General features: G+C 42.9%; 1 protein-coding gene across 5 annotated transcripts; it reads right to left on the reverse strand.

Annotated features, from left to right (window-relative positions):
• Positions 1–8,908: 8,908 nt before the first annotated feature.
• PRIMA1 (proline rich membrane anchor 1) lies at positions 8,909–70,271 on the reverse strand. 5 transcript variants are annotated; one of them, XM_073638303.1, is made up of 6 exons: positions 69,810–70,271; positions 59,343–59,458; positions 58,049–58,217; positions 33,817–33,928; positions 26,267–26,326; positions 8,909–9,768 (listed from the first exon to the last, which is right to left on the reverse strand). In XM_073638303.1, the coding sequence occupies exons 1-5, from the start codon at positions 69,862–69,864 to the stop codon at positions 26,311–26,313; spliced, it is 468 nt and encodes a 155-aa protein (XP_073494404.1). In that variant the 5' UTR covers positions 69,865–70,271; the 3' UTR covers positions 8,909–9,768; positions 26,267–26,310. The 5 variants fall into 5 exon arrangements, with proteins under 5 accessions (XP_073494404.1, XP_073494405.1, XP_073494402.1 ...); XM_073638304.1 differs by having other exon boundaries at positions 58,070–58,217; positions 69,810–70,270; XM_073638301.1 differs by lacking the exon at positions 26,267–26,326 and having other exon boundaries at positions 69,810–70,263.
• Positions 70,272–144,179: the final 73,908 nt, after the last annotated feature.

Below are 144,179 nucleotides of genomic sequence, written 5' to 3' on the forward strand. Positions count from 1 at the left end.
ATTTATTCAAAATTGAAGGCATACTGAACCAGCATGGCTACCACAGCATCTTGCAGCGGCATGCTATTCCATCCGGTTTGCGTTTAGTTGGACCATCATTTATTTTTCGACAGGACAATGACCTCAAACACACCTCCAGGCTGTGTAAGGGCTATTTGACCAAGAAGGAGAGTGATGGGGTGCTACGCCAGATGACCTGGCCTCCACAGTCACCAGACCTGAACCCAATCGAGATGGTTTGGGATGAGCTGGACCGCAGAGTGAAGGCAAAAGGGCCAACAAGTGCTAAGCATCTCTGGGAACTCCTTCAAGATTGTTGGAAAACCATTTCCGGTGACTACCTCTTGAAGCTCATCAAGAGAATGCCAGGAGTGTGCAAAGCAGTCATCAAAGCAAAAGGTGGCTACTTTGAAGAACCTAGAATATAAGACATATTTTCAGTTATTTCACACTTTTTTGTTAAGTATATAATTCCACATGTGTTAATTCATAGTTTTGATGCCTTCAGTGTGAATGTACAATTTTCATAGTCATGAAAATACAGAAAAATCTTTAAATGAGTAGGTGTGTCCAGACTTTTGGTCTGTACTGTATATTAGTCAGGAAAGCAACTGACTATTAATTTTTTGGAGAGTCATATAAGAATGACCCCTTGGCGATTATTGTTAAGACTTTCGTTTCTTTTGTATATCACATGAAAATTAAATACTTGACATGTAATTTAAAAGGGACAAAGGTCAGGGTTATTATTTGATTTATAATTTATACTAGACTTCATCTAAATTTTGGATCACAGGTGTGTTTGTATTACACATCAGTTTAAACAACTGTGATCTTATATACGTCCGCAAAGTACGTATGTGATTATGATATGTTTTTTTATAGTGGATTTTAGTAATTTTTATAATAAAGGTTATTTTATACACACTCTTTTCCCCTTCTTACCACCTTCCCTTACATTCTAACTGTTAATGGTGGTGTACACTAGTGTGTCTAAACGTCTGATGAGATGTGACATTATTGTTACAGAATGGGAGGAATGGGGCTAAGCGTGAAAAAGACTTGAGTATAATAATATATCACAGACTGCACGAGTCAGCAGTGTGATGCAGCAGCAAAAAAGGCAAACACAGTGCTGGGATGTATTAAGAGAAGCATAGAGTCTAGATCACGTGAAGTCATTATCCTCCTCTACTCCTCTATGGTCAGACCTCATCTGGATACTGCATCCAGTTCTGGGCGCCACATCTTAAAAAGACATTGAAAAACTAGAGCAAGTTCAGAGAAGAGCGACCAAAATGATGACCAGTCTGCAATGTCCTATGAGGAACGGTTAGAGGATTTGGGAATGTTTAGCTGCAAAAAAGAAGACTGAGAGGAGACTTAATAGTTGTCTACAAATATCTGAAGGGCCGTCACACTGTGGAGGGATCAGCTTTATTCTTATTTGCACAAAGAAAGACTAGAAGCAATGGGATGAAACTGAATGGGAGAAGATACAGATTAGATATTAAAAAAAGCATTTTGACAGTGAGGAGATCAATGAGTGGAACAGGCGGCCACGAGAGGTGGTGAGTTCTCCTTCAATGGACGTCTTCACACAGAGGCTGGACAGACATCTGTCTGAGATGGTTTAATGAATCCTGCATTGAGCAGGGGGTTGGACACGAGGACCCCGGAGGTCCCCACCAACTCTAACATTCTTGGATTCTATGTTTTAGGATGAGTTGGATGCAGAATGAAGGCAAAGCAGCCAATAACTGCTCAGCACCCAGAGGAACTCCTTCAAGACATTTGTAAGCCATTCCAGGTGTGACCTGATGGCACACGAGGAATCTAAGGAGTAATATATTCTGGTTTGCCTAACATGTGTTTCTTTACTCCTTGTTTCCATATGTGTTCCTTCAAGATTTTGCTGTCTTCAGTCTGAATCTACAATGTGCTCATTCCAATAATAACAAAGAAAACCATTGCATGATCAGGGGTATCCAAACTTTTGACTAGCACTGTATATAAGGGAACTGCTTCCAATTACCAGATGTCTAATACATATGGCCACTGTAAAGGGATTCTCTGTTTTGGACAAAGTCATCTGCAGCAGGAGCCTCCCCCTAAAAGGCTATTCGTTCCAGGAAATCCTGTAGACTGACAAACATTGAGGCAAATGTATCCACGAATTCTTTGTATCATTCTAGGTTCATTCTTAAAGTGCACCTGTCAGCAGGATTATGCTCAGTAATCTACATACACTGTCAGCTGGGCGACATTACACTGATTAATATGATACCTTGGTTGATGAAATCCGTCCTGTGGTTCTTGTGTAATCTTTACTTTCAGTTTGGAGATAATGATATGCTCATACTTCGGGGCGGCCTGTGGAGGGCGCTCTATCTGGTGCTCTGCTTACATATTCATCTATATGTTCTTATGACAGCTCACTGATTGCTCACTGACCTGCCTCCTATTTTACATAATGCATCTAGTAGTGTGGGGTTAGGTAACAAAGGAGGCAGGTCAGTGAAGGATCAGTGAGCTGTCATAAGAGGATATAGATGAATATGTAAGCAGAGCGCCCTCCACAGGCCGCCCTGAGCTATGAGCATATCATTATCTCCAAACTGAAAGTAAAGATTACACAAGAACCACAGGACGGATTTCATCAACCAAGGTATCATTTTACTTAGTGTAACGGCTCCCACCTGACAGTGTATATGGTTTACTGAGCACAATGCTGCTGATAGGTGCACTTTAACTTAATCATAGACTTGTCCACCAGATGGCGCCAATTTCAGACCAGTATAAGAATGGGCCATCAATAGAACCAGTGATCCCATCAACGAAGGAGCCCCATAACTGGGTTAAGGGGAGGGGGGGTATAATTGGCCGTGATTAGATAAAGCAAGGAGTCGCGGTGAATGAAATTTGACTTTGACGATGAAGCAAACAGTAAACATTTGCGTATTTATTTACCCGAGGGGCATTGATGGACGAGGCGCTTTTTTCACATTACAACTCTCACTGGGCCTGTTGAAGCTGTCAGCTCTCGTTTGGCATGGAGCTGATCAAACCGAGACATCGGACAATCCATGAATCTTTAAATTGCTGGAAATGTCTAATTGAATTATCCTCAGATTACAGATAAAGAAGGGTCCAGGGAAGATAAGCGGCTCAGATCCCCACTGCAGCGCTGCTGTGCGGCTCAGCCCAGACTATGAGTACACAAATCTGGGGACTTTCTGGGGGGGTCACTCAGAAGATGGGCTTCACTTTTTAGGCACAAATCTTAGATGTTCAATCAATTATTTATTTTGTATTAAAAATGTAAAAAGTTTCCTATTGGGGCTCATGTGACTTCACAACATTTACTGGATGGTTTCCTTATCTGATGTCACAGTATGGATTCCACATTGTAGCATGCTGGGGCTGTTATCTCCCCCGCTACTATTACCCTTATGTTACACAGGTGCCTTGAAATTTGAGAAAGCTTGGTGGAACATCATGGGACCTCACCAAAATAAAAAATGGCATGATTATGCATCCTTGATACAATTTCAAGCAGGATTAGTATCATCTCTAGGAGAAAGAAAGAAGGACAGTCTGGTACTACGTGAAGACCCTATTAATACCATTCATATGAATGCACCTTAAAAGGGGTTGTCCACCTTTGGGGTCAATTTGTTTTTAACTTAAATGCATGTATTTGAAGCTAAAAAAAAAAACTATACTTATTTTCCACCAAAATGTAAAAAAATTTATTTCCAAATCAGACAATGTGATTTCCAGGATTTGTTTTCTCGTTTTGTCTCTCATAGTTGAGGTCGACCTATGATGTCAATTACAGGCCTCGCTCATCTTTATAAGTGGGAGAACTTGCACAATTGGTGGCCGACTAAATACTTTTTTTCCCCACTGTACATACAGTTTGCCTTTTTTTTCTCTTTTTTGTGTTGTTTAAATAGACACAAAGGAAATAAGCACGTGTATAACAAAACGCATAACTGCAATAATTTTCTGGGATAAATACTTCATTTTCTGGAACAATATCAAGGGTGTCAACAATTTCGTCCATCACTGTAAGTGCTGCAATCCTACAAAAGCACTGGCTGCAGTGTTACAGATAAGCCCCCCATTGCAAAAAAAAAAAGTCCCCACCTGCCCTGCCCCTGTGAAATAAATGAGCACAAGATGTCGGTCGATATATGGTGTTTATTATGACGGAGTATAGAGAGTTACCCTACCAGGATCCACGCATAGCAAAACAATCTGTTCATTGTGCTGCGCTAAGCTGTGAAGATTGCAGAATACATGAAAAGAAATCGTCATCCATGACACAGAATGAGGGGTCACATTTATTGGGGAAGGGTCACGTCAGGCTGCGAGGGAGAAGCCGGCAGTAGCGAGGCGGAACGGGAAAAACGATGCGCGCTCGAGCAGTAGGTGATATCCGTATATATGGGGGGGGGGTATTCTGCGAGATCTTCATTGGATTCAACACGAGTAACAGTCACAATTCATATAATGTTATAATATCTGCTCTGAATCAAAAGTTTTTGGGAGTTTTTTTTATATATTATGTTACATTGAGGCAAGATGGAAAATCTATAGTCATGTAATAGTGGTTCTATAGGATGAGCCAAAGCTAAGGGATAATGTTTTATAATGGCCATGATAGAGTTAATCAACCATAGATCCATTCACTGGTGTATACGGAATAGAAAGGGCCCCATAGAAATCATCTAACGGGGCCGCTATTACGATGCTGGCTGTCACATTTGGTATTTACTTGCCCCTTTCCGTGACCTCTAAGCCAATTCGGACCCATTACTGTCCTGCCAATGTTATAAATACAGAGTGAGGACGTTTTTTGGGTACATTTTTAGCCCTTCCCATACTCCCTTTTTATAGAGATCATAAAGGAGACCAACCAGACTCTTCCGGGAGTCCGGCAGATGGTCGACCACAGACCCCTAGCATTCACATGTGCATGGATCTGTCTACGGGACACAACGGCCCAATGACTTACAGGACTGGAATCTGATGGTAAAGTCCAATCCTGCCCTAAATAAATCTTCACCTCAACTAGATTTTCCCCTATTTCTGTACAGCTCAGAGTCAAATCAGTCACTACTGCTGATTTCCCATCAGTTTACGAGGGAGTACTAATTTTTTATGTAACCCATAGAATCACCCAATCAGAATCACAGCAGATCTGATTGGCTGCTATGGACCCTAGAAGAACGTTCACACCATCGGCTTCATCCTTACTTGTCCAGATGGGATCAAAGCTTCATCCTCTCTGACTGTGGATTCAAATTCATAAAAGAAGATTACAAGTTCTTCTCACTAAATTAGAATATCATCAAAAAGTTAATTTATTTCACTTCTTCAATACAAAAACTGAACCTCCTATATTATATAGAGTCATTACACACAGAGGGATCAATTATATAGAGTCATTACACGCAGAGGGATCTATTATATAGAGTCATTACACACAGCGGGATCTATTATATAGAGTCATTACACACAGAGGGATCTATTATATAGAGTCATTACACACAGAGGGATCTATTATATAGAGTCATTACACACAGAGGGATCTATTATATAGTCATTACACACAGAGGGATCTATTATATAGAGTCATTACAGACAGAGTGATCTATTATATAGAGTCATTACACGCAGAGGGATCTATTATATAGAGTCATTACACACAGAGGGATCTATTATATAGAGTCATTACAGACAGAGGGATCTATTATATAGAGTCATTACACTCAGATGGATCTATTATATAGAGTCATTACACGCAGAGGGATCTATTAAATAGTCATTACACACAGAGGGATCTATTATATAGTCATTACACACAGAGGGATCTATTATATAGAGTCATTACACACAGAGGGATCTATTATATAGAGTCATTACACGCAGAGTGATCTATTATATAGAGTCATTGCACGCAGAGGGATCTATTATATAGAGTCATTGCACGCAGAGGGATCTATTATATAGTCATTACACGCAGAGGGATCTATTATATAGAGTCATTACACACAGAGGGATCTATTATATAGAGTCATTACACACAGAGGGATCTATTATATAGAGTCATTACACACAGAGGGATCTATTATATAGAGTCATTACACACAGAGGGATCTATTATATAGAGACATTACACACAGAGGGATCTATTATATAGAGTCATTACACACAGAGTGATCTATTATATAGAGTCATTACACACAGAGGGATCTATTATATAGAGTCATTACACACAGAGGGATCTATTATATAGAGACATTACACACAGAGGGATCTATTATATAGAGTCATTACACACAGAGGGATCTATTATATAGTCATTACACACAGAGGGATCTATTATATAGAGTCATTACACACAGAGGGATCTATTATATAGAGTCATTACACACAGAGGGATCTATTTCAAGTGTTTATTTCTGTTAATGTTGATGATTACGGCTTACAGCCAATGAAAACACAAAAGTCATTATCTCAGTAAATTAGAATAATTAACAAAAAACACCTGCAAAGGCTTCCTAAGCGTTTAAAAAGGTCCCTTAGTCTGTTTCAGTAGGCTCCACAATCATGGGGAAGACTGATGACTTGACAGATGTCCAGAAGGCAGTCACTGACACTCCACAAGGTCCCAGAGTCTGGAGGAAGAGTGGAGAGGCCACAATCCAAGCTGCTGGAGGTCTAGTGTGAAGTCTCCACAATCAGTGATAGTTTGGGGGGCCATGTCATCTGCTGGTGTAGGTCCACTGTGTTTTATCAAGACCAAAGTCAGCGTCGCCGTCTACCAGGACATTTTACAGCCCTTCATGCTTCCCTCTGCCGACAAGCTTTATGGAGATGGAAATGTCATTCTCCAGCAGGACTTGGCCCCTGTCCACACGGCCAAAAGTACCAATACCTGGTTTACACACAGCAGTATCACTGTGCTTGATTGGCAGCAAACTCGCCTGACCTTAACCCCATAGAGAATCTATTATAGAGAATCTATGGGGTATTGTCAAGAGGAAGATGAGACCCCAGACCCAACAATGCAGACGAGCTGAAGGCTGCTATCAAAGCCACCTGGGCTTCCATAACCCCTCAGCAGCCACAGGCTGATCGCCTCCATGCCACAGGCTGATCCCTCCATGCCACAGGCTGATCCCTCCATGCCACATTGCCGCATTGATGCAGTAATTGATGCACAAGGAGCCCGACCAAATATTGAGGCATTTACTGACCAGACATTTCAGATTCAGTTATAAAGTATTCTAATTTACTGAGATAATGACTTTTGTGTCTTCATTGGCTGTAAGCCATAATCATCAACATTAACAGAAATAAACACTTGAAATAGATCCCTCTGCGTGTAATGACTCTATATAATAGATCCCTCTGCGTGTAATGACTCTATATAATAGATCCCTCTGCGTGTAATGACTCTATATAATAGATCCCTCTGCGTGTAATGACTCTATATAATAGATCCCTCTGCGTGTAATGACTCTATATAATAGATCCCTCTGCGTGTAATGACTCTATATAATAGATCCCTCTGCGTGTAATGACTCTATATAATAGATCCCTCTGCGTGTAATGACTCTATATAATAGATCCCTCTGCGTGTAATGACTCTATATAATAGATCCCTCGGTGTGTAATGACTCTATATAATAGATCCCTCGGTGTGTAATGACTCTATATAATAGATCCCTCGGTGTGTAATGACTCTATATAACAGATCGCTCTGTCTGTAATGACTCTATATAACAGATCCCTCTGTGTGTAATGACTCTGTATAACAGATCCCTCTGTGTGTAATGACTCTGTATAACAGATCCCTCTGTGTGTAATGACTCTGTATAACAGATCCCTCTGTGTGTAATGGCTCTATATAATAGATCCCTCTGTGTGTAATGACTATATATAATAGATCCCTCTGTGTGTAATGACTCTATATAATAGATCCCTCTGTGTGTAATGACTCTATATAATAGATCCCTCTGTGTGTAATGACTCTATATAATAGATCCCTCTGTGTGTAATAACTCTATATAATAGATCGCTCTGTCTGTAATGACTCTATATAACAGATCCCTCTGTGTGTAATGACTCTGTATAACAGATCCCTCTGTGTGTAACGACTCTGTATAACAGATCCCTCTGTGTGTAACGACTCTATATAACAGATCCCTCTGTGTGTAACGACTCTATATAACAGATCCCTCTGTGTGTAATGACTCTATATAATAGATCCCTCTGTGTGTAATGACTCTATATAATAGATCCCTCTGTGTGTAATGACTCTATATAATAGATCCCTCTGTGTGTAATGACTCTATAGAATAGATCCCTCTGTGTGTAATGACTCTATAGAATAGATCCCTGTGTGTAATGACTCTATAGAATAGATCCCTCTGTCTGTAATGACTCTATAGAATAGATCCCTCTGTGTGTAATGACTCTATAGAATAGATCCCTCTGTGTGTAATGACTCTATAGAATAGATCCCTCTGTGTGTAATGACTCTATAGAATAGATCCCTCTGTGTGTAATGACTCTATAGAATAGATCCCTCTGTGTGTAATGACTCTATATAATAGATCCCTCTGTGTGTAATGACTCTATATAATAGATCCCTCTGTGTGTAATGACTCTATATAATAGATCCCTCTGTGTGTAATGACTCTATATAATAGATCCCTCTGTGTGTAATGACTCTATATAATAGATCCCTCTGTGTGTAATTACACTATATAATAGATCCCTCTGTGTGTAATGACTCTATATAATAGATCCCTCTGTGTGTAATGACTCTATAGAATATAGGAGTTTCACTTTTTGTATTGAAGAACTGGAAGAACTGAAACAAATTCACTTTTTGATGATATTCTAATTTAGAGAGAAGCACTTGTAATATAAATTGTGTGTTTTCCAGAAACGTCAACAGGATCCATCGAGCACCAGTACTGTCCATCGATATATATGTAGGGTTTCCTTGTATGGTCATTACTGGTTGAATGTGATGGGTGGTGACAGACAAAAACCTTAGAATGTTCCAAATTGCAACAATGTATCCAATTTCCATGCATTGTATGTGACGGCCGCCAATCTCTTACAGGATAGGGAAGCGCTGGTCTTGCACTTCCAGCAGAGCATTGGGCTGCCGATATTTTGAGAATCTCTTGTCCCTGTATTGGGTACTCGTCCTCGAGACACCAGCCTTGGGTTATTGCATAGTAGTGACACTGCTGCCGTGTACCCTTAATATTAGGTGCATGCAAATCTGTGGATAATTTTTTTTTTTACATTTAGGACTTGTCCCATAATAAAATAAAATAGGGTTTGTATTCCAGGGTATGAAAATCCTGTGCATGCAGGTGATGCTGTCCTCCTCCGCCTCTCAGCCAGTTCCTCAGCCCTATAGGGGCAGTTATAGTTATGCAGTGAGGGCCATTGTGAGCATCTCCTTCTGGTTGACAGTTTTTACGCTCCATGTTCGCGCTCGGCTCCACACAACCAGCGCTGATCATCTCTTTGCCCGATTCTCTTCGGACAGAACTTTGACTTTTAATCCTCCCCTCTCCAAATCAGCAGTTCAACGCCTCCAAGAGGGTGCACAGGTAGAGGGGGCTTCTGCGACCATGATGCTTGGTACTCTGCGTCTAGGCTGTTTCGAGGGTCATTGCATATTCAGCAGCCCTGGTCGTACCATTTTCATCTTTATGGAGTGGTTTCCTTAAGCAAGAATAGTAGACAAAAAAAAATAGAAAACCATTAACATAATCGAACAGGAAAAAAATCACTTATATACAGTACTGACCAAAAGTTTGGACACACCTTCTCATTTAAAGATTTTTCTGTATTTTCATGACTATGAATATTGTACATTCACACTGAAGGCATCAAAACTATGAATTACCACATGTGGTATTATATACTGAACAAAAAAGTGTGAAACAACTGAAAATATGTCTTATATTCTAGGTTCTTCAAAGTAGCCACCTTTTGCTTTGATGACTGCTTTGCACACTCTTGGCATTCTCTTGATGAGCTTCAAGAGGTAGTCACCGGAAATGGTTTTCACTTCACAGGTGTGCCCTGTCAGGTTTAATAAGAGGGATTTCTTGCCTTATAAATGGGGTTGGGACCATCAGTTGTGCTGTGCAGAAGTCTGGTGGATACACAGCTGATAGTCCTACTGAATAGACTGTTAGAATTTGTATTATGGCAAGAAAAAAGCAGCTAAGTAAAGAAAAACGAGTGGCCATCATTACTTTAAGAAATGAAGGTCAGTCAGTGTGAAAAATTGGGCAAACTTTGAAAGTGTCCCCAAGAGCAGTTGCAAAAACCATCAAGCGCTACAAAGAAACTGGCTCACATGAGGACCAGCCCAGGAAAGGAAGACCAAGAGTCGCCTCTGCTTCTGAAGATAAGTTTATCCGAGTCACCAGCCTCAGAAATCGCAGGTTAACAGCAGCTCAGATTAGAGACCAGGTCAATCCCGCACAGAGTTCTAGCAGCAGACACATCTCTACAACAACTGCTAAGAGGAGACTTTGTGCAGCAGGCCTTCATGGTAAAATAGCTGCTAGGAAACCACTGCTAAGGACAGGCAACAAGAAGAAGAGACTTGTTTGGGCTAAAGAACACAAGGAATGGACATTAGACCAGTGGAAATCTGTGCTTTGGTCTGATGAGTCCAAATTTGAGATCTTTGGTTCCAACCACCGTGTCTTTGTGCGACGCAGAAAAGGTGAATGGATGGACTCTACATGCCTGGTTCCCACCGTGAAGCATGGAGGAGGAGGTGTGATGGTGTGGGGGGGCTTTGCTGGTGACACTGTTGGGGATTTATTCAAAATTGAAGGCATACTGAACCAGCATGGCTACCACAGCATCTTGCAGCGGCATGCTATTCCATCCGGTTTGCGTTTAGTTGGACCATCATTTATTTTTCGACAGGACAATGACCTCAAACACATCTCCAGGCTGTGTAAGGGCTATTTGACCAAGATGGAGAGTGATGGGGGGCTACGCCAGATGACCTGGCCTCCACAGTCACCAGACCTGAACCCAATCGAGATGGTTTGGGGTGAGCTGGACCGCAGAGTGAAGGCAAAAGGGCCAACAAGTGCGAAGCATCTCTGGGAACTCCTTCAAGATTGTTGGAAGACCATTTCCGGTGACTACCTCTTGAAGCTGATCAAGAGAATGCCAAGAGTGTGCCAAGCAGTCATCAAAGCAAAAGGTGGCTACTTTGAAGAACCTAGAATATAAGACATATTTTCAGTTGTTTCACACTTTTTTGTGAAGTATATAATTCCACATGTGGTTATTCATAGTTTTGATGCCTTCAGTGTGAATGTACAATTTTCATAGTCATGAAAATACAGAAAAAGCTTTAAATGAGAAGGTGTGTCCAAACTTTTGGTCTGTACTGTATGTGGCCTATCTAGGTTATCAATAAGTTTTTATCCCAGTACTGATCCTGAGTTACCCCCTGTATTATACTCCAGAGCTGCACTCACTATTCTGCTGGTGCAGTCACTGTGTAAATACATTACATTACTGATCCTGAGTTACATCCTGTATTATACTCCAGAGCTGCACTCACTATTCTACTGGTGCAGTCACTGTGTACATACATTACATTACTGATCCTTAGTTACCTCCTGTATTATACTCCAGAGCTGCACTCACCATTCTGCTGGTGCAGTCACTGTGTAAATACATTACATTACTGATCCTCAGTTACATCCTGTATTATACTTCAGAGCTGCACTCACTATTCTACTGGTGCAGTCACTGTGTACATACATTACATTACTGATCCTGTACTGATCCTGAGTTACCTCCTGTATTATACTCCAGAGCTGCACTCACTATTCTACTGGTGCACTCACTGTGTACATACATTACATTACTGATCCTTAGTTACCTCCTGTATTATACTCCAGAGCTGCACTCACTATTCTGCTGGTGCAGTCACTGTGTACATACATTACATTACTGATCCTGAGTTACCTCCTGTATTATACTCCAGAGCAGCACTCACTATTCTGCTGGTGCAGTTACTGTGTACATACATTACATTACTGATCCTGAGTTACATCCTGTATTATACTCCAGAGCTGCACTCACTATTCTGCTGGTGCAGTCACTGTGTACATACATTACATTACTGATCCTGAGTTACATCCTGTATTATACTCCAGAGCTGCACTCACTATTCTGCTGGTGCAGTCACTGTGTACATACATTACATTACTGATCCTCAGTTACATCCTGTATTATACTCCAGAGCTGCACTCACTATTCTGCTGGTGCAGTCACTGTGTACATACATTAAATTACTGATCCTGAGTTATATCCTGTATTATACTCCAGAGCTGCACTCACTATTCTGCTGGTGCAGTCATTGTGTACATACATTACATTACTGATCCTGAGTTACATCCTGTATTATACTCCAGAGCTCTACTCACTATTCTGCTGGTGCAGTCACTGTGTACATACATTACATTACTGATCCGGAGTTACATCCTGTATTATACTCCAGAGCTGCACTCACTATTCTGCTGGTGTAGTCACTGTGTACATACATTACATTACTGATCCTGAGTTACCTCCTGTATTATACTCCAGAGCTGCACTCACTATTCTGCTGGTGCAGTCACTGTGTACATACATTACATTACTGATCCGGAGTTACATCCTGTATTATACTCTAGAGCTGCACTCACTATTCTGCTGGTGCAGTCACTGTGTACATACATTACATTACTGATAATGAGTTACATCCTGTATTATACTCCAGAGCTGCACTCACTATTCTGCTGGTGCAGTCACTGTGTACATACATTACATTACTGATCCTGAGTTACATCCTGTATTATACTCCAGAGCTGCACTCACTATTCTGCTGGTGCAGTCACTGTGTACATACATTACATTACTGATCCTGAGTTACATCCTGTATTATACTCTGGAGCTGCACTCACTATTCTGCTGGTGCAGTCACTGTGTACATACATTACATTACTGATCCTGAGTTACATCCTGTATTATACTGCAGAGCTGCACTCACTATTCTGCTGGTGCAGTCACAGTGTACATACATTACATTACTGATCCTGAGTTACCTCCTGTATTATACTCCAGAGCTGCACTCACTATTCTGCTGGTGCAGTCACTGTGTACATACATTACATTACTAATCCTGAGTTACATCCTGTATTATACGCTAGAGCTGCACTCACTATTCTGCTGGTGCAGTCACTGTGTACATACATTACATTACTGATCCTGAGTTACATCCTGTATTATACGCTAGAGCTGCACTCACTATTCTGCTGGTGCAGTCACTGTGTACATACATTACATTACTGATCCTGAGTTACCTCCTGTATTATACTCCAGAGCTGCACTCACTATTCTGCTGGTGCAGTCACTGTGTACATACATTACATTACTGACCCTGAGTTACATCCTGTATCATACTCCAGAGCTGCACTCACTATTCTGCTGGTGCAGTCACTGTGTATATACATTACATTACTGATCCTGAGTTACATCCTGTATTATACTCCAGAGCTGCACTCACTATTCTACTGGTGCAGTCACTGTGTACATACATTACATTACTGATCCTGAGTTACATCCTGTATTATACTCCAGAGCTGCACTCACTATTCTGCTGGTGCAGTCACTGTGTACATACATTACATTACTGATCCTGAGTTACATCCTGTATTATACTCCAGAGCTGCACTCACTATTCTGCTGGTGCAGTCACTGTGTACATACATTACATTACTGATCCTGAGTTACATCCTGTATTATACTCCAGAGCTGCGCTCACTATTCTGCTGGTGCAGTCACTGTGTACATACATTACATTACTGATCCTGAGTTACCTCCTGTATTATACTCCAGAGCTGCACTCACTATTCTGCTGGTGCAGTCACTGTGTACATACATTACATTACTGATCCGGAGTTACCTCCTGTATTATACTCCAGAGCTGCACTCACTATTCTGCTGGTGCAGTCACTGTGTACATACATTACATTACTGATAATGAGTTACCTCCTGTATTATACTCCAGAGCTGCACTCACTATTCTGCTGGTGCAGTCACTGTGTACATACATTACATTACTGATCCTGAGTTACATCCTGTATTATACTCCAGAGCTGCACTCACTATTCCGCTGGTGCAGTCACTGTGTACATACATTACATTACTGATAATGAGTTACCTCCTGTATTATACTCCAGAGCTGCACTCACTATTCTGCTGGTGCAGTCACTGTGTACATACATTACATTACTGATAATGAGTTACCTCCTGTATTATACTCCAGAGCTGCACTCACTATTCTGCTGGTGCAGTCACTGTGTACATACATTACATTACTGATCCTGAGTTACATCCTGTATTATACTCTAGAGCTGCACTCACTATTCTGCTGGTGCAGTCACTGTGTACATACATTACATTACTGATCCTGAGTTACCTCCTGTATTATACTCCAGAGCTGCACTCACTATTCTGCTGGTGCAGTCACTGTGTACATACATTACATTACTGATCCTGAGTTACATCCTGTATTATACTCCAGAGCTGCGCTCACTATTCTGCTTGTGCAGTCACTGTGTACATACATTACATTACTGATCCTGAGTTACATCCTGTATTATACTCCAGAGCTGCACTCACTATTCTGCTGGTGCAGTCACTGTGTACATACATTACATTACTGATCCTGAGTTACATCCTGTATTATACTCCAGAGCTGCACTCACTATTCTGCTGGTGCAGTCACTGTGTACGTACATTACATTACTGATCCTGAGTTACATCCTGTATTATACTCCAGAGCGGCACTCACTATTCTGCTGGTGCAGTCACTGTGTACATACATTACATTACTGATCCTGAGTTACATCCTGTATTATACTCCAGAGCTGCACTCACTATTCTGCTGGTACAGTCACTGTGTACATACATTACATTACTGATCCTAAGTTACATCCTGTATTATACTCCAGAGCTGCACTCATTATTCTGCTGGTGGAGTCACTGTGTACATACATTACATTACTGATCCTGAGTTACATCCTGTATTATACTCCAGAGCTGCACTCACTATTCTGCTGGTGCAGTCACTGTGTACATACATTACATTACTGATCCTGAGTTACATCCAGTATTATACTCTAGAGCTGCACTCAATATTCTGCTGGTGCAGTCACTGTGTACATACATTACATTACTGATCCTGAGTTACATCCTGTATTATACTCCAGAGCTGCACTCACTATTCTACTGGTGCAGTCACTGTGTACATACATTACATTACTGATCCTGTACTGATCCTGAGTTATATCCTGTATTATACTCCAGAGCTGCACTCACTATTCTGCTGGTGGAGTCACTGTGTACATACATTACATTACTGATCCTGAGTTACATCCTGTATTATACTCCAGAGCTGCACTCACTATTCTGCTGGTGCAGTCACTGTGTACATACATTACATTACTGATCCTGAGTTACATCCTGTATTATACTCCAGAGCTGCGCTCACTATTCTGCTGGTGCAGTCACTGTGTACATACATTACATTACTGATCCTGAGTTACATCCTGTATTATACTCCAGAGCTGCGCTCACTATTCTGCTGGTGCAGTCACTGTGTACATACATTACATTACTGATCCTGAGTTACCTCCTGTATTATACTCCAGAGCTGCACTCACTATTCTGCTGGTGCAGTCACTGTGTACATACATTACATTACTGATCCGGAGTTACATCCTGTATTATACTCTAGAGCTGCACTCACTATTCTGCTGGTGCAGTCACTGTGTACATACATTACATTACTGATCCTGAGTTACCTCCTGTATTATACTCCAGAGCTGCACTCACTATTCTGCTGGTGCAGTCACTGTGTACATACATTACATTACTGATAATGAGTTACCTCCTGTATTATACTCCAGAGCTGCACTCACTATTCTGCTGGTGCAGTCACTGTGTACATACATTACATTACTGATCCTGAGTTACATCCTGTATTATACTCTAGAGCTGCACTCACTATTCTGCTGGTGCAGTCACTGTGTACATACATTACATTACTGATCCTGAGTTACATCCTGTATTATACTCTAGAGCTGCACTCACTATTCTGCTGGTGCAGTCACTGTGTACATACATTACATTACTGATCCTGAGTTACATCCTGTATTATACTCTAGAGCTGCACTCACTATTCTGCTGGTGCAGTCACTGTGTACATACATTACATTACTGATCCTGAGTTACCTCCTGTATTATACTCCAGAGCTGCACTCACTATTCTGCAGGTGGAGTCACTGTGTACATACATTACACTACTGATCCTGAGTTACATCCTGTATTATACTCCAGAGCTGCACTCACTATTCTGCTGGTGCAGTCACTGTGTACATACATTACATTACTGATCCTGAGTTACCTCCTGTATTATACTCCAGAGCTGCACTCACTATTCTGCTGGTGCAGTCACTGTGTACATACATTATATTACTGATCCTGAGTTACATCCTGTATTATACTCCAGAGCTGCGCTCACTATTCTGCTTGTGCAGTCACTGTGTACATACATTACATTACTGATCCTGAGTTACATCCTGTATTATACTCCAGAGCTGCACTCACTATTCTGCTGGTGCAGTCACTGTGTACATACATTACATTACTGATCCTGAGTTACATCCTGTATTATACTCCAGAGCTGCGCTCACTATTCTGCTGGTGCAGTCACTGTGTACATACATTACATTACTGATCCTGAGTTACATCCTGTATTATACCCCAGAGCTGCGCTCACTATTCTGCTGGTGCAGTCACTGTGTACATACATTACATTACTGATTCTGAGTTACATCCTGTATTATACTCCAGAGCTGCACTCACTATTCTGCTTGTGCAGTCACTGTGTACATACATTACATTACTGATCCTGAGTTACATCCTGTATTATACTCCAGAGCGGCACTCACTATTCTGCTGGTGCAGTCACTGTGTACATACATTACATTACTGATCCTGAGTTACATCCTGTATTATACTCTAGAGCTGCACTCACTATTCTGCTGGTGCAGTCACTGTGTGCATATATTACATTACTGATCCTAAGTTTCCTCCTGTATTATACTCCAGAGCTGCACTCACTATTCTACTGGTGCAGTCACTGTGTACATACATTACATTACTGATCCTGAGTTACATCCTGTATTATACTCCAGAGCTGCACTCACTATTCTGCTGGTGCAGTCACTGTGTACATACATTACATTACTGATCCTGAGTTACATCCAGTATTATACTCTAGAGCTGCACTCAATATTCTGCTGGTGCAGTCACTGTGTACATACATTACATTACTGATCCTGAGTTACATCCTGTATTATACTCCAGAGCTGCACTCACTATTCTACTGGTGCAGTCACTGTGTACATACATTACATTACTGATCCTGTACTGATCCTGAGTTATATCCTGTATTATACTCCAGAGCTGCACTCACTATTCTGCTGGTGGAGTCACTGTGTACATACATTACATTACTGATCCTGAGTTACATCCTGTATTATACTCCAGAGCTGCACTCACTATTCTGCTGGTGCAGTCACTGTGTACATACATTACATTACTGATCCTGAGTTACATCCTGTATTATACTCCAGAGCTGCGCTCACTATTCTGCTGGTGCAGTCACTGTGTACATACATTACATTACTGATCCTGAGTTACATCCTGTATTATACTCCAGAGCTGCGCTCACTATTCTGCTGGTGCAGTCACTGTGTACATACATTACATTACTGATCCTGAGTTACCTCCTGTATTATACTCCAGAGCTGCACTCACTATTCTGCTGGTGCAGTCACTGTGTACATACATTACATTACTGATCCGGAGTTACATCCTGTATTATACTCTAGAGCTGCACTCACTATTCTGCTGGTGCAGTCACTGTGTACATACATTACATTACTGATCCTGAGTTACCTCCTGTATTATACTCCAGAGCTGCACTCACTATTCTGCTGGTGCAGTCACTGTGTACATACATTACATTACTGATAATGAGTTACCTCCTGTATTATACTCCAGAGCTGCACTCACTATTCTGCTGGTGCAGTCACTGTGTACATACATTACATTACTGATCCTGAGTTACATCCTGTATTATACTCTAGAGCTGCACTCACTATTCTGCTGGTGCAGTCACTGTGTACATACATTACATTACTGATCCTGAGTTACATCCTGTATTATACTCTAGAGCTGCACTCACTATTCTGCTGGTGCAGTCACTGTGTACATACATTACATTACTGATCCTGAGTTACATCCTGTATTATACTCTAGAGCTGCACTCACTATTCTGCTGGTGCAGTCACTGTGTACATACATTACATTACTGATCCTGAGTTACCTCCTGTATTATACTCCAGAGCTGCACTCACTATTCTGCTGGTGGAGTCACTGTGTACATACATTACACTACTGATCCTGAGTTACATCCTGTATTATACTCCAGAGCTGCACTCACTATTCTGCTGGTGCAGTCACTGTGTACATACATTACATTACTGATCCTGAGTTACCTCCTGTATTATACTCCAGAGCTGCACTCACTATTCTGCTGGTGCAGTCACTGTGTACATACATTACATTACTGATCCTGAGTTACATCCTGTATTATACTCCAGAGCTGCACTCACTATTCTGCTGGTGCAGTCACTGTGTACGTACATTACATTACTGATCCTGAGTTACATCCTGTATTATACTCCAGAGCGGCACTCACTATTCTGCTGGTGCAGTCACTGTGTACATACATTACATTACTGATCCTGAGTTACATCCTGTATTATACTCCAGAGCTGCACTCACTATTCTGCTGGTGCAGTCACTGTGTACGTACATTACATTACTGATCCTAAGTTACATCCTGTATTATACTCCAGAGCTGCACTCACTATTCTGCTGGTGGAGTCACTGTGTACATACATTACATTACTGATCCTGAGTTACATCCTGTTTTATACTCCAGAGCTGCACTCACTATTCTGCTGGTGTAGTCACTGTGTACATACATTACATTACTGATCCTGAGTTACATCCTGTATTATACTCCAGAGCTGCGCTCACTATTCTGCTGGTGCAGTCACTGTGTACATACATTACATTACTGATCCTGAGTTACATCCTGTATTATACCCCAGAGCTGCGCTCACTATTCTGCTGGTGCAGTCACTGTGTACATACATTACATTACTGATTCTGAGTTACATCCTGTATTATACTCCAGAGCTGCACTCACTATTCTGCTTGTGCAGTCACTGTGTACATACATTACATTACTGATCCTGAGTTACATCCTGTATTATACTCCAGAGCGGCACTCACTATTCTGCTGGTGCAGTCACTGTGTACATACATTACATTACTGATCCTGAGTTACATCCTGTATTATACTCTAGAGCTGCACTCACTATTCTGCTGGTGCAGTCACTGTGTGCATATATTACATTACTGATCCTAAGTTACCTCCTGTATTATACTCCAGAGCTGCACTCACTATTCTACTGGTGCAGTCACTGTGTACATACATTACATTACTGACCCTGTACTGATCCTGAGTTACCTCCTGTATTATACTCCAGAGCTGCACTCACTATTCTACTGGTGCACTCACTGTGTACATACATTACATTACTGATCCTAAGTTACATCCTGTATTATACTCCAGAGCTGCACTCATTATTCTGCTGGTGGAGTCACTGTGTACATACATTACATTACTGATCCTGAGTTACATCCTGTATTATACTCCAGAGCTGCACTCACTATTCTGCTGGTGCAGTCACTGTGTACATACATTACATTACTGATCCTGAGTTACATCCAGTATTATACTCTAGAGCTGCACTCAATATTCTGCTGGTGCAGTCACTGTGTACATACATTACATTACTGATCCTGAGTTACATCCTGTATTATACTCCAGAGCTGCACTCACTATTCTACTGGTGCAGTCACTGTGTACATACATTACATTACTGATCCTGTACTGATCCTGAGTTATATCCTGTATTATACTCCAGAGCTGCACTCACTATTCTGCTGGTGGAGTCACTGTGTACATACATTACATTACTGATCCTGAGTTACATCCTGTATTATACTCCAGAGCTGCACTCACTATTCTGCTGGTGCAGTCACTGTGTACATACATTACATTACTGATCCTGAGTTACATCCTGTATTATACTCCAGAGCTGCGCTCACTATTCTGCTGGTGCAGTCACTGTGTACATACATTACATTACTGATCCTGAGTTACATCCTGTATTATACTCCAGAGCTGCGCTCACTATTCTGCTGGTGCAGTCACTGTGTACATACATTACATTACTGATCCTGAGTTACCTCCTGTATTATACTCCAGAGCTGCACTCACTATTCTGCTGGTGCAGTCACTGTGTACATACATTACATTACTGATCCGGAGTTACATCCTGTATTATACTCTAGAGCTGCACTCACTATTCTGCTGGTGCAGTCACTGTGTACATACATTACATTACTGATCCTGAGTTACCTCCTGTATTATACTCCAGAGCTGCACTCACTATTCTGCTGGTGCAGTCACTGTGTACATACATTACATTACTGATAATGAGTTACCTCCTGTATTATACTCCAGAGCTGCACTCACTATTCTGCTGGTGCAGTCACTGTGTACATACATTACATTACTGATCCTGAGTTACATCCTGTATTATACTCTAGAGCTGCACTCACTATTCTGCTGGTGCAGTCACTGTGTACATACATTACATTACTGATCCTGAGTTACATCCTGTATTATACTCTAGAGCTGCACTCACTATTCTGCTGGTGCAGTCACTGTGTACATACATTACATTACTGATCCTGAGTTACATCCTGTATTATACTCTAGAGCTGCACTCACTATTCTGCTGGTGCAGTCACTGTGTACATACATTACATTACTGATCCTGAGTTACCTCCTGTATTATACTCCAGAGCTGCACTCACTATTCTGCAGGTGGAGTCACTGTGTACATACATTACACTACTGATCCTGAGTTACATCCTGTATTATACTCCAGAGCTGCACTCACTATTCTGCTGGTGCAGTCACTGTGTACATACATTACATTACTGATCCTGAGTTACCTCCTGTATTATACTCCAGAGCTGCACTCACTATTCTGCTGGTGCAGTCACTGTGTACATACATTATATTACTGATCCTGAGTTACATCCTGTATTATACTCCAGAGCTGCGCTCACTATTCTGCTTGTGCAGTCACTGTGTACATACATTACATTACTGATCCTGAGTTACATCCTGTATTATACTCCAGAGCTGCACTCACTATTCTGCTGGTGCAGTCACTGTGTACATACATTACATTACTGATCCTGAGTTACATCCTGTATTATACTCCAGAGCTGCGCTCACTATTCTGCTGGTGCAGTCACTGTGTACATACATTACATTACTGATCCTGAGTTACATCCTGTATTATACCCCAGAGCTGCGCTCACTATTCTGCTGGTGCAGTCACTGTGTACATACATTACATTACTGATTCTGAGTTACATCCTGTATTATACTCCAGAGCTGCACTCACTATTCTGCTTGTGCAGTCACTGTGTACATACATTACATTACTGATCCTGAGTTACATCCTGTATTATACTCCAGAGCGGCACTCACTATTCTGCTGGTGCAGTCACTGTGTACATACATTACATTACTGATCCTGAGTTACATCCTGTATTATACTCTAGAGCTGCACTCACTATTCTGCTGGTGCAGTCACTGTGTGCATATATTACATTACTGATCCTAAGTTTCCTCCTGTATTATACTCCAGAGCTGCACTCACTATTCTACTGGTGCAGTCACTGTGTACATACATTACATTACTGATCCTGAGTTACATCCTGTATTATACTCCAGAGCTGCACTCACTATTCTGCTGGTGCAGTCACTGTGTACATACATTACATTACTGATCCTGAGTTACATCCAGTATTATACTCTAGAGCTGCACTCAATATTCTGCTGGTGCAGTCACTGTGTACATACATTACATTACTGATCCTGAGTTACATCCTGTATTATACTCCAGAGCTGCACTCACTATTCTACTGGTGCAGTCACTGTGTACATACATTACATTACTGATCCTGTACTGATCCTGAGTTATATCCTGTATTATACTCCAGAGCTGCACTCACTATTCTGCTGGTGGAGTCACTGTGTACATACATTACATTACTGATCCTGAGTTACATCCTGTATTATACTCCAGAGCTGCACTCACTATTCTGCTGGTGCAGTCACTGTGTACATACATTACATTACTGATCCTGAGTTACATCCTGTATTATACTCCAGAGCTGCGCTCACTATTCTGCTGGTGCAGTCACTGTGTACATACATTACATTACTGATCCTGAGTTACATCCTGTATTATACTCCAGAGCTGCGCTCACTATTCTGCTGGTGCAGTCACTGTGTACATACATTACATTACTGATCCTGAGTTACCTCCTGTATTATACTCCAGAGCTGCACTCACTATTCTGCTGGTGCAGTCACTGTGTACATACATTACATTACTGATCCGGAGTTACATCCTGTATTATACTCTAGAGCTGCACTCACTATTCTGCTGGTGCAGTCACTGTGTACATACATTACATTACTGATCCTGAGTTACCTCCTGTATTATACTCCAGAGCTGCACTCACTATTCTGCTGGTGCAGTCACTGTGTACATACATTACATTACTGATAATGAGTTACCTCCTGTATTATACTCCAGAGCTGCACTCACTATTCTGCTGGTGCAGTCACTGTGTACATACATTACATTACTGATCCTGAGTTACATCCTGTATTATACTCTAGAGCTGCACTCACTATTCTGCTGGTGCAGTCACTGTGTACATACATTACATTACTGATCCTGAGTTACATCCTGTATTATACTCTAGAGCTGCACTCACTATTCTGCTGGTGCAGTCACTGTGTACATACATTACATTACTGATCCTGAGTTACATCCTGTATTATACTCTAGAGCTGCACTCACTATTCTGCTGGTGCAGTCACTGTGTACATACATTACATTACTGATCCTGAGTTACCTCCTGTATTATACTCCAGAGCTGCACTCACTATTCTGCTGGTGGAGTCACTGTGTACATACATTACACTACTGATCCTGAGTTACATCCTGTATTATACTCCAGAGCTGCACTCACTATTCTGCTGGTGCAGTCACTGTGTACATACATTACATTACTGATCCTGAGTTACCTCCTGTATTATACTCCAGAGCTGCACTCACTATTCTGCTGGTGCAGTCACTGTGTACATACATTACATTACTGATCCTGAGTTACATCCTGTATTATACTCCAGAGCTGCACTCACTATTCTGCTGGTGCAGTCACTGTGTACGTACATTACATTACTGATCCTGAGTTACATCCTGTATTATACTCCAGAGCGGCACTCACTATTCTGCTGGTGCAGTCACTGTGTACATACATTACATTACTGATCCTGAGTTACATCCTGTATTATACTCCAGAGCTGCACTCACTATTCTGCTGGTGCAGTCACTGTGTACGTACATTACATTACTGATCCTAAGTTACATCCTGTATTATACTCCAGAGCTGCACTCACTATTCTGCTGGTGGAGTCACTGTGTACATACATTACATTACTGATCCTGAGTTACATCCTGTTTTATACTCCAGAGCTGCACTCACTATTCTGCTGGTGTAGTCACTGTGTACATACATTACATTACTGATCCTGAGTTACATCCTGTATTATACTCCAGAGCTGCGCTCACTATTCTGCTGGTGCAGTCACTGTGTACATACATTACATTACTGATCCTGAGTTACATCCTGTATTATACCCCAGAGCTGCGCTCACTATTCTGCTGGTGCAGTCACTGTGTACATACATTACATTACTGATTCTGAGTTACATCCTGTATTATACTCCAGAGCTGCACTCACTATTCTGCTTGTGCAGTCACTGTGTACATACATTACATTACTGATCCTGAGTTACATCCTGTATTATACTCCAGAGCGGCACTCACTATTCTGCTGGTGCAGTCACTGTGTACATACATTACATTACTGATCCTGAGTTACATCCTGTATTATACTCTAGAGCTGCACTCACTATTCTGCTGGTGCAGTCACTGTGTGCATATATTACATTACTGATCCTAAGTTACCTCCTGTATTATACTCCAGAGCTGCACTCACTATTCTACTGGTGCAGTCACTGTGTACATACATTACATTACTGACCCTGTACTGATCCTGAGTTACCTCCTGTATTATACTCCAGAGCTGCACTCACTATTCTACTGGTGCACTCACTGTGTACATACATTACATTACTGATCCTGAGTTACCTCCTGTATTATACTCCAGAGCTGCACTCACTATTCTGCTGGTGCAGTCACTGTGTACATACATTACATTACTGATCCTGAGTTACCTCCTGTATTATACTCCAGAGCAGCACTCACTATTCTGCTGGTGCAGTTACTGTGTACATACATTACATTACTGATCCTGAGTTACATCCTGTATTATACTCCAGAGCTGCACTCACTATTCTGCTGGTGCAGTCACTGTGTACATACATTACATTACTGATCCTGAGTTACATCCTGTATTATACTCCAGAGCTGCACTCACTATTCTGCTGGTGCAGTCACTGTGTACATACATTACATTACTGATCCTCAGTTACATCCTGTATTATACTCCAGAGCTGCACTCACTATTCTGCTGGTGCAGTCACTGTGTACATACATTAAATTACTGATCCTGAGTTATATCCTGTATTATACTCCAGAGCTGCACTCACTATTCTGCTGGTGCAGTCACTGTGTACATACATTACATTACTGATCCTGAGTTACATCCTGTATTATACTCCAGAGCTCTACTCACTATTCTGCTGGTGCAGTCACTGTGTACATACATTACATTACTGATCCGGAGTTACATCCTGTATTATACTCTAGAGCTGCACTCACTATTCTGCTGGTGCAGTCACTGTGTACATACATTACATTACTGATCCTGAGTTACATCCTGTATTATACTCCAGAGCTGCACTCACTATTCTGCTGGTGCAGTCACTGTGTACATACATTACATTACTGATCCTGAGTTACCTCCTGTATTATACTCCAGAGCTGCACTCACTATTCTGCTGGTGCAGTCACTGTGTACATACATTACATTACTGATCCTGAGTTACATCCTGTATTATACGCTAGAGCTGCACTCACTATTCTGCTGGTGCAGTCACTGTGTACATACATTACATTACTGATCCTGAGTTATATCCTGTATTATACTCCAGAGCTGCACTCACTATTCTGCTGGTGCAGTCACTGTGTATATACATTACATTACTGATCCTGAGTTACATCCTGTATTATACTCCAGAGCTGCACTCACTATTCTACTGGTGCAGTCACTGTGTACATACATTACATTACTGATCCTGTACTGATCCTGAGTTACATCCTGTATTATACTCCAGAGCTGCGCTCACTATTCTGCTTGTGCAGTCACTGTGTACATACATTACATTACTGATCCTGAGTTACCTCCTGTATTATACTCCAGAGCTGCACTCACTATTCTGCTGGTGCAGTCACTGTGTACATACATTACATTACTGATCCTGAGTTACCTCCTGTATTATACTCCAGAGCTGCACTCACTATTCTGCACACTTCTGTTTAATGTGACCGATCATTTCATATGATTTGATGTAACCAACACAATGAATATTCCTCCGCTGCTCATTGATAACTGAAAACCAGTAAAATTCTTGGTGCACCTTTGGATGTGACTGGAGGAGGAGGTTGTGTTATGTAAGATAAGTAAAGACTAGGATTTAGAAGGTTACTCTTATTATTATATTATGCAGGTGAACACAAAGGATTTGTCATGAAGGTTTTCTGTTATGTTTGGTTTAGGGTTAAAGTTAATAGAAGGGGAGGTGATGTAAGGGTTAATCGCTGTGATGTCATCACTCTAGTTTAGAGTTGTCACTTGTCACCTGGAAATTGGATCCTCTCTGCAATAAAGGGGGATCTCGTCTTCCTAGGACACCAATGGGCTGAGAAAGAATCAGATCCAGACTGCATTACAATAAGGCACCGCTGTTGGAGCACGCTGGGAGTTGTAGTTTTCCCGTTGCTTAGAGATCATCGCTCTAACGTTCCCTTATTGGTTTGGATACAATGAATCTCAGTGAATGGTAACTTTGCCATTGACTTCCAGAGGCTGCTAACTTGACCTGACTGCTCTCACAGCTGAGGACTTGCTACAATGTTTCAGTATAGGTAATTCTTCATGAGACAAACCCAGAAGTGACACAGATCTACTGATCCCTTGTAACATACAGAGAGTGAACCTTACTGCAGCTGTGTTCACCTCAGAAAGGATCTCTAGACTGGATACATTGTAACAAGTCACCAGCTGTGAAAGTAAAGGGCAGAAACTGGCAGCAGAGATGGTGGTGGAGTTATGGTGCTTGTTCCCAAGAATTTGCTGGTAGGTGTTTGCTCCAATGTGTCCGGATGTTTGTGCAAGTTTTGCTGCATCTATTCATTTTGACTGTGATAATGAATGGTTATTCCAGAATGTAATCGCCTGCCGCCTGTCCGCACCAGGCAAACGCCGCCGCCGCAATTTATACCGCATCAATCATGGCGGAGATGAGTCTGACATATTTTTAAATGGAGACTGCAGACCTTTTCAAATCCTGACTGTAATGGAAGGAAATAACACGATTGTCTGCAGACTGGATAATAAGAAGTTGGGATACGGTACAATGGTTGTCAGCGGCAGACGTACAAACGTTTGCATTTTCACCTGTGACATGACAGATCCAGCACCGGCTTAGTAATGGGAGGATTTGATAATCAGACAGCTCTTAAAATCTCCCCACGGAGAGAAGCGGCAATTAGCAGAGTGTAATGGAAGCAAAAAAAAAAAAAAAATCAATTCTATGCTGATGCTGTTCCCTGCAATTACATCAGGGCTGGAGGAAACTGCGGCCGATCGTATGGGTAACCGAATCCCGCGCCCGGCCCGCGGCTCAGCACACCATCCATTAGACTTGACAACACTTGATGCTCGTGGGCCCCAATTCAAAATCATAAAGGGACCCCAGTTCTCATGGGTACTTAATAGAATTTGTCTTCTCATAGGGGCCAAAGGGACCTTTTAGCCCACCCAGGTACGACTGCAACCCACTATAATGATGCCTCTGAGTGATGTCCAGTATCAATCAGCCATCTTTAAATACATGCACCCTCATTTTTGTCAGTAATGTTTTCAAATATTTTTGCTTGCCCATACTTTAACCTGCAGCATTACTCCAAAAAGGTACAGCTGTAATCAATGATTCCATCTTAACAGCATTATCTTTAAAGGTGACACAGTTGAAAATGTTCCTTTGTTTCATCACAATGTTAAGATGGTGCGCTTTCAACCCACCATGCGCTATACTGAAGCACCATCCTAGAAAAGCAGAAATTGCAGTTTAGCTGCATTGTCTTTTAGACCCAGAAATATTCCAAAATCTACTTCCTGTCTAAGAAGCTCAAGCTGCTGCTCTATCGTCCTCCATACTTTACACTGCAGCTCTGCCTGTTCCGATTGGCTCCTGTGTAAAAGCACAAGCTCACCAGGAAGTCAGTACATGCGAGGACAGAACAATTCTGTGAGTTTTATTGCAGAGTTCGGTGTGTGGACCGTGCAGGGCCAATGTCACTAAAAGGCGGAATCTTAATTCATCTTTATTACCAACTGTCTCAATAAAACAGGAGCACAGAGAGCGGTCATAAAAGCGACCTTATTTACAGCACGTAATATTAGGGATGTGGGGTGGGGAGAAGAGGGTTATTGCATTTACAACCCCTCAGTCATATTTTATCCCCCCCCCCCCAAGCCTCTGTTATGGGGTCACTGCCAAGGACAATAGCGGGGGAGCTGCATTCCTTCTTGACATAATGTACAAGCAGAGCATTTTAGCGGCCAAGGGTGGAGGAGGACCTGGATGTGGAGATCTAGTAGGACCCTCCAACCCTGCAATACTGCCTAGCAAGCCCTACTAGTGGTCCATTGTGACACATCCATGACTTTAGAGACCCCACAAATAGATAGTGACCTCTTAGCATCACCCTAAAATATCAAACATGTTCAGTCATGGTGGCCACTGGAATCTGAACTATTTGCGGCCAACTTTTAAGGGTTTTCTGGTTTAGGATGAAAGTTTAATGTCTCTATAATTTGAATAAACTCTGCTTCACTTTATAAGATGGCTTGCGGTCAGTGAATGAGGTGGTCAGGTACCTCTGTACATAGCTGGTCCTGCTTTTAGCTGAGGCAATGCCTCCTGATCCAGGGTGATTCACTCACTACTTTACCTGGAAAAATGCTGTAACTTTTAAAAGAGACGGTCGACTGAGCTGATATTTGGACTGTACATACTTTGCATTTTCACTTCTCATGAATGAATCAACCTCGCCGACAGCGATGATAAACATCCTCGCTCCGAGTGGTCTCGCCGATTTGTCGCCCGCCAGTCGTCTCCACTACGAGATAGACTTGCTGCATGCCTTCCTGCGCGTTGGTAGTTTGTGCAGTAAATTGTCAAAACTTATTGGAAAACTGTGTCCTCCAAGAGGCGCCAAAGTGAGTTTCTAAAGAAGTTTGGAGGTCGAAATTCGCCATCTTAACCGTGTATTGAAGCCTTCTTTGATGATAGAGTAATCTCCAATGGACTGTAGCCACCAAGATCGCTGAACCTGTACATTGTTGCAAGCCATCATTTGTGCTGATGTGCTTTGCTCACATTGCAGAATGAACACGACTGTATCCACTTTGCAGATGAGACCGGACCAGGATCAGCTTTGTACAGGGTTTGCTGAATGTGGACATAAAGAGGAGTAACCCATTCACTGACCGCAAGCAGAGATATCGAACAAGGCTAATTGAAATATTGTGGATGAAAAGCTGCAACTTTTCTTTATATTCTACAAACCCTTCAAAAAGGGCACATGGGTTAGTTACATTGTATAGTGGGCACAGAATATGGGGACGGGCACACTGGTTTGAAGGTGATGACATCACGGGAAATCCTGTGACATCACAACTCAAGAGGCACCGCCATCACTGCACATCAGGACAGGACTGACATGCTGATGAGTTTGGCTTCTCTTGTGGTCCCCCACTGTAATAATGGTGGTGGCTGGTTGTGTGGACCCTTGAAGCACCGTGATGTAGTATGGGAATGTACAGTACCTTAAAGGGGTTGTCCAGAATCAGAAAAACATGGCTGCTGTCTTCCCATCATATGAATAGGGCTCAGCAGCACCATCTCACATGAACTGTTTTTTTTGGAAGAAGCAGCCAGGTTTCCCTAATCCTGGATAATCCCTTTAAGGCTGTAGGTGTGCACCTAGCATCCCAGTGTGTGAGCTCCTCTCTCCTGAGACTCTGGGTTCTCCCACCCTCATCATAATTTATTATTCATGATCTTCTGCCATCTGCCTCCTCATCAATCACAATGAAGCCGCTGTGCCGTCACTGCAATGTTCTCCCCATCTCCTCGCCAATTCCCAGCGCTGCAATAAACCTGCGGATTCTGTGCATCCAGCCATGAAGTGCGGGAAGCTGTCACACAATCCCCTATGACTATTCATAAACCCTTTCAGGATCGGCCTCTCGCCGCCTCCAAGGAGACAACAACTGGACTGCGACTGGGGCAAAAACGCAAGAAGTTGGGGAGTGCGGACCGCAGAGTGTCCGCCATGTGCAGCACGTTTTGGGTCAACTACTAAAACATTCTAATTACCATTAAAGTCCATTAATCTGCCATCCAATAATTCAGGAACTTCTGCCATCAATAATTGGTAACTCTAATCTGGCATCCAAAAACTATTATAATCTGGAATCCAATAATCCAGAATTTTTATACTCTAGCACCCAATAATTCAGAAACTATAATAATGTGGCATCCAATAATCCCGAATTCATAGTTTCTGAATTATTGGATGCCAAATTATAAGAATTCTGGATTATTAGATGCCACGTTATTATAGTTTCTGAATTTTTGGATGCCAGATTATATAATAACGTGGCATCCAATAATCCAGAATTCTTATAATCTGGCATCCAATAATTCAGAAACTATAATAACGTAGCATCCAATAATCCAGAATTCTTATAATCTATCATCCAATGATCTTGAAACTTTAGTAATATAGCATCGAGTAATCCAGAAATTAGAATAATCTGACATTTGATAATCTAGAATTTTTATAATCTGGCATCCAATAATCTAGAAACTAAAATAATTTGGCACCCAATAATCAAAAATTGTTATAATTTGGCATCCAGTTATTCAGAATTTGTACAATATCATCCAATAATCCAGAAACTCTAGTAATCTGGCATCCAATAATCCAAATACTTTTTTATTTTTACAAAGATACCCGTATGCTGGATTACCAGGATTTTCCCCAGTATTCTGGCTTTCTATGCTGGGGTTGGACCCCACATGGGTGTCCTCTATACCGTGTGGTATATTTCGGATTTGCGCTCGGCTTCTGTTCTGCTGCCTCATTACAGAGCGGAGCCGGCGCAGCGGGGAGACGGGTGACCCGGCTATTAATACGCCGGGCCGCTCCAGATGGGAACATTACAAGGTTTCTTTATTTAGTTCCTGCGATGGATCCAAAAAAGTGACAGCAGCTGAGAGAACACAGGCTGATAACAGCGAGCAGGTCACTGCAATAACACACAGCATCTAATGATGTGTCACACAGATGGCCAATGAGACCACAACTAGGAAACTGCTGTAATAGAATAGTACTATCGTCATGCTGGGGGTTGTAGTGTTTTTGTACAGGGTATAATAGAACTAGTTATACTGTGTTCAGTGGTCTGGACATGTTGGGAGTTGTAGTGTTCTGTGTATGGAGTACAGTAGAAGTCTATTATGGTCGTTTCCAGTATATAGAATATATTATTTATGTATTATGGTAATTTTCAGTGACTGGGTAATGTTGGTGGTTGTAGTACTCCAAGGATAGAGTAGAATAGTCATGTTTAGTGGTCGGCTCACATTGGGGGTTGCAGTGTCCTAAGCACAGAATATAACATAAAAGTATCACGGTAATGCCCATTGGTCAAGTAGTGTTGGGGGTTGTAGTATCCAATGTGTATAGCATAATAGTATTGTATTACAGCCATTTCTAGGGGTCTTATGTTGGGGGTTATAGTACCCTATGTGTAGAGTATATAATAGGATTGTATTATAGCCATTTCTAGGGGTCTTATGTTGGGGGTTATAGTACCCTATGTGTAGAGTATATATAATACAATCCTATTATAGCCATTTCTAGGGGTCTTATGTTGGGGGTTATAGTACCCTATGTGTAGAGTATATATAATAGGATTGTATTATAGCCATTTCTAGGGGTCTTATGTTGGGGGTTATAGTACCCTATGTGTAGAGTATATATAATACAATCCTATTATAGCCATTTCTAGGGGTCTTATGTTGGGGGTTATAGTACCCTATGTGTAGAGTATATATAATAGGATTGTATTATAGCCATTTAAAGTGATCTTGTCATTCTGGGTGTTGTAGTATCCAATGTGTAGAGTATCACAGAGTTATGCTCTTGTCATGTTGGGGGTTGTAGTATCCAATGTGTAGAGTATCACAGAGTTATGCTCTTGTCATGTTGGGGGTTGTAGTATCCAATGTGTAGAGTATCACAGAGTTATGCTCTTGTCATGTTGGGAGTTGTAGTACCCAATGTGTAGAGTATCACAGAGTTATGCTCTTGTCATGTTGGGGGTTGTAGTATCCAATGTGTAGAGTATCACAGAGTTATGCTCTTGTCATGTTGGGAGTTGTAGTACCCAATGTGTAGAGTATTACAGAGTTATGCTGTTGTCATGATGGGGGTTGTAGTACCCAATGTGTAGAGTATCACAGAGTTATGCTCTTGTCATGTTGGGAGTTGTAGTACCCAATGTGCAGAGTATCACAGAGTTATGCTCTTGTCATGTTGGGGGTTGTAGTACCCAATGTGTAGAGTATCACAGAGTTATGCTCTTGTCATGTTGGGAGTTGTAGTACCCAATGTGCAGAGTATCACAGAGTTATGCTCTTGTCATGTTGGGAGTTGTAGTACCCAATGTGTAGAGTATCACAGAGTTATGCTCTTGTCATGTTGGGGGTTGTAGTATCCAATGTGTAGAGTATCACAGAGTTATGCTCTTGTCATGTTGGGAGTTGTAGTACCCAATGTGTAGAGTATTACAGAGTTATGCTGTTGTCATGATGGGGGTTGTAGTACCCAATGTGTAGAGTATCACAGAGTTATGCTCTTGTCATGTTGGGAGTTGTAGTACCCAATGTGCAGAGTATCACAGAGTTATGCTCTTGTCATGTTGGGGGTTGTAGTATCCAATGTGTAGAGTATCACAGAGTTATGCTCTTGTCATGTTGGGAGTTGTAGTACCCAATGTGTAGAGTATTACAGAGTTATGCTGTTGTCATGATGGGGGTTGTAGTACCCAATGTGTAGAGTATCACAGAGTTATGCTCTTGTCATGTTGGGAGTTGTAGTACCCAATGTGTAGAGTATTACAGAGTTATGCTGTTGTCATGATGGGGGTTGTAGTACCCAATGTGTAGAGTATCACAGAGTTATGCTCTTGTCATGTTGGGGGTTGTAGTACCCAATGTGTAGAGTATCACAGAGTTATGCTCTTGTCATGTTGGGGGTTGTAGTACCCAATGTGTAGAGTATCACAGAGTTATGCTCTTGTCATGTTGGGGGTTGTAGTACCCAATGTGTAGAGTATCACAGAGTTATGCTCTTGTCATGTTGGGGGTTGTAGTACCCAATGTGTAGAGTATCACAGAGTTATGCTCTTGTCATGTTGGGGGTTGTAGTACCCAATGTGTAGAGTATTACAGAGTTATGCTGTTGTCATGATGGGGGTTGTAGTGTTCTGCGTTGTATTATTTTCATACTTCTCTTACACATGAGCATCTTTACCCTCCGCGCTCATCATCCAGTCTCTGCAGATTCAGTGCAGCAGTTCTCTGCCGGGGATCAGCGGCCGCCTCATTAGTTGCCCCTTACTGTATAATTATGGAAACAGCCGAGGAGCAGGGGGTAAAGCAAAGCAATTAATTCAGCCAGCAGTGCACCAATCAGAGCGGCCGCAGGACGCCCCATCACCGCCGAGACCACAAAAACATCACAATTTGTTAATTTGTAGCAATCCCTGTGCTAATAGCTGCGGATTCTTAAGGAGAATTTACCTTTAAACACATGTTGGGGGAAAATAAAGATCTTTTTCTACTACATTTCATACATTTTTTACAGCCTATACTAATGGGGATGTGTTTGATGGGGAACAGCGCCACTCTAACCCTCAGGTGGTGTCCGGTATTGCACCTGAATTCACTTGATGTGACATGACTCACCTAAATAGAGACCCCCCCCTTCTATATGGACCCCATAGCAGCTGTAGTGGCTTACCCTATGTGTTCAGACTTCCGCATCTCACCTTTTTATTGCCTTGTAGCACATAATAACCACTATGAAGAGGACGACGGCTGCCAGGATGATGAGCAGGAAATGCCACCAGGTCTCCTCCACGCAGCACTGCGGGATCTTAACTGAAAAGACAAAGTCACCCCGTCAGTGGGAACGATATAAGGTGATAACACGGGACCCCCAAACTGTGCCACTATAACGGCCGCAACTACAACTCCCAGCATGCAGGTAGAAAACTAATGATTGGAGAATAGTACAACTGAAATAAAACCTATAGTAACACGTGACTGCGAGAGCAGACACATCGGTCCGCATAGGTACTGTGTGCACAAAACGATATCGTGGCTTCAATATCTTATTTCAGATTTTTTTGAGCAAACAGAAGGCTGTGAGTATACAGTACTGTGCAAAAGTTTTAGGCAGGTGTATTAAAATACTGCAAAGTAAGAAGCTTTAATAATAATAATTTTTATTTCTATAGCGCCAACATATTCGGCAGCACTTTACATTTTAGAAGGGAATTGTACAGACAATAAAAAGACAGAATAACAATCACATAAATCAGATACCAAGAGGAGCGAGGACCCTGCTCGCAAGCTAGAATCTATGAGGACATAGGGGAAATTGCTTGTGTTGTACGGTCAGCCATCAATGTAATAAAAAGGGTAATCACATAATGCTAAATGAACCGGTCATCAACCAGTATGTGAACAAGTACAGACACAGAAGTCTATTAAGTACATGGGGTGTGTGAACAGAAGATACGAGGGACCTGATTTGGAAGGAAGTTTTGTATGGGGGGAAATAAGGGGTAGTTAGATAGGTGAGGTGAGGCGATACGCCAGTCTAAAGAAATGCGTTTTTAGGGCACACAAAACTGTGGGTATTGGGGATTAACCGAAGAGTCCTGGGTAGTGCATTCCAAAGAATTGGCGCAGCACGTGAGAAGTTTTGGAGACGGGAATGGGAGGTCCGGATAATTGAGGACGCTAATCTTAGGTCATTAACAGAACGGAGGGCACGGGTAGGGTGGTAGACTGAGACGAGAGAGGAGATGTAGGGCGGTGCTGAAGCATGGAGCGCTTTGTGGGTGAGAGTGATGAGTTTATATCGAACTCTGTAGCGGATGGGTAACCAATGCAATGACTGGCACAGGGAAGAGGCATCGGTGTAGCGGTTGGCGAGGAATATGATCCTGGCTGCTGCGTTAAGGACGGATAGGAGAGGGGAGAGTTTAGTAAGAGGGAGACCGATTAGTAGAGAGTTGCAGTAGTCCTGATGAGAATGAATCAGTGTGACAGTAAGAGTTTTTGCAGAGTCAAAGGTAAGAAAAGGTCGGATTCCAGAAATGTTTTTGAGGTGTAGATGACATGAGCGAGCGAGTGATTGGATATGGGGAGAGAAGGAAAGATCTGAATCAAGTATGACCCCAAGACAGCGGGCTTGTTGCCTGGGAGTAATGGTGGAGTCACACATGGAGATCGCAATTTTGGGCACAGGTGGATTAATGGAAAGAGGAAACACAAGAAGTTCAGTTTCAGATAGAGGGAGGACATAATGTTAGAGACGACAGGAAAACAATTGCTGGTCTTTTGTAATAATTCAGGGGTGATGTCCGGAGCAGAGGTGTATAATTGGGTGTCATCAGCATAGAGATGGTACTGAAAACCGAATCTGCTGATTGTTTGTCCAATGGGAGCCGAGTATAAGGAGAAAAGAAGGGGGCCTAGGACTGATCCTTGAGGAACCCCGACAGTAAGAGGAAGGAGAGAGGAAGAGGAGCCGGTGAAAGACACAGAGAAGGAGCGGTCAGAGAGATAAGAGGAGAACCAGGAGAGAGCGGTGTCCTTGAGGCCAATAGTGCGGAGCATAGTGGGGAGGAGCTGGTGATCCACAGTGTCGAATGCTGCAGAGAGATCCAGGAGATCAGCAGGGAGCAGTGACCTTTGGATTTAGCTGTTAGTAGATCATTAGAGACTTTAGTGTTTCATTATCATGTTTCAGCGCAGAGTCAGGACAGGAGAGGGAGGAGATCGGGGCCAATAATAACTGCAATTTCTTGACAAGTTTCTGAGTGTTAATGGCGCGTATATTTCTATAGGTGGGGGTGTCCTGAGTGGAGCGACAGTTACTGATGGAGAATGACAGAAGCCTGTGGTCAGAGAGCGGGAGAGGAGAGTTAGGAAAATCATGCGCTGAGCAGAGCCGGGAGAAGATCAGGTCCAGCGTGTTTCCATCTTTGTGAGTAGGAGAGTTAGTAAGCTGTGAAAGGACGAAGGAGGAGGATAGAGATAAAAGGTGGGAGGCAGATGGAGAGTCACAGAGAGCTTTCACACAGAGGAGTTACTAGTGTATGATATATCAATTATCAAAATGCAAAGTAAATGAACAAAAGAGAAATCTAGATCCTATAAGTACCTGGTGACTGTCCATCGCCCCTATCATCAGTATCTGGTGACTGCCGTCACCTCCATCATCGGTATCTGGTGACCGCTGGTCTCCTCCATCATCAGTATCTGGTGACCGCTGGTCTCCTCCATCATCAGTATCTGGTGACCGTCCATCACCTCCATCATCAGTATCTGGTGACCGCCCGTCACCTCCATCATCATTATCTGGTGACTGCCCGTCACCTCCATCATCAGTATCTGGTGACCGCCCGTCGCCTCCATCACTTCTCGTCCCTTGCACACAGGTTATGGAGGATCTCGGCAGGAGATTGTTCCAACCATCTTGGAGACCTGAGCCCAGATCTTCTGCGTATGAGGCTTGTGCGGATCCTTCATGTGATCCCAGACAGACTGGATGATGGGAGATCAGGGCTCTGTGCGGCCGGATCATCACCTCCAGGACTCCAAGTATCGATGGGATGTACATTTCTCTTTTGTTCATTGATACAAATAAACTAATAACTCTTCTATTTGTGAAAGTTTCTTACTGTGCAGTCATTTTTTTCCACACCTGTCTAAAACTTTTGCACTGTACCGTATGATCTATCGTGTAAAGCAGCTCTCGGATGGTGGGGGGCTCGGGTCTCATGGCTCGGCCGTCGTATTTTATGCTGTCTGACCTTTCTTGTCAGATGAACATATTTATGTCATATAGGAGCCGCAGAGTAATAGCAAATATTGATCCTGTGCTCGGGGGAAAGACTAAATATCTGAAGGGAACTAATTAAAATGAATGACAGAACTACAGACCAGGAGAGTCCGAGCTCTGCATAAAGGCTGCGTACACCTTCACAAAGGTTAGAGAGGAGACTGCAAGCTATTACTCCCTGTTATCAGCCATTAGGGGGGGCGGCGACTGTACGACAGGAGACTTCAAGCTATTACTCCCTGTTATCAGCCACTTCAGGCCATGGGGATGATGAACTAGGCTCACTGCCTGCAGTCGGCACGTGACACAACAGTCTGATGTCACTGTCACGGAAGAGCGGCGCTGACATTGGTAGAACGACGCCGCTGCAGGAGGGGAGCACACACTGTATTTAGTTTATTTCGGGTCCTGCATTGATTACATTGTGGCTGTCTGGTCGTGGACAATCCCTGTAATTATTGGGGGGAGTTTCTCAGTTTTATATGAATCTATTACTACAAAAAAAAGTTTATAAAGAAACTTTTCTGCGTTGAAGGTGATTCTGTTGTTTCTATTCCCTCCATGTACACAGCAGATAAAAGAAGCAATCATCCTCCGAAATGAAGCGGAGCCATCGCCTGTAGGTAGGAGATGCTATCCTCATTGATTACACGGCTATCAGAGAGGGAATCTACCACCGCAGCTTATTCCTTATCTCTATCGGTGCTGCAGAGCCGCAGTCTAGCAGAATTCTTAAAAGTTTTCATTGTTCCGGAATATTCTGAGTAATCCAGTAACTGTCTGCAGACGATTTTACTGCTGGACGTACGTCGCTCCACATTGTCCTGAATGTCAACGCATGCAGCTATATATAGTGGCAAAAATGTCACCCGCTGCACAGTACACTGCCTTTACATGATGCACAGACTTGTCTAAACTCCTCCCACTCTTCCTTAATCATACAGCTCCACATTATATTGCAGCCTATGATCCTACTGTTTGTGGCAGGAGTGAACATGTGAAACTTTGTAAGCTAAAGTGGTGACAGGTAGTTCATCTGCTGCATAGTGCACTGTCTTTCCATCCTGCACAGACTTGTTTAAGCTCCTCCCACTCATCCTCAATAATGCAGCTTCATGCTAAAAAAAAACTAATACAAAGTATCTAAGAACCTCATAGAACAGAACAGATATTTCCCTGCACCATAAACCTCTAAATATAACTCAGCCAGCAGCAAAACGAAAACTAATTTCTAAAAGCAGCGGTTGTTAATTAGGCCAGATTCATGTCAACCGCGGCAGATAATCCGTGTTTTCTTCTTCTACACAATTAACAATTATTCTAAAGATTAAATGTAGCACAATTTAATCAGGACGGAGCCGCGCTAATGAGCTGCAGGACTGCGCAAGCCACAAGATGGCGCAATGACAGGGGCGGGATAATCACGTTATCGCAGCTCCGCCGCAGTGTTTATAGGGTCGCTGGGTGGATTCTACTAAGGAAATGGGCCAAATTCTCCATTGTTTCCTGCAGCTATTTATAGCACGGCTTAAGATTGTTTCCACTTTATTAAATACACAGGACGACCGTCCCTCAGACGACGAAGCAACAAGGAGCGTATAACGACGAGTCTGAGAAACAAGATCACCCGTCAGGTTATATTTTTCCCTGTCTAAGAATACTAATGCACTAAACACAAAATCCCCGCTGCCCACCACTACTAACCAACCCCCTCCAATGTGCACCACACAAGCCGAAGGTCTAAGTGCAAAAAGTATATACCAGGAACACACACATAATGACCTCTGTGACTGTGTATTATACTCCAGAGCTGCACTCACTATTCTGCTGGTGCAGTCACTGTGTACATACATTACATTACTGATCCTGAGTTACATCCTGTATTATACTCCAGAGCTGCACTCACTATTCTGCTGGTGGAGTCACTGTGTACATACATTACATTACTGATCCTGAGTTACATCCTGTATTATACTCCAGAGCTGCACTCACTATTCTGCTGGTGCAGTCACTGTGTACATACATTACATTACTGATCCTGAGTTACATCCTGTATTATACCCCAGAGCTGCACTCACTATTCTGCTGGTGGAGTCACTGTGTACATACATTACATTACCGATCCTGAGTTACATCCTGTATTATACTCCAGAGCTGCACTCACTATTCTGCTGGTGCACTCACTGTGTACATACAGTACATTACTGATCCTGAGTTACATCCTGTATTATACTCCAGAGCTGTACTCACTATTCTGCTGGTGCAGTCACTGTGTACATACATTACATTACTGATCCTGAGTTACCTCCTGTATTATACTCCAGAGCTGCACTCACTATTCTGCTGGTGCACTCACTGTGTACATACAGTACATTACTGATCCTGAGTTACATCCTGTATTATACTCCAGAGCTGCACTCACTATTCTGCTGGTGCAGTCACTGTGCACATACATTACATTACTGATCCTGAGTTACATCCTGTATTATACTCCAGAGCTGCACTCACTATTCTGCTGGTGCAGTCACTGTGTACATATATTACATTACTGATCCAGAGTTGCATCCTGTATTATCCTCCAGAGCTGCACTCACTATTCTGCTGGTGCAGTCACTGTGTACATACCTTACATTACTGATCCCGAGTTACATCCTGTATTATCCTCCAGAGCTGCACTCACTATTCTGCTGGTGCAGTCACTGTGTACATACATTACATTACTGATCCTGAGTTACATCCTGTATTATACTCCAGAGCTGCACTCACTATTCTGCTGGTGGAGTCACTGTGTACATACATTACATTACTGATCCTGTACTGATCCTGAGTTACATCCTGTATTATACTCCAGAGCTGCACTCACTATTCTGCTGGTGCAGTCACTGTGTACATACATTACATTACTGATCCTGAGTTACATCCTGTATTATACTCCAGAGCTGCACTCACTATTCTGCTGGCGCAGTCACTGTGTACATACATTACATTACTGATCCTGAGTTACATCCTGTATTATACTCCAGAGCTGCACTCACTATTCTGCTGGTGCAGTCACTGTGTACATACATTACATTACTGATCCTGAGTTACATCCTGTATTACACTTCAGAGCTGCACTCACTATTCTGCTGGTGCAGTCACTGTGTACATACATTACATTACTGATCCTGAGTTACATCCTGTATTATACTCAAGAGCTGCACTCACTATTCTGCTGGTGCAGTCACTGTGTACATACATTACATTACTGATCCTGAGTTACATCCTCTATTATACTCCAGAGCTGCACTCACTATTCTGCTGGTGCAGTCACTGTGTACATACATTACATTACTGATCCTGAGTTACATCCTGTATTATACTCCAGAGCTGCACTCACTATTCTGCTGGTGCAGTCACTGTGTACATACATTACACTACTGATCCTGAGTTACCTCATGTATTATACTCCAGAGCTGCACTCACTATTCTGCTGGTGTAGTCACTGTGTACATACATTACATTACTGATCCTGAGTTACATCCTGTATTATACTCCAGAGCTGCACTCCCTATTCTGCTGGTGCAGTCACTGTGTACATACATTACATTACTGATCCTGAGTTACATCCTGTATTATACTCCAGAGCTGCACTCCCTATTCTGCTGGTGCAGTCACTGTGTACATACATTACATTACTGATCCTGAGTTACCTCCTGTAGTATACTCCAGAGCTGCACTCACTATTCTGCTGGTGCAGTCACTGTGTACATACATTACATTACTGATCCTGAGTTACATCCTGTATTATACTCCAGAGCTGCACTCACTATTCTGCTGGTGCAGTCACTGTGTACATACATTACATTACTGATCCTGAGTTACCTCCTGTATTATACTCCAGAGCTGCACTCACTATTCTGCTGGTGCAGTCACTGTGTACATACATTACATTACTGATCCTGAGTTACATCCTGTATTATACTCCAGAGCTGCACTCACTATTCTGCAGGTGCAGTCACTGTGTACATACATTACATTACTGATCCTGAGTTACATCCTGTATTATACTCCAGAGCTGCACTCACTATTCTGCAGGTGCAGTCACTGTGAACATACATTACATTACTGATCCTGAGTTACCTCCTGTATTATACTCCAGAGCTGCACTCACTATTCTGCAGGTGCAGTCACTGTGTACATACATTACATTACTGATCCTGAGTTACATCCTGTATTATACTCCAGAGCTGCACTCACTATTCTGCTGGTGCAGTCACTGTGTACATACATTACATTACTGATCCTGAGTTACATCCTGTATTATACTCCAGAGCTGCACTCACTATTCTGCTGGTGCAGTCACTATGTACATACATTACATTACTGATCCTGAGTTACATCCTGTATTATACTCCAGAGCTGCACTCACTATTCTGCTGGTGCAGTCACTGCGTACATACATTACATTACTGATCCTGAGTTACATCCTGTATTATACTCCAGAGCTGCACTCACTATTCTGCTGGTGTAGTCAATGTGTACATACATTACATTACTGATCCTCAGTTACATCCTGTATTATACTCCAGAGCTGCACTCACTATTCTGCTGGTGCAGTCACTATGTACATACATTACATTACTGATCCTGAGTTACATCCTGTATTATACTCCAGAGCTGCACTCACTATTCTCCTGGTGCAGTCACCGTGTACATACATTACATTACTGATCCTGAGTTACATCCTGTATTATACTCCAGAGCTGCACTCACTATTCTGCTGGTGCAGTCACTGTGTACATACATTACATTACTGATCCTGAATTACATCCTGCATTATACTCCAGAGCTGCACTCACTATTCTCCTGGTGCAGTCACTGTGTACATACATTACATTACTGATCCTGAGTTACATCCTGCATTATACTCCAGAGCTGCACTCACTATTCTGCTGGTGCAGTAACTGTGTACATACATTACATTACTGATCCTCAGTTACATCCTGTATTATACTCCAGAGCTGCACTCACTATTCTGCTGGTGCAGTCACTATGTACATACATTACATTACTGATCCTGAGTTACATCCTGTATTATACTCCAGAGCTGCACTCACTCTTCTCCTGGTGCAGTCACCGTGTACATACATTACATTACTGATCCTGAGTTACATCCTGTATTATACTCCAGAGCTGCACTCACTATTCTGCTGGTGCAGTCACTGTGTACATACATTACATTACTGATCCTGAGTTACATCCTGTATTATACTCCAGAGCTGCACTCACTATTCTGCTGGTGCAGTCACTGTGTACATACATTACATTACTGATCCTGAGTTACATCCTGCATTATACTCCAGAGCTGCACTCACTATTCTGCTGGTGCAGTCACTGTGTACATACATTACATTACTGATCCTGAGTTACATCCTGCATTATACTGCAGAGCTGCACTCACTATTCTGCTGGTGCAGTCACTGTGTACATACATTACATTACTGATCCTGAGTTACATCCTGCATTATACTGCAGAGCTGCACTCACTATTCTGCTGGTGCAGTCACTGTGTACATACATTACATTACTGATCCTGAGTTACATCCTGTATTATACTCCAGAGCTGCACTCACTATTCTGCTGGTGCAGTCATTGTGTACATACATTACATTACTGATCCTGAGTTACATCCTGCATTATACTCCAGAGCTGCACTCACTATTCTCCTGGTGCAGTCACTGTGTACATACATTACTGATCCTGAGTTACCTCCTGTATTATACTCCAGAGCTGCACTCACTATTCTGCTGGTGCAGTCACTGTGTACATACATTACATTACTGATCCTGAGTTACATCCTGCATTATACTCCAGAGCTGCACTCACTATTCTCCTGGTGCAGTCACTGTGTACATACATTACTGATCCTGAGTTACCTCCTGTATTATACTCCAGAGCTGCACTCACTATTCTGCTGGTGCAGTCACTGTGTACATACATTACATTACTGATCCTGAGTTACCTCCTGTATTATACTCCAGAGCTGCACTCACTATTCTGCTGGTGCAGTCACTGTGTACATACATTACATTACTGATCCTGAGTTACATCCTGTATTATACTCCAGAGCTGCACTCACTATTCTGCTGGTGCAGTCACTGTGTACATACATTACATTACTGATCCTGAGTTACATCCTGTATTATACTCCAGAGCTGCACTCACTATTCTGCTGGTGCAGTCACTGTGTACATACATTACAATACTGATCCTGAATTACCTCCTGTATTATACTCCAGAGCGGCACTCACTATTCTGCTGGTGCAGTCACTGTGTATAAACATTACATTACTGATCCTGAGTTACATCCTGCATTATACTCCAGAGCTGCACTCACTATTCTGCTGGTGCAGTCACTGTGTACATACATTACATTACTGATCCTGAGTTACATCCTGTATTATACTCCAGAGCTGCACTCACTATTCTGCTGGTGCAGTCACTGTGTACATACATTACATTACTGATCCTGAGTTATATCCTATACTATACTCCAGAGCTGCACTCACTATTCTGCTGGTGCAGTCACTGTGTACATACATTACATTACTGATCCTGAGTTACATCCTTTATTATACTCCAGAGCTGCACTCACTATTCTACTGGTGAAGTCACTATGTACCTACATTACATTACTGATCCTGAGTTACCTCCGGCATTATACTCCAGAGCTGCACTCACTATTCTGCTGGTGCAGTCACTGTGTACATACATTACATTACTGATCCTGAGTTATTTCCTGTATTATACTCCAGAGCTGCACTCACTATTCTGCTGGTGCAGTCACTGTGTACATACATTACATTACTGATCCTGAGTTATATCCTATACTATACTCCAGAGCTGCACTCACTATTCTGCTGGTGCAGTCACAGTGTACATACATTACATTACTGATCCTGAGTTACATCCTGCATTATACTCTAGAGCTGCACTCACTATTCTCCTGGTGCAGTCACTGTGTACATACATTACATTACTGATCCTGAGTTACATCCTGTATTATACTCCAGAGCTGCACTCACTATTCTCCTGGTGCAGTCACTGTGTACATACATTACATTACTGATCCTGAGTTACATCCTGTATTATACTCCAGAGCTGCACTCACTATTCTGCTGGTGCAGTCACTGTGTACATACATTACATCACTGATCCTGAGTTACATCCTGCATTATACTCCAGAGCTGCACTCACTATTCTCCTGGTGCAGTCACTGTGTACATACATTACATTACTGATCCTGAGTTACCTCCTGTATTATACTCCAGAGCTGCACTCACTATTCTGCTGGTGCAGTCACTGTGTACACACATTACATTACTGATCCTGAGTTACATCCTGTATTATACTCCAGAGCTGCACTCACTATTCTGCTGGTGCAGTCACTGTGTACATACATTACATTACTGATCCTGAGTTACCTCCTGTATTATACTCCAGAGCTGCACTCACTATTCTGCTGGTGCACTCACTGTGTACATACATTACATTACTGATCCTGAGTTACATCCTGTATTATACTCCAGAGCTGCACTCACTATTCTGCTGGTGCAGTCACTGTGTACATACATTACATTACTGATCCTGAGTTACCTCCTGTATTATACTCCAGAGCTGCACTCACTATTCTGCTGGTGCACTCACTGTGTACATACATTACATTACTGATCCTGAGTTACATCCTGTATTATACTCCAGAGCTGCACTCACTATTCTGCTGGTGCAGTCACTGTGTACATACATTACATTACTGATCCTGAGTTACATCCTGTATTATACTCCAGAGCTGCACTCACTATTCTGCTGGTGCACTCACTGTGTACATACATTACATTACTGATCCTGAGTTACATCCTGTATTATACTCCAGAGCTGCACTCACTATTCTGCTGGTGCAGTCACTGTGTACATATATTACATTACTGATCCTGAGTTACCTCCTGTATTATACTCCAGAGCTGCACTCACTATTCTGCTGGTGCACTCACTGTGTACATACATTACATTACTGATCCTGAGTTACATCCTGTATTATACTCCAGAGCTGCACTCACTATTCTGCTGGTGCAGTCACTGTGTACATACATTACATTACTGATCCTGAGTTACCTCCTGTATTATACTCCAGAGCTGCACTCACTATTCTGCTGGTGCACTCACTGTGTACATACATTACATTACTGATCCTGAGTTACATCCTGTATTATACTCCAGAGCTGCACTCACTATTCTGCTGGTGCACTCACTGTGTACATACATTACATTACTGATCCTGAGTTACATCCTGTATTATACTCCAGAGCTGCACTCACTATTCTGTTGGTGCAGTCACTGTGTACATACATTACATTACTGATCCTGAGTTACATCCTGTACTATACTCCAGAGCTGCACTCACTATTCTGCTGGTGCAGTCACTGTGTACATACATTACATTACTGATCCTGAGTTACATCCTGTATTATACTCCAGAGCTGCACTCACTATTCTGCTGGTGCAGTCACTGTGTACATACATTACATTACTGATCCTGAGTTACATCCTGTATTATACTCCAGAGCTGCACTCACTATTCTGCTGGTGCAGTCACTGTGTACATACATTACATTACTGATCCTGAGTTACATCCTGTATTATACTCCAGAGCTGCACTCACTATTCTCCTGGTGCAGTCAGAATTCAGGTTACAGAACACAATGACTTATCAAGGATGACATATGGAATCCCTGCTCAGACATATCGGCGTCTTTGGGGTACCGGACCGGTGAGATCTGCAGAATCTTCTTTCATCCAGGAACTTCTTGTGCTGAGCAGTTTCCTACAAACGTGTTAGGTGTGAACCATGACCAGCGGCAGCTTTTCAGAGATGGCCGCGTTTCGGGAGATTTCATAAATTGTTCTTTGCCTGTTGCAGGCAGAACATTAATTTGGAGGAATCTCGAGGCGTCTATTCCAGTAATCCACACTGCATCTCGCACAGATCTGAAGCCGCTTCCTGCAGCAGCGAGGCCTCGAGTGAAAGCCGATAACCCCACAGCCGCAGGATGACTTGAAAGGAGCGGAGATTTCCAGCACTTTTTTGGAGAGGCCGGATGACTCGGATCTTAATTCACAACGCTACATTAATAAAAACGACCGCGCTGCATTAATGAGACGTGTATTATCTGCAGTCAGAGGTTCCTGTCATCGGGCTTTATCTGCTGCTGGGAAAGCTGGATATTATCATCACACTGTGGGATGTGATGGAGACAAATTAGGAAAGTGGGGCACGGAGAGCTGCTCTTCACATAAGACTAAGAGTGGGGACGCAGGGTCCTCTGTTATACTGTGGCCCAAAGACTCATGTATGTGTCGCCACCCATACACAAAAGCTGTGGAACCATAGGGAGCAGTATAATGTGATGCTGCATGATTGAGGATGAGCGGGAGACACATAAACAAGTCTGTGCACCTTAAAAAAGCAGTGTACTGTACAGGAAATAGAACTTCATGTACCACTTTACTCTACAGCATTTATGTGCTCACCCATACGCACAAGCTGTGGAACCATAGGCCGCAGGATAATGTGATGCTGCATGATTGAGGATGAGCGGGAGACACATAAACAAGTCTGTGCACCTTAAAAAAACAGTGTACTGTACAGGAAATAGAACTTCATGTACCACTTTACCCTACAGCATTTATGTGCTCACCCATACGCACAAGCTGTGGAACCATAGGGAGCAGTATAATGTGATGCTGCATGATTGAGGATGAGTGGGAGACATATAAACAAGTCTGTGCACCTTAAAAAAGCAGTGCACTGTACAGGAAATAGAACTTCATGTACCACTTTACCCTACAGCATTTATGTGCTCATCCATACGCACAAGCTGTGGAACCATAGGTCGCAGGATAATGTGAAGCTGCATGATTGAGGATGAGTGGGAGACACATAAACAAGTCTGTGCACCTTAAAAAAAGCAGTGCACTGTACAGGAAATAGAACTTCATGTACCACTTTACCCTACAGCATTTATGTGCTCATCCATACGCACAAGCTGTGGAACCATAGGGAGCAGTATAATGTGATGCAGCATGATTGAGGATGAGCGGGAGACACATAAACAAGTCTGTGCACCTTAAAAAAGCAGTGTACTGTACAGGAAATAGAACTTCATGTGCCACTTTACCCTACAGCATTTATGTGCTCACCCATACGCACAAGCTGTGGAACCATAGGAGCAGGATAATGTGATGCTGCATGATTGAGGATGAGCGGGAGACACATAAACAAGTCTGTGCACCTTAAAAAAGCAGTGCACTGTACAGGAAATAGAACTTCATGTACCACTTTACCCTACAGCATTTATGTGCTCATCCATACGCACAAGCTGTGGAACCATAGGCCGCAGGATAATGTGATGCTGCATGATTGAGGATGAGTGGGAGACACATAAACAAGTCTGTGCACCTTAAAAAAAGCAGTGCACTGTACAGGAAATAGAACTTCATGTACCACTTTACCCTACAGCATTTATGTGCTCACCCATACGCACAAGCTGTGGAACCATAGGAGCAGGATAATGTGAAGCTGCATGATTGAGGATGAGTGGGAGACACATAAAAAAGTCTGTGCACCTTAAAAAAAGCAGTGCACTGTACAGGAAATAGAACTTCATGTACCACTTTACCCTACAGCATTTATGTGCTCATCCATACGCACAAGCTGTGGAACCATAGGAGCAGGATAATGTGATGCAGCATGATTGAGGATGAGCGGGAGACACATAAACAAGTCTGTGCACCTTAAAAAAGCAGTGCACTGTACAGGAAATAGAACTTCATGTACCACTTTACCCTACAGCATTTATGTGCTCACCCATACGCACAAGCTGTGGAACCATAGGAGCAGGATAATGTGATGCTGCATGATTGAGGATGAGCGGGAGACACATAAACAAGTCTGTGCACCTTAAAAAAGCAGTGCACTGTACAGGAAATAGAACTTCATGTACCACTTTACCCTACAGCATTTATGTGCTCATCCATACGCACAAGCTGTGGAACCATAGGAGCAGGATAATGTGAAGCTGCATGATTGAGGATGAGTGGGAGACACATAAACAAGTCTGTGCACCTTAAAAAAAGCAGTGCACTGTACAGGAAATAGAACTTCATGTACCACTTTACCCTACAGCATTTATGTGCTCACCCATACGCACAAGCTGTGGAACCATAGGAGCAGGATAATGTGATGCTGCATGATTGAGGATGAGCGGGAGACACATAAACAAGTCTGTGCACCTTAAGAAAGCAGTGTACTGTACAGGAAATAGAACTTCATGTACCACTTTACCCTACAGCATTTATGTGCTCACCCATACGCACAAGCTGTGGAACCATAGGAGCAGGATAATGTGATGCTGCATGATTGAGGATGAGCGGGAGACACATAAACAAGTCTGTGCACCTTAAAAAAGCAGTGCACTGTACAGGAAATAGAACTTCATGTACCACTTTACCCTACAGCATTTATGTGCTCACCCATACGCACAAGCTGTGGAACCATAGGCCGCAGGATAATGTGATGCTGCATGATTGAGGATGAGTGGGAGACACATAAACAAGTCTGTGCACCTTACAAAAAGCAGTGCACTGTACAGGAAATAGAACTTCATGTACCACTTTACCCTACAGCATTTATGTGCTCATCCATACGCACAAGCTGTGGAACCATAGGAGCAGGATAATGTGAAGCTGCATGATTGAGGATGAGCGGGAGACACATAAACAAGTCTGTGCACCTTAAAAAAACAGTGTACTGTACAGGAAATAGAACTTCATGTACCACTTTACCCTACAGCATTTATGTGCTCACCCATACGCACAAGCTGTGGAACCATAGGGAGCAGTATAATGTGATGCTGCATGATTGAGGATGAGTGGGAGACATATAAACAAGTCTGTGCACCTTAAAAAAGCAGTGCACTGTACAGGAAATAGAACTTCATGTACCACTTTACCCTACAGCATTTATGTGCTCATCCATACGCACAAGCTGTGGAACCATAGGTCGCAGGATAATGTGAAGCTGCATGATTGAGGATGAGTGGGAGACACATAAACAAGTCTGTGCACCTTAAAAAAAGCAGTGCACTGTACAGGAAATAGAACTTCATGTACCACTTTACCCTACAGCATTTATGTGCTCACCCATACGCACAAGCTGTGGAACCATAGGTCGCAGGATAATGTGAAGCTGCATGATTGAGGATGAGTGGGAGACACATAAACAAGTCTGTGCACCTTAAAAAAAGCAGTGCACTGTACAGGAAATAGAACTTCATGTACCACTTTACCCTACAGCATTTATGTGCTCATCCATACGCACAAGCTGTGGAACCATAGGAGCAGGATAATGTGATGCAGCATGATTGAGGATGAGCGGGAGACACATAAACAAGTCTGTGCACCTTAAAAAAGCAGTGTACTGTACAGGAAATAGAACTTCATGTGCCACTTTACCCTACAGCATTTATGTGCTCACCCATACGCACAAGCTGTGGAACCATAGGAGCAGGATAATGTGATGCTGCATGATTGAGGATGAGCGGGAGACACATAAACAAGTCTGTGCACCTTAAAAAAGCAGTGCACTGTACAGGAAATAGAACTTCATGTACCACTTTACCCTACAGCATTTATGTGCTCATCCATACGCACAAGCTGTGGAACCATAGGCCGCAGGATAATGTGATGCTGCATGATTGAGGATGAGTGGGAGACACATAAACAAGTCTGTGCACCTTAAAAAAAGCAGTGCACTGTACAGGAAATAGAACTTCATGTACCACTTTACCCTACAGCATTTATGTGCTCACCCATACGCACAAGCTGTGGAACCATAGGAGCAGGATAATGTGAAGCTGCATGATTGAGGATGAGTGGGAGACACATAAAAAAGTCTGTGCACCTTAAAAAAAGCAGTGCACTGTACAGGAAATAGAACTTCATGTACCACTTTACCCTACAGCATTTATGTGCTCATCCATACGCACAAGCTGTGGAACCATAGGAGCAGGATAATGTGATGCAGCATGATTGAGGATGAGCGGGAGACACATAAACAAGTCTGTGCACCTTAAAAAAGCAGTGTACTGTACAGGAAATAGAACTTCATGAACCACTTTACCCTACAGCATTTATGTGCTCACCCATACGCACAAGCTGTGGAACCATAGGAGCAGGATAATGTGATGCTGCATGATTGAGGATGAGCGGGAGACACATAAACAAGTCTGTGCACCTTAAAAAAGCAGTGCACTGTACAGGAAATAGAACTTCATGTACCACTTTACTCTACAGCATTTATGTGCTCATCCATACGCACAAGCTGTGGAACCATAGGAGCAGGATAATGTGAAGCTGCATGATTGAGGATGAGTGGGAGACACATAAACAAGTCTGTGCACCTTAAAAAAAGCAGTGCACTGTACAGGAAATAGAACTTCATGTACCACTTTACCCTACAGCATTTATGTGCTCACCCATACGCACAAGCTGTGGAACCATAGGAGCAGGATAATGTGATGCTGCATGATTGAGGATGAGCGGGAGACACATAAACAAGTCTGTGCACCTTAAGAAAGCAGTGTACTGTACAGGAAATAGAACTTCATGTACCACTTTACCCTACAGCATTTATGTGCTCACCCATACGCACAAGCTGTGGAACCATAGGCCGCAGGATAATGTGATGCTGCATGATTGAGGATGAGTGGGAGACACATAAACAAGTCTGTGCACCTTAAAAAAAGCAGTGCACTGTACAGGAAATAGAACTTCATGTACCACTTTACCCTACAGCATTTATGTGCTCATCCATACGCACAAGCTGTGGAACCATAGGAGCAGGATAATGTGAAGCTGCATGATTGAGGATGAGTGGGAGACACATAAACAAGTCTGTGCACCTTAAAAAAAGCAGTGTACTGTACAGGAAATAGAACTTCATGTACCACTTTACCCTACAGCATTTATGTGCTCATCCATACGCACAAGCTGTGGAACCATAGGAGCAGGATAATGTGAAGCTGCATGATTGAGGATGAGTGGGAGACACATAAACAAGTCTGTGCACCTTAAAAAAAGCAGTGCACTGTACAGGAAATAGAACTTCATGTACCACTTTACCCTACAGCATTTATGTGCTCACCCATACGCACAAGCTGTGGAACCATAGGCCGCAGGATAATGTGATGCTGCATGATTGAGGATGAGCGGGAGACACATAAACAAGTCTGTGCACCTTAAAAAAGCAGTGTACTGTACAGGAAATAGAACTTCATGTGCCACTTTACCCTACAGCATTTATGTGCTCATCCATACGCACAAGCTGTGGAACCATAGGAGCAGGATAATGTGAAGCTGCATGATTGAGGATGAGTGGGAGACACATAAACAAGTCTGTGCACCTTAAAAAAAGCAGTGCACTGTACAGGAAATAGAACTTCATGTACCACTTTACCCTACAGCATTTATGTGCTCATCCATACGCACAAGCTGTGGAACCATAGGGAGCAGGATAATGTGAAGCTGCATGATTGAGGATGAGCGGGAGACACATAAACAAGTCTGTGCACCTTAAAAAAAGCAGTGCACTGTACAGGAAATAGAACTTCATGTACCACTTTACCCTACAGCATTTATGTGCTCATCCATACGCACAAGCTGTGGAACCATAGGAGCAGGATAATGTGATGCTGCATGATTGAGGATGAGCGGGAGACACATAAACAAGTCTGTGCACCTTAAAAAAGCAGTGCACTGTACAGGAAATAGAACTTCATGTACCACTTTACCCTACAGCATTTATGTGCTCACCCATACGCACAAGCTGTGGAACCATAGGCCGCAGGATAATGTGAAGCTGCATGATTGAGGATGAGCGGGAGACACATAAACAAGTCTGTGCACCTTAAAAAAGCAGTGTACTGTACAGGAAATAGAACTTCATGTACCACTTTACCCTACAGCATTTACAGTGCCTACAAGTAGTATTCAACCCCCTGCAGATTTAGCTGGTTTGATAAGATGCAAATAAGTTAGAGCCTTCAAACTGCAAACGAGAGTAGGTTTTATGAACAGAAGCATAAATCTTACAAACCAAAAAGTTATGTTGCTCAGTTGAATTTTATTAAATTTTAAACATAAAAGTGTGGGTCAATTATTATACAACCCCTATGTTTAATATTTTGTGGAATAACCCTTGTTTGCAATTACAGCTAATAATCGTCTTTTATAAGACCTGATCAGGCCGGCACAGGTCTGAGGAGTTATCTTGGCCCACTCCTCCATGCAGATCTTCTCCAAGTTATCTAGGTTCTTTGGGTGTCTCATGTGGACTTTATTCTTGAGCTCCTTCCACAAGTTTTCAATTGGGTTAAGGTCAGGAGACTGACTAGGCCACTCCAACACCTTGACTTTTTCCCTCTTAAACCAGGCCTTGGTTTTCTTGGCTGTGTGCTTTGGGTCATTGTCTTGTTGGAAGATGAAATTACGACCCATCTTAAGATCCTTGATGGAGGAGCGGAGGTTCTTGGCCAAAATCTCCAGGTAGGCTGTGCTATCCATCTTCCCATGGATGCGGACCAGATGGCCAGGCCCCTTGGCTGAGAAACAGCCCCACAGCATGATGCTGCCACCACCATGCTTGACTGTAGGGATGGTATTCTTGGGGTCGTATGCAGTGCCATCCAGTCTCCAAACGTCAGGTGTGTGGTTGGCACCAAAGGTATCGATCTTGGTCTCATCAGACCATAGAACCTTGAACCAGTCTGTCTCAGAGTCCTCCAAGTGATCATGAGCAAACTGTAGACGAGCCTTGACATGACGCTTTGAAAGTAAAGGTACCATACAGGCTCGTCTGGAACGGAGACCATTGCGGTGGAGTACGTTACTTATGGTATTGACTGAAACCAATGTCCCCACTGCCATGAGATCTTCCCGGAGCTCCTTCCTTGTTGTCCTTGGGTTAGCCTTGACTCTTCGGACAAGCCTGGCCTCGGCACGGGAGGACACTTTCAAAGGCTGTCCAGGCTGTGGAAGGCTAACAGTAGTTCCATAAGCCTTCCACTTACGGATGATGCTCCCAACAGTGGAGACAGGTAGGCCCAACTCCTTGGAAAGGGTTTTGTACCCCTTGTCAGCCTTGTGACCCTCCACGATCTTGTCTCTGATGGCCTTGGAATGCTCCTTTGTCTTTCCCATGTTGACCATGTCTGAGTGCTGTTCACAAGTTTGGGGAGGGTCTTAAATAGTCAGAAAAGGCTGGCAAAAGAGATCTTTAATCCACACATGTGAAGCTCATTATTCTTGGTGCCTGAACTACTTCTTAATACTTTAGGGGGACCAAACAGAATTCTTGTGGTTTGAGGGGTTGAATAATAAATGACACTCTGAATTAACTTTTTACGTTTTAAAAAAAAAAAAAATTGCTGCAGTGCATTTCCCACTTCCAGGCTGATCTACAGTACAAATGTCACAATGCCAAGTTAATTCCGCATGTGTCAACCAGCTAAATCTGCAGGGGGTTGAATACTACTTGTAGGCACTGTATGTGCTCATCCATACGCACAAGCTGTGGAACCATAGGGAGCAGTATAATGTGATGCTGCATGATTGAGGATGAGTGGGCGGAAGTTAAACAAGTCTGTGCTTCATGGAAACACAGTGTACAGTACAGCAGATTAACTTTTTGTCCCTTTATGGAGCTGGGCTTGCCCCCATTAATCTATTTGCTTCACCTTTACAGGGGTTGGTTTCATATTTTTGCTCCATATATAAGGAACATAGGTCTCCCCAAAATCACAATATTCTCAGTCTGAGCTAAAACCATCCTTAGTTTCTCAAGATCTCAGTGTCCCTGACCTACATCAACGACTTACCCTATTCACAGAGAGATGCAATCCCACAGATGGAGCACAGCAGCAGTTACTAGAGATGCTGCGCTGATACTTTCTGACTGATTTAGAATGTTCTGTTCCAAGAAGAAGGATGAGCCTGTGAGCCGCACTCCGCACCGGTCTCCGCTCTAAACTGTGCGCGGGTGAGCGGAGAGGTCATTTGCACAAACTTTACTTTTGCTGTGTTTTAAAAAGGTAAAAAAAACTAACGCCACGAATCCCCAAGACCAGTGTTTTGTACTCCAGTATGGAGGAAGGGATCGCCGGAGTACGATGCGCCAAATGCCCTAATGAAGTTGGCGCATCTTTCGGCTGCCGGTCACCATTGTAAGAAACGTGCTTCGGGCAGTTGTACGCAGGAGATTTCTGACGTATTTTATTCCTCTTTGGTCCCTTAAGATTTTCACTTTTCAAAACGTCGGGGTACATTCACATTTAATTCTATTTCCTCTGCTTTTGAGCATGTCCATTCATAAATCCGCTGGAAAAAAATGCTCACAAAAATCTGGAAAGAATTGTCCCAGTCATTTGTCTGGAAAAGCGACTCAGTACTTTACAATACAAGTCAATGGGAAGGCAAAAGATAGGAATCGCATTGAGCGCTTTGTGGGCATTTGTGCCTGAAAAAAAAAACACTGGCGTATTCTTCATTGTTTTATGTATTCCAAATAGCATCTAGCAAAACACCAGTAAAAAAGATGTCCAAAAAGCACTGAAAAATACACGCAAGAGGGAAAAAAATACTGAAGAAAACCCTCGTGAAATAATCAAAAAATGACAACAACAAAAAAAAGAGGATGAAAAAGAGAAAAGAAGCGATTCCAGAATTGTCTTCTGCTTCAAAAACTGATGTTTTTCACCACCAGAGAAAGACGCAGTGTGAACATACCCAAAGACTGACCGGGATTGGCGTGAAAAGAGCAAAACAGTTTTATGAATTCTGCTAAAAACCGATAAATTGGGACCTAAGGGTTTGATTAAGTAATAAAAAAAGTGACTTCTACCAAGATGTGTCAAATCTATCGCACATAGCGTTCTCCACTGTGAGACGTGTACAGACGGTTTGGGCTGAATTGATGCTTTTGGACCGCATCGGTAAATGGGCCAATGTATTCTCCATCATAGATCTCAACACAGGACAAAAGTAACCAATAACTCATAGAAAACAGACAATAATAGAGAAAAATAGATACAAAGTATCTCCGAGTCACTCCATGGTATATTCTTCCCAGACTATTGTGCCTGATGCAAACGTATCAGAAAGTCCAAAACTTTCACTTCTGCAGCCGCCAAAAGTTCTTCTATCAAAACCTTATTATCTGCGGTACCGCAGATATTTTATATTCACCTGAGAGTAAATCCCTCTAAGCTGATGGATCTAGAAAGGAAAGAGTTATTAAACCAGCCTAAACAGCGAGGTGATTGTGCAGGCGATGGTAGAGCGACCCACCAAGGTTACTTAGTTAGGGCTCATGCGAGAAAATCAATCTGAGTTTCATCAATTCCTCTCTGATATATCAGTCAGTGAATGAAAAATGGACCGCCCTCGTATGGCATCCCAGTGCGGTCTGATATTTATCACGGACTCATAGACTTGCATTGTTGATTTTGAGCCAACACTCCAATCAATATCGGATATATCTCCACCATTTTACTTTACACTGACCACTCAGTCTGCAAAAAATCACGGTAATGTGAACAGGCCCATATGCGGTCATAGGTACAAGTGCTATTTGCAAAAAACATGGATAACACTCGTACTCAGAAAGTAACGCATGTACGAGCCGGAGATATCCGTGTCCCGTTTGCCTGTCTTACGTGTAGCATCCATGTGCGGCACGTATGCCGCATCAGGATCACACGGACGGGTGTCTGGGAATCAGCACTACAGTTAGCGCTGTTCCCAAGCGCCCAGTGCTGAACGCTGCCCTCATCATGGTTCCTTACCGGCACCGTGATCAGCAGCAGCAGGGACAATGATGAAGGTAGTAGTGTCTGCTCCCGCAGTGTCCCTGAATAAATAATGAGTAAAAATAAGAATAAAATAATAAAATCCATATACTCACCTCTCCTAAGTGTCCCCTGTTGTAATCCATGTGACCGCCGAGGAGCCGGGGAGAATGAGCTGCACCAGAGCTGCAGCTCAGGAGCGGAGTCCTGTCACTCACTGAGTGCATCTCTGGAGCGGCTCATTCTCCCCGGCTCCTCGGCAGCAGCGATCGCATGGATTACAGCGGGGGATACCCTCGGCAGCAGCGGTCGCATGGATTACAGCGGGGGATATCTAGGAGAGGTGAGTATATGGATTTTATTATTTTATTATTTTTACAGGTGGGGACACCGGGAGCAGACTACTACTACCCTCATCATTGTTCCTACTGGTGCTGATCGCAGTGCCGGCAGGGCACCATGATGCAGGGAATCATGATGAGGGCAGCGTTCAGCATCAGGCGCTTGGGAACAGCACTAACTGTAGTGCTAATTCCCAGACACCCGTCCGTGTGAACCTGATGCGGCACACGGATGCAACACGTGAAATACACAAGGGACACGGATATCTCCGGGCGCCGGTACGTGTCAAGGATGTCATCTGTGTGGCATGTTTTGCGGACCAGGTGTTCGCAAAATACTGACTTGTCTCCGTGTGGAGCACACAGACACACGGTCCGTGGAAACACACTGAGGTGTGCACAGACCCATTGATTTGAATGGGTCTGCGTGTGTCAGTGTTTCCGGTACGCGTGGAAACTGTCACCATATGTACCGGAGACACTGACGTGTGACAGAGGCCTTATACTCATTCCATTCAAAGCTTGCCATAGGTAAGAGCTGTGTATGTTCACACTGGGCAGAAAATCTGCAGCAAAGTGGAGAAGGTTTATCCAAATCCCATCCTCCCAGTATGGAGAAAAATGCTTAAAGAATCAGGGCAGGAATTAACCTCCAGTGAGGAATTTATTTTACGCTAAACGGTGTAAGGCCCCGGCCCCATTATCAGTATTTGGTCAGTATTCGGTCAGTATTTTTTCTCAGGAGCCAAAACCAGGTGAGGAACAATCAGAGAAAAGGTAGAATAGAAACAAGTCACCGATTCTGCATTTATCACCCACTCCTGGTTTGGTCTCCCACTCCTGAGAAAAAATACTGACCGAATACTGATAGTGGGGCCGTGGCCTTAGGGTGAAATCCATAGCAAGTGTTCAGCAAAATCCACCACAAATCTGCATGCCACTAATGCCGTATTTCCATGTGCATAAACACTATGTGGTTTTCGTTGGTGTTTTCACCAAGATCCACAATAGCAATCTGTTCTCTTTATTGCCGTTTTGTTCCATTTTTTTTTTTTAAATGCATCATTTTTAGTGCAGAAATACCGAGATTCTGAACTTAAAATGCAGTTTTGACTCACTAAAAGTCGGCTTAAGTAATTTTCTGTGTGGACGTGTCCACAGTCTGTACCAGCGTTTCGAGACCCCGTCCTCACGGCCCCCGACACATCATGTTTTCCGGATCTCCTTAGTGTTGCACAGGTGAGAGAACCAGTGGCAATTTCTGATACCTTGATAGTGATTTCACCACCTCCTGTGCAATACTAAGGAAATCCTGAGAACATGATCTATTGGGGGCCCTGAGGACTGGATTTTGGGAAACACTGCTCTATATATACACATTTTCCACTAAATGTGCATTTGTTAATTGTGGATTTTTTTTATTTTGCAGACGATTTGGCACAGATTTCCCCCCGTATAGATCAAAGGTTGCAATTTGTTGTGAAAATCTGCAGCATGAATTGACATGTGTGGGATTTACCATCTGATCCGCACATCTGTTTCCTCTGCAGGTTTTTGGTTTACCATGTATGGATGAGATTTGGTAAAATTTCGTGCACTTTTCTGCTCCGGTAATATAAAGCGGATTTTCCGCCCACAATATTGGATGGAAAACCCGCAGCCTATCTGGCCGGTGTGGACACAATCTTGATTGGATATAACGCTGCTGCAGAACCTCTTTCTTTGCTTCTGTGATAATGCTGCCCGAGGACAGGATCGGCATTCTCTCTTTTTCCCTATGTGGCGGTGACCTGATATGGACTCACGATTATATATCTCATACATAATAAAATCTACAACACACTTGACACTTAGTACTCACTGGTTGTCACGGGGTACTCACTGGGGGCAGGGAGTCTGGGCGGTGGTGGTGGAGGAGGAGGTGGAGGCAGTAATGGTGGGGGTCTGCACTGACACACTTGCTGACAACCTCCGGGTACATTTTCCACTGTGGATCTAGCACATGTCTTCTGGAGTTCAGCCTGAGCGATCTAGAAGAAAAGCAAGGGTTAATGACTCTATTTTGCATGATTCTGGAGAGCCCCCCCCATGTTGTCTACCACTTGGAATATGGACCCTGCGATGATGATTTGTGTCTACAGATAATACTGCAGAGGACAACGCCTGTGAATGGCAGAGAGCTGCAGTACCATTCAAGACCACTGGACTATGCATGGCGCTCTGCCAGTTCCGGTGTGCCGCCACCTCTTCAATCCGCTGATCGGTGGAGGTCTGGGAATCAGAGCCCCACCAATCTATCTGTGACTGATCCGTAGACTAGGTAATTAATATTAAAGTCCTGGAGAACCCCTTTAAGCTGTCAAATTAATGAAAGCCACATTATATAACATAAGGGAGGTTCTGATTTTCTGTGCAATGCTAGCTGGGAAAAAAAGTATGCAAAACAGAAGGAAGAAAAAAATGTCTCCATACTGCCATCTAGAGAAACTTTCCTGTATAGCAGCTACTTGTTGGACCATCATCTACCTTCGACTTCTTTGATTTTTGCTATTAAAGGGAACAAATGTGAACGGTGCTCTACAGATACAAGTGACACCATTATAGGATTCTCATGAAGCGAGATCTTTGCCCACTTGTGGTGCCCTTTAAATGAAGCTCGACCCTTGCATATCCCACTGTTGTGGCCAGTAATAATGTAGGGGCTGAGGGGCTCCAGTAAAGCTTCAGGGTCCCATTATCCCCACCTAATTGTTGGTTGCAGATCTTACCATTTATGGAGCAGGAGGTGGCGGTATAAATAGCAGATTTCATTAAAGCTCATTTCATATACACAAATAAGGATCAAATATCTCCTGTTAAATATAGACGGAGGGGATTTATGCAGTGAGCGGAGATGACGACATGGGGCCAAAACAAAGCTCAAGTCTAGATGAAAGATCCCAGTGAGAAGTCGGCAAAATGTCATCATATAGGCTCCAAGCGACCTGCAGCCGGAGAGATGTAACCTCCACTGATACATTGTGACAATCATCAGCTCTTTGATGCATCGACCACTCATCAGCTGCTTCATCCGCCACCATATTAGAACTTTCCAGTGTAAATGATGAGATGTGCTGAACTCGGATGTGCTGCACTCGGATCTGACGGCTACTTACCTGCAGGAGTCCAGCGAGGGGGAGTGTGAGACAGTGAATGAGGAGGGTGGGAGACAGGAGGCAGAAGCTCCTGGTATTCTGCATAACTCCTGGAGAAACGGTCACAACCTGGAAAACTGGGAGAAAAGCCAAAGAGTAACTGGAATTAATAGTCAGTGGAGACAAGTGGCAAACAAAGTACAAATATACAAGTACAATGGGGGGGGGGGTGATCTTGTTAGGGGACAAGCACATGAGATTTTTTTCAGGAGGGTCTGATCTGAAAAGTGCACTAAAAACGCTCCAAAGAATGAACACATGTATCACTAGGTCAAAACTGCTTGTATGTGTGTCAGTCATTTGATCGTCTTCTAACCGCTTCAAGTTTCAAAAGATGTGAAATGGTTAAAAGAAGTGACCGGCCCACTCTTCAGGCATCCGGTCCATTCTTCAGGCATCTACATGGAAGATGCTATAAACTAAATAAAGAAGCCTTTGAGGATCCCACAAGGACAGATGGAAGGCGCCACTTTTTAAAATCGCATCATTTCCTGAGAAATCCTGGCGGGCTTGCCCGAGTTTGAAAGACGTCATGTGCACACACCCATAATGTTACACAAAAGTAAACTAGATAAAAAAAACAGTCACTGTGTACATGCGTTACCTCCAAAATAAACCTGTACTGATCCTGAGTTACATCCTGTGTTAGGGTACGTGCAGACGGTAAGGAGCCGCTGTGTGTTATGCAGCTTCAAACCCGCAGCGGCCAGATGTTACAGCAGTGGATGGTATTTCTAGAAATCCCATGTCCACTATGCGTCTCCGTGCACCTGCGGATCACCCACGGACATGCGGCGCGTATTTCCAGACCGCAGCATGTCAATATCTCTTGCTAGTCTCCGCAAGAAAAATTAGATCACTACAATGTATTGAATGCGGTGAATCCGCATGGTTCAATGAACACATGCGGCCTCACCTGCGTTCATACAACGCTGCGCTTTGGACGGAGCATAGAGTATACTGCTTCCAAAGAGCTGCCTGTCCGGATCGTGTGCACATACCCTTATACTCCAGAGGTGCACTCACTATTCTGCTGGTGCAGTCACTGTGTACATACATTATGTGACGATACAGCTTCTAATCTTAATCAGCCAGACGTCTAGATTTGTTAAGCCAAGAGAAATACACTATTGTGTTTTGTGTTGAGTTGTGAATGTATGTGTATTTCTGTGGTTGGTCAAAAAGGACAGATCAGTTTTTTTGTAACCCTGATTGTTGTCTTCTCTTGGTTGTGAAACAATGATGTTTGTTACTATGCTAGTTGAATATTATACTAAGGCAGCTGAATGTTGATTTAAAGAGCCCCCTGCTACACCAACTATGTAAATTGATTAGCTCAAACAATGAGACCTGAGTGAGCCCTGCACCTTTACCTCTGACCTGAGAATGATGACTTTAGCCACATATCTAAATATAAAAAAGGGGTTTTCTATCCTGCTGCTAAGAGAATTGAAAGAGACTTTACAAGGAGAATTCAAAGATCAGATTCTCTCAGACCATCAGCCTGAAAGCATAGCTTTAACCAAAGAGACACAGATTTGGATTCTACATGATTCCTGCCTAAGTGTATATGGCTCTGACTGGAAAGATACGGATCTGCTCCATTGACCATCAGAGAGCTCATGGGGAGACCAGGTTGGGACGATGAAGTCACCTGGCCCCATGGATATGTTGTTTGGGGTTGCCAGGTGGGACCCTCTGGTCGCCTGGAACCCATGGAGACATTCAGAGAAGCCAGATTAGGACCAGTCGGTCATCTAGCCTCATGGAAACTCTCAGAGAGGCCAGTGTGGGACCTTCGGGTCTCCTGGCCTTGTACCTCGATGGACTGCTAGCTTCCTAAGCTTGCTGCTACCTTCCCTCTGTGGGGGCCACTGGTTGAGGTAGTTGGCCCTGGAAATCCCAAAGTCACAGTTGTTCTATCCCAGGGTGAGACTGTGTAATGTTGCACCATCTTGGGTATTTGTTGGGACTGTTCTGTTTATTGTCCCTTTGGTGGTTCAATAAAATATTGCCCAAACTGTTTTACACTCACCCTGTGTTGTCTGAGTGGTATTACGCCCACGGAAGACCTCGGGTCTTCACACATTACATTACTGATCCTGAGTTACATCCTGTATTATACTCCAGAGCAGCACTCACTATTCTGCTGGTGCTGTCACTGTGTACATACATTACATTACTGATCCTGAGTTACATCCTGTATTATACTCCAGAGCTGCACTCACTATTCTGCTGGTGCAGTCACTGTGTACATACATTACATTACTGATCCTGAGTTATATCCTGTATTATACTCCAGAGCTGCACTCACTATTCTGCTGGTGCAGTCACTGTGTACATACATTACATTACTGATCCTGAGTTACCTCCTGTATTATACCCCAGAGCTGCAGTCACTATTCTACTGGTGCAGTCGCTGTGTACATACATTACATTACTGATCCTGAGTTACATCCTGTATTATACTCCAGAGCTGCACTCACTATTCTGCTGGTGCAGTCACTGTGTACATACATTACATTACTGATCCTGAGTTACATCCTGTATTATACTCCAGAGCTGCACTCACTATTCTGCTGGTGCAGTCACTGTGTACATACATTACATTACTGATCCTGAGTTACATCCAGTATTATACTCCAGAGCTGCACTCACTATTCTGCTGGTGCAGTCACTGTGTACATACATTACATTACTGATCCTGAGTTACATCCTATATTATACTCCAGAGCTGCACTCACTATTCTGCTGGTGCAGTCACTGTGTACATACATTACATTACTGATCCTGAGTTACATCCTGTATTATACTCCAGAGCTGCACTCACTATTCTGCTAGTGCAGTCACTGTGTACATACATTACATTACTGATTCTGAGTTACCTCCTGTATTATACGCCAGAGCTGCACTCACTATTCTGCTGGTGCAGTCACTGTGTACATACATTACTGATCCTGAGTTACATCCTGTATTATACTCCAGAGCAGCACTCACTATTCTGCTGGTGCAGTCACTGTGTACATACATTACATTACTGATCCTGAGTTACCTCCTGTATTATACTCCAGAGCTGCACTCACTATTCTGCTGGTGGAGTCACTGTATACATACATTACATTACTGATCCTGAGTTACCTCCTGTATTATACTCCAGAGCTGCACTCACTATTCTGCTGGTGGAGTCACTGTGTACATACATTACATTACTGATCCTGAGTTACATCCTGTATTATACTGCAGAGCTGCGCTCACTATTCTGCTGGTGCAGTCACTGTGTACATACATTACATTACTGATCCTGAGTTACATCCTGTATTATACTCCAGAGCTGCACTCACTATTCTGCTGGTGATGTCACTGTGTACATACATTACATTACTGATCCTGAGTTACATCCTGTATTATACTCCAGAGCTGCACTCACTATTCTGCTGGTGCAGTCACTGTGTACATACATTACATTACTGATCCTGAGTTACATCCTGTATTATACTCCAGAGCTGCACTCACTATTCTGCTGGTGCAGTCACTGTGTGCATACATTACAATACTGATCCTGAGTTACCTCCTGTATTATACTCCAGAGCTGCACTCACTATTCTGCTGGTGCAGTCACTGTGTACATACATTACATTACTGATCCTGAGTTACCTCCTGTATTATATCCCAGAGCTGCACTCACTATTCTGCTGGTGCAGTCACTGTGTACATACATTACATTACTGATCCTGAGTGACATCCTGTATTATACTCCAGAGCTGCACTCACTATTCTGCTGGTGCAGTCACTGTGTACATACATTACATTACTGATCCTGAGTTACATCCTGTATTATACTCCAGAGCTGCACTCACTATTCTGCAGGTGCCGTCACTGTGTACATACATTACATTACTGATCCTGAGTTACATCCTGTATTACACTCCAGAGCTGCACTCACTATTCTGCTGGTGCAGTCACTATGTATATACATTACATTACTGATCCTGAGTTACATCCTGTATTATACTCCAGAGCTGCACTCACTATTCTGCAGGTGCAGTCACTGTGTACATACATTACATTACTGATCCTGAGTTACATCCTGTATTACACTCCAGAGCTGCACTCACTATTCTGCTGGTGGAGTCACTGTATACATACATTACATTACTGATCCTGAGTTACCTCCTGTATTATACTCCAGAGCTGCACTCACTATTCTGCTGGTGGAGTCACTGTGTACATACATTACATTACTGATCCTGAGTTACATCCTGTATTATACTGCAGAGCTGCGCTCACTATTCTGCTGGTGCAGTCACTGTGTACATACATTACATTACTGATCCTGAGTTACATCCTGTATTATACTCCAGAGCTGCACTCACTATTCTGCTGGTGGAGTCACTATGTATATACTGTATATTACATTACTGATCCTGTATTGATCCTGAGTTACGTTCTGTATTATACTGCAGAGCTGCACTCACTATTCTGCTGGTGCAGTCACTGTGTACATACATACATTACTGATCCTGAGTTACATCCTGTATTATACTCCAGAGCTGCACTCACTATTCTGCTGGTGCAGTCACTGTGTACATACATTACATTACTGACTATCTGGAGTTACCTCCTGTATTATATTCTAGAGCTGCACTCACTATTCTGCTGGTGCAGTCACTATGTACACACATTACATTACTGATCCTGAGTTACATCCTGTATTATACTCCAGAGCTGCACTCACTATTCTGCTGGTGCAGTCACTGTGTACATACATTACATTACTGATCCTGAGTTACATCCTGTATTATACTGCAGAGCTGCACTCACTATTCTGCTGGTGCAGTCACTGTGTACATACATTACATTACTGATCCTGAGTTACATCCTGTATTATACTCCAGAGCTGCACTCACTATTCTGCTGGTGCAGTCACTGTGTACATACATTACTGATCCTGAGTTATATCCTGTATTATACTCCAGAGCTGCACTCACTATTCTGCTGGTGCAGTCACTGTGTACATACATTACATTACTGATCTTGAGTTACATCCTGTATTATACTCCAGAGCTGCACTCACTATTCTGCTGGTGATGTCACTGTGTACATACATTACATTACTGATCCTGAGTTACATCCTGTATTATACTCCAGAGCTGCACTCACTATTCTGCTGGTGCAGTCACTGTGTACATACATTACATTACTGATCCTGAGTTATATCCTGTATTATACTCCAGAGCTGCACTCACTATTCTGCTGGTGCAGTCACTGTGTACATACATTACATTACTGATCCTGAGTTACATCCTGTATTGTACTCCAGAGCTGCACTCACTATTCTGCTGGTGCAGTCACTGTGTACATACATTAAAATACTGATCCTGAGTTACCTCCTGTATTATACTCCAGAGCTGCACTCACTATTCTGCTGGTGCAGTCACTGTGTACATACATTACATTACTGATCCTGAGTTACCTCCTGTATGATATCCCAGAGCTGCACTCACTATTCTGCTGGTGCAGTCACTGTGTACATACATTACATTACTGATCCTGAGTTACATGCTGTATTATACTCCAGAGCTGTGCTCATTATTCTGCTGGTGCAGTCACTGTGTACATACATTACATTACTGATCCTGAGTTACATCCTGTATTATACTCCAGAGCTGCACTCACTATTCTGCTGGTGCAGTCACTGTGTACATACATTACATTACTGATCCTGAGTGACATCCTGTATTATACCCCAGAGCTGCACTCACTATTCTGCTGGTGCAGTCACTGTGTACATACATTACATTACTGATCCTGAGTTACCTCCTGTATGATATCCCAGAGCTGCACTCACTATTCTGCTGGTGCAGTCACTGTGTACATACATTACATTACTGATCCTGAGTTACATGCTGTATTATACTCCAGAGCTGTGCTCATTATTCTGCTGGTGCAGTCACTGTGTACATACATTACATTACTGATCCTGAGTTACCTCCTGTATTATACTCCAGAGCTGCACTCACTATTCTGCTGGTGCAGTCACTGTGTACATACATTACATTACTGATCCTGAGTGACATCCTGTATTATACCCCAGAGCTGCACTCACTATTCTGCTGGTGCAGTCACTGTGTACATACATTACATTACTGATCCTGAGTTACATCCTGTATTATACTCCAGAGCTGCACTCACTATTCTGCAGGTGCAGTCACTGTGTACATACATTACATTACTGATCCTGAGTTACCTCCTGTATTACACTCCAGAGCTGCACTCACTATTCTGCTGGTGCAGTCACTGTGTACATACATTACATTACTGATCCTGAGTTACATCCTGTATTACACTCCAGAGCTGCACTCACTATTCTGCTGGTGCAGTCACTATGTATATACATTACATTACTGATCCTGAGTTACATCCTGTATTATACTCCAGAGCTGCACTCACTATTCTGCTGGTGCAGTCACTATGTATATACTGTATATCACATTACTGATCCTGTATTGATCCTGAGTTACGTTCTGTATTATACTGCAGAGCTGCGCTCTGGATAGATTAATTCTATATGGAATCTGTAAATGTTGAGTTTTGTAATTTTTTTTCTTTAATATTATACAGTGGAAATCTTTATATAATGATGTTGAGTTTTGTTCCCAGGTGAGTAGGAAAATCATTGCCTTGAATGTTTGTTTTTAATTAAGATTTATTGGAACATTCACTATAAGGGGAGATGAAATGGCTGAAGATCAGGATCTGGATCGGGCTCCACCCCGAGCGGTTTCTCTTTGGGTCACCTACCTCCTTCATATCCGCACCTCTGCCTGTTGTGTTCACTTGCAGCAGAATAATATCAAGAATATTAAAGAGTAAAAATATCTTTTGTTCTCTCATTTTAGTAAAATGCTGTGTACACGGGCGGGCGGTTTGTGCTTCCATGTGATAGCGGAAACAACAGCGCCCCTTACAGGCGATGACACAAAGCTAAAACGATATCATTGATGTTTAAGAATCCGCAACACACTGTTTACACGGGAATATCCCTTTAATTAGTCATCAGTTGGGTGATATCAGATATGGGTTACTGTTCTAGGATTCTGAGGGTCCGGATGATCAAATATTTAGGATTCTTATAGTATTCCAATTTGTGCCGGATTATCAGATAATCTGAATTATTTGGAATTGTTACAAAGCACATAAATAAGAGACGCTCTGCTGCGGTTTGGGCCTCACAACCTTTTCTGTATGAGGTTAGAGATCCTAATTTGCACTAATTAAAGGGAAACTCCGATCGGAGATGTGACCACCTCCGCTGGATCTTGGTTCCAACACCCAAACTTAATTTAAAAACAAACAAACACAAATTTAGAACCTAGGAAGATTCTATCGGGGAAACACAAGGGGAGACTTTTTGGTTTTTGCCTACATTCAGAAATTTGCCAGCCTAAAATGGCTGATTACAGGGAACAATAGAATACACTGAACAGAAAACAAAGAAGAGTCTTTGACGTTAGTCTCCTATTGACCGGGCATTGTCAGCCTGCGGAGCCGAGTTTGTCACTTGTGTCAGGGCTGAGCTTGCTACAAGAATTAAAGAGGAGCACGTCAGATGCAGCAGAGCCAAGTTTGTTAGGGACGGTCAAATCCAAGTCTGTCAGATGCGTCAGTCCCAGCTTGGGACATAAGATTGTCAGAGGTGGCAGAGCAGAGATTGTGAGGGGCAGCAGAGCTGTATTTGTCACTGCTCACAAAGATATCAAAACATGTTAGTTGTGATTTTACATAGGACTGCAGGTAAATCTAAACGTATAGCGACGAAGGACAAAATTCAGCACTGCTACTTCTGTCTGTGCCACTATTATTTTCAGTAAGGCGACCACTGCTACTCTGCCCTGTCCCTCTGTCCCCGTACAGTGACCCCTGGATGAGTGTAGAAGTGATGTACCGGGAATAAGACTCCTCACACCCTCCCTGATCCATCCCCTGACAGACAGCGGAGCTATTGTCAGCTCATACTATGGTGCCCGGTGCCACCAGGATCTGTGTCCTCATCCAAAGACATCACACTTGTCTGGACGCTGCATGAAGTTTCTATCTTCTCCCAGCCTGTTATGTTAAGAATCTGGACTGTGAGCTCCAGGGACAGGGATGATGAGGGTTATTCCTTGTTAGTGGGATAGTGAGATGAGCTTGTGACCTCTAGGGGACAGGGATGATGGGAGTTATGCATTAGGTATGGGATATGGACATTAGATTGCGAGCTCTAGTGACAGGGGGGTGAGAGTTATTCCCTCTTAGTGAGATGAGCTCTAGGATGCAGGGTTGACGGGGGTTATACGTTGTTTTGTGTGATAGTGATTTACATTGTGAATTCCAGGAAACGGGGATGATGGGAGTTCAGGCTTTTTCAGACACCAGTGATTTTTCCCTTGTTGTGGATCAGATTTCCATCAGTGTCAGTTTTTACCATCGGTTTTATCTGTTTTTTTTTATGCAAAGTTTCTTTAAGCTTTTCTTATCAAACACGAAAATCTGACAGCACTAGAACGCCCAAACAATAGTATCCGAATCCTGTCTGATTTTTTGTGTTATTTTTCCTCAAGGACCCGTAGACTTTTTAGAGTTTGATCCATTACTACAGTAAATAATGGAGCAGTCTGTGTTGGTTTGTGTTTTTTGAGGATTACTCGGGCATGTTTATAACCACAGACTGAGACGCGTCACAGCAAAGAACTCGCACAAGAATCACCGAAGTCTGAATGAGGCCTTATGGGAGTACGATAGTGAGATTAGATTGTAAATTCTAGGAGATAGAGATGATGGGAGTTGTAGGCTAGGTGTTGAATGTTGAGATTAGATTGTGAGCTCCATGGGACAGGGATGATTGGAGAGATTAGTCGGTGTTCTGCTCTAGGGAATAGGTTGTCACTATATCAATATTTGTTAATAAATGCTAGGCACCCTGCTTTATTCCAGGGATATTTGGCAGCTAGCCTCATGCCCCGACAACCCTCTTTTCATATACAGCATAGCCAATACCCCATTATATAAAAACCCTCTATCCCCAGTAATTATAATGAACGTGCCCCACTGTATAAACTGCTTTATGTACAGTGGGGCCCATCATGTGTCCATATTGTGGCTTCCACTTGGTCCACGAATAAGGCCAACCCATGATGAGATGCAAGCGAGCCGACAGGTTGTCATCTACAGGAATTGCGCCACACTTGCAGAGTGCGCCACTTTCCATGTCACCACATCCCTTCCAATGGCAAATAAAAATGGCTCCTAGATTGCCAGTTTCGCCCATGTGTCATTGCAGCGACTGTGCCCCACTGTTTACAACATGTTCTACAATAGTGGTCCCCTACTTGTTGAAAAACTACAACTCCCAGCATGCTACAATATATACAGGGGAGTCCAGGGCTGTTATCCTGTAGCCCCTCAGTCCCACCTGCAATGACCTCTGCAGAAAACCCTCCATAGATGTATAACTCTAAGGTGACTTTTCTGGAGCAGTAGTTCATGCCCAGCGCTACCACTGGCTCCAGTCACCTCTATGGAGAAAAGTCCCAGTAGTGACTGGAGATCACACTGGACACAAGCAATGACATGAATAAACTTTCAGTCCCCGATTCTTCCAAGGCTGCAATGTTCCTGGGCTCTGAGGAGTATGGCACTATGGCTTCAGATTCTGTGACTTCAGGAGGGGGAGACTCTGCCAAAATCTGATCTGGATTTGTCCCTGGAGATTGTTTTATGCTGAGGATGCATAAGGTGCACTGTTTACTTTGCTTGGTTTCCTTGGAAAGGATTTCTTAACTCTTTCCTTGCAGGAATTGCTTGGAGCAAGTTGCAGCTCGGTCTATGCCATGCACTGACTGCTTCTATAGTAGTACTGTATATAGGGGCAGGAATGATCTAGGCTCAGCAGGTCTTGCCCTTGGGGATGAGGGCGAGGGCACATCTGGTGGTGACATGTGGCTTTGGGAGCTTGTGCTTGGTGAGCAGAGCTTTATCATTTATGTATCAAAGTTTCCATCAGTGCAACATTGTAACAAAAGCATAAACAATGGAAGGTAAATATGAGGGAATGTGGGGCTGCTGAGAAGTCTGCACTTTCAGGGAGCCCATGCTGACTTACCTCTTTGGTTGTTGGGGTCTTGGGGTCTCCAGATGTCTCCCGTCCCTTAAGGGAAAAGTTATCAGCTTGTGGGGAAGCAGGTCCTCCTCCCCTGGTAGAGGTTATATCTCCCATGTCTCTGCCTCACCCCAGCTGGGCTTCATCTTCTTGTAGTTCCTGGACAGTATGGGAGCCCCCACCTCCCACCCTCTTCCCCTTCTTTGCGCCTGTGGCTGCTCCAAGAACCAGAGGGGCACTGGAGTCCTGAGGTGTCTATTAAGATAGTAAAAGTGTAGCTGACTCACAAGCAGAGACTTCCAGAGACAGAGCAGGGTGGAAACCCTCCCAACAAGGCAACATCTTCCATTCTTCCTCCAAACTCTCCTGCAAATCCCAATCTGCACAGAGCCCAACTACAGGTCACATCCCCAGCAGCTGAGGCTGGAGAATGCAGAATTACAGGGAGACCAGAGCAGAGCCAGAGGCTGGCTGCAATCTGTCCTCAGCATACTGCAGTGATTTTTCATCCCCATCTAGCGAGTCCATTGTGTATTTGGCACTCAGTGCTGTTTGATTGTTGCGTTTTTCTAGAGCCACATGATCCTGGATAGGTGGAGGGAGCTGCTCCACTGCCCACTCCTCCAGCTTAGAAGGGGGGATGCCCCTGCACCTGACTGGGATCTAAATGGTGTGGATGATTCCAGTGGGAAGGGAGGGAAGGAGGGAGATCCTGGATTCTCTCCAGACACAAGGGTTTTCACAGTCTTGAGAAAAAGTAGAACATCTTAAAGGGGGGGGGAAATGAACTCTGGGGGAGAGGCTTAGTTTTGGATCTTGCACTCAGGACCTACTGGGGGTCATGACCTATAGGTATTGAAGGATATTGGGGCTTAGGAGTGATACCACAAATGCAGAAAGCTGCATCCTGCAAGCAAGACTGAAGAGCTGATCTGTGCAGGTATACAGCTAGGATAGGAAGCTGGCAACATTATGTAATGGGTTCAGGTGGATGGTGGCATCTACTGATGTATGCACCCTGGCATAGAAGCACTGAGCATATTAACTACCTAGACTGACAATAAGGCCATGGCCCCACTATCAGTATTTGGTCAGTATTTTTCTCAGGAGTGGGAGCCAAAACCAGGAGTGGGTGATAAATGCAGAATTGGTGACTTGTTTCTATTCTACCTTTTCTCTGATTGTTCCTCACCTGGTTTTGGCTCCCACTCCTGAGAAAAAAAATACTGACCCAATACTGATAATAGAGCCATGGCCTTTGTGGTATAAGAAGGGTTACAGATTTATGCCTTACCCTTCCAAAATAATGGCCAAAGAGAGGCAAAGAAATTAAAAAGAAAAAATAAGTGCAGTACTGACAATGACCACCAGGGGCCAAGTCCTCCCTTTAGTAGTAGTATCACTATGCAATGCTATAGATGTTATATACACTGTGTGCAGTGTACTCAGTGCTGTGCATGGACCCCAGGGAGGTAAGGTTCAGAAATCTCCAATAGCAAAATTAGGTACAGACCAAGAAAGAAGGAAATACACAAGAAAATCAATTCAGTAATGATCTGAAAATGGAAGATACTGACTTTATGATAGTCCCATTTTGATCTCCATTGATGTGGCCACATGGGGGCGTTATCTTCTTGAAAGGAATATGGAGTGAAATGAAGAGAGAAATGGGGTGTTTGATGCTTAGGTACGGGGGATGCTGTAAAACCAAGACTGGGGCAGCCATATTTCCCGGCTATACCACAGAGACGCTTTTTGATTTATTGCTCTGGCACACAATCTTTGTTTAATATATTTATAGGGGAGGAATTGAGAAAGACTCATTGTTGAGCCGAAACGTCGCGCACTATGTGGTTGTAATAAACTCACACTTTTTTATACTTTCATGAGTTTGGTGCTGTTGCCATTTTTTGGGCATTTCTTGCAGAGTTTTTCCATCATTGCCGCAATGTGCACAGGGCTCTGTGGTTGTTACTGGATCAAGGAGAGTGCCGTCTCCATTATGTGGCTGTAATATAGAGCCAGTCTGGTGCTGTGTACTTAAGTTTAGCAACTTTTTAATACACTTTCTTTCTCAATTCCTCCTCGGTTCTCTACTTCTAGAGTTAAACAAGAAAGCTCTTATTCACTGATAGCAAGCCTGCATCTTGTACCTTGTGAAGAACTGAAGCACAAAGTCTTTTAGGACATTGTATAACTTTTTATAATATAATACAACCCTCTGGGATCATTCTATTTTCTTAAGTGTGTGTATTTTTTTTTCCCCATTTAATTTGCACCAGTTGCCTTCTATAGCCCTTATGTTGCACTGTCTATTGTTGGCTAGAGTGAGAGTTAACTGAGAATATGACAGTGAGTTTATAACCCTTATGTTCCTTTTTCTGAACTCTTCTCAGCTGATTTATGAACACAAAGTTCTCCATAACTTCCACATGATCATAAATCAGCTGAGAGGAGTTCAGAAAATGGAAGGAAAGTTATAAACTTTGTTAATTCAGACAGATTTAATGAACTATTTCTGCAGCCAGCAATATCCAGTGCAACTGCAACCACCAAGCGCTGTGTCTTATGTGAGATTTCTAAGCTTCGCTTTTGTGTGAAGAAGGAAAAAGAAAAGTCTTCTGCTTCATTCCACTTAGGTCTGAACTGTCTCTTTATAGGATGTGTGGATGTGATCGCCCTCTTACAGGATTTTGCAGTGGGGTCAGATGCTACAAATTACTCCTTTGCATTGGTTGATTGATCACAATCTTGTTGCTAACATTGTAGGACAAAGCATTCCTGCACAGATATTCTTCAGTCAGTAAAATATGTGATGTGGCCGACCTCGGCGGGGCCCCACTTCTCTCTATGGGTCCCATCAGGGGTGGACATATCATTAGTGCAACCTGTCCAGCTGCACAGGGGCCCAAGATGTAAGGGGCCACTACAGCTCCAAAGCTGGTGGAATTTTGCATTCTAATGAATAGGACTGCAAAGGGCCCATATATTGTTTTTTTCACAGGGGCCTCGTCTGTGTCTGCCAGTGGGCCCCATTGTTGTTGTATTGCTTCTGACTATAAGGGTCCAGGGCAGAAGCTACAATGAGGGTTTTGATCTAGTAGCCACCATTGGCAGAACTTGAAGCTTGTGGGCCCCAATGCAAAATTTCCTATAGGACCCTCAAATATCACAGGTCTTTTCATAACCTTTTGACCCCCTAGTCTCCAGGGCCAGGGTGCGATGGCAAACCCCTGCACCACCTATTATAGTTACACCCCTGGTAGCTATCCCCCATTTATGCCACTTAGGGATCATTTATAATGATCATATTATGTACGGGGTAAGTGACCCCGTACAAATCAGCCAGAGACCCCTCTTTATCCCATTGAAATCAATAGGATTGTAATACCCCATACATATGACACATCCTTTAATGAGGATACTACTGTAAATGTCAGTAAATCTCTGCCCTCCTGTCCATTTCCACTCTCTGCACACGCGGCCGCCGTTACGTTATTTAATACATTCATCCTGGAGCTCCGTCTCCTTCTTCTTCAGGAATGTCTGCCGGAGCCTTAATGTATCTTGATGGTTCAGTTCTATAGTTTTTCAGTGAAGGACGGACACGATCCTGCGCTTCCCCAAGCTATTTCAGCACTTCTGCTCAACACCGACCATAATACACTGGGCCATCTACATCCATGGCAGTACATGAAAGAGAAAGTGGCCCCGGGGCTCAGCGGGCTGAGATACCGCAGCCAATTCTTCCAGGCTGAAGACACAATGGCTGACTAAGAAAGGCTCCTGCATTCATTCATTCTGGTTTTTATTATGTTCATCAATATGCACAAGCTGCGCCCATCATTGACTGCTGCAGAACCTCTTGCAAGAAGGCAGTGTCAGCTGTGCGGAGAATAAATGAAAAAGACACATGACTGTGATTTTAAATGAATGTTGCCTGTAGGCGCTTTCCTTAAAGGGATTGTCTTTTTTATGAATTTACAGAGCGTTTTCCTGTAACTATAATGCTTGATAAGAAGTCATTCTCCACCTTTAGTTTGGATATTTCTCTTCACTTAGACATTAAGTGCAATTAGTGATAACTATGGACAGTAGAAGGGAGCGTCATGGATTTGCATTTTACATGATCCCTGTTCTGTGACATCACTGTGTGTATTATCCCTGTACTGTGGCATCACTATGTGTATGATATCTGTACTATGATATCACTGTGTGTATTATATCTGTACTATGATATCACTGTGTGTATTATATCTGTACTATGATATCACTATGTGTATTATATCTGTACTATGATATCACTGTGTGTATTATATCTGTACTATGATATCACTGTGTGTATTATCCCTGTACTGTGGCATCACTATGTGTATGATATCTGTACTATGATATCACTATGTGTATTATATCTGTACTATGATATCACTGTGTGCATTATCCCTGTACTGTGACATCACTGTGTGTATTATCCCTGTACTGTGACATCACTGTGTGTATTACTTCTGTAGTATGACATCACTGTGTGCATTAGCCCTGTACTGTGACATCACTGTGTGTATTATATCTGTATTATGACATTACTGTGTGCATTATCCCTGTACTGTGACATCACTGTGTGTATTATATCTGTATTATGACATCACTGTGTGCATTATCCCTGTACTTTGACATCAATGTGTGCGTTATTCCTGTACTATGACATCACTGTGTGTATTATCCCTTTACTATGACATCACTATGTGTATTATATCTGTACTATGACATCACTGTGTGCTTTATCCCTGTACTATGACATCACTATGTGTATTATCCCTGTACTATGACATCACTGTGTGCATTATCCCTGTACTATGACATCACTGTGTGTATTATCCATGTACTATGACATCACTGTGTGCATTATCCCTGTACGGTGATATCACTGTGTGCATTATCCCTGTACTATGACATCACTGTGTGCATTATCCCTGTACTATGACATCACTGTGTGCATTATCCCTGTACTATGACATCACTGTGTGCATTATCCCTGTACTATGACATCACTGTGTGTATTATCCATGTACTATGACATCACTGTGTGCATTATCCCTGTACTATGACATCACTGTGTGTATTATCCCTTTACTATGACATCACTATGTGTATTATATCTGTACTATGACATCACTGTGTGCTTTATCCCTGTACTATGACATCACTGTGTGCTTTATCCCTGTACTATGACATCACTATGTGCATTATCCCTGTACTATGACATCACTGTGTGCATTATCCCTCTACTGTGACATCACTGTGTGTATTATCCCTGTACGGTGATATCACTGTGTGCATTATCCCTGTACTGTGACATCACTGCATGCATTATCCCTCTACTGTGACATCACAGTGTGCCGTTGTCCCTGCACCCTGACATCACTGTGTGCATTATCCCTGTACTGTGACATCGCTGTGTGCATTATGCTTGTACTGTAACATCACTGTGTGCATTATCCCTGTACTGTGACATCACTGTGTGCATTATCCCTGTACCCTGACATCACAGTGTGCATTATCCCTGTACTCTGACATCACAGTGTGCATTATCCTTGTGCTGTGACGTCACTGTGTGTATTATTCCTGTACTCTGACATCAGTGTGTGTTACCCCCGTACTGTGACATCACTGTGTGCATTATCCCTGTACATCAGGGGAACCAAAATAAGTATAAGCTTTTCATATTCTGAAATTGCTGCTGAAGGCGCTAATGGTAAAGTGGGGCTCAATCTATGTTTTGCTTTAGGACCCCCCCCCCATGGCTAAATCTGACAGTTGCTGCAGGGAATCTTACAGGATCCTTGCAGCAGGAACCAACTTCCGCAGCACATGGAGAGACGATAGCGTCCCTTTTAATAACACAGTCTGCTATTCCATTACTAGAGAGTGAACCAGTCGTCCAGCGCACACGCCTGGGTCTTGCGCACGGTCACCGCTAATTAAGTGCATTGCTGAAAGTTGTGGGCAGAGGAGATGGATCCGTGTCGTGAAACATTGTGGCTTCCACAAAAGTTATAACCTTGGTGCAAGTGCTGGATGTGTCTATAAAACTGTGATGGGAGAAAGGGGAGCCATAAATGGGAGCACAGGTAGAAAGGGCTGGGTGCTCGGAGGTGGGGCGGCCACTTTGCCACCATTGGGGTATTGAGATACAAGGATAAGGCAGCAAACAGAACCTTTGTCCCACGTGTAGGAAAGCTTTAACTTTTTCTTGTCCTCTTAACTTTTATTTCTCCACAGGTTCAAAGACATATACAATAGAAAATGGAGCTGTTACTCTCCCTCCCAGGGGGCAGCTCGGCCTCTCTGCTGCTGCTCCAGTCCTTGTTGATTGGCTGCAGCTATGACATCACAATTACAGCTCAGCAGCCAATCCCTGGGACCAGCTGCCTACATTGGCAGAGGCATAGAGCCCAGTGATTGGCTGTAGCATTTCCTGTAGGCGTGACATCATCGGAGCAGTTGCAGAGAGACAGCGCTGGACCTGGGGAGAGTGTGTAACCGCTCAGTTTGTGGAAAGAAGTTGAACCTGGACAACCCCTTAAATCTGGCGATGCACATTAGATAACTCTCTATGATGGAGTAAACGGAGAGTCATTGGGCCGCAGCTTATCTGCACACTGAAGATTCGTACCGTCCGATCCTCATGTCCCCGGACATCATCTATAGGGGAAAGTCTGGAGGTCCCCATACACATTATATGGTCAGCCGATTCCTCAGAAATTGGTAAATTTGGACGTTTATGTGTATGGGGGGCTATAGTTACAGCTCTCCCTGCCAGGGGCATTTCAGCTTGTTTTTCCAGATTTGGCAGCATTTTGGGGACTGTCGATATCCCAGCAGTGCTCCACATCTTAGAGGGAAATTGGATCTTTCTTTAGGACCCTTCATAGAATCATAGAATAGTAGAGTTGGAAGGGACCTCCTGGGTCATCTGATCCAACCCCCTACTCAAAGCAGGATTCACTAGATCATCTCAGACAGATGTCTGTCCAGCCTCTGTTTGAAGACGTCCATTGAAGGGGAACTCACCACCTCTCGTGGCCGCCTGTTCCTCTCATTAATCACCCTAACTGTCAAAAAGTTTTTTCTAATATCTAATCTGTGTCTCCTCCCATTTAGTTTCATCCCATTGCTTCTAGTCTTTCCTTGTGCAAATGAGAATAAAGATGATCCTTCTACAATGTGACAGCCCTTGACATATTTGTAGACAGCTATTAAGTCTCCTCTCAGTCTTCTTTTTTGCAAGCTAAACATTCCCAAATCCTGCAACCGTTCCTCATAGGACATGGTTTGCAGACCAGTCACCATTCTGGTCGCTCTTCTCTGAACTTGCTCCAGTTTGTCTATGTCTTTTTTAAAATGTGGTGCCCAAAACTGTACACAGTATTCCAGATCAGGTCTGACCAAAGAGGAGTAAAGACCGATAATGACTTCACGTGATCTAGACTGTATGCTTCTGTTAATACATCCCAGAATTGTATTTGCCTTTTTTGCTGCTGCATCACACTGTTGACTCATGTTCAGTCTATGATCTATTAGTATACCTAAGTCTTTTTCACATGTACTGTTGCTTAGCTCTATTCCTCACATTCTGTATATGCTTTTTTCATTTTTATTGCCCAGATGTAGTACTTTGCATTTTTCCCTGTTAAAAACCATTCTGTTGGTTGCTGCCCACTGCTCCAGTTTATTTAGGTCTTTTTGAATCCTCTCTCTCTCTTCTCTAGTATTAGCTATCCCTCCTAGCTTTGTGTCATCAGCAAATTTAATCAGTTTACCCTCAATTCCTTCATCTAAATCATTGATAAAGATGTTGAACAATACAGGTCCCAGGACGGAGCCCTGTGGTACCCCACTTGAGACATTCATCCAGCTGGATGTGAAGCCATTTACAACCACCCTTTGAGTCCGATCACTAAGCCAGTTATGAATCCACCTAACAGTTGCCTGGTCCATTGCATACTTGGTCATTTTTTCAATAAGGATGGTGTGAGATACTTTGTCAAATGCTTTGCTGAAGTCAAGATATACTATATCTACAGCATTTCCCTGATCCACCCAGTCAGTGATTCTGTCATAGAAGGAAATTAAGTTAGTCTGACATGACTTGTTAGTTACAAACCCATGCTGACTCTGGTTAATCACTTCATTCTTATCCATGTACTTACATACATGTTGTTTAATAATTTGTTCAAAGATCTTTCCTGGTATAGAAGTCAGACTCACCGGCCTATAGTTCCCTGGGTCCACCTTCTTCCCCTTTTTGAAGATAGGAACAACATTTGCTCTTCTCCAGTCTTCTGGGACTTCTCCTGTTCTCCAAGAATTTTCAATGATTATGGAGAGTGGTTCTAAAATTTCTTCTACGATCTCCTTCAGTACTCTGGGGTGTAATTCATCTGGACCTGGAGACTTGAACTCATTTATGTTAGCTAAATATTCCCTCACAATCTTTCTGTTTACAGATAACTTTGATTCCTCTATTCCTTTAAAAGGACAGTGAAGATCAGTTGATGTTACATTTTCTTTCTGAGAGAAAACAGATGCAAAATAGGAATTAAAAAGTTCGGCCTTCTCAACATCCTCTCTTACCATTTCTCCATTTTCATCCTGTAAAAATCCTATAGCATCTTTGACTTTTCTTTTACTTTTGACATACCCCCAAAATCATTTTTTATTGCTTTTGACATCTCTTGCAAGCCTTAATTCATTGTCAGCTTTAGCTAACCTGATACGTGCCCTGCAGGATCTGCAGACTGCATTATAATCTTCTTTAGATATGCCTCCCTCTTTCCATTTAATAAACATTTCTTTCTTTCTTTTTAGCATGTGTTTAAGTTCTGTGTTCATCCATCCTGGTTTCCTTAAATGCTTCCCATTCTTCCTACTTTTCGGGATTGTTAACGATTGTGCTTTGAGAATCTCATTTTTAAAAATTTCCCATCCTTCGTGGACATTTTTGTCCTTAAGGACATCCAGCCATTGGATCCCTCCTATTCTCTTTCTGAGTCTCTTAAAATCTGCCTTTCTAAAATCTAACCTTGAAGTTTGAGTCTTCACATGTCTTCCTCCTCTAGTTATCCAAAATTCTATAATAGCATGATCACTGCCTCCTAGGGTCCCAGCCACCTTTACCTCCTCAACCATTTCCTCCCTGTTTATAAGGATTAGATCCAAAGTAGCAGATCCCCTTGTTCTCTTTTCTACCTTTTGGAAGATAAAGTTGTCAGCAAGAGAGGATAAGAATTTGCTTGACCTGTTAGTTTTACTTGAGAGAGATTCCCAACAAATGTCTGGATAGTTGAAATCTCCCATGACCACTACGTCATATTTTTTGGAGAACTTGGTCATTTGATACATAGAGAGTTCATCCATATCTTCAGCTTGCCCAGGTGGCCTGTAGTAAATGCCTACAATGGTGTCCTTTCCGTTGTTCTCTCCTTGTATTCTTACCCAAACAGTTTCCACAGAACTCCCAGTCTCTGAAGCTTCAATCTCTGTGCAGATATACGCTTTTCTAACATACAATGCGACACCTCCTCCTCGTTTATCAAGTCTGTTTCTTGCAAATAAGTTGTATCCTTTTAGCCTTTTATTCCAATCATGTGTATCGTCCCACCAAGTTTCAGTGATTCCAATGACATCATATTCCTTTTCCTGCATTAGTAGTTCCAATTCTCCTTGTTTGTTGCCCATGCTTTGTGCATTTGTATGAAAACATTTTAGTTTGTGATTGGTTTCTCTTCCTCCCATATTTTTATTATTTAAATTGTTTTGTCTTTGTTCTTCTTTTCCACTTCCAGTAGCAGAGATCTCAATAGTATTTGTCAGCTGTATGGCTTTTTCTGGCCTTTTGCTTCCCTTCCCACATTGTTCTAGTTTAAAGCTCTTCTGATGAGTGCAGCAAGGCGACTTCCAAATACATGTTTTCCAGTCTTCGTAAGGTGCACCCCATCTCTAGCAAGTAGTCCATCGTATAGGTAATTCATTCCGTGATCCAGAAATCCAAATCCTTGTTGACGGCACCATCGATGTAGCCAGTTGTTCACCTGTGGAATCTTATTCCACCTCATTGTTCCATGGCCATCCACTGGGAGGATGGATGAGAAGACCACCTGCGCTCCCAATTCTTTCACTTTCTTGCCTAAGTCTTCAAAGTCTCTGCAGATGGTTTCCAGGTCCTTTCCTGCGGTGTCATTTGTCCCCACATGTATTAGCAGGAATGGGTAGTGATCTGTAGGTCTGAAGAGTCTTGATATCCTGTCAGACACATCTTTAATTTTTGCTCCTGGAAGACAGCACATTTCTCTTGAGGTTATGTCTGGTCTGCAGATAGCGGCCTCTGTTCCTCTTAACAGGGAATCCCCCATGACCACCACTCTCCGTTTTTTCTTCACATCATTCTTCTTTCTCCATCCAGGAGGATTCTGAGGGCTTACAAGGTTATTCATTGCTGGCAAAGTCTTATCTTGCTGTATTTCTTCATGGTTCTCCTGCGTGAGAGCCTGGTACTGGTTCCTGAGCAGTATGGGTGCTGACTGCCTCTCGATCCTCCGGCTTCTCGGGGTCACAGGCTTCCATTCCTCTGTTTCGTCAGGTGCAGTTCGAATTTCTTCTCTTTCTGAATCATGAAGAGATAATTCTGCTCTGTCTAAGAACTCTTCACCTTCCTTAATGATTTTCAAGGTAGTTAACCTCTCTTCTAGATTTCGCAACTTTTCCTCCAACAGGGACACAAGCTTGCATTTCCGGCATGTGAAGTTTGGCTTTTCCACTGGCAAGTCTGTGAACATGTAGCAGGATATGCAGCTCACCAAATGGCTCCTGGACTCTTCATCCCATGGATGCAAAAAGCAAAAGGTGCAGCATGTTCTGCTGCACAAGGACCCTTATATTGGATATAAGCTACTGAAAGTCACAGCTCACAGTGACTGGTGGATACCCTGGAGCGATATTAAAGGGGGTACTCCAAGATGAGCTATCGAGGGGTTCATTTACTGTGCTTACACAGAGACCCTCGACTCCCTGCATCGATTCTTTGTCCATCTTATAATAATAATAATTTTTATTGATATAGCGCCAACCTATTCCGCAGGACTTTACAATTAAGTAGGGACATATACAGACAATACAATGTATCACATTTCACAGTTACAGGAGCAGTGAGGGTCCGGCTGCTCACAAGCTTACAATCTATATGGAAATGGGGGGACACAATAGGTAGAACATGGTCACCAGCCAGGATCTGTCTAAGAGCAGTTAACGTGTGCTATTTGGTGCATTGAGGATGTGGAGACAGATGAATACGCAGGGGCAGATTAAGATTAATATTTAGGAGGGGACAGGGGAGAGTTAGGTTGGTGAGTTGAGGTGAAGGCTTGCCTAAACAGATGTGTTTTTAAAGCACGTTTGAAGACATGGGGGCTAGATATCAGTTGGATCGTTTGGGGCAGCGCATTCCAGAAAACTGGCGCGGCACGGGAGAAGTCTTGTAGACGGAGGTGGGAGGTTCAGATTAAGGAGGATGTCAGTTTTAGATCAGTTGCAGAACAGAGGGCACGGGAGGGGTGATAGACAGAAATGAGGGATGAGATATAGGGCGGTGCAGAGCTTTGTGGGTGAGAGAGATGAGTTTGTATTGTATTCTATGGTGAATGGGTAACCAGTGTAATGACTGACACAGGGTAGAGGCGTTGGTGAAGCGACCTGATAGAAATACGACCCTGGCTGCCGAGAGGAGAAAGTTTGTTTAGAGGGAGACCGATCAGAATAGAGTTGCAGTAGTCCAGACGAGAGTGAATAACAGTCACAGTAAGAGTTTTTGCAGTATCAAAGGTGAGAAATTTCTCGGATTCTGGAGATGTTTTTAAGGTGCAGGTGACATGAGCGAGTGAGGGATTGAATATGGGGAATAAAGGAAAGTTGTGTGTCAAATATGACTCCCAAGACAGCGAGCTTGATGATTGGGAGTTATGGTGGCGCCACCCAAGGAAATTGAAAAGTCAGGTAGAGTTAGGTTAGTAGAGGGAGGAAAAATAAGGAGCTCGGTTTTGGATAGATTCAGTTTCAGATAGAGGGAGGACATGATGTTAGAGACAACGGACAGACAATCACTGGTCTTTTGTAGTAATGCAGGGGTGATGTCCGGAGCAGAGGTGTATAATTGGGTGTCATCAGCATACAGATGGTACTGAAAACCGAATCTGCTGATTGTTTGTCCAATGGGAGCAGTGTATAAGGAGAAAAGAAGGGGGCCTAGGACTGATCCTTGAGGGACCCCGACAGTAAGGGGAAGGAGAGAGGAAGAGGAGCCTGCAAAAGACACCGAGAAGGAGCCGTCGGAGAGGTAGGAGGAGAACCAGGAGAGAGCGGTGTCCTTGAGGCCAATAGTGCGGAGCATAGTGAGGAGGAGCTGGTGATCCACAGTGTCGAATGCTGCAGAGAGATCCAGGAGATCAGCAGGGAGCAGTGACCATTAGATTTAGCTGTTAGTAGATCATTAGAGACTTTATTGAGGGAAGTTTCAGTAGAATGTAAAGAGCGGAAACCAGATTGTAAAGGGTCAAGAAGAGAGTTGTCTGAGAGATAGCGGATTAGACGGGAGTGGACCAGGCGTTCCAGGAGTTTACAGGTGAAAGGAAGATTAGAGACCGGTCTGTAGTTGGCCGTGCAGTTCTGGTCGAGGGATGGTTTTTTAATTAAAGAAAAGATTGCAAACATAAAGAAATATAAATATTAGACCTGGTGCAAAAATGAGAGCTGGGTTGGATTAAAGCATCTAGAAGTAGTTATCTGGAGAGAACGATGGTGGTAATGGTAGGTGGTGGTGTCCTGGTCCTGGTAATAGTGGATCATTGGACTCCTACCATCATAATTCTTGTTAGAGGCCAATAATTCTTTGTTCTCTGTCTGCAATGAAAAGTGTATCCAGGGGTCGTCTAGTTTGGTCAACCATGTCTTCTATTACCAGCTCCTTGCTGAGAGAAAGAAGGGGTCTCCTACCCCCAAGATTAGCTCCTTGCAACGGCGCCCCCTCAATACTTGTTCTGGCTCCCATTATAATTAATAGGAATCTGATTGAATAGTCATATAACACTAAGCTGTCTCTTTATAAGGGGAGCCTATCTGTAAATTAATTATGTCCTAAAATGGGTTGCTTCTTAAAGGGACTGACCAGCTTGCAAACTCCTTTGAATTCTATGGTCGCCTAATATATGAGGGGTGGCCGTATCGCTGCTTTGACCCCAATGGGGGAAACCAATGCTCCTATTAAAAAAAAAAAATACAAAAAGGGGTGTTCCACGTGGATAAGCCTGATGGGCTAAGGCATTTGTTTTGGTGCCTAAGTGGTTAATGCCGAGAGCCCGCTCCATCCATCCGTCTTCTCCTGCAGAATATTTACTTGGGTGGAAGAAGAATATTTGCTTTCCAGAATTAATTTGCTGCCTCTCATCCGCGTCTTGAGAGGTAATCCTCGCTCGGTGTCTCCCTGTCATTTTTCCTGCAACAGATTGTCATGTCAGAAGCCGGGGATGGAGGGGGGAGATTAGGGGCCGCCTGGCAGTAAACTCCTCTGTGAGGTGCATTACAGCCCGACTCGGGGAAATCTTAAGCAGCAGATAAATGTAGAGTAAACAAGAGACGGGAAGGCGTTTATTAATGCGGCCTGTGAATGCTCCGGGGGGCGCCGCTCTTCTTCCCGCTGACAGTGACGGCAAAGCTCCCTCTAAACAAAGATAATGCAAACTTTTGTGATGCCCCGGTGACAGCGCCTAAGCCTCCATCTTGGCAAGAGATCAGCGGCGAGATACATAAATACAGAGATTTGCATCTTGCGATCTGTATTATTTGGACAGGAGAATTACCCGTAAATTGTGACCTTCAAACTTATTAAACCGTCCTAAACTAACTAAAGGAGAAGAACATAATCCGCGACATTGTAATTCCTAATATTTATAGGAATAAATCCACGTCTGCCGCTTATCTCCCCTCCCCCCTTATTTTGATTCTTAGCTTAATCTTTTTCGAAAGAGCAATTTGAGAACAGTAATAGGAGACGTCAGATAAACGATCGACTGCAAGAGTGGGAACGGTACACCAGGGGGCGCTGCATTGTGATGGAAAATTGTGCTGCATGTTCCTGGATCTGCCAAGGGGATGGCAAACTGCACTGCACAGGGGCACTGTACGCTATAGGGGGCCACGGCCAAGTGTAATAGTAAGAAGCTTCGATTAAGGGACTGACGTGATGGATTTCATGGCTCGTCATTACTTGGGGATTGTGGTAGAGACATAGGGGTGCATTATGATGATGGAAGCAGGGCCCCTTATTCTATTATTGCAAAGGGATCCTCGGCTGTGGGGCAAAATAAAAAAGTTTAAGACTTTAAATCGCTAAAGGGGCTTTTCCAGGAAATCTCATTGATGGTCTGTCCCAGGAGCAAACATATCATTGGTGCAAACTGTGCGGCCACACAAGGGCCCAAGAGGTAAGGGGGCCAATTTCTACATCCAAAGCAGGTGCAATTTTACATTTTAGGAGCTCTTGAGCTGCAAAGGTCCCATATATTATTCTCGCACAGGGGCCCTTTTCTGTATGTGTTCGCCAGTGGTCTGTGCAACTCTGGTTAATGAGGGGATCAATAGTACCAGGGAATGTGCTGTGTCCTAATCGTGTAGGGATCCAGCAAACACTGGGGTCTCAATCGTACAAAGAACCCTAAAGGCCGTTAATAGAACTACACTTCAAGTCTTCCACTGATATTGAGTCTTCCACCAATTACGAAGCAGATCCAAGAGGCCCTATAGATTGCAGACTTAAAAGTAACATTAGTTTTGGATGATGAGCACAAATTTGGAGCATTTTGTGCGAGAGATCTAGAGAATTGTTCATACTAATCCTCCTGGTTCATGCACAGAATAAAATGGACTACAACTGCCAATGAAACTTTTCACAAGCCGAGCTGAAGTGGCAATATTATCCGTAGACCCTCGGTTGGGACTGGTCCTCCGACCGCATTGCACTAGGAGACAGTACGAGAGGACACATTTTTGCCTGAGTGCAGATTTTTATGCCATTTTGGCTCTCTAGAAAGCTGGATGTCACCTGAAATTGTAGTTAACCCCCAGGTGGAGGAGAAGGGTAGACTTCATGCTACTGCACAACCCCATACTGGTGCAAAGGTGTATGCTGTATTACTTGTGGGGCCAGCAGGCAAGAGAGACAAGTTGATGCCCTTTATTGGATACTTTTGTAGCCTAAACTGACCCTATTTCCACCACCCTTTTACCAATTGTAGTTATTTGCATGTCTTGACTAATGCATTATATAAGGGACCATGAACCCAAATGTATCACAGAACATAGGAAACAAATACAAGCAGCGAGTCCCCTCCGATCTGCCCCTGAGGATTTTCTGATCATGCAGGAAACTGCTGAATAATTGACGAAACCTTTCAATAATGAATAAAAGTCATTACCGCTCCTGATTAATATACAGGGTTCTGGCCGACTTTCCCTAATGAATTTATGAAACGAGCTGATAATTGTGGTCAGAACTTTTTTACCATTGATTTCTGGGCCTTGGTTGCTGGTTACATGAGGATTTATGAGAACATTGTGGGGAATTCACTGAATCTAAGCACAGATAGCTTATGTATGTATACCGGTGTCTAATAGCCACATAATAGGTGCAGCCCCATAGAAGCATAGTGTGCAGGTGTCATGGTTGGAGAGGATCTGGTTGGACCAAACGTTTTGCTATTGGGTTAGAACAGGGATGTCAAACTCAATACACAGAGGGACAAAACTAAAAACTTGGATAAAGTCGAGGGCCAACATTGATACCGTATCCTCCACGGTATGATGATCCTACTGTACCGCCCCAGCAAACTATGGTGACCCATCACAGTATGATGCCCCAACTGTGATCCTCACACAGTCCTCCATACAGTATAATGGCCCCACATAGTCCTCCATACAGAATAATGGGCCCCACGTAGTCCTCCTTGCAGTATAATGGGCCTCACACAGTCCTTCATACAGTATAATGGCCCCACATAGTACTCCATACAGAATAATGGGCCCCACGTAGTCCTCCTTGCAGTATAATGGGCCTCACACAGTCCTTCATACAGTATAATGGCCCCACATAGTCCTCCATACAGAATAATGGCCCCACATAGTCCTCCATACAGTATAATGGACCCCACATAGTCCTACATACAGTATAATGGGTCCCACACAGTCCTCCATACAGTATAATGGGCCCCACATAGTCCTCCATACAGTATAATGGCCCCACATAGTGCTCTATACAGTATAATGGGTCCCACACAGTCCTCCATACAGTATAATGGGCCTCACATAGTCCTCCATACAGTATAATGGGCCCTACATAGTGCTCCATACAGAATAATGGACTCCACATAGTACTCCATACAGAATAATGGGCCCCACATAGTCCTCCATACAGTATAATGGGCCCCACATAGTCCTCCATACAGTATAATGGCCTCACATAGTGCTCTATGCAGTATAATGGGTCCCACACAGTCCTCCATACAGTATAATGGGCCTCACATAGTCCTCTATACAGTATAATGGGTCCCACATAGTCCCCCATACTGTATAATGGGCCCTACATAGTCCTCCATACAGTATAATGGGCCCCACAAAATGCCCCATAATGTAAAATGGGCTCCACCTAGTCCTCCATACATAATAATGGGCCCCACATAGTCCTCCATACAGTATAATGGCCCCACATAGTCCTTCATACAGTATAATGGCCTCACATAGTCATTCATACAGTATAATGGGCCCCACATAGTCCTCCACACAGTATAATGGCCCCACTTAGTCCTCCGTACAGTATAATGGCCCCACATTGTCCTCCATACAGTATAATGGGCCCCACATAGTCCTCCATACAGTATAATGGCCCCACATAGTCCTCCATACAGTATAATGGCCCCACATAGTCTTCCATACAATATAATGGGTCCACATAGTCCTCCATACAGTATAATGGGTCCCACATAGTCCCCCATACAGTATAATGGCCCCACATAGTCCTTCATACAGTATAATGGCCCCACATAGTCCTCCATACAGTATAATGGCCCCACATAGTCCTCCATACAGTATAATGGGCCTCACATAGTCCTCTATACAGTATAATGGGTCCCACATAGTCCCCCATACTGTATAATGGGCCCTACATAGTCCTCCATACAGTATAATGGGCCCCACAAAATGCCCCATAATGTAAAATGGGCTCCACCTAGTCCTCCATACATAATAATGGGCCCCACATAGTCCTCCATACAGTATAATGGCCCCACATAGTCCTTCATACAGTATAATGGCCTCACATAGTCATTCATACAGTATAATGGGCCCCACATAGTCCTCCACACAGTATAATGGCCCCACTTAGTCCTCCGTACAGTATAATGGCCCCACATTGTCCTCCATACAGTATAATGGGCCCCACATAGTCCTCCATACAGTATAATGGCCCCACATAGTCCTCCATACAGTATAATGGCCCCACATAGTCTTCCATACAATATAATGGGTCCACATAGTCCTCCATACAGTATAATGGGTCCCACATAGTCCCCCATACAGTATAATGGCCCCACATAGTCCTTCATACAGTATAATGGCCCCACATAGTCCTCCATACAGTATAATGGCCCCACATAGTCCTCCATACAGTATAATGACCCCACATAGTCCTCCATACAGTATAATGGGTCCCACATAGTCCCCCATACAGTATAATGGCCCCACATAGTCCCCCATACAGTATAATGGCCCCACATAGTCCTTCATACAGTATAATGGCCCCACATAGTCCTCCATACAGTATAACGGCCCCACATAGTCCTCCATACAGAATAATGGGCCCCACATAGTCCCCCATACAGTATAATGGCCCCACATAGTCCTTCATACAGTATAATGGCTCCCACATAGTCCTCCATACAGAATAATGGGTCCCACATAGTCCCCCATACAGTATAATGGCCCCACATAGTCCTCCATACAGTATAATGGCCCCACATAGTCCTCCATACAGTATAATGGCCCCTCATAGTCCTTCATACAATATAATGGCCCCCACATAGTCCCCCATACAGTATAATGGCCCCACATAGTCCCCCATACAGTACAATGGCCCCACATAGTCCCCCATACAGTATAATGGCCCCACATAGTCCCCCATACAGTATAATGGCCCCACATAGTCCTCCAAACAGTATAATGGCCCCACATAGTCTTCCATACAGTATAGTGGGCCCACATAGTCCTCCATACATTGTAATGACCCTACATAGTACTCCATACAGTATAATGGCCCCATATAGTCCTTCATACAGTATAATGGGCCCCACATAGTCCTCCATACATAATAATGGGCCCCACATAGTCCTCCATACAGTATAATGGCCCCACATAGTCCCCCATACAGTATAATGGCCCCACATAGTCCTTCATACAGTATAATGGCCTCACATAGTCATTCATACAGTATAATGGGCCCCACATAGTCCTCCACACAGTATAATGGCCCCACTTAGTCCTCCGTACAGTATAATGGCCCCACATTGTCCTCCATACAGTATAATGGGCCCCACATAGTCCTCCATACAGTATAATGGCCCCACATAGTCCTCCATACAGTATAATGGCCCCACATAGTCTTCCATACAATATAATGGGTCCACATAGTCCTCCATGCATTATAATGACCCCACATAGTCCTCCATACAGTATAATGGGTCCCACATAGTCCCCCATACAGTATAATGGCCCCACATAGTCCTTCATACAGTATAATGGCCCCACATAGTCCTCCATACAGTATAATGGCCCCACATAGTCCTCCATACAGAATAATGGGCCCCACATAGTCCCCCATACAGTATAATGGCCCCACATAGTCCTCCATACAGTATAATGGGCCCCACATAGTCCCCCATACAGTATAATGGCCCCACATAGTCCTTCATACAGTATAATGGCTCCCACATAGTCCTCCATACAGAATAATGGGCCCCACATAGTCCCCCATACAGTATAATGGCCCCACATAGTCCTCCATACAGTATAATGGCCCCACATAGTCCTCCATACAGTATAATGGCCCCTCATAGTCCTTCATACAATATAATGGCCCCCACATAGTCCCCCATACAGTATAATGGCCCCACATAGTCCCCCATACAGTATAATGGCCCCACATAGTCCCCCATACAGTATAATGGCCCCACATAGTCCCCCATACAGTATAATGGCCCCACATAGTCCCGGTGTCGAGGGCCAAATATAATCACCGAGAGCCAGATTTGGCCCGCGAGCCAGAGTTTGACATGTGTGGGTTAGAAGAACCAATACAGGACTCCCATTTCCATAAGAATTGGGTAATTTGCAAGCAAGTGGGTGGAGAATTGGACCAAGAGGAAAAAGGAACAACTATCAGGACCTCATTCTCTGGGTAGCAAAGCTAGCTACCATAATGTCCATTGTCTTCAGTGTCTGAAACCGTAAATCCCATTGCTTGACATTTGTAAAAAAAAAAATATTGGAATTGTTACATTGCAATATTGTTGCACCCCATTGTAAATATTTACAGAAGTTCCTCATTGTAATTTTACTTTAGGGAAGGTGGTCTTTCAGTCTCACCCAAGTAAGGTGACCACACTGGGCTCAGTTACCCCCATCTGATGACCCTTTTGATATTCTTCCCTATGGTGACTGCCAGCACCTAGGAGTTGATGTTGAATGATGATGATGTTTTCTGTGCTGCTGTGTTTCTTTCTCTCTGGCTTTGGTTTGTTACCAGTAACAGGACATCCATCAGCTGCTCTCAACATAACTCAGAAATCAATGTACAGTCTGCTGATTTCTCCATTCCTGCAGCTGTTTGGCATCTATCATCATTAGTGATGCCCGGGCATTCCCTAATCCAGACACATTGTGCAGTGATTGATACCAGTACATGTGCTGGAGAGGAGGGACACACTGTCTATCTCCTGCACCCCTATTCCACAAGCAGCCACCTCTTAATCCCAGCGCTGGCATTTATTAATCAGGCTGCTGTTTTCCTGCACATCAGGGGTCTTAGCTAATTACTGGAAAGTAATTAGAGCATAGCAGGTAAGAAGATTCTCTCCCTGGCAATGGGATGAACTTAAAAGCTGCAGTATTTACCCTGTAAAATATAGAATATACCATGTAGCTGCTGTCCCCGGAGACTGTGACCTTGGCCAGTCAGGTCATTCATATGAAGAATTACAATCAAACCCATGACAATAGCTGCAGTTTATATATAACTATTGTACATCACATATGGTGCTTCACTCTATAGAGTCGTCAGCTAGCCTGACCCTATAGAAGCCAGCAAAGCGATTAGATGGAAAGGAACATGTGTCAGGAGTGAAATACTCATATTAGTGTCTTCTGTAAGAAATATAGAGATGAAGATTATTTCTGCAATTATATATTGTATATAAAGGGCAGTATTATAATATATATATATTCTTCTATATAGAGGGCAGTATTATAATATATATATTCTTCTATACACTGTGTTCCAAATTATTATGCAAATAATATTTTCTCAGATTTTCCCAAATTACCTATATGAATTGCAGTCATTGTAATTTTCCAGTCAAATATCTATTAGAGTACAATTGAAAGGTTTTTGTACAAACTGCCTATGATAACAGGATATTTTTAAAAAAATAAAAAAATTAACTGCACTCAAAATGCATGTTCCAAATTATTATGCACAGCAGAGTTTTCAACCTTTTCATTTTAATAAAGAACAAAAAAATTGTCATTTTTGAAATTATAAGCATTAGCAGGTTATTACACACTGAAATCAAACAGTTTTCAACTCAAAACTTTATTCTAGGCGATGTTACATTTGCACATAGGACCCCTTGTTGGAAAGGAGCTTCTGAACTCTCTCGTCCATTGAATTTGTCAGGTTTTGGATGGTTTCTGCTTCAATTGTTTTGCATGAGGACAGAATACCCTCCCAGAGCTGTTGCTTAGATGTGAACTGCCTCCCGCCATCATAGACACTCCTTTTGATGATGCTCCAGAGGTTCTCAATGGGGTTGAGGTCAGGGGAGCATGGGGGCCACACCATAAGTTTGTCCCCTTTTATGCCCATAGCAGCCAGAGATGCAGATGTGTTATGTGCAGCATGAGACGGGGCATTATCAGGCATGAAATGATCTCGATGGTCCAGATAGATGGAGTGGAGGATGGCTGGTTGATGGACACCCCATGCAAACACGGCTACAGCGCCAACAAGGAGGAGGTGGAGTAATGTTTTGGGCTGGAATCATGGGGAGAGAGATTGTCGGCCCTTTAGGATCCCTGAAGAGGTAAAGATGAACTCCATAATGTATGTTGAGTTTCTCAAACAGCACTTCCTTCCATGGTTCAAGAAGAAGAACCGTGTATTCCGCAGCAAGATCATTTCATGCATGATAATGCCCCGTCTCATGCTGCACATAAAACATCTGCATCTCTGGCTGCTATGGGCATAAAAGGGGACAAACTTATGGTGTGACCCCCATGCTCCCCTGACCCCTACCCCATTCAGAACCTCTGGAGCATCATCAAAAGGAGTGTCTATGATGGCGGGAAGCAGTTCACATCTAAGCAACAGCTCTGGGAGGGTATTCTGTCCTCATGCAAAACAATTGAAGCAGAAACCATCCAAAACCTGACAAATTCAATGAACGAGACAATTCAGAAGCTCCTTTCGAACAAGGGGTCCTATGTGCAAATGTAACATCACCTAGAATAAAGTTTTGAGTTGAAAACTGTTTGATTTCAGTGTGTAATAACCTGCTAATGCTTATAATTTCAAAAATGACCATTTTTTTGTTCTTTATTAAAATAAAAAGGTTGAAAACTCTGCTGTGCATAATAATTTGGAACATGCATTTTGAGTGCAGTTTGAGTGTTTGATTTTTTTAAAAATATCCTGTTATCATAGGCAGTTTGCACAAAAACCTTTCAATTGTACTCTAATAGTTCACCCAACCAATAACCATGAGTGGAGGAAAAGTTTTTTGTTATCATTCATATTGTCTGTAACAAGACCAAGAAAGGAAAAATTCTGCCGCGTTATGTAAACTTTTGAGCACAAATGTAGGAGCAGTATTATAGTAGTTATATTCTTGTACATAGGGAGCAGTATTATAGTAGTTATATTCTTGTACATAGGGAGCAGTATTATAGTAGTTATATTCTTGTACATAGGGGGCAGTATTATAGTAGTTATATTCTTGTACATAGGAGCAGTATTATAGTAGTTATATTCTTGTACATAGGGAGCAGTATTATAGTAGTTATATTCTTGTACATAGGGGGCAGTATTATAGTAGTTATATTCTTGTACATAGGAGAAGTATTATAGTAGTTATATTCTTGTACATAGGGGGCAGTATTATAGTAGTTATATTCTTGTACATAGGAGCAGTATTATAGTAGTTATATTCTTGTATATAGGGACAGTATTATAGTAGTTATATTCTTGTACATAGGAGCAGTATTATAGTAGTTATATTCTTGTACATAGGAGCAGTATTATAGTAGTTATATTCTTGTACATAGCAGCAGTATTATAGTAGTTATATTCTTGTACATAGGAGAAGTATTATAGTAGTTATATTCTTGTACATAGGAGCAGTATTATAGTAGTTATATTCTTGTACATAGGGGGCAGTATTATAGTAGTTATATTCTTGTACATAGGAGCAGTATTATAGTAGTTATATTCTTGTATATAGGGACAGTATTATAGTAGTTATATTCTTGTACATAGGAGCAGTATTATAGTAGTTATATTCTTGTACATAGGGGCAGTATTATAGTAGTTATATTCTTGTACATAGGGGACAGTATTATAGTAGTTATATTCTTGTACATAGGGGCAGTATTATAGTAGTTATATTCTTGTACATAGGGGACAGTATTATAGTAGTTATATTCTTGTATATAGGGACAGTATTATAGTAGTTATATTCTTGTACATAGGAGCAGTATTATAGTAGTTATATTCTTGTACATAGGGGCAGTATTATAGTAGTTATATTCTTGTACATAGGGGACAGTATTATAGTAGTTATATTCTTGTACATAGGGGCAGTATTATAGTAGTTATATTCTTGTACATAGGGGACAGTATTATAGTAGTTATATTCTTGTACATAGGGAGCAGTATTATAGCAGTTATATTCTTGTATATAGGGAGCAGTATTATAGTAGTTATATTCTTGTATATAGGGGCAGTATTATAGTAGTTATATTCTTGTACATAGGGGGCAGTATTATAGTAGTTATATTCTTGTACATGGGGGAAGTATTATAGTAGTTATATTCTTGTACATAGGGGCAGTATTATAATAGTTATATTCTTGTACATAGGGACAGTATTATAGTAGTTATATTCTTGTACATAGGGAGCAGTATTATAGTAGTTATATTCTTGTATATAAGGACAGTATTATAGTAGTTATATTCTTGTACATAGGGTGCAGTATTATAGTAGTTATATTCTTGTACATACGGGCAGTATTATAGTAGTTATATTCTTGTATATAGGGAGCAGTATTATAGTAGTTATATTCTTGTATATAGGGACAGTATTATAGTAGTTATATTCTTGTACATAGGGAGCAGTATTATAGTAGTTATATTCTTGTACATAGGAGCAGTATTATAGTAGTTATATTCTTGTACATAGGGGGCAGTATTATAGTAGTTATATTCTTGTACATAGGAGCAGTATTATAGTAGTTATATTCTTGTATATAGGGACAGTATTATAGTAGTTATATTCTTGTACATAGGGGCAGTATTATAGTAGTTATATTCTTGTACATAGGAGCAGTATTATAGTAGTTATATTCTTGTACATAGGGGACAGTATTATAGTAGTTATATTCTTGTACATAGGCAGCAGTATTATAGCAGTTATATTCTTGTATATAGGGAGCAGTATTATAGTAGTTATATTCTTGTATATAGGAACAGTAGTATAGTAGTTATATTCTTGTACATAGGGAGCAGTATTATAGTAGTTATATTCTTGTATATAGGGACAGTATTATAGTAGTTATATTCTTGTACATAGGGTGCAGTATTATAGTAGTTATATTCTTGTACATACGGGCAGTATTATAGTAGTTATATTCTTGTATATAGGGAGCAGTATTATAGTAGTTATATTCTTGTACATAGGGGCAGTATTATAGTAGTTATATTCTTGTACATAGGAGCAGTATTATAGTAGTTATATTCTTGTACATAGGGGACAGTATTATAGTAGTTATATTCTTGTACATAGGCAGCAGTATTATAGCAGTTATATTCTTGTATATAGGGAGCAGTATTATAGTAGTTATATTCTTGTATATAGGAACAGTATTATAGTAGTTATATTCTTGTATATAGGAACAGTATTATAGTAGTTATATTCTTGTACATAGGGAGCAGTATTATAGTAGTTATATTCTTGTATATAGGGACAGTATTATAGTAGTTATATTCTTGTACATAGGGTGCAGTATTATAGTAGTTGTATTCTTGTACATACGGGCAGTATTATAGTAGTTATATTCTTGTATATAGGGAGCAGTATTATAGTAGTTATATTCTTGTATATAGGGACAGTATTATAGTAGTTATATTCTTGTACATAGGGAGCAGTATTATAGTAGTTATATTCTTGTACATAGGGGGCAGTATTATAGTAGTTATATTCTTGTACATAGGAGCAGTATTATAGTAGTTATATTCTTGTACATAGGGGGCAGTATTATAGTAGTTATATTCTTGTACATAGGAGCAGTATTATAGTAGTTATATTCTTGTATATAGGGACAGTATTATAGTAGTTATATTCTTGTACATAGGGGCAGTATTATAGTAGTTATATTGTTGTACATAGGGGACAGTATTATAGTAGTTATATTCTTGTACATAGGCAGCAGTATTATAGCAGTTATATTCTTGTATATAGGGAGCAGTATTATAGTAGTTATATTCTTGTATATAGGAACAGTATTATAGTAGTTATATTCTTGTACATAGGGAGCAGTATTATAGTAGTTATATTCTTGTATATAGGGACAGTATTATAGTAGTTATATTCTTGTACATAGGGTGCAGTATTATAGTAGTTATATTCTTGTACATACGGGCAGTATTATAGTAGTTATATTCTTGTATATAGGGAGCAGTATTATAGTAGTTATATTCTTGTATATAGGGACAGTATTATAGCAGTTATATTCTTGTACATAGGGAGCAGTATTATAGTAGTTATATTCTTGTATATAGGGACAGTATTATAGTAGTTATATTCTTGTACATAGGGACAGTATTATAGTAGCTATATTCTTGTACATAGGGGCAGTATTATAGTAGTTATATTCTTGTACATAGGAGCAGTATTATAGTAGTTATATTCTTGTACATAGGGAGCAGTATTATAGTAGTTATATTCTTGTATATAGGGACAGTATTATAGTAGTTATATTCTTGTACATAGGGACAGTATTATAGTAGTTATATTCTTGTATATAGGGACAGTATTATAGTAGTTATATTCTTGTACATAGGGGACAGTATTATAGTAGTTATATTCTTGTATACAGGAGCAGTATTATAGTAGTTATATTCTTGTACATAGGGGGCAGTATTATAGTAGTTATATTCTTGTACATAGGAGCAGTATTATAGTAGTTATATTCTTATACATAGGGGGCAGTATTATAGTAGTTATATTCTTGTACATAGGGGGCAGTATTATAGTAGATATATTCTTGTACATAGGGGCAGTATTATAGTAGTTATATTCTTGTACATAGGAGCAGTATTATAGTAGTTATATTCTTGTACATAGGAGCAGTATTATAGTAGTTATATTCTTGTACATAGGGGCAGTATTATAGTAGTTATATTCTTGTACATAGGGGGCAGTATTATAGTAGTTATATTCTTGTACATAGGGGCAGTATTATAGTAGTTATATTCTTGTACATAGGGGGCAGTATTATAGTAGTTATATTCTTGTACATAGGGGGCAGTATTATAGTAGTTATATTCTTGTACATAGGGGGCAGTATTATAGTAGATATATTCTTGTACATAGGGGCAGTATTATAGTAGTTATATTCTTGTACATAGGAGCAGTATTATAGTAGTTATATTCTTGTACATAGGGAGCAGTATTATAGTAGTTATATTCTTGTACATAGGAGCAGTATTATAGTAGTTATATTCTTGTACATAGGGGGCAGTATTATAGTAGTTATATTCTTGTACATAGGGGGCAGTATTATAGTAGTTATATTCTTGTACATAGGAGCAGTATTATAGTAGTTATATTCTTGTACATAGGGAGCAGTATTCTAGTAGTTATATTCTTGTACATAGGGAGCTGTATTATAGTAGTTATATTCTTGTACATAGGGGGCAGTATTATAGTAGTTATATTCTTGTACATAGGGGCAGTATTTTAGTAGTTATATTCTTGTACATAGGGAGCTGTATTATAGTAGTTATATTCTTGTACATAGGAGCAGTATTATAGTAGTTATATTCTTGTACATAGGAGCAGTATTATAGTAGTTATTTTCTTGTACATAGGAGCAGTATTATAGTAGTTATATTCTTATACATAGGGGGCAGTATTATAGTAGTTATATTCTTGTACATAGGAGCAGTATTATAGTAGTTATTTTCTTGTACATAGGAGCAGTATTATAGTAGTTATATTCTTGTACATAGGAGCAGTATTATAGTAGTTATATTCTTATACATAGGGGGCAGTATTGTAGTAGTTATATTCTTGTACATAGGGGCAGTATTATAGTAGTTATATTCTTGTACATAGGGGCAGTATTATAGTGGTTATATTCTTGTACATAGGGGCAGTATTATAGTAGTTATATTCTTGTACATAGGGGACAGTATTATAGTAGTTATATTCTTGTACATAGGGGGCAGTATTATAGTAGTTATATTCTTGTACATAGGGGGCAGTATTATAGTAGATATATTCTTGTACATAGGGGCAGTATTATAGTAGTTATATTCTTGTACATAGGAGCAGTATTATAGTAGTTATATTCTTGTACATAGGAGCAGTATTATAGTAGTTATATTCTTGTACATAGGGGCAGTATTATAGTAGTTATATTCTTGTACATAGGGGGCAGTATTATAGTAGTTATATTCTTGTACATAGGGGCAGTATTATAGTAGTTATATTCTTGTACATAGGGGGCAGTATTATAGTAGTTATATTCTTGTACATAGGGGGCAGTATTATAGTAGTTATATTCTTGTACATAGGGGGCAGTATTATAGTAGATATATTCTTGTACATAGGGGGCAGTATTATAGTAGTTATATTCTTGTACATAGGGAGCAGTATTATAGTAGTTATATTCTTGTACATAAGGGGCAGTATTATAGTAGATATATTCTTGTACATAGGGGCAGTATTATAGTAGTTATATTCTTGTACATAGGAGCAGTATTATAGTAGTTATATTCTTGTACATAGGAGCAGTATTATAGTAGTTATATTCTTGTACATAGGGGGCAGTATTATAGTAGTTATATTCTTGTACATAGGGGGCAGTATTATAGTAGTTATATTCTTGTACATAGGAGCAGTATTATAGTAGTTATATTCTTGTACATAGGGAGCAGTATTATAGTAGTTATATTCTTGTACATAGGGGGCAGTATTATAGTAGTTATATTCTTGTACATAGGGGGCAGTATTATAGTAGTTATATTCTTGTACATAGGGAGCAGTATTATAGTAGTTATATTCTTGTACATAAGGGGCAGTATTATAGTAGATATATTCTTGTACATAGGGGCAGTATTATAGTAGTTATATTCTTGTACATAGGAGCAGTATTATAGTAGTTATATTCTTGTACATAGGAGCAGTATTATAGTAGTTATATTCTTGTACATAGGGAGCAGTATTATAGTAGTTATATTCTTGTACATAAGGGGCAGTATTATAGTAGATATATTCTTGTACATAGGGGCAGTATTATAGTAGTTATATTCTTGTACATAGGAGCAGTATTATAGTAGTTATATTCTTGTACATAGGGGGCAGTATTATAGTAGTTATATTCTTGTACATAGGGGGCAGTATTATAGTAGTTATATTCTTGTACATAGGGGGCAGTATTATAGTAGTTATATTCTTGTACATAGGGAGCAGTATTATAGTAGTTATATTCTTGTACATAAGGGGCAGTATTATAGTAGATATATTCTTGTACATAGGGGCAGTATTATAGTAGTTATATTCTTGTACATAGGAGCAGTATTATAGTAGTTATATTCTTGTACATAGGAGCAGTATTATAGTAGTTATATTCTTGTACATAGGGAGCAGTATTATAGTAGTTATATTCTTGTACATAAGGGGCAGTATTATAGTAGATATATTCTTGTACATAGGGGCAGTATTATAGTAGTTATATTCTTGTACATAGGAGCAGTATTATAGTAGTTATATTCTTGTACATAGGAGCAGTATTATAGTAGTTATATTCTTGTACATAGGGGCAGTATTATAGTAGTTATATTCTTGTACATAGGGGGCAGTATTATAGTAGTTATATTCTTGTACATAGGGGGCAGTATTATAGTAGTTATATTCTTGTACATAGGGGCAGTATTATAGTAGTTATATTCTTGTACATAGGGGGCAGTATTATAGTAGTTATATTCTTGTACATAGGGGGCAGTATTATAGTAGTTATATTCTTGTACATAGGGGGCAGTATTATAGTAGATATATTCTTGTACATAGGGGCAGTATTATAGTAGTTATATTCTTGTACATAGGGAGCAGTATTATAGTAGTTATATTCTTGTACATAGGGGGCAGTATTATAGTAGATATATTCTTGTACATAGGGGCAGTATTATAGTAGTTATATTCTTGTACATAGGGGGCAGTATTATAGTAGATATATTCTTGTACATAGGGGCAGTATTATAGTAGTTATATTCTTGTACATAGGGGGCAGTATTATAGTAGTTATATTCTTGTACATAGGAGCAGTATTATAGTAGTTATATTCTTGTACATAGGGGCAGTATTATAGTAGTTATATTCTTGTACATAGGGGCAGTATTCTAGTAGTTATATTCTTGTACATAGGGAGCAGTATTCTAGTAGTTATATTCTTGTACATAGGGGCAGTATTATAGTAGTTATATTCTTGTACATAGGAGCAGTATTATAGTAGTTATTTTCTTGTACATAGGAGCAGTATTATAGTAGTTATTTTCTTGTACATAGGGGGCAGTATTATAGTAGTTATATTCTTGTACATAGGGGGCAGTATTATAGTAGTTATATTCTTGTACATAGGGGGTAGTATTATAGTAGTTATATTCTTGTACATAGGAGCAGTATTATAGTAGTTATTTTCTTGTACATAGGGGGTAGTATAATACTAGCTATATTCTTGTACATAGCAGTATTATTGTAGATATGTACTTCAGCCTTTGGTTGGAAATAGTTGTTATGGATCATTCAGTGAATTTCATATCAGTGACTGATTCTCCCCTGGCAGCTATTGTGGGGTTGGCTGCTCTGTTTAGAAGAAACAGATGTTATACTGTGCTAGTTGTATTTCGGAGCTCTGCCAGTCTCCGACTGTAGTCAAAAATCCATTACCTATAAATTTCCCAAGAACTGCAAAAAAAAGTTGTTGATTTGCTATGAAGACAATTTATAAACATGACCCCTTCAGGAATTGTCAGGGCATCCTGGAATTTGTAGTTCTCACACTGTAGAACATCTTGTTTAATGCAATGTCTTGTATCTTTGTATCTGGCTACAATGGTGCTGATAAAGATTTGTTTTAACGTAGTTCGCCACCTAGTGGTAATTGACTTTAGTACACAATCATTTTACTTTTTTAGCACCAACATATTGTCAGCACTTAGCAGATCAGTGGGGACGTGTACAGACAATATCTGACATTACAGTATCACATAATTCAACAATTACCAAGAGGATTGAGGGCCCTGAGCTGCACTATGAGTCCTGCACTTAAGTAGCAAAACTGAAAACACTATTGCATAAATTGGGATCAGATACTTGGCTCAGCACACAGTATCACACAGGATAGGATTAGATACATGGCTCAGCAGACAGTATCACACAGGAGAGGATTAGATACATGGCTCAGCACACAGTATCACACAGGATAGGATTAGATACATGGCTCAGCAGACAGTATCACACAGGATAGGATTAGATACACGGCTCAGCAGACAGTATCACACAGGATAGGATTAGATACACGGCTCAGCAGACAGTATCACACAGGATAGGATTAGATACACGGCTCAGCAGACAGTATCACACAGGAGAGGATTAGATACACGGCTCAGCAGACAGTATCACACAGGAGAGGATTAGATACACAGCTCAGCAGGCAGTATCACAGAGGATTGGATTAGATAGAGCAGATCCGCAGACAGTATCACATAGGATTGGATACACTGCTCAGCAGACAGTATCACACAGGATAGGATTAGATACACGGCTCAGCAGACAGTATCACACAGGATAGGATTAGATACACAGCTCAGCAGACAGTATCACACAGGAGAGGATTAGATACACGGCTCAGCAGACAGTATCACAGGATAGGATTAGATACACCGCTCAGCAGACAGTATCACACAGGACAGGATTAGATATACGGTTCAGCAGACAGAATCACACAGGATAGGATTAGATACACGGCTCAGCAGACAGTATCACACAGGATAGGATTAGATACACAGCTCAGCAGACAGTATCACACAGGATAGGATTAGATACACCGCTCAGCAGACAGTATCACACAGGATAGGATTAGATACACAGCTCAGCAGACAGTATCACACAGGATAGGATTAGATACACCGCTCAGCAGACAGTATCACACAGGATAGGATTAGATACACAGCTCAGCAGACAGTATCACACAGGAGAGGATTAGATACACAGCTCAGCAGACAGTATCACACAGGATAGGATTAGATACACGGCTCAGCAGACAGTATCACACAGGATTGGATTAGATACACGGCTCAGCAGACAGTATCACACAGGAGAGGATTAGATACACAGCTCAGCAGACAGTATCACACAGGAGAGGATTAGATACACGGCTCAGCAGACAGTATCACACAGGATAGGATAAGATACAGTGGGGAAAATAAGTATTTGATACTCTGACGATTTTGCTAGTTTTCCCACCTACAGAGAATGGAGAGGTCTGTAGTTGTTATCGTAGGTCACTTCACCTGTGAGAGACAAAATCTTAAAAAAAAAAATCCAGAAAATCACATTGTAGGATTTTTACATAATTAAATTGCATTTTATTGCATGAAATAAGTATTTGATCACCGACCAACCAGCAAGAATTCTGGCTCTCATAGACCTGTTAGTTTTTCTTTAAGAAGCCTCCTACTCTGCACTCATTACCTGTATTAATTGCAGCTGTTTGAACTCGTTACCTTTATAAAAGACACCTGTCCACACACTGATTCAATCACACTCCAACCTCTCCACCATGGCCAAGACCAAAAAGCTGTCCAAGGACACCAGGGACAAAATTGTAGACCTGCACAAGGCTGGGATAGGCTACAGGACAATAGGCAAGCAGCTAGGTGACAAGGCAACTGTTGGCATTCCATGCAAACTCTCGCCTCGTGGGGTAAGGATGATTCTGAGAAAGGTCAGGAATCAGCCCAGAACTACACGGGAGGACCTGGTCAATGACATGAAGAGAGCTGGGACCACAGTCTCAAACATTACCATTAGTTACACACTACCACCATCATGGATTAAAAACCAGCAGGGCACGCAAGGTCCCCCTGCTGACGCCAGCACATGTCCAGGTCCATTTGAAGTTCGCCAATGACCATCTGGCTGATCCAGAAGAAGGTCAGGTGAGACCAAAATAGAACTTTTTGTTATTAACTCCACTCGACGTGTTTGGAGGAAGAAGAAGGATGAGTACAACCCAAAGAACACTGTCCCAACTGTGAAGCATGGTGGGAGAAGCATCATACTTTGGGGGTGCTTTTCTGCAAAGGGGACAGAACGACTGCACCATATTGAAGGGAGGATGGATGGGGCCAAAATCCCTGCTGCAGTGTGTGCAAACCGGGTCAAGAACCACAGGAAACGTCTGACCTCTGTAATTGTAACAAAGGTTTCTGCACCAAATATTAAGTTCTGTTTTTCTATTGTATCAAATACTTTTTTCATGCAATAAAATGCAATTTAATTATGTAATAATCATACAATGAGATTTTATGGATTTTTTTTTAGATTCTATCTCTCACAGGTGAAGTGACCTGCGGTAAAAATTACAGACCTCTCCATTCCTTGGAGGTGGAAGACTGGCAAAATTGGCAGCATATCAAATATTTATTTTCCCCACTGTACATGGTTTAGCAGACCATATTACACATGATAGGATTAGATACACAGCTTAGCAGACAGTGTCACACAGGATAGGATTAGATACCGCGGCTCAGCAGACAGTATCACACAGGATAGGATTAGATACACGGCTCAGCAGACAGTATCACACATGATAGGATTAGATACACAGCTCAGCACACAGTATCACACAGGATAGGATTAGATACACAGCTCAGCACACAGTATCACACAGGATAGGATTAGATACACAGCTCAGCAGACAGTATGACACAGGAGAGGATTATATACACTGCTCAGCAGACAGTATAACACAGGATAGGATTAGATACCGCGGCTCAGCAGACAGTATCACACAGGATAGGATTAGATACACGGCTCAGCAGACAGTATCACACAGGATAGGATTAGATACACGGCTCAGCAGACAGTATCACACAGGATAGGATTATATACACTGCTCAGCAGACAGTATCATACAGGATAGGATTAGATACCGCGGCTCAGCAGACAGTATCACACAGGATAGGATTAGATACACGGCTCAGCAGACAGTGTCACACAGGATAGGATTAGATACCGCGGCTCAGCAGACAGTATCACACAGGATAGGATTAGATACACGGCTCAGCAGACAGTATCACACATGATAGGATTAGATACACGGCTCAGCAGACAGTATCACACAGGATAGGATTAGATACACAGCTCAGCAGACAGTATCACACAGGATAGGATCAGATACACAGCTCAGCAGACAGTATCACACAGGATAGGATTAGATACACAGCTCAGCAGACAGTATCACACAGGATAGGATTAGATACACTGCTCAGCAGACAGTATCACACAGGATAGGATTAGATACACAGCTCAGCAGACAGTATCACACAGGATAGGATTAGATACACAGCTCAGCAGACAGTATCCAACAGGATAGGATTAGATACACTGCTCAGCAGACAGTATCACACAGGATAGGATTAGATACACAGCTCAGCAGACAGTATCACACAGGATAGGATTAGATACACAGCTCAGCAGACAGTATCCAACAGGATAGGATTAGATACACTGCTCAGCAGACAGTATCACACAGGATAGGATCAGATACACTGCTCAGCAGACAGTATCACACAGGATAGGATTAGATACACAGCTCAGCAGACAGTATCACACAGGATAGGATTAGATACACTGCTCAGCAGACAGTATCACACAGGATAGGATTAGATACACAGCTCAGCAGACAGTATCACACAGGATAGGATTAGATACACAGCTCAGCAGACAGTATCACACAGGATAGGATCAGATACACGGCTCAGCAGACAGTATCACAGGATAGGATTAGATACACAGCTCAGCAGACAGTATCACACAGGATAGGATTAGATACACAGCTCAGCAGACAGTATCACAGGATAGGATTAGATACACAGCTCAGCAGACAGTATCACACAGGAGAGGATTATATACACAGCTCAGCAGACAGTATCACACAGGATAGGATTAGATACACGGCTTAGCAGACAGTATCACACAGGATAGGATTAGATACACGGATCAGCAGACAGTATCACACAGGATAGGATTAGATACACGGCTCAGCAGACAGTATCACACAGGATAGGATTATATACACTGCTCAGCAGACAGTATCACACAGGATAGGATTAGATACACAGCTCAGCAGACAGTATCACACAGGATAGGATCAGATACACAGCTCAGCAGACAGTATCACACAGGATAGGATTAGATACACAGCTCAGCAGACAGTATCACACAGGATAGGATTAGATACACTGCTCAGCAGACAGTATCACACAGGATAGGATTAGATACACAGCTCAGCAGACAGTATCACACAGGATAGGATTAGATACACAGCTCAGCAGACAGTATCCAACAGGATAGGATTAGATACACTGCTCAGCAGACAGTATCACACAGGATAGGATTAGATACACAGCTCAGCAGACAGTATCACACAGGATAGGATTAGATACACAGCTCAGCAGACAGTATCACACAGGATAGGATTAGATACACTGCTCAGCAGACAGTATCACACAGGATAGGATTAGATACACAGCTCAGCAGACAGTATCACACAGGATAGGATTAGATACACTGCTCAGCAGACAGTATCACACAGGATAGGATCAGATACACTGCTCAGCAGACAGTATCACACAGGATAGGATTAGATACACAGCTCAGCAGACAGTATCACACAGGATAGGATTAGATACACTGCTCAGCAGACAGTATCACACAGGATAGGATTAGATACACAGCTCAGCAGACAGTATCACACAGGATAGGATTAGATACACAGCTCAGCAGACAGTATCACACAGGATAGGATTAGATACACGGCTCAGCAGACAGTATCACAGGATAGGATTAGATACACAGCTCAGCAGACAGTATCACACAGGATAGGATTAGATACACAGCTCAGCAGACAGTATCACACAGGATAGGATTAGATACACAGCTCAGCAGACAGTATCACACAGGAGAGGATTATATACACAGCTCAGCAGACAGTATCACACAGGATAGGATTAGATACACAGCTCAGCAGACAGTATCACACAGGATAGGATTATATACACTGCTCAGCAGACAGTATCACACAGGAGAGGATTATATACACTGCTCAGCAGACAGTATCACACAGGATAGGATTAGATACACTGCTCAGCAGACAGTATCACACAGGATAGGATTAGATACACAGCTCAGCAGACAGTATCACACAGGATAGGATTAGATACACGGCTCAGCAGACAGTATCACACAGGATATGATTAGATACACGGCTCAGCAGACAGTATCACACAGGAGAGGATTAGATACACAGCTCAGCAGACAGTATCACAGAGGATAGGATTAGATACACGGCTCAGCAGACAGTATCACACAGGATAGGATTAGATACACAGCTCAGCAGACAGTATCACACAGGATAGGATTATATACACTGCTCAGCAGACAGTATCACACAGGATAGGATCAGATACACAGCTCAGCAGACAGTATCACAGGATAGGATTATATACACAGCTTAGCAGACAGTATCACACAGGATAGGATTAGATACACTGCTCAGCAGACAGTATCACACAGGATAGGATTAGATACACGGCTCAGCAGACAGTATCACACAGGATAGGATTAGATACATGGCTCAGCAGACAGTATCACACAGGATAGGATTATATACACAGCTCAGCAGACAGTATCACAGAGGATAGGATTAGATACAGGGCTCAGCAGACAGTATCACACAGGACAGGATTATATACACGGCTCAGCAGACAGTATCACAGAGGATAGGATTAGATACAGGGCTCAGCAGACAGTATCACACAGGACAGGATTATATACACGGCTCAGCAGACAGTATCACACAGGAGAGGATTAGATACATGGCTCAGCAGACAGTATCACACAGGATAGGATTAGATACACGCTCAGCAGACAGTATCACACAGGATAGGATTAGATACACAGCTCAGCAGACAGTATCACAGAGGATAGGATTAGATACACGGCTCAGCAGACAGTATCACACAGGATAGGATTAGATACACAGCTCAGCAGACAGTATCACAGAGGATAGGATTAGATACAGGGCTCAGCAGACAGTATCACACAGGACAGGATTATATACACGGCTCAGCAGACAGTATCACACAGGAGAGGATTAGATACATGGCTCAGCAGACAGTATCACACAGGATAGGATTAGATACACGCTCAGCAGACAGTATCACACAGGATAGGATTAGATACACAGCTCAGCAGACAGTATCACAGAGGATAGGATTAGATACACGGCTCAGCAGACAGTATCACACAGGATAGGATTAGATACACAGCTCAGCAGACAGTATCACAGAGGATAGGATTAGATACACGGCTCAGCAGACAGTATCACACAGGATAGGATTATATACACGGCTCAGCAGACAGTATCACACAGGATAGGATTAGATACACAGCTCAGCAGACAGTATCACACAGGATAGGATTAGATACACAGCTCAGCAGACAGTATCACAGAGGATAGGATTAGATACAGGGCTCAGCAGACAGTATCACACAGGACAGGATTATATACACGGCTCAGCAGACAGTATCACACAGGAGAGGATTAGATACACGGCTCAGCAGACAGTATCACACAGGACAGGATTAGATACACGGCTCAGCAGACAGTATCACACAGGATAGGATTAGATACACGGCTCAGCAGACAGTATCACACAGGATAGGATTAGATACACGGCTCAGCAGACAGTATCACACAGGAGAGGATTAGATACATGGCTCAGCAGACGGTATCACACAGGATAGGATTAGATACACGCTCAGCAGACAGTATCACACAGGATAGGATTAGATACATGGCTCAGCAGACAGTATCACACAGGACAGGATTAGATACACGGCTCAGCAGACAGTATCACACATGATAGGATTAGATACACGGCTCAGCAGACAGTATCACAGGATAGGATTAGATACATGGCTCAGCAGACGGTATCACACAGGATAGGATTAGATACAGATCAGCACACAGTATCACACAGGATAGGATTAGATACACAGCTCAGCAGACAGTATCACACAGGATAGGATTAGATACATGGCTCAGCAGACAGTATCACACAGGATAGGATTAGATACACGGCTCAGCAGACAGTATCACACAGGATAGGATTAGATACACAGCTCAGCAGACAGTATCACACAGGATAGGATTAGATACACTGCTCAGCAGACAGTATCACACAGGATAGGATTAGATACATGGCTCAGCAGACAGTATCACACAGGATAGGATTAGATACACTGCTCAGCAGACAGTATCACACAGGATAGGATTAGATACACAGCTCAGCAGACAGTATCACACAGGATAGGATTAGATACACGGCTCAGCAGACAGTATCACACAGGATAGGATTAGATACACGGCTCAGCAGACAGTATCACACAGGATAGGATTAGATACACAGCTCAGCAGACAGTATCACACAGGATAGGATTAGATACACGGCTCAGCAGACAGTATCACACAGGATAGGATTAGATACACGGCTCAGCAGACAGTATCACACAGGATAGGATTAGATACATGGCTCAGCAGACGGCATCACACAGGATAGGATTAGATACACGGCTCAGCAGACGGCATCACACAGGATAGGATTAGATACACGGCTCAGCAGACAGTATCACACAGGACAGGATTAGATACACGGCTCAGCAGACAGTATCACACATGATAGGATTAGATACAGATCAGCACACAGTATCACACAGGATAAGATTAGATACACGGCTCAGCAGACAGTATCACACAGGATAGGATTAGATACACAGCTCAGCACACAGTATCACACAGGATAGGATTAGATACACAGCTCAGCAGACAGTATCACACAGGAGAGGATTATATACACTGCTCAGCAGACAGTATAACACAGGATAGGATTAGATACCGCGGCTCAGCAGACAGTATCACACAGGATAGGATTAGATACACAGCTCAGCAGACAGTATCACACAGGATAGGATTAGATACACGGCTCAGCAGACAGTATCACACAGGATAGGATTAGATACACGGCTCAGCAGACAGTATCACACAGGATAGGATTATATACACTGCTCAGCAGACAGTATCATACAGGATAGGATTATATACACTGCTCAGCAGACAGTATCATACAGGATAGGATTAGATACCGCGGCTCAGCAGACAGTATCACACAGGATAGGATTAGATACACGGCTCAGCAGACAGTATCACACAGGATAGGATTAGATACACTGCTCAGCAGACAGTATCACACAGGATAGGATCAGATACACAGCTCAGCAGACAGTATCACACAGGATAGGATTAGATACACAGCTCAGCAGACAGTATCACACAGGATAGGATTAGATACACTGCTCAGCAGACAGTATCACACAGGATAGGATTAGATACACAGCTCAGCAGACAGTATCACACAGGATAGGATTAGATACACTGCTCAGCAGACAGTATCACACAGGATAGGATTAGATACACAGCTCAGCAGACAGTATCACACAGGATAGGATTAGATACACAGCTCAGCAGACAGTATCCAACAGGATAGGATTAGATACACTGCTCAGCAGACAGTATCACACAGGATAGGATTAGATACCGCGGCTCAGCAGACAGTATCACACAGGATAGGATTAGATACACGGCTCAGCAGACAGTATCACACAGGATAGGATTAGATACACGGCTCAGCAGACAGTATCCAACAGGATAGGATTAGATACACTGCTCAGCAGACAGTATCACACAGGATAGGATTAGATACCGCGGCTCAGCAGACAGTATCACACAGGATAGGATTAGATACACAGCTCAGCAGACAGTATCCAACAGGATAGGATTAGATACACTGCTCAGCAGACAGTATCACACAGGATAGGATTAGATACCGCGGCTCAGCAGACAGTATCACACAGGATAGGATTAGATACACAGCTCAGCAGACAGTATCACACAGGATAGGATTAGATACACGGCTCAGCAGACAGTATCACACATGATAGGATTAGATACACGGCTCAGCAGACAGTATCACACAGGATAGGATTAGATACACAGCTCAGCAGACAGTATCACACAGGATAGGATCAGATACACAGCTCAGCAGACAGTATCACACAGGATAGGATTAGATACACAGCTCAGCAGACAGTATCACACAGGATAGGATTAGATACACTGCTCAGCAGACAGTATCACACAGGATAGGATTAGATACACAGCTCAGCAGACAGTATCACACAGGATAGGATTAGATACACAGCTCAGCAGACAGTATCCAACAGGATAGGATTAGATACACTGCTCAGCAGACAGTATCACACAGGATAGGATTAGATACACAGCTCAGCAGACAGTATCACACAGGATAGGATTAGATACACAGCTCAGCAGACAGTATCACAGGATAGGATTAGATACACAGCTCAGCAGACAGTATCACACAGGATAGGATCAGATACACTGCTCAGCAGACAGTATCACACAGGATAGGATTAGATACACAGCTCAGCAGACAGTATCACACAGGATAGGATTAGATACACTGCTCAGCAGACAGTATCACACAGGATAGGATTAGATACACAGCTCAGCAGACAGTATCACACAGGATAGGATTAGATACACAGCTCAGCAGACAGTATCACACAGGATAGGATCAGATACACGGCTCAGCAGACAGTATCACAGGATAGCATTAGATACACAGCTCAGCAGACAGTATCACACAGGATAGGATTAGATACACAGCTCAGCAGACAGTATCACAGGATAGGATTAGATACACAGCTCAGCAGACAGTATCACACAGGAGAGGATTATATACACAGCTCAGCAGACAGTATCACACAGGATAGGATTAGATACACGGCTTAGCAGACAGTATCACACAGGATAGGATTAGATACACGGCTCAGCAGACAGTATCACACAGGATAGGATTATATACACTGCTCAGCAGACAGTATCACACAGGATAGGATTATATACACTGCTCAGCAGACAGTATCACACAGGATAGGATTAGATACACAGCTCAGCAGACAGTATCACACAGGATAGGATTAGATACACAGCTCAGCAGACAGTATCACACAGGATAGGATTAGATACACTGCTCAGCAGACAGTATCACACAGGATAGGATTAGATACACAGCTCAGCAGACAGTATCACACAGGATAGTATTAGATACACTGCTCAGCAGACAGTATCACACAGGATAGGATCAGATACACTGCTCAGCAGGCAGTATCACACAGGATAGGATTAGATACACAGCTCAGCAGACAGTATCACACAGGATAGGATTAGATACACTGCTCAGCAGACAGTATCACACAGGATAGGATTAGATACACAGATCAGCAGACAGTATCACACAGGATAGGATTAGATACACAGCTCAGCAGACAGTATCACACAGGATAGGATTAGATACACGGCTCAGCAGACAGTATCACAGGATAGGATTAGATACACAGCTCAGCAGACAGTATCACACAGGATAGGATTAGATACACTGCTCAGCAGACAGTATCACACAGGATAGGATCAGATACACTGCTCAGCAGGCAGTATCACACAGGATAGGATTAGATACACAGCTCAGCAGACAGTATCACACAGGATAGGATTAGATACACTGCTCAGCAGACAGTATCACACAGGATAGGATTAGATACACAGCTCAGCAGACAGTATCACACAGGATAGGATTAGATACACAGCTCAGCAGACAGTATCACACAGGATAGGATTAGATACATGGCTCAGCAGACAGTATCACAGGATAGGATTATATACACTGCTCAGCAGACAGTATCACACAGGAGAGGATTATATACACTGCTCAGCAGACAGTATCACACAGGATAGGATTAGATACACTGCTCAGCAGACAGTATCACACAGGATAGGATTAGATACACAGCTCAGCAGACAGTATCACACAGGATAGGATTAGATACACGGCTCAGCAGACAGTATCACACAGGATATGATTAGATACACGGCTCAGCAGACAGTATCACACAGGATAGGATTAGATACACAGCTCAGCAGACAGTATCACACAGGATAGGATTATATACACTGCTCAGCAGACAGTATCACACAGGATAGGATTAGATACACGGCTCAGCAGACAGTATCACACAGGATAGGATTAGATACACGGCTCAGCAGACAGTATCACACAGGATAGGATTAGATACATGGCTCAGCAGACAGTATCACACAGGATAGGATTAGATACACAGCTCAGCAGACAGTATCACACAGGATAGGATCAGATACACAGCTTAGCAGACAGTATCACACAGGATAGGATTAGATACACTGCTCAGCAGACAGTATCACACAGGATAGGATTAGATACACGGCTCAGCAGACAGTATCACACAGGATAGGATTAGATACATGGCTCAGCAGACAGTATCACACAGGATAGGATTATATACACAGCTTAGCAGACAGTATCACACAGGATAGGATTAGATACAGATCAGCAGACAGTATCACACAGGATAGGATTAGATACACAGCTCAGCAGACAGTATCACACAGGAGAGGATTAGATACATGGCTCAGCAGACAGTATCACACAGGATAGGATTAGATACACGCTCAGCAGACAGTATCACACAGGATAGGATTAGATACACAGCTCAGCAGACAGTATCACAGAGGATAGGATTAGATACACGGCTCAGCAGACAGTATCACACAGGATAGGATTAGATACACAGCTCAGCAGACAGTATCACAGAGGATAGGATTAGATACACGGCTCAGCAGACAGTATCACACAGGATAGGATTAGATACACAGCTCAGCAGACAGTATCACACAGGATAGGATTAGATACACAGCTCAGCAGACAGTATCACAGAGGATAGGATTAGATACAGGGCTCAGCAGACAGTATCACACAGGACAGGATTATATACATGGCTCAGCAGACAGTATCACACAGGAGAGGATTAGATACACGGCTCAGCAGACAGTATCACACAGGACAGGATTAGATACACGGCTCAGCAGACAGTATCACACAGGATAGGATTAGATACACGGCTCAGCAGACAGTATCACACAGGATAGGATTAGATACACGGCTCAGCAGACAGTATCACACAGGAGAGGATTAGATACATGGCTCAGCAGACGGTATCACACAGGATAGGATTAGATACACGCTCAGCAGACAGTATCACACAGGATAGGATTAGATACATGGCTCAGCAGACAGTATCACACAGGACAGGATTAGATACACGGCTCAGCAGACAGTATCACACATGATAGGATTAGATACACGGCTCAGCAGACAGTATCACAGGATAGGATTAGATACATGGCTCAGCAGACGGTATCACACAGGATAGGATTAGATACAGATCAGCACACAGTATCACAAAGGATAGGATTAGATACACAGCTCAGCAGACAGTATCACACAGGATAGGATTAGATACATGGCTCAGCAGACAGTATCACACAGGATAGGATTAGATACACGGCTCAGCAGACAGTATCACACAGGATAGGATTAGATACACAGCTCAGCAGACAGTATCACACAGGATAGGATTAGATACACAGCTCAGCAGACAGTATCACACAGGATAGGATTAGATACACAGCTCAGCAGACAGTATCACACAGGATAGGATTAGATACACTGCTCAGCAGACAGTATCACACAGGATAGGATTAGATACATGGCTCAGCAGACAGTATCACACAGGATAGGATTAGATACAGATCAGCACACAGTATCACACAGGATAGGATTAGATACACTGCTCAGCAGACAGTATCACACAGGATAGGATTAGATACACAGCTCAGCAGACAGTATCACACAGGATAGGATTAGATACACGGCTCAGCAGACAGTATCACACAGGATAGGAATAGATACAGATCAGCACACAGTATCACACAGGATAGGATTAGATACACGGCTCAGCAGACAGTATCACACATGATAGGATTAGATACACGGCTCAGCAGACAGTATCACACAGGATAGGATTAGATACACGGCTCAGCAGACAGTATCACACAGGATAGGATTAGATACATGGCTCAGCAGACGGTATCACACAGGATAGGATTAGATACAGATCAGCACACAGTATCACACAGGATAGGATTAGATACACGGCTCAGCAGACAGCATCACACAGGATAGGATTAGATACACGGCTCAGCAGACAGTATCACACAGGATAGGATTAGATACACGGCTCAGCAGACAGTATCACACAGGATAGGATTAGATACACAGCTCAGCAGACAGTATCACACAGGATAGAATTAGATACACGGCTCAGCAGACAGTATCACACAGGATAGGATTAGATACACGGCTCAGCAGACAGTATCACACAGGATAGGATTAGATACATGGCTCAGCAGACGGCATCACACAGGATAGGATTAGATACACGGCTCAGCAGACGGCATCACACAGGATAGGATTAGATACACGGCTCAGCAGACAGTATCACACAGGACAGGATTAGATACACGGCTCAGCAGACAGTATCACACATGATAGGATTAGATACAGATCAGCACACAGTATCACACAGGATAAGATTAGATACACGGCTCAGCAGACAGTATCACACAGGATAGGATTATATACACAACTTAGCAGACCGTATCACACAGGATAGGATTAGATACACAACTTAGCAGACCGTATCACACAGGATAGGATTAGATACACGGCTCAGCAGACAGTATCACACAGGATAGGATTAGATACACGGCTCAGCAGACAGTATCACACAGGACAGGATTAGATACACGGCTCAGCAGACAGTATCACACATGATAGGATTAGATACACGGCTCAGCAGACAGTATCACACAGGATAGGATTAGATACATGGCTCAGCAGACGGTATCACACAGGATAGGATTAGATACATGGCTCAGCAGACAGTATCACACAGGATAGGATTAGATACATGGCTCAGCAGACAGTATCACACAGGATAGGATTAGATACATGGCTCAGCAGACAGTATCACACAGGATAGGATTAGATACACGGCTCAGCAGACAGTATCACACAGGACAGGATTAGATACACAACTTAGCAGACCGTATCACACAGGATAGGATTAGATACACAACTTAGCAGACCGTATCACACAGGATAGGATTAGATACACGGCTCAGCAGACAGTATCACACAGGATAGGATTAGATACACGGCTCAGCAGACAGTATCACACAGGACAGGATTAGATACACGGCTCAGCAGACAGTATCACACATGATAGGATTAGATACACGGCTCAGCAGACAGTATCACACAGGATAGGATTAGATACATGGCTCAGCAGACGGTATCACACAGGATAGGATTAGATACATGGCTCAGCAGACAGTATCACACAGGATAGGATGAGATACACTGCTCAGCAGACAGTATCACAGGATAGGACTAGATACACGGCTCAGCAGACAGTATCACACAGGATAGGATTAGATACACGGCTCAGCAGACAGTATCACACAGGATAGGATTATATACACGGCTCAGCAGACAGTATCACACAGGATAGGATTAGATACACGGCTCAGCAGACAGTATCACACAGGATAGGATTAGATACACAGCTCAGCAGACAGTATCACACAGGATAGGATTAGATACAGATCAGCAGACAGTATCACACAGGATAGGATTAGATACACGGCTCAGCAGACAGTATCACACAGGAGAGGATTAGATACACGGCTCAGCAGACAGTATCACACAGGATAGGATTAGATACACGGCTCAGCAGACAGTATCACACAGGATAGGATTAGATACACAGCTCAGCAGACAGTATCACACAGGATAGGATTAGATACAGATCAGCAGACAGTATCACACAGGATAGGATTAGATACAGATCAGCAGACTGTATCACACAGGATAGGATTAGATACACGGCTCAGCAGACGGTATCACAGGATAGGACTAGATACACGGCTCAGCAGACAGTATCACACAGGATAGGATTAGATACACAGCTCAGCAGACAGTATCACACAGGATAGGATTAGATACACAGCTCAGCAGACAGTATCACACAGGATAGGATTAGATACAGATCAGCAGACTGTATCACACAGGATAGGATTAGATACACGGCTCAGCAGACGGTATCACAGGATAGGACTAGATACACGGCTCAGCAGACAGTATCACACAGGATAGGATTAGATACACAGCTCAGCAGACAGTATCACACAGGATAGGATTAGATACACAGCTCAGCAGACAGTATCACACAGGATAGGATTAGATACAGATCAGCAGACTGTATCACACAGGATAGGATTAGATACACAGCTTAGCAGACAGTGTCACACAGGACAGGACTAGATACACGGCTCAGCAGACAGTATCACACAGGATAGGATTAGATACACAACTTAGCAGACAGTATCACACAGGATAGGATTAGATACACGGCTCAGCAGACAGTATCACACAGGACAGGATTAGATACACGGCTAAGCAGACAGTATCACACATGATAGGATTAGATACACGGCTCAGCAGACAGTATCACACATGATAGGATTAGATACACGGCTAAGCAGACAGTATCACACATGATAGGATTAGATACACGGCTCAGCAGACGGTATCACACAGGATAGGATTAGATACAGATCAGCACACAGTATCACACAGGATAGGATTAGATACACAGCTTAGCAGACAGTATCACACAGGATAGGATTAGATACATGGCTCAGGAGACCGTATCACACAGGATAGGCTTAGATACACAGTTCAGCAGACAGTATCACACAGGATAGGATTAGATACACGGCTCAGCAGACAGTATCATACAGGATAGGATTAGATACACTGCTCAGCAGACAGTATCACACAGGATAGGATTAGATACACAGCTCAGCAGACAGTATCACACAGGATAGGATTAGATACACAGCTCAGCAGACAGTATCACACAGGATAGGATTAGATACACGGCTCAGCAGACAGTATCACACAGGATAGGATTAGATACACGGCTCAGCAGACAGTATCACACAGGATAGGATTAGATACACGGCTCAGCAGACAGTATCACACAGGAGAGGATTAGATACACAGCTCAGCAGACAGTATCACAGAGGATAGGATTAGATACACGGCTCAGCAGACAGTATCACACAGGATAGGATTAGATACACAGCTCAGCAGACAGTATCACACAGGATAGGATTATATACACTGCTCAGCAGACAGTATCACACAGGATAGGATTAGATACACAGCTCAGCAGACAGTATCACACAGGATAGGATCAGATACACAGCTCAGCAGACAGTATCACAGAGGATAGGATCAGATACACAGCTCAGCAGACAGTATCACAGGATAGGATTATATACACAGCTTAGCAGACAGTATCACACAGGATAGGATTAGATACAGATCAGCAGACAGTATCACACAGGATAGGATTATATACACAGCTCAGCAGACAGTATCACACAGGAGAGGATTAGATACATGGCTCAGCAGACAGTATCACACAGGATAGGATTAGATACACAGCTCAGCAGACAGTATCACAGAGGATAGGATTAGATACACGGCTCAGCAGACAGTATCACACAGGATAGGATTAGATACACAGCTCAGCAGACAGTATCACAGAGGATAGGATTAGATACACTGCTCAGCAGACAGTATCACACAGGATAGGATTAGATACACAGCTCAGCAGACAGTATCACACAGGATAGGATTAGATACACTGCTCAGCAGACAGTATCACACAGGATAGGATTAGATACATGGCTCAGCAGACGGTATCACACAGGATAGGAATAGATACAGATCAGCACACAGTATCACACAGGATAGGATTAGATACACGGCTCAGCAGACAGTATCACACATGATAGGATTAGATACACGGCTCAGCAGACAGTATCACACAGGATAGGATTAGATACACGGCTCAGCAGACAGTATCACACAGGATAGGATTAGATACATGGCTCAGCAGACGGTATCACACAGGATAGGATTAGATACAGATCAGCACACAGTATCACACAGGATAGGATTAGATACACGGCTCAGCAGACAGCATCACACAGGATAGGATTAGATACACGGCTCAGCAGACAGTATCACACAGGATAGGATTAGATACACGGCTCAGCAGACAGTATCACACAGGATAGGATTAGATACACAGCTCAGCAGACAGTATCACACAGGATAGGATTAGATACACGGCTCAGCAGACAGTATCACACAGGATAGGATTAGATACACGGCTCAGCAGACAGTATCACACAGGATAGGATTAGATACATGGCTCAGCAGACGGCATCACACAGGATAGGATTAGATACACGGCTCAGCAGACGGCATCACACAGGATAGGATTAGATACACGGCTCAGCAGACAGTATCACACAGGACAGGATTAGATACACGGCTCAGCAGACAGTATCACACATGATAGGATTAGATACAGATCAGCACACAGTATCACACAGGATAAGATTAGATACACGGCTCAGCAGACAGTATCACACAGGATAGGATTATATACACAACTTAGCAGACCGTATCACACAGGATAGAATTAGATACACAACTTAGCAGACCGTATCACACAGGATAGGATTAGATACACGGCTCAGCAGACAGTATCACACAGGATAGGATTAGATACACGGCTCAGCAGACAGTATCACACAGGACAGGATTAGATACACGGCTCAGCAGACAGTATCACACATGATAGGATTAGATACACGGCTCAGCAGACAGTATCACACAGGATAGGATTAGATACATGGCTCAGCAGACGGTATCACACAGGATAGGATTAGATACATGGCTCAGCAGACAGTATCACACAGGATAGGATTAGATACATGGCTCAGCAGACAGTATCACACAGGATAGGATTAGATACATGGCTCAGCAGACAGTATCACACAGGATAGGATTAGATACACGGCTCAGCAGACAGTATCACACAGGAGAGGATTAGATACATGGCTCAGCAGACAGTATCACACAGGATAGGATTAGATACATGGCTCAGCAGACAGTATCACACAGGATAGGATTAGATACAGATCAGCACACAGTATCACACAGGATAGGATTAGATACACACCTCAGCAGACAGTATCACACAGGATAGGATTATATACATGGCTCAGCAGACAGTATCACACAGGATAGGATTAGATACATGGCTCAGCAGACAGTATCACACAGGATAGGATTAGATACATGGCTCAGCAGACAGTATCACACAGGATAGGATTAGATACAGATCAGCACACAGTATCACACAGGATAAGATTAGATACACGGCTCAGCAGACAGTATCACACAGGACAGGATTAGATACACGGCTCAGCAGACAGTATCACACATGATAGTATTAGATACACGGCTCAGCAGACAGTATCACACAGGATAGGATTAGATACATGGCTCAGCAGACAGTATCACACAGGATAGGATTAGATACATGGCTCAGCAGACGGTATCACACAGGATAGGATTAGATACAGATCAGCACACAGTATCACACAGGATAGGATTAGATACACAGCTCAGCAGACAGTATCACACAGGATAGGATTAGATACACAGCTCAGCAGACAGTATCACACAGGATAGGATTAGATACACAGCTCAACAGACGGTATCACACAGGATAGGATTAGATACAGATCAGCACACAGTATCACACAGGATAGGATTAGATACACGGCTCAGCAGACAGTATCACACAGGATAGGATTAGATACACAGCTCAGCAGACAGTATCACACAGCATAGGATTAGATACATGGCTCAGCAGACGGTATCACACAGGATAGGATTAGATACAGATCAGCACACAGTATCACACAGGATAGGATTAGATACACGGCTCAGCAGACAGTATCACACATGATAGGATTAGATACACGGCTCAGCAGACAGTATCACACAGGATAGGATTAGATACACGGCTCAGCAGACAGTATCACACAGGATAGGATTAGATACATGGCTCAGCAGACGGTATCACACAGGTTAGGATTAGATACACAGCTCAGCAGACAGTATCACACAGGATAGGATTAGATACACGGCTCAGCAGACAGTATCACACAGGATAGGATTAGATACACGGCTCAGCAGACAGTATCACACAGGAAAGGATTAGATACACGGCTCAGCAGACAGTATCACACATGATAGGATTAGATACAGATCAGCACACAGTATCACACAGGATAGGATTATATACACAACTTAGCAGACCGTATCACACAGGATAGGATTAGATACACGGCTCAGCAGACAGTATCACACAGGATAGGATTAGATACACGGCTCAGCAGACAGTATCACACAGGACAGGATTAGATACACGGCTCAGCAGACAGTATCACACATGATAGGATTAGATACACGGCTCAGCAGACAGTATCACACAGGATAGGATTAGATACATGGCTCAGCAGACGGTATCACACAGGATAGGATGAGATACACTGCTCAGCAGACAGTATCACAGGATAGGACTAGATACACGGCTCAGCAGACAGTATCACACAGGATAGGATTAGATACACGGCTCAGCAGACAGTATCACAGGATAGGACTAGATACACGGCTCAGCAGACAGTATCACACAGGAGAGGATTAGATACACGGCTCAGCAGACAGTATCACACAGGATAGGATTAGATACACAGCTCAGCAGACAGTATCACACAGGATAGGATTAGATACAGATCAGCAGACAGTATCACACAGGATAGGATTAGATACAGATCAGCAGACTGTATCACACAGGATAGGATTAGATACACGGCTCAGCAGACGGTATCACAGGATAGGACTAGATACACGGCTCAGCAGACAGTATCACACAGGATAGGATTAGATACACAGCTCAGCAGACAGTATCACACAGGATAGGATTAGATACACAGCTCAGCAGACAGTATCACACAGGATAGGATTAGATACAGATCAGCAGACTGTATCACACAGGATAGGATTAGATACACGGCTTAGCAGACAGTGTCACACAGGACAGGATTAGATACACGGCTCAGCAGACAGTATCACACAGGATAGGATTAGATACACAACTTAGCAGACAGTATCACACAGGATAGGATTAGATACACGGCTCAGCAGACAGTATCACACAGGACAGGATTAGATACACGGCTCAGCAGACAGTATCACACATGATAGGATTAGATACACGGCTCAGCAGACAGTATCACACAGGATAGGATTAGATACATGGCTCAGCAGACGGTATCACACAGGATAGGATTAGATACAGATCAGCAGACAGTATCACACAGGATAGGATTAGATACATGGCTCAGGAGACCGTATCACACAGGATAGGCTTAGATACACAGTTCAGCAGACAGTATCACACAGGATAGGATTAGATACACGGCTCAGCAGACAGTATCATACAGGATAGGATTAGATACACTGCTCAGCAGACAGTATCACACAGGATAGGATTAGATACACAGCTCAGCAGACAGTATCACACAGGATAGGATTAGATACACAGCTCAGCAGACAGTATCACACAGGATAGGATTAGATACACGGCTCAACAGACAGTATCACACAGGATAGGATTAGATACATGGCTCAGCAGACGGTATCACACAGGATAGGATTAGATACAGATCAGCACACAGTATCACACAGGATAGGATTAGATACACAGCTTAGCAGACAGTATCACACAGGATAGGATTAGATACATGGCTCAGGAGACAGTATCACACAGGATAGGATTAGATACACGGCTCAGCAGACAGTATCACACAGGATAGGATTAGATACACGGCTCAGCAGACAGTATCATACAGGATAGGATTAGATACACTGCTCAGCAGACAGTATCACACAGGATAGGATTAGATACACAGCTCAGCTGACAGTATCACACAGGATAGGATTAGATACACGGCTCAGCAGACAGTATCACACAGGATAGGATTAGATACACGGCTCAGCAGACAGTATCACACAGGATAGGATTAGATACACGGCTCAGCAGACAGTATCACACAGGATAGGATTAGATACACGGCTCAGCAGACAGTATCACACAGGATAGGATTAGATACACGGCTCAGCAGACAGTATCACACAGGATAGGATTAGATACACGGCTCAGCAGACAGTATCACACAGGAGAGGATTAGATACACAGCTCAGCAGACAGTATCACACAGGATAGGATTAGATACACGGCTCAGCAGACAGTATCACACAGAATAGGATCAGATACACGGCTCAGCAGACAGTATCACACAGGATAGGATTAGATACACGGCTCAGCAGACAGTATCACACAGGATAGGATTAGATACACGGCTCAGCAGACAGTATCACACAGGATAGGATTAGATGCACGGCTCAGCAGACAGTATCACACAGGATAGGATCAGATACACGGCTCAGCAGACAGTATCACACAGGAGAGGATTAGATACACGGCTCAGCAGACAGTATCACACAGGATATGATTAGATACACGGCTCAGCAGACAGTATCACACAGGAGAGGATTAGATACACAGCTCAGCAGACAGTATCACAGAGGATAGGATTAGATACACGGCTCAGCAGACAGTATCACACAGGATAGGATTAGATACACAGCTCAGCAGACAGTATCACACAGGATAGGATCAGATACACGGCTCAGCAGACAGTATCACACAGGATAGGATGAGATACACGGCTCAGCAGACAGTATCACACAGGAGAGGATTAGATACACGGCTCAGCAGACAGTATCACACAGGATATGATTAGATACACGGCTCAGCAGACAGTATCACACAGGAGAGGATTAGATACACAGCTCAGCAGACAGTATCACAGAGGATAGGATTAGATACACGGCTCAGCAGACAGTATCACACAGGATAGGATTAGATACACAGCTCAGCAGACAGTATCACACAGGATAGGATCAGATACACGGCTCAGCAGACAGTATCACACAGGATAGGATGAGATACACGGCTCAGCAGACAGTATCACACAGGATAGGATTAGATACACAGCTCAGCAGACAGTATCACACAGGAGAGGATTAGATACACGGCTCAGCAGACAGTATCACACAGGATATGATTAGATACACGGCTCAGCAGACAGTATCACACAGGAGAGGATTAGATACACAGCTCAGCAGACAGTATCACAGAGGATAGGATTAGATACACTGCTCAGCAGACAGTATCACACAGGATAGGATTAGATACACAGCTCAGCAGACAGTATCACACAGGATAGGATCAGATACACAGCTCAGCAGACAGTATCACAGGATAGGATTATATACACAGCTTAGCAGACAGTATCACACAGGATAGGATTAGATACACTGCTCAGCAGACAGTATCACACAGGATAGGATTAGATACACGGCTCAGCAGACAGTATCACACAGGATAGGATTATATACACAGCTCAGCAGACAGTATCACACAGGAGAGGATTAGATACATGGCTCAGCAGACAGTATCACACAGGATAGGATTAGATACACGCTCAGCAGACAGTATCACACAGGATAGGATTAGATACACAGCTCAGCAGACAGTATCACAGAGGATAGGATTAGATACACGGCTCAGCAGACAGTATCACACAGGATAGGATTAGATACACAGCTCAGCAGACAGTATCACAGAGGATAGGATTAGATACACGGCTCAGCAGACAGTATCACACAGGATAGGATTATATACACGGCTCAGCAGACAGTATCACACAGGATAGGATTAGATACACAGCTCAGCAGACAGTATCACACAGGATAGGATTAGATACACAGCTCAGCAGACAGTATCACAGAGGATAGGATTAGATACAGGGCTCAGCAGACAGTATCACACAGGACAGGATTATATACACGGCTCAGCAGACAGTATCACACAGGAGAGGATTAGATACACGGCTCAGCAGACAGTATCACACAGGACAGGATTAGATACACGGCTCAGCAGACAGTATCACACAGGATAGGATTAGATACACGGCTCAGCAGACAGTATCACACAGGATAGGATTAGATACACGGCTCAGCAGACAGTATCACACAGGAGAGGATTAGATACATGGCTCAGCAGACGGTATCACACAGGATAGGATTAGATACACGCTCAGCAGACAGTATCACACAGGATAGGATTAGATACATGGCTCAGCAGACAGTATCACACAGGACAGGATTAGATACACGGCTCAGCAGACAGTATCACACATGATAGGATTAGATACACGGCTCAGCAGACAGTATCACAGGATAGGATTAGATACATGGCTCAGCAGACGGTATCACACAGGATAGGATTAGATACAGATCAGCACACAGTATCACACAGGATAGGATTAGATACACAGCTCAGCAGACAGTATCACACAGGATAGGATTAGATACATGGCTCAGCAGACAGTATCACACAGGATAGGATTAGATACACGGCTCAGCAGACAGTATCACACAGGATAGGATTAGATACACAGCTCAGCAGACAGTATCACACAGGATAGGATTAGATACACTGCTCAGCAGACAGTATCACACAGGATAGGATTAGATACATGGCTCAGCAGACAGTATCACACAGGATAGGATTAGATACAGATCAGCACACAGTATCACACAGGATAGGATTAGATACACTGCTCAGCAGACAGTATCACACAGGATAGGATTAGATACACAGCTCAGCAGACAGTATCACACAGGATAGGATTAGATACACTGCTCAGCAGACAGTATCACACAGGATAGGATTAGATACATGGCTCAGCAGACGGTATCACACAGGATAGGAATAGATACAGATCAGCACACAGTATCACACAGGATAGGATTAGATACACGGCTCAGCAGACAGTATCACACATGATAGGATTAGATACACGGCTCAGCAGACAGTATCACACAGGATAGGATTAGATACACGGCTCAGCAGACAGTATCACACAGGATAGGATTAGATACATGGCTCAGCAGACGGTATCACACAGGATAGGATTAGATACAGATCAGCACACAGTATCACACAGGATAGGATTAGATACACGGCTCAGCAGACAGCATCACACAGGATAGGATTAGATACACGGCTCAGCAGACAGTATCACACAGGATAGGATTAGATACACGGCTCAGCAGACAGTATCACACAGGATAGGATTAGATACACAGCTCAGCAGACAGTATCACACAGGATAGGATTAGATACACGGCTCAGCAGACAGTATCACACAGGATAGGATTAGATACACGGCTCAGCAGACAGTATCACACAGGATAGGATTAGATACATGGCTCAGCAGACGGCATCACACAGGATAGGATTAGATACACGGCTCAGCAGACGGCATCACACAGGATAGGATTAGATACACGGCTCAGCAGACAGTATCACACAGGACAGGATTAGATACACGGCTCAGCAGACAGTATCACACATGATAGGATTAGATACAGATCAGCACACAGTATCACACAGGATAAGATTAGATACACGGCTCAGCAGACAGTATCACACAGGATAGGATTATATACACAACTTAGCAGACCGTATCACACAGGATAGGATTAGATACACAACTTAGCAGACCGTATCACACAGGATAGGATTAGATACACGGCTCAGCAGACAGTATCACACAGGATAGGATTAGATACACGGCTCAGCAGACAGTATCACACAGGACAGGATTAGATACACGGCTCAGCAGACAGTATCACACATGATAGGATTAGATACACGGCTCAGCAGACAGTATCACACAGGATAGGATTAGATACATGGCTCAGCAGACGGTATCACACAGGATAGGATTAGATACATGGCTCAGCAGACAGTATCACACAGGATAGGATTAGATACATGGCTCAGCAGACAGTATCACACAGGATAGGATTAGATACATGGCTCAGCAGACAGTATCACACAGGATAGGATTAGATACACGGCTCAGCAGACAGTATCACACAGGAGAGGATTAGATACACGGCTCAGCAGACAGTATCACACAGGATAGGATTATATACATGGCTCAGCAGACAGTATCACACAGGATAGGATTAGATACATGGCTCAGCAGCCAGTATCACACAGGATAGGATTAGATACATGGCTCAGCAGACAGTATCACACATGATAGGATTAGATACAGATCAGCACACAGTATCACACAGGATAAGATTAGATACACGGCTCAGCAGACAGTATCACACAGGACAGGATTAGATACACGGCTCAGCAGACAGTATCACACATGATAGTATTAGATACACGGCTCAGCAGACAGTATCACACAGGATAGGATTAGATACATGGCTCAGCAGACAGTATCACACAGGATAGGATTAGATACATGGCTCAGCAGAGGGTATCACACAGGATAGGATTAGATACAGATCAGCAGACAGTATCACACAGGATAGGATTAGATACACAGCTCAGCAGACAGTATCACACAGGATAGGATTAGATACACAGCTCAGCAGACAGTATCACACAGGATAGGATTAGATACACAGCTCAACAGACGGTATCACACAGGATAGGATTAGATACAGATCAGCACACAGTATCACACAGGATAGGATTAGATACACGGCTCAGCAGACAGTATCACACAGGATAGGATTAGATACACAGCTCAGCAGACAGTATCACACAGCATAGGATTAGATACATGGCTCAGCAGACGGTATCACACAGGATAGGATTAGATACAGATCAGCACACAGTATCACACAGGATAGGATTAGATACACGGCTCAGCAGACAGTATCACACATGATAGGATTAGATACACGGCTCAGCAGACAGTATCACACAGGATAGGATTAGATACACGGCTCAGCAGACAGTATCACACAGGATAGGATTAGATACACGGCTCAGCAGACGGTATCACACAGGATACGATTAGATACACAGCTCAGCAGACAGTATCACACAGGATAGGATTAGATACACGGCTCAGCAGACAGTATCACACAGGATAGGATTAGATACACGGCTCAGCAGACAGTATCACACAGGACAGGATTAGATACACGGCTCAGCAGACAGTATCACACATGATAGGATTAGATACAGATCAGCAGACAGTATCACACAGGATAGGATTAGATACACGGCTCAGCAGACAGTATCACACAGGATAGGATGAGATACACTGCTCAGCAGACAGTATCACAGGATAGGACTAGATACACGGCTCAGCAGACAGTATCACACAGGATAGGATTAGATACACGGCTCAGCAGACAGTATCACACAGGATAGGATTATATACACGGCTCAGCAGACAGTATCACACAGGAGAGGATTAGATACACGGCTCAGCAGACAGTATCACACAGGATAGGATTAGATACACGGCTCAGCAGACAGTATCACACAGGATAGGATTAGATACACAGCTCAGCAGACAGTATCACACAGGATAGGATTAGATACAGATCAGCAGACAGTATCACACAGGATAGGATTAGATACAGATCAGCAGACTGTATCACACAGGATAGGATTAGATACACGGCTCAGCAGACGGTATCACAGGATAGGACTAGATACACGGCTCAGCAGACAGTATCACACAGGATAGGATTAGATACACAGCTCAGCAGACAGTATCACACAGGATAGGATTAGATACACAGCTCAGCAGACAGTATCACACAGGATAGGATTAGATACAGATCAGCAGACTGTATCACACAGGATAGGATTAGATACACGGCTCAGCAGACGGTATCACAGGATAGGACTAGATACACGGCTCAGCAGACAGTATCACACAGGATAGGATTAGATACACAGCTCAGCAGACAGTATCACACAGGATAGGATTAGATACACAGCTCAGCAGACAGTATCACACAGGATAGGATTAGATACAGATCAGCAGACTGTATCACACAGGATAGGATTAGATACACGGCTTAGCAGACAGTGTCACACAGGACAGGATTAGATACACGGCTCAGCAGACAGTATCACACAGGATAGGATTAGATACACAACTTAGCAGACAGTATCACACAGGATAGGATTAGATACACGGCTCAGCAGACAGTATCACACAGGACAGGATTAGATACACGGCTCAGCAGACAGTATCACACATGATAGGATTAGATACACGGCTCAGCAGACAGTATCACACAGGATAGGATTAGATACATGGCTCAGCAGACGGTATCACACAGGATAGGATTAGATACAGATCAGCACACAGTATCACACAGGATAGGATTAGATACACAGCTTAGCAGACAGTATCACACAGGATAGGATTAGATACACGGCTCAGGAGACCGTATCACACAGGATAGGCTTAGATACACAGTTCAGCAGACAGTATCACACAGGATAGGATTAGATACACGGCTCAGCAGACAGTATCATACAGGATAGGATTAGATACACTGCTCAGCAGACAGTATCACACAGGATAGGATTAGATACACAGCTCAGCAGACAGTATCACACAGGATAGGATTAGATACACAGCTCAGCAGACAGTATCACACAGGATAGGATTAGATACACGGCTCAGCAGACAGTATCACACAGGATAGGATTAGATACACGGCTCAGCAGACAGTATCACACAGGATAGGATTAGATACACGGCTCAGCAGACAGTATCACACAGGACAGGATTAGATACACAGCTCAGCAGACAGTATCACAGAGGATAGGATTAGATACACGGCTCAGCAGACAGTATCACACAGGATAGGATTAGATACACAGCTCAGCAGACAGTATCACACAGGATAGGATTATATACACTGCTCAGCAGACAGTATCACACAGGATAGGATTAGATACACAGCTCAGCAGACAGTATCACACAGGATAGGATCAGATACACAGCTCAGCAGACAGTATCACAGGATAGGATTATATACACAGCTTAGCAGACAGTATCACACAGGATAGGATTAGATACACTGCTCAGCAGACAGTATCACACAGGATAGGATTAGATACACGGCTCAGCAGACAGTATCACACAGGATAGGATTATATACACAGCTTAGCAGACAGTATCACACAGGATAGGATTAGATACAGATCAGCAGACAGTATCACACAGGATAGGATTATATACACAGCTCAGCAGACAGTATCACACAGGAGAGGATTAGATACATGGCTCAGCAGACAGTATCACACAGGATAGGATTAGATACACGCTCAGCAGACAGTATCACACAGGATAGGATTAGATACACAGCTCAGCAGACAGTATCACAGAGGATAGGATTAGATACACGGCTCAGCAGACAGTATCACACAGGATAGGATTATATACACGGCTCAGCAGACAGTATCACACAGGATAGGATTAGATACACAGCTCAGCAGACAGTATCACACAGGATAGGATTAGATACACAGCTCAGCAGACAGTATCACAGAGGATAGGATTAGATACATGGCTCAGCAGACGGTATCACACAGGATAGGATTAGATACAGATCAGCACACAGTATCACACAGGATAGGATTATATACACAGCTCAGCAGACAGTATCACACAGGAGAGGATTAGATACATGGCTCAGCAGACAGTATCACAGAGGATAGGATTAGATACACGGCTCAGCAGACAGTATCACACAGGATAGGATTAGATACACAGCTCAGCAGACAGTATCACAGAGGATAGGATTAGATACACGGCTCAGCAGACAGTATCACACAGGATAGGATTATATACACGGCTCAGCAGACAGTATCACACAGGATAGGATTAGATACACAGCTCAGCAGACAGTATCACACAGGATAGGATTAGATACACAGCTCAGCAGACAGTATCACAGAGGATAGGATTAGATACAGGGCTCAGCAGACAGTATCACACAGGACAGGATTATATACACGGCTCAGCAGACAGTATCACACAGGATAGGATTAGATACACAGCTCAGCAGACAGTATCACAGAGGATAGGATTAGATACACGGCTCAGCAGACAGTATCACACAGGAGAGGATTAGATACACGGCTCAGCAGACAGTATCACACAGGACAGGATTAGATACACGGCTCAGCAGACAGTATCACACAGGATAGGATTAGATACACGGCTCAGCAGACAGTATCACACAGGATAGGATTAGATACACGGCTCAGCAGACAGTATCACACAGGAGAGGATTAGATACATGGCTCAGCAGACGGTATCACACAGGATAGGATTAGATACACGCTCAGCAGACAGTATCACACAGGATAGGATTAGATACATGGCTCAGCAGACAGTATCACACAGGACAGGATTAGATACACGGCTCAGCAGACAGTATCACAGGATAGGATTAGATACATGGCTCAGCAGACGGTATCACACAGGATAGGATTAGATACAGATCAGCACACAGTATCACACAGGATAGGATTAGATACACAGCTCAGCAGACAGTATCACACAGGATAGGATTAGATACATGGCTCAGCAGACAGTATCACACAGGATAGGATTAGATACACGGCTCAGCAGACAGTATCACACAGGATAGGATTAGATACACAGCTCAGCAGACAGTATCACACAGGATAGGATTAGATACACTGCTCAGCAGACAGTATCACACAGGATAGGATTAGATACATGGCTCAGCAGACAGTATCACACAGGATAGGATTAGATACAGATCAGCACACAGTATCACACAGGATAGGATTAGATACACTGCTCAGCAGACAGTATCACACAGGATAGGATTAGATACACTGCTCAGCAGACAGTATCACACAGGATAGGATTAGATACATGGCTCAGCAGACGGTATCACACAGGATAGGAATAGATACAGATCAGCACACAGTATCACACAGGATAGGATTAGATACACGGCTCAGCAGACAGTATCACACATGATAGGATTAGATACACGGCTCAGCAGACAGTATCACACAGGATAGGATTAGATACACGGCTCAGCAGACAGTATCACACAGGATAGGATTAGATACATGGCTCAGCAGACGGTATCACACAGGATAGGATTAGATACAGATCAGCACACAGTATCACACAGGATAGGATTAGATACACGGCTCAGCAGACAGCATCACACAGGATAGGATTAGATACACGGCTCAGCAGACAGTATCACACAGGATAGGATTAGATACACGGCTCAGCAGACAGTATCACACAGGATAGGATTAGATACACAGCTCAGCAGACAGTATCACACAGGATAGGATTAGATACACGGCTCAGCAGACAGTATCACACAGGATAGGATTAGATACACGGCTCAGCAGACAGTATCACACAGGATAGGATTAGATACACGGCTCAGCAGACAGTATCACACAGGATAGGATTAGATACACGGCTCAGCAGACGGCATCACACAGGATAGGATTAGATACACGGCTCAGCATACAGTATCACACAGGACAGAATTAGATACACGGCTCAGCAGACAGTATCACACATGATAGGATTAGATACAGATCAGCACACAGTATCACACAGGATAAGATTAGATACACGGCTCAGCAGACAGTATCACACAGGATAGGATTATATACACAACTTAGCAGACCATATTACACATGATAGGATTAGATACACAGCTTAGCAGACAGTGTCACACAGGATAGGATTAGATACCGCGGCTCAGCAGACAGTATCACACAGGAGAGGATTAGATACACGGCTCAGCAGACAGTATCACACAGGATAGGATTAGATACACGGCTCAGCAGACAGTATCACACATGATAGGATTAGATACACAGCTCAGCAGACAGTATCACACAGGATAGGATTAGATACACGGCTCAGCAGACAGTATCACACATGATAGGATTAGATACACAGCTCAGCACACAGTATCACACAGGATAGGATTAGATACACAGCTCAGCAGACAGTATGACACATGATAGGATTAGATACACGGCTCAGCACACAGTATCACACAGGAGAGGATTAGATACACAGCTCAGCACACAGTATCACACAGGAGAGGATTAGATACACAGCTCAGCACACAGTATCACACAGGAGAGGATTATATACACTGCTCAGCAGACAGTATAACACAGGATAGGATTAGATACCGCGGCTCAGCAGACAGTATCACACAGGATAGGATTAGATACACGGCTCAGCAGACAGTATCACACAGGATAGGATTAGATACACGGCTCAGCAGACAGTATCACACAGGATAGGATTATATACACTGCTCAGCAGACAGTATCATACAGGATAGGATTAGATACCGCGGCTCAGCAGACAGTATCACACAGGATAGGATTAGATACACGGCTCAGCAGACAGTATAACACAGGATAGGATTAGATACCGCGGCTCAGCAGACAGTATCACACAGGATAGGATTAGATACACGGCTCAGCAGACAGTATCACACAGGATAGGATTAGATACACGGCTCAGCAGACAGTATCACACAGGATAGGATTATATACACTGCTCAGCAGACAGTATCATACAGGATAGGATTAGATACACGGCTCAGCAGACAGTATCACACAGGATAGGATTATATACACTGCTCAGCAGACAGTATCATACAGGATAGGATTAGATACCGCGGCTCAGCAGACAGTATCACACAGGATAGGATTAGATACACGGCTCAGCAGACAGTATCACACATGATAGGATTAGATACACGGCTCAGCAGACAGTATCACACAGGATAGGATTATATACACTGCTCAGCAGACAGTATCACACAGGATAGGATTAGATACACAGCTCAGCAGACAGTATCACACAGGATAGGATCAGATACACAGCTCAGCAGACAGTATCACACAGGATAGGATTAGATACACAGCTCAGCAGACAGTATCACACAGGATAGGATTAGATACACTGCTCAGCAGACAGTATCACACAGGATAGGATTAGATACACAGCTCAGCAGACAGTATCACACAGGATAGGATTAGATACACAGCTCAGCAGGCAGTATCCAACAGGATAGGATTAGATACACTGCTCAGCAGACAGTATCACACAGGATAGGATTAGATACATGGCTCAGCAGACAGTATCACACAGGATAGGATTAGATACACAGCTCAGCAGACAGTATCACAGGATAGGATTATATACACAGCTTAGCAGACAGTATCACACAGGATAGGATCAGATACACTGCTCAGCAGACAGTATCACACAGGATAGGATTAGATACACAGCTCAGCAGACAGTATCACACAGGATAGGATTAGATACACTGCTCAGCAGACAGTATCACACAGGATAGGATTAGATACACAGCTCAGCAGACAGTATCACACAGGATAGGATTAGATACACAGCTCAGCAGACAGTATCACACAGGATAGGATCAGATACACGGCTCAGCAGACAGTATCACAGGATAGGATTAGATACACAGCTCAGCAGACAGTATCACACAGGATAGGATTAGATACACAGCTCAGCAGACAGTATCACAGGATAGGATTAGATACACAGCTCAGCAGACAGTATCACACAGGAGAGGATTATATACACAGCTCAGCAGACAGTATCACACAGGATAGGATTAGATACACGGCTTAGCAGACAGTATCACACAGGATAGGATTAGATACACGGCTCAGCAGACAGTATCACACAGGATAGGATCAGATACACAGCTCAGCAGACAGTATCACACAGGAGAGGATTAGATACACAGCTCAGCAGACAGTATCACAGGATAGGATTAGATACACAGCTCAGCAGACAGTATCACACAGGAGAGGATTATATACACAGCTCAGCAGACAGTATCACACAGGATAGGATTAGATACACGGCTTAGCAGACAGTATCACACAGGATAGGATTAGATACACGGCTCAGCAGACAGTATCACACAGGATAGGATCAGATACACAGCTCAGCAGGCAGTATCACACAGGAGAGGATTAGATACACGGCTCAGCAGACAGTATCACACAGGATAGGATCAGATACACAGCTCAGCAGACAGTATCACACAGGATAGGATTAGATACACAGCTCAGCAGACAGTATCACATAGGATTAGATACACAGCTCAGCAGACAGTATCACACAGGATAGGATTAGATACACTGCTCAGCAGACAGTATCACACAGGATAGGATTAGATACACAGCTCAGCAGACAGTATCACACAGGATAGGATTAGATACACAGCTCAGCAGACAGTATCCAACAGGATAGGATTAGATACACTGCTCAGCAGACAGTATCACACAGGATAGGATTAGATACACAGCTCAGCAGACAGTATCACACAGGATAGGATTAGATACACAGCTCAGCAGACAGTATCACAGGATAGGATTATATACACAGCTTAGCAGACAGTATCACACAGGATAGGATTAGATACACAGCTCAGCAGACAGTATCACACAGGATAGGATTAGATACACTGCTCAGCAGACAGTATCACACAGGATAGGATTAGATACACAGCTCAGCAGACAGTATCACACAGGATAGGATTAGATACACAGCTCAGCAGACAGTATCACACAGGATAGGATTAGATACACTGCTCAGCAGACAGTATCACACAGGATAGGATTAGATACACAGCTCAGCAGACAGTATCACACAGGATAGGATTAGATACACAGCTCAGCAGACAGTATCACACAGGATAGGATTAGATACACGGCTCAGCAGACAGTATCACAGGATAGGATTAGATACACAGCTCAGCAGACAGTATCACACAGGATAGGATTAGATACACAGCTCAGCAGACAGTATCACACAGGATAGGATTAGATACACAGCTCAGCAGACAGTATCACACAGGATAGGATTAGATACACGGCTCAGCAGACAGTATCACACAGGAGAGGATTATATACACGGCTCAGCAGACAGTATCACACAGGATAGGATTATATACACGGCTCAGCAGACAGTATCACACAGAATAGGATTAGATACACGGCTCAGCAGACAGTATCACACAGGATAGGATTAGATACACAGCTCAGCAGACAGTATCACACAGGAGAGGATTATATACACGGCTCAGCAGACAGTATCACACAGGATAGGATTAGATACACAGCTCAGCAGACAGTATCACACAGGATAGGATTAGATACACGGCTCAGCAGACAGTATCACACAGGATAGGATTAGATACACTGCTCAGCAGACAGTATCACACAGGATAGGATTAGATACACAGCTCAGCAGACAGTATCACACAGGATAGGATTAGATACACAGCTCAGCAGACAGTATCACAGAGGATAGGATTAGATACACGGCTCAGCAGACAGTATCACACAGGATAGGATTAGATACACAGCTCAGCAGACAGTATCACACAGGATAGGATTATATACACAGCTCAGCAGACAGTATCACACAGGATAGGATCAGATACACAGCTCAGCAGACAGTATCACAGGATAGGATTATATACACAGCTTAGCAGACAGTATCACACAGGATAGGATCAGATACACAGCTCAGCAGACAGTATCACAGGATAGGATTATATACACAGCTCAGCAGACAGTATCACACAGGATAGGATCAGATACACAGCTCAGCAGACAGTATCACAGGATAGGATTATATACACAGCTCAGCAGACAGTATCACAGGATAGGATTAGATACACAGCTCAGCAGACAGTATCACACAGGATAGGATTAGATACACAGCTCAGCAGACAGTATCACACAGGAGAGGATTATATACACGGCTCAGCAGACAGTATCACACAGGATAGGATTAGATACACGGCTCAGCAGACAGTATCACACAGGATAGGATTAGATACACGGCTCAGCAGACAGTATCACACAGGATAGGATTAGATACACGGCTCAGCAGACAGTATCACACAGGATAGGATTATATACACAGCTTAGCAGACAGTATCACACAGGATAGGATTAGATACAGATCAGCAGACAGTATCACACAGGATAGGATTATATACACAGCTCAGCAGACAGTATCACACAGGAGAGGATTAGATACATGGCTCAGCAGACAGTATCACACAGGATAGGATTAGATACACGCTCAGCAGACAGTATCACACAGGATAGGATTAGATACACAGCTCAGCAGACAGTATCACAGAGGATAGGATTAGATACACGGCTCAGCAGACAGTATCACACAGGATAGGATTAGATACACAGCTCAGCAGACAGTATCACAGAGGATAGGATTAGATACACGGCTCAGCAGACAGTATCACACAGGATAGGATTATATACACGGCTCAGCAGACAGTATCACACAGGATAGGATTAGATACACAGCTCAGCAGACAGTATCACACAGGATAGGATTAGATACACAGCTCAGCAGACAGTATCACAGAGGATAGGATTAGATACACGGCTCAGCAGACAGTATCACACAGGATAGGATTAGATACACGGCTCAGCAGACAGTATCACACAGGATAGGATTAGATACACTGCTCAGCAGACAGTATCACACAGGATAGGATTAGATACATGGCTCAGCAGACGGTATCACACAGGATAGGAATAGATACAGATCAGCACACAGTATCACACAGGATAGGATTAGATACACGGCTCAGCAGACAGTATCACACATGATAGGATTAGATACACGGCTCAGCAGACAGTATCACACAGGATAGGATTAGATACACGGCTCAGCAGACAGTATCACACAGGATAGGATTAGATACATGGCTCAGCAGACGGTATCACACAGGATAGGATTAGATACAGATCAGCACACAGTATCACACAGGATAGGATTAGATACACGGCTCAGCAGACAGCATCACACAGGATAGGATTAGATACACGGCTCAGCAGACAGTATCACACAGGATAGGATTAGATACCGGCTCAGCAGACAGTATCACACAGGATAGGATTAGATACACAGCTCAGCAGACAGTATCACACAGGATAGGATTAGATACATGGCTCAGCAGACAGTATCACACAGGATAGGATTAGATACACAGCTCAGCAGACAGTATCACACAGGATAGGATTAGATACACGGCTCAGCAGACAGTATCACACAGGATAGGATTAGATACACGGCTCAGCAGACAGTATCACACAGGATAGGATTAGATACATGGCTCAGCAGACGGCATCACACAGGATAGGATTAGATACACGGCTCAGCAGACGGCATCACACAGGATAGGATTAGATACACGGCTCAGCAGACAGTATCACACAGGACAGGATTAGATACACGGCTCAGCAGACAGTATCACACATGATAGGATTAGATACAGATCAACACACAGTATCACACAGGATAAGATTAGATACACGGCTCAGCAGACAGTATCACACAGGATAGGATTATATACACAACTTAGCAGACCGTATCACACAGGATAGGATTAGATACATGGCTCAGCAGACAGTATCACACAGGATAGGATTAGATACACGGCTCAGCAGACAGTATCACACAGGACAGGATTAGATACACGGCTCAGCAGACAGTATCACACAGGATAGGATTAGATACATGGCTCAGCAGACGGTATCACACAGGATAGGATTAGATACATGGCTCAGCAGACAGTATCACACAGGATAGGATTAGATACATGGCTCAGCAGACAGTATCACACAGGATAGGATTAGATACATGGCTCAGCAGACAGTATCACACAGGATAGGATTAGATACACGGCTCAGCAGACAGTATCACACAGGAGAGGATTAGATACACGGCTCAGCAGACAGTATCACACAGGATAGGATTATATACATGGCTCAGCAGACAGTATCACACAGGATAGGATTAGATACATGGCTCAGCAGACAGTATCACACAGGATAGGATTATATACATGGCTCAGCAGACAGTATCACACAGGATAGGATTAGATACATGGCTCAGCAGACAGTATCACACAGGATAGGATTAGATACATGGCTCAGCAGACAGTATCACACATGATAGGATTAGATACAGATCAGCACACAGTATCACACAGGATAAGATTAGATACACGGCTCAGCAGACAGTATCACACAGGACAGGATTAGATACATGGCTCAGCAGACAGTATCACACATGATAGTATTAGATACACGGCTCAGCAGACAGTATCACACAGGATAGGATTAGATACATGGCTCAGCAGACAGTATCACACAGGATAGGATTAGATACATGGCTCAGCAGACGGTATCACACAGGATAGGATTAGATACAGATCAGCACACAGTATCACACAGGATAGGATTAGATACACAGCTCAGCAGACAGTATCACACAGGATAGGATTAGATACACAGCTCAGCAGACAGTATCACACAGGATAGGATTAGATACACAGCTCAACAGACGGTATCACACAGGATAGGATTAGATACAGATCAGCACACAGTATCACACAGGATAGGATTAGATACACGGCTCAGCAGACAGTATCACACAGGATAGGATTAGACACACAGCTCAGCAGACAGTATCACACAGCATAGGATTAGATACATGGCTCAGCAGACGGTATCACACAGGATAGGATTAGATACAGATCAGCACACAGTATCACACAGGATAGGATTAGATACACGGCTCAGCAGACAGTATCACACATGATAGGATTAGATACACGGCTCAGCAGACAGTATCACACAGGATAGGATTAGATACACGGCTCAGCAGACAGTATCACACAGGATAGGATTAGATACATGGCTCAGCAGACGGTATCACACAGGATAGGATTAGATACACAGCTCAGCAGACAGTATCACACAGGATAGGATTAGATACACGGCTCAGCAGACAGTATCACACAGGATAGGATTAGATACACGGCTCAGCAGACAGTATCACACAGGACAGGATTAGATACATGGCTCAGCAGACAGTATCACACATGATAGGATTAGATACAGATCAGCAGACAGTATCACACAGGATAGGATTAGATACACGGCTCAGCAGACAGTATCACACAGGATAGGATGAGATACACTGCTCAGCAGACAGTATCACAGGATAGGACTAGATACACGGCTCAGCAGACAGTATCACACAGGATAGGATTAGATACACGGCTCAGCAGACAGTATCACACAGGATAGGATTATATACACGGCTCAGCAGACAGTATCACACAGGAGAGGATTAGATACACGGCTCAGCAGACAGTATCACACAGGATAGGATTAGATACACGGCTCAGCAGACAGTATCACACAGGATAGGATTAGATACATAGCTCAGCAGACAGTATCACACAGGATAGGATTAGATACAGATCAGCAGACAGTATCACACAGGATAGGATTAGATACAGATCAGCAGACTGTATCACACAGGATAGGATTAGATACACGGCTCAGCAGACGGTATCACAGGATAGGACTAGATACACGGCTCAGCAGACAGTATCACACAGGATAGGATTAGATACACAGCTCAGCAGACAGTATCACACAGGATAGGATTAGATACACGGCTCAGCAGACAGTATCACACAGGATAGGATTAGATACACAGCTCAGCAGACAGTATCACACAGGATAGGATTAGATACAGATCAGCAGACTGTATCACACAGGATAGGATTAGATACACGGCTCAGCAGACGGTATCACAGGATAGGACTAGATACACGGCTCAGCAGACAGTATCACACAGGATAGGATTAGATACACAGCTCAGCAGACAGTATCACACAGGATAGGATTAGATACACAGCTCAGCAGACAGTATCACACAGGATAGGATTAGATACAGATCAGCAGACTGTATCACACAGGATAGGATTAGATACACGGCTTAGCAGACAGTGTCACACAGGACAGGATTAGATACACGGCTCAGCAGACAGTATCACACAGGATAGGATTAGATACACAACTTAGCAGACAGTATCACACAGGATAGGATTAGATACACGGCTCAGCAGACAGTATCACACAGGACAGGATTAGATACACGGCTCAGCAGACAGTATCACACAGGATAGGATTAGATACACAGCTCAGCAGACAGTATCACACAGGATAGGATTAGATACACAGCTCAGCAGACAGTATCACACATGATAGGATTAGATACACGGCTCAGCAGACAGTATCACACAGGATAGGATTAGATACATGGCTCAGCAGACGGTATCACACAGGATAGGATTAGATACAGATCAGCACACAGTATCACACAGGATAGGATTAGATACACAGCTTAGCAGACAGTATCACACAGGATAGGATTAGATACATGGCTCAGGAGACCGTATCACACAGGATAGGCTTAGATACACAGTTCAGCAGACAGTATCACACAGGATAGGATTAGATACACGGCTCAGCAGACAGTATCATACAGGATAGGATTAGATACACTGCTCAGCAGACAGTATCACACAGGATAGGATTAGATACACAGCTCAGCAGACAGTATCACACAGGATAGGATTAGATACACAGCTCAGCAGACAGTATCACACAGGATAGGATTAGATACACGGCTCAGCAGACAGTATCACACAGGATAGGATTAGATACACGGCTCAGCAGACAGTATCACACAGGATAGGATTAGATACACGGCTCAGCAGACAGTATCACACAGGACAGGATTAGATACACAGCTCAGCAGACAGTATCACAGAGGATAGGATTAGATACACGGCTCAGCAGACAGTATCACACAGGATAGGATTAGATACACGGCTCAGCAGACAGTATCACACAGGATAGGATTAGATACACAGCTCAGCAGACAGTATCACACAGGATAGGATTAGATACACGGCTCAGCAGACAGTATCACACAGGATAGGATTAGATACACAGCTCAGCAGACAGTATCACACAGGATAGGATTAGATACAGATCAGCAGACTGTATCACACAGGATAGGATTAGATACACGGCTCAGCAGACGGTATCACAGGATAGGACTAGATACACGGCTCAGCAGACAGTATCACACAGGATAGGATTAGATACACAGCTCAGCAGACAGTATCACACAGGATAGGATTAGATACACAGCTCAGCAGACAGTATCACACAGGATAGGATTAGATACAGATCAGCAGACTGTATCACACAGGATAGGATTAGATACACGGCTTAGCAGACAGTGTCACACAGGACAGGATTAGATACACGGCTCAGCAGACAGTATCACACAGGATAGGATTAGATACACAACTTAGCAGACAGTATCACACAGGATAGGATTAGATACACGGCTCAGCAGACAGTATCACACAGGACAGGATTAGATACACGGCTCAGCAGACAGTATCACACATGATAGGATTAGATACACGGCTCAGCAGACAGTATCACACAGGATAGGATTAGATACATGGCTCAGCAGACGGTATCACACAGGATAGGATTAGATACAGATCAGCACACAGTATCACACAGGATAGGATTAGATACACAGCTTAGCAGACAGTATCACACAGGATAGGATTAGATACATGGCTCAGGAGACAGTATCACACAGGATAGGCTTAGATACACAGTTCAGCAGACAGTATCACACAGGATAGGCTTAGATACACAGTTCAGCAGACAGTATCACACAGGATAGGATTAGATACACGGCTCAGCAGACAGTATCATACAGGATAGGATTAGATACACTGCTCAGCAGACAGTATCACACAGGATAGGATTAGATACACAGCTCAGCAGACAGTATCACACAGGATAGGATTAGATACACAGCTCAGCAGACAGTATCACACAGGATAGGATTAGATACACGGCTCAGCAGACAGTATCACAGAGGATAGGATTAGATACACGGCTCAGCAGACAGTATCACACAGGAGAGGATTAGATACATGGCTCAGCAGACAGTATCACACAGGACAGGATTAGATACACGGCTCAGCAGACAGTATCACACAGGATAGGATTAGATACACGGCTCAGCAGACAGTATCACACAGGATAGGATTAGATACACGGCTCAGCAGACAGTATCACACAGGAGAGGATTAGATACATGGCTCAGCAGACGGTATCACACAGGATAGGATTAGATACACGCTCAGCAGACAGTATCACACAGGATAGGATTAGATACATGGCTCAGCAGACAGTATCACACAGGACAGGATTAGATACACGGCTCAGCAGACAGTATCACACATGATAGGATTAGATACACGGCTCAGCAGACAGTATCACAGGATAGGATTAGATACATGGCTCAGCAGACGGTATCACACAGGATAGGATTAGATACAGATCAGCACACAGTATCACACAGGATAGGATTAGATACACAGCTCAGCAGACAGTATCACACAGGATAGGATTAGATACATGGCTCAGCAGACAGTATCACACAGGATAGGATTAGATACACGGCTCAGCAGACAGTATCACACAGGATAGGATTAGATACACAGCTCAGCAGACAGTATCACACAGGATAGGATTAGATACACTGCTCAGCAGACAGTATCACACAGGATAGGATTAGATACATGGCTCAGCAGACAGTATCACACAGGATAGGATTAGATACAGATCAGCACACAGTATCACACAGGATAGGATTAGATACACTGCTCAGCAGACAGTATCACACAGGATAGGATTAGATACACAGCTCAGCAGACAGTATCACACAGGATAGGATTAGATACACTGCTCAGCAGACAGTATCACACAGGATAGGATTAGATACATGGCTCAGCAGACGGTATCACACAGGATAGGAATAGATACAGATCAGCACACAGTATCACACAGGATAGGATTAGATACACGGCTCAGCAGACAGTATCACACATGATAGGATTAGATACACGGCTCAGCAGACAGTATCACACAGGATAGGATTAGATACACGGCTCAGCAGACAGTATCACACAGGATAGGATTAGATACATGGCTCAGCAGACGGTATCACACAGGATAGGATTAGATACAGATCAGCACACAGTATCACACAGGATAGGATTAGATACACGGCTCAGCAGACAGCATCACACAGGATAGGATTAGATACACGGCTCAGCAGACAGTATCACACAGGATAGGATTAGATACACGGCTCAGCAGACAGTATCACACAGGATAGGATTAGATACACAGCTCAGCAGACAGTATCACACAGGATAGGATTAGATACACGGCTCAGCAGACAGTATCACACAGGATAGGATTAGATACACAGCTCAGCAGACAGTATCACACAGGATAGGATTAGATACACGGCTCAGCAGACAGTATCACACAGGATAGGATTAGATACACGGCTCAGCAGACGGCATCACACAGGATAGGATTAGATACACGGCTCAGCAGACGGCATCACACAGGATAGGATTAGATACACGGCTCAGCAGACAGTATCACACAGGACAGGATTAGATACACGGCTCAGCAGACAGTATCACACATGATAGGATTAGATACAGATCAGCACACAGTATCACACAGGATAAGATTAGATACACGGCTCAGCAGACAGTATCACACAGGATAGGATTATATACACAACTTAGCAGACCGTATCACACAGGATAGGATTAGATACACAACTTAGCAGACCGTATCACACAGGATAGGATTAGATACACGGCTCAGCAGACAGTATCACACAGGATAGGATTAGATACACGGCTCAGCAGACAGTATCACACAGGACAGGATTAGATACACGGCTCAGCAGACAGTATCACACATGATAGGATTAGATACACGGCTCAGCAGACAGTATCACACAGGATAGGATTAGATACATGGCTCAGCAGACGGTATCACACAGGATAGATTTAGATACATGGCTCAGCAGACAGTATCACACAGGATAGGATTAGATACATGGCTCAGCAGACAGTATCACACAGGATAGGATTAGATACACGGCTCAGCAGACAGTATCACACAGGATAGGATTAGATACATGGCTCAGCAGACGGTATCACACAGGATAGGATTAGATACACAGCTCAGCAGACAGTATCACACAGGATAGGATTAGATACACGGCTCAGCAGACAGTATCACACAGGATAGGATTAGATACACGGCTCAGCAGACAGTATCACACAGGACAGGATTAGATACACGGCTCAGCAGACAGTATCACACATGACAGGATTAGATACAGATCAGCACACAGTATCACACAGGATAGGATTATATACACAACTTAGCAGACCGTATCACACAGGATAGGATTAGATACACGGCTCAGCAGACAGTATCACACAGGATAGGATTAGATACACGGCTCAGCAGACAGTATCACACAGGACAGGATTAGATACACGGCTCAGCAGACAGTATCACACATGATAGGATTAGATACACGGCTCAGCAGACAGTATCACACAGGATAGGATTAGATACATGGCTCAGCAGACGGTATCACACAGGATAGGATGAGATACACTGCTCAGCAGACAGTATCACACAGGAGAGGATTAGATACACGGCTCAGCAGACAGTATCACACAGGATAGGATTAGATACACGGCTCAGCAGACAGTATCACACAGGATAGGATTAGATACACGGCTCAGCAGACAGTATCACAGGATAGGACTAGATACACGGCTCAGCAGACAGTATCACACAGGATAGGATTAGATACACGGCTCAGCAGACAGTATCACAGGATAGGACTAGATACACGGCTCAGCAGACAGTATCACACAGGAGAGGATTAGATACACGGCTCAGCAGACAGTATCACACAGGATAGGATTAGATACACGGCTCAGCAGACAGTATCACACAGGATAGGATTAGATACACAGCTCAGCAGACAGTATCACACAGGATAGGATTAGATACAGATCAGCAGACAGTATCACACAGGATAGGATTAGATACAGATCAGCAGACTGTATCACACAGGATAGGATTAGATACACGGCTCAGCAGACGGTATCACAGGATAGGACTAGATACACGGCTCAGCAGACAGTATCACACAGGATAGGATTAGATACACAGCTCAGCAGACAGTATCACACAGGATAGGATTAGATACACAGCTCAGCAGACAGTATCACACAGGATAGGATTAGATACAGATCAGCAGACTGTATCACACAGGATAGGATTAGATACACGGCTCAGCAGACGGTATCACAGGATAGGACTAGATACACGGCTCAGCAGACAGTATCACACAGGATAGGATTAGATACACAGCTCAGCAGACAGTATCACACAGGATAGGATTAGATACACAGCTCAGCAGACAGTATCACACAGGATAGGATTAGATACAGATCAGCAGACTGTATCACACAGGATAGGATTAGATACACGGCTTAGCAGACAGTTTCACACAGGATAGGATTAGATACACAAC

The sequence above is a fragment of the Phyllobates terribilis genome, unplaced genomic scaffold (genome assembly GCF_046119375.1).
Source record: "Phyllobates terribilis strain yellow unplaced genomic scaffold, ASM4611937v1 Scaffold_7__3_contigs__length_470593459, whole genome shotgun sequence".
NCBI classification, from domain to species: domain Eukaryota; kingdom Metazoa; phylum Chordata; class Amphibia; order Anura; family Dendrobatidae; genus Phyllobates; species Phyllobates terribilis.

Coding starts and splice junctions, on each gene's coding strand:
- PRIMA1 (XM_073638301.1), bottom strand. CDS start 69,864: ATGTTGCCTTGTTGGGAGGGTTTCCACCCTGCTCTGTCTCTGGAAGTC. Junction 33,929..58,048: donor TGAGTACCCCGTGACAACCA/GTGAGTACTAAG, acceptor TTGTCTTTTCAG/TTAAGATCCCGCAGTGCTGC. Junction 9,769..33,816: donor TGCTACAAGGCAATAAAAAG/GTGAGATGCGGA, acceptor TTCTTGCTTAAG/GAAACCACTCCATAAAGATG.